Raw genomic sequence first — 144,179 nt, 5'->3', positions numbered from 1 at the left:
GTTTCTAAGATTAAGAACTATCCACAGCAAACACTGATCATGGAAAAATCCACAATACACTAGTGACCTATTTTAGAAGAATGATTATAATAGAAAAACACTCTACCAAAAGAATTCTCCTCAGTGCCTCTTCTCAGAACATAGAGTCTCAAGGCCTGGATCTAGAGCAAGGTAAGGGCTTAAGAAACACCCATAGTGGGCATCGAGACAGGGGCAGCTGAAGGACTGACTCATCTGTCCCCTCCATGGCTTATAGACATGGTGGTGTCCTGGGTCAGAGATAGAGGTTCTGCTGATCTCAGGGCTTCCCTTGCATTCCTCTGCAGCGGTGATCACAGTTTGAACTGGAGCCAGGTTAGCTTTAGCTGAGTTACAGCGGGACTAAAGAAATGCATCGCTCCGGCAGTAAAGCCAGCTAGCTTTAACAGTCCTAAGTGGTCAAAGTGGAGGTCTGCGGAAGGAAAACTAACATGCAAACATGGGTTGTCATCATGAGGAAGGTGGCTGGCTTTTCTGGTAGCTGCCTCAGACTTTGAAATGCCTCAGGCTTACTCATTTAGTCTTCCCTACCTCTACAAGGTGGACTCTATTCTAATCCCCTCTGTAGAGATGCAAAGACTTAGGCTTAGACTGAGGTTTACCAGTCATATAGCTTATAGAGATTGGTGACAGAACTGACATAGTAACTTTCTCCAGAGGCAGAGACAGTGGCAAGCCATTCACAGCACTAACCACTGCTTTATCTCTAGAAAGCATGAATCACAAGCTGAGGGCTTAAAGGCCAAGATTTGTTTAAATACAGTTTATAGCTAATATGCTTGACAGACACTTCAGGGTAAGATAAGACTTCTGAAAGAGAAAAGCTTAACTGAGGCCCAGATATTGAGTTATCACACTGAGAGCCCACAGCAGGAGAGTCTGGGAAAGAAAAGTACTCCAAAGGAGAATTAACCAGGGCAGACTTCTCCTGGGACAGAAAAGGCTTGAGTTTGAGGAAAGTCAGCATAGCAAACATTGGCAGCTTTGGGGGTTAGCCTAAGACAGGGAGAGAACTGTGGAGGTTGGTTAGATCTTGGCCATTGTCAAGATATCTAGTATTTATGGGAAGGGCTCTAGAGAAGGCCTCAGCATCTTAGGGGCTTCAACACGAGTGTGCTGTCAGCATTGGCATGATGCTTGTCCGTGGACAAGGACATGTTCATTCTGTCCCTCTGGTACTGCTCCCTTCTGTTGTGTCTCCAATTCTGCGACAATGCCCCGTTTGTACAAAGATCTAAGATATTGGCCCTTGAGAAGGAGCCTTTGCTCCCGACTTTCTCCACCTCTCCTCTGGAATGACTCACCATAGAACCAGACAACTGAAGTAAATTTGGCTGAAGCCAAAAGCACATTTTGTTGCAGGGCTTGTTGGCTTTCCATACCCAAGGCTTTCAAAAGCAGTACAAATAAGAGATGGACCAGATGCCAGGGCCCATTGATCTGTGTCTGTCAGAACTGAGGTGGGTGGCAGCTGTGTCCCTATTTGGCACTGCCCTTCTGTACCATGCCAGAAAGGCACCGGAGAGAATGCCTACAGCACGGGGGATGGAAAGCCGGCGATGGCTTGCTCTCACTCTCTTTATCTGGGTCTATGGACTGTGGCAAGGTCTCAGTCTACCACAGAATTACCAAGTTATACTTGCTGAACTTTGGCATTTCAGCTAGTTTTTCATTTCTGTAAGATTGTCCACTAAATAATCAGAGGGCAATGGGTTATTCAAGAATGTACTGAACCCTGGGTATGTTGGAGCATGCCTTTAGTTCCGGAACTCATTCCAATGGGACGTGGAAGCAGGCAGATCCCTGTGAGATTGAGGCTAGTCCAGTCCACATAGCGAGTTCTAGGCCAGCCAGGAAAATATGGCAAGCTATTATCTCAGAGAGAGAGGGAGAGGGACAGAGAGAGAGGGAAGGAGGAAGGGAGAGAGAGAGAGAGAGAGAGAGAGAGAGAGAGAGAGAGAGAGAGAGAGAGAGATTGAGAACTGCAGGCATTACAGGGATTCAACCGTGACCTTCAGAATGAAAGACAACAGATACACTCAGAATACTAAATGGAGCCAATGTAGGAACTGTTACACAAGGGGGATGTTAGCCTCATTTGATGAAGAGTCTCCTCGACCTCCTTCCTAACAGCACTGGACAGAGCTTCTGACTCTACTGACACTGAGTAAAAAAACTAGTCACCATAAATACTTATCTTTGACATGGCTCAGCCATGCTTTATCTCCCAGGACCCAGAAGAAAGGAATCCATGGAGTGGGAGTATCAGCCATTCGTGCCTCAAGGCTGCCTCCATAGTCACTGACAGGTGACACAAAGCATGATGGGAACAAAGTGAAAGCCCATCACATTTGGGAAAGTCAGAGAAAGTCTCAAAAGACCATCTTGTCTTTACATACGTCTTCAGAAGGACCCTCTTCGGCCCTCCCTCTTGGAAAAGAGTTTGTTTGCAACACATTATACAGTTTAAGGGCCCAGTCTCGCCTTCTGTAGCTGTCGTCCTCCTGTGTGTCTTTGCTGGTGTCTTCTTATTGACCTCCTGGCTGAACAACAATAGTCAACATTTACTCAATTCTTACTAAGAGTCAGCCACCATCCAAAGGAAGTCCCGTCCCATCCAATCTCAGAATCCCACAACACAATTACATTAGAGATGACCTAAGACCTGGAGGGATTCATGGATTGTCCCAAGTCTCACGGAGACAGAACTCAGAGCTAAACCAGCCTGGTAGTGGAAATGTTCTGATCCAAGAAAGAGTAAACTACAGCAGACGTGAAATTTGGGCCATTGTAGGTTTCTGTTATTTTGTTTTTTGGCTTTGTTTTGCTTTTGTCTTTGAGATCTGTGTAGTCCTGGCTGTCCTAGAACTCGCTCTGTAGACCAGGATGGCCTCAAACTCAGAGATCCACTTGCCTGTGCCTCCCAAGTGGTGGGATTAAAGGAGTGAGCTACCACTGCCCACCTCTGTTTGTTTTTATAAAATAATTGTACTAACTCTTAGCTATTTTCTGTGGCTGCTCTCATGCTGCAAAGATATTTACGTAGTTGTGACAAGGATTGTGTGCCCCTGCAAAGTCTAAAATATTTACTAGCTGACTCTTCAGAGAAGGTGTGCCTGCCCTGTTCTTGACACAATACTTATTAAACAACCTCCTTTCCAATTAAGTCTGTTTCCCAGAAAGCACAGTTTGCCATCATCATCGCTGCCTTCCCATTAACCTCAAGCCCGGGAATGCTATTACTTATAGTTATACTCCAGTAGACCTTGTCATGCTTACTCAATTGAACAGATTTAGTCTGTTTAAATAATCTTCAGTTTCCTTCTGAATATGCAAAGACCCAGGCAAATTTGATATTTGCTGCAACCTTCCCTGGGCTAGACAAATCCCTGAGGTCAGACTGATGGCTTTAGCAGTATAAGAAGGATAACTCTGGATTAAAGTTAATGCTACCTCTGTAGCAATCTCTTGTTAAATATGATATTCCGGCGAGTTAGATCTGCAACGAACTGCCTGCAGGAGAAGAAAGAAAAAACAGTATATCTCTTACCACTTTGGAAACTGGAAAGTACACATAAACAAAACCTTGAGGAGACAAGAATAAATAAGGGAAGGTTACAGTAAGTCCCTGGCATCTTGCAGGCAGGCAGTGCTGGTTGGAGAAGCAGGAATGAGGGATAGAGCCGATGGCTTTCAGCAGCAGCAGCAGCAGCAGCAGGTAGGGGATGCTACTGGGAGTTTTCAGACTAGGAAAAGGTACCCCAGAACTGAGTGAGAGCATTCCCTGCAACCCTACTCAAGCTTTTCCAAAGTTTGTCTAGTTTGTGGTCACAAGAGTTGTTATAGTCTGGAAGAAAGAATGCTGACCTGGTTGGGGAACACCTGGGTCTATTCTCTGGTAACTTCCAGACTGTGTTACCTGACCCAGAACCTATCCAGCAAGCGAGGGCTGTATGCGTGTGTGAGTGCCTATTGGCATTCTGGGATACCAGTGCTGGCACTAATCCCAACCATGCCTTTGCCAGCTCTAGCACCTTATACATTCATTTGTAAATTAGGTTAAAAACTCTTTGAAAGCAGGGCTGTGTCTATTCCCAGAACCTAGGAGCCGGTAGACATTCAGTGCTGAGCAGAGAACTGGTTAGTGTGAACATGAAATGAGAGTGTGAACAGCAAGACCCGACTGCTGTTAGCGTGGATGAGGAGGACACTGGGAATCATGTCAACAGAGCAAAAATCAGTTTTTGCCTCTCAGTTTCCTTGACAACAAAATAGATTCATAATGCCTGACAGGACCACATCTGTTAGAAATTAAGGGTAGAATGAATACAAAGCAGCCTTTCCTCATGTCACAGAAATGTGTGCCTGTCTCCATGATAGCACGTTACCCTTCAAGGCTAGTACTGGATCCTAGTGCTCTGTGAAGCTGGAAAATGGGTGTTCAGCAAACACATGCCAAGGCTAACAGCCACTGAAAGGCACAGAACCATGGAGAGTGACTCTATAGAACCGACCTTTCAATTCTGAATGCAGTGGACATTTTAGCTATGCTGTAAAGAATCTTTACATGGGGCAAGAGAGGTAGTTCATCAATGAAGATCAAGTACTTCTCTAACAGAGGACCCAAGTTCAGTTCCCAGAACCCATGGCCGGTGGCTCAAAACATGAGTACTTGCACATACGCACCCCCACACGCATAAGTACATAATTAAAAATAAAATAATGTTTCTATTTAAAAAGGGAATATAAGCAGAAAGCAAGTGACTGACAAATTATGGGTCATGTGCCATTGTTGATTGTCTCTTGCTTAGCCAACTTGTAGGGTTTCCCACTTACAGAGTCAGCATTTCGGATCCATGTGCCTTTCAAACTTTGGTTCATATCTTTCATGAACTGGAGAAAAAAAGATGTCTGTTCCTTGTCCATATTTCTGACATCTTTGGTATTAGCTGAGTCATTTCAAGGAAAGCATTTCCAAATTCGCTGGTCAGTTGCATCAACTCACTGATTTTTCCAGGTCACAAATAAAATGTACTTCTCACAGAAGTCTCCAAAGTGCCCTCGGGCAGGTGCGATGTCCAGTCATTTCCACCAGCTTCTCACCAGATTCAATGACTTATTTTTCGGTGCATTGGTTTTCTGGACAAGCATCTGCAGAGATTTGCTAGAACTCCAGACGCAGTTAACTTACACATCTGTAAGATCTGTTTGGCTGGAGCTGGAGCTGGAGCTCACAGGTTGAGGACTTGCCTAGCATGTGTGAGGCCCTGGGTTCACCCTCCAACAAGACAAAATCCGAGCAACCAATCCTACAGCAACAAAGCACACCTGCCTATTACATCCCGCAGCGCCCGCATTCTCTCCAGCTCCTGAACCCATCCCAGTGCACAGGAGGGGCACCAGGTATTCTGCTGAGAAAACCTGGAAGACACTTAAGTTTGTCATTGGTAAAAAATATTGCCTAGTACTAACTAGTTGAAAGAAACTCATTGCTTAGAGCCTGTGGTGCTTTGAATGAGAATTAGCCGTACAGGCTCATATAGTTGAATTCTCAGTCTCCAGTTAGTAGAACTGTTTTGGAAGGACAAAGAGGTGTGGCCTTGTTGGAAGACTGTGTCACTAGAGGCAGGCTTTAAGGTTTCAAAGGCCATTCCCAATTCATTCTCTCTCTCTCTCTCTCTCTCTCTCTCTCTCTCTCCCTCTCTCTCTCTCTCTCTCTCTCTCTCTCTCTCTCTCTCTCTCTCTCAGATGTAAGCTCTTAGCTACTTCTCCAGCACCATACCTACCTGGCTGCTGCCATATGCCACACCATGACATTCACAGACTCTAACTTCCTAAACTGTAAGCAAGCCCAACTAAAGCTTTTTTTTTTCTTTTTTTAATAAGTACTGTAGTCATGGTGGGATTTCACCCACAACAACAGAAAAGTGTCTAAGACATAGCCATCTTGTATCTGCTTATAACACATTTATATGTACAGACCTATCAGAATCGTCAAGAAAATTTGAAATATATGTAATTTTGCTGAGAAATAAAACCAATCAATTACAGTAAAATCTAAGGAATAAGACTCATGGCCAGCCAGGTAGATTTGAGAAACACACAAGTACTTATTGACAGGGAAGTACTTTCAGGAGCTGCAGAGAATGCAATAGTGCCTGCTTGCTGCTGCAAAGGAAATACATGATTCATGTCACACAGAAAAGGAAGATTAAGAGCTTTAGAATGTTTATTGCTCATCGAGTGGTAGTCCTGGGCTGTCCTGATGAGCGCTCCATGCGCTAAGATAATATCCCTCTCCAATCTTGGGATCTCAGCTAGCAGAGGATTGCCGGGGGCGGGGCGAGGGGGGATGGGGGGGGATGGGAGGAGACAGCTGAAGTCCAGGAGGATCAGCAAGGCTGAATTCATGGATTTGTTTTGCAGGGCTGGGGATTAACTCCAGGGCCTTGCACGTGGTAGGCAGGCACTCTACTACTGTGATGCATCCTCTGTCCTTGTCCTTGGGCATTCATTATTTAAGAGCAGTAAAACTGGATTTTGATTAGTAAAGCACTGGTGGGGGGTGCGGGGGGGGGGGAGGAGGAATGAGCAGAACTCCAGTTCCAGTGGCAGAGGAGGACTGGCGAGATTTAAAGTGACCCATGAAGCCGAGAGCAGCAAAAGCCAGAAAAGTGAAAATTTACATAAAGCGTGACTGAGGCGGATCAGTGCCATCCCAGCTAAGGGCGGAGTGGGGAGAGGGCTTTCAGATTCATAACTCAGACCCTGGGAAGCAGGACCGCTGCCCCTCCAGCAATCACGTGGCCTTGCGTGTGTCGGAATACATCTCAAAGCTTTAAATGGGTTAGGTTGTTTTGGGTTTCTTTGGCTGCTGTTCTAAGCAGGCAAGGACAGGAAGAAGGGAGGAGCCTTTCTTCAGAAGTGATAGGAACACCTGCAAACTATTGGGCAACCTTGAGTTTGTCCAGACCAAAACTCAAGGGTGGTGGGAGGAGCAGCTGTGTGGGAGTCAGCTCAAGTCTTTCAGTGTGGAGCCTGCCAAGGAAGCAGGTGTTGTAGACTGAGCTTTGACCTTCTCAAGCCGGTCTACGCGTGAGCTTGCACACACAGTGTCTTGATACACATGGAAAGGCATAAGGCCCCCTTCTGGGAATGTCCATGGGAAAGAGCCAAATCCCTGCCTCCTCCCTCCTTGTTTACTCTCATCTCATTGGTCAAAGAAGGTCAGACGGTCACCCCCTTCTTCGAAGTAGGAGAGAAACAGTCCGTGTGTGTGTGTGTGTGTGTGTGTGTGTGTGTGTGTGTGTGTGTGTGTGTGAGTGATGGGAGGAGCCTGTGCTAGAGTGGGGCCCACACTGAAGTTCTTGTACCAAAAGGTTTGCAGAGGGTGAGAGGAACCGCAGGCGTCCTTCTCCGAAGCCTTTTATCTCCGAGGGGTTGGGGGAGTGATCATATGACAAGCCCTAGTGCCTCTGGTCACCTACAGAGTTCACTCAGGTACAAAGTGTCTTTCTGGAATAAGTATGTGCTTGTGTAGCCTTTGTTCTTCCTAACTTATCACTAAGACTGAATCTAAGAATAGGGATGTAGGAGTGAACAGCCTGGGCCAGGCACTGTGCATGGCTGACCATTTGCAACTTGAACTTGCCATAAGGTAGCTGAAGTGAGGCCTTGGACCTTGAGTGTACAGCCTTGACCAGCTTTATTATTGTAAGGGTCCAAAAATCACTAAAGGAAGACCCCAGACTCAGATAGTATGCAAAGACAAAGAGTGTTTATTCTGCAGAAACAACCAGCATGCGGGGGTCAATGATTCCAAATTGGCAATCCCAGACAAAGGCTCACGGGCCTTCTTATAGGGAACTCTCTAGAAGGACTAGGTAACCTATAAATTCATTAATGGGTACTAGGGGGTCACAGATGGTCAGTGGTCTGCATTCCTATGTCATGAACTTTTAACCATAGGGTGAAATAGAGCTGCCCAACACAGCTGGCCCATTCTGAGATAAGATATTTCCCCAGCTTTTGGTTATCCCCAGGCTTTTCTTTGGGAGGGGATTTTATGACCTTGTTTCTGGATGTTATGGTCTGATCCTGGAGCTGGTGCCTTATAGCCTTATTTTCTAAATCAAGCCTGGTCCTTAAATGGAGACAAATAGAGTTTATGTTGTCTTTTCAATACCTGAGTTATCTGGAGAGAAGGCTATCTTCCCACTAGTCAGTTCAGACAGGGCTATCTTTTTCCTTATTTTAATGTGCATTAAGACAATATGCTATCAGAGTGTCTGTCCCCTAGTGTCCTGGCCAGTGTCCCTTATGCACTAGTTATATCCATAGGTGAGTTATATCCAGAGCTTCTCTTAGTGTTCATTAACCTCCTGCAATTTGCCAGGATCAGGTGGTGCCTGTGCCTGTGCCTGTATCAGCCTCCATTGATTTTTTTCAGGTACAGGTGCCCCCTGGGCAGCCATCTGTGGTCCACAACTTGGGCCATCCTACAGGGTCTAATAAGAGCTGGTCTTTAAAGAAGTGCTTTCTTAACTCTGCTCTCATGGCCAATGCCTTACATTTTTATAAGATCCCATGTAAGCCCCCAGAACCACAAAGTGTCATGACATGCTTCCTAGTTGTTACTGCTACTCCTCAAACTGTTCCAGACAGATCCCCAAAGCTGGGTCTTCCTAGTATTCCATAAAAACAAGTACCTCTGCCTTTGCCATGTCTCTCAACCTATCCTGCATCCAGAGCCACAGCTCAAAGGTGAGAAGCAGGAGCCCATGGTCTTCCTCTCATACCTTCCTCCCACCACCTTTGAGACAGTTTCTCTGTATAACAGCTCTGGCTTTCCTGGAACTCACTATGTAGATCAGACTGGTCTCAGACTCATAGAGGTTTGCCTGCCCCTGCTTCCCATGTGCTGGGATTAAAGGCGTGAGCCACCACCGCCCACTTCTCTCAGATGTTGTTCCTGTATTCTCCAGGTCTAGAAATCAGTAAGGCATCCTTCCTCTCTACCCCATTCTCCTTGCTTGATTCCATCAGCCTCGGGTGCATGCAGCCCTTTGACATTTCAATAAAGATGTTGTCATTTAGAAAGTTAACACAAGAAAGAGTTGCCACCAGAGGAGGGTAGGGGGAGAGAACGAAGTCTTCTAATGTTTTAAGAAGGGTTACAATCTTGTGTCCTGCCAGAGTCAAAACTGTCCTAAGGCTCATGGGAGTCACAGGTTAGACCGTAGAAAAGGCAGCTCCTCTATCCTGCAGACAAGCTTGTGTGCTTCAAGTGTGAACTATCTTCTTTAGTTACAAAAAGGAGGGCTAGATTTCTAAATTTCTCAAGACAATAGACAACTTACTGACTTGTTACAGGATCGTACTCTGCTCTTTATGCAGTAACACTGCATATTTGCCTTAGTTTAGGACAAATGTTCATCTGTACCACTTCTTCTTTAGGTAGATGCAGGAAGGGAAGCACTACCCTGTGCTCCAGAGAGAGCAGCAACTCCCAAGAACTTGTTAGACATGGATAGTCCCAGGCCCTGCCCCAGACCTACAGAACCAGAAGGTTTTGTGGGGACGCAGGGATATGTGTTTTAGCAGTTCCTCCAGGAGGCTTTGAAGTTTGAGAAGCAGTAGGCTTGGATTATGGGGTGTGTTTGGAGGTTGAAAATCAACCTCCAAACAGTTAGGATTTCCATGGAAGATTCTGGATCAACTAAGTTGGCTTGGAGCGTGTACAGGAAGCCTTAACACCAAAGGAAAGCAGCTGACCAAGAATAGGGACCTCTGACTACCCCGCATTGTCAAAAAGAAGTCCAGCCCCCAGAAGGTCCTTCTAGCTTAAGATTCTGGAGTTCAGCTTTGGACGACTAAAGCGGGGCAGAGAGCAGACATTTAGGCAGATGACTGGGTGGGGGTGGAAAGGTAGACTTGCAACCTAGGGTGACAGGACATGACAAGAATCAGGTATGTCACAAATGCATGTATACACACTACCACCACCACCACCACAGCAACAACAACAACAATGGCTCCCACACAAGCCTGCCGTTCTAAGTTTAACCCCTAGAAGAAAGGAACTGACTCAGCAGAGTGGTCCTCTGCTTCCATGTGTGCACACATATGTGTCATCACATACATAATAATGAAACGAATTTGAGGAAAATATGAAATGTTTCAATCAGAGTGAAGAGCAAGTCAGAGATAGCAAGGCTTCCTGCGCCTGTGGACAGACACTAGTATCTCAGGGCAGGTCTCTGGGAGAGACATAGTTCTAAGAGCAGAGATCCTCACCTGGAATCACCGAGGGTTAACCGTGTCTTGTTTTCCCTCCAACGGCAGGCTCTGCTACTGACTCATCCATTTCACTAAAAGAAGCCCAGATATGAGTCTTTTGTTTTGTTTTTGTTTTTGTTTTGAAACAAGTCTCTTTGGCAACTGCTTTGTCCTGGCGTTAGGTGGAGAACCAAGTGCCAACACAGATCAAGATAGTCTTTCCTTTGGGGTCAAAAATAGGGAAAATTGTTCAGTCTTCCTCAGAAGTGTGCTTTGAGAGGGCCAGAGAGCTGACCCCCCCCCCCATGTACCTTAAATGATAAAAGAGAACTCACACAGTGCCTCATGTGTGGGGGGTAGGCTGTACTGTGTATAGGAGCCACATACTGTGGGAGGTTCATAGTGTATGTGGGGGGTTCCATTTTGTGGGGGTGTGGCCTGCACTGTGTGTGGGAGTCTGTACTCTGTGAGGGAGGTCCATATGGGGTTGGCTGCACTATGAGGGGGTCCTGTACTGTGTGGGGGTCACATTTGGGGGATAACGTACTGTGTATGTTTGGAGAGGTCTATTTTGTTTTGAGCTGGCCTGTGAGACAGGCTAGACTGACTCCATGATAACGTTCAAATTGGCAGTTCAGGAGACTAGGCCTAAATAACTGGGCAAGCCCAGGCAAGTAAAACAAAAACAAAAAACAAAACCCAGGCCTCAGAAGCTGTCCTGCCAGGTGGCCTGAGGCAAGGACAATGGGTCAGCAGCAGTTTCCAGACTTCCTCAGCAACAATTTCCAGCCCCTCACACTCCAGCAATGGTTCTGGAGTGTTCCTAGAGGTAGAGATAGAGGTCACCTACCCCTCCTCAGAATTCCCCCAATGTGCTTTAAGCCAGGCCTTCAAGCTCACTAATGCGCCTCCATCTCGGAAGATGGTAGACCTGAGCATGCTGGCCTTGTGCAGAATAAAATGCTCTTTGCTTCTGCAAACTATTTGAGTCTAGGGTGTCATTCTTCGGTGAATCATGGACCCTTACACCTGCACTGTGCATGTGGGGGTCCATTCTGTGGGGGGTGTCCACGATGTTGCTCACAGCATGTGACTTTGTGCAGCAAAGCTATTTGGAATCTTTCACTGCAAAAGAAGATACTGAAAATTGTAGAAAATGCATTCTGTTCTTCCCAGCCTCCCATCTTTCTCACAGGCCTCAGATTACATTGGAATATAGAAGAGGGGAAAGCAGGGCAGCTCACAGAAGTCTCACCGACGACAGGATGGTTTTGAAGGACCTACAACGTGAGGACTCCCCAACGTTCTGACTCAGGAGAGGCAACACCCCAAATCACTCACGAGAAATGGTCTTGCTGCAAACTGCAAGAGGACTTTTAAAATACCAAAAATACCAGTTAAGAGTCACAAGGAAGTGCAAAGTCACAAGAGTCACAAGGAATACCTGGTAACTATCACTGACAAATTCTGTCCTAACATCAGTCCAAGTCCACAGTCAGAGACAAGGGGTTGACACTGTCTGTCCTATAACAAAAATCAGAAAAAAAAAAAAAAAAACAGAAACAAAACAAAGACACAAGACACTAGTACATCTAAACACACGTGTCCGTGCCTGGACTTATACAGCCAGCCAAACGCAACTTCCTGATGGGGGTCAGATTCCACATCTACCTCCTTCCTGACGGGGTTCGGATCCCACACAGACCCCCTTCCACCCGTGGAACGTCTTCCAGGGTTGCAGCCTGCGGGCCTTAGGACGTCTCCCTCCGCAGCTACTGGGTCCTCACAGGCCACAGTGGTGGTTGCCAGATAACTGTTCTCAAACACTCTCAGTGGCGCCACACATAGACAACAGACAACATACACGACTCACACAACGTACCTAAAAGGGGTCTTCAAGGTTCCTGGGTGTCACGCAGATCTCGGTGGGACCTCCAAACGAAAGAACCTAGTTGGGAACCCCCCACTCGTATCCTGAGTCAGTGTGCACCCAAAGAATTACTAGAGACCGTCTTGATACAAACACACGAGGTGGTTTAATGACAGAGCTCCAGGCCGGCAGGAGACAGCAGTTGTTGGCCACGAGGCTTGAAAGCTAGGGGTTTTTATAGAAAAGGGTCTGGGGCTGGGGGAGGAATTGGTGCAGTTTCACACGATTGGTTCATTTAAACATCAGCAGACTGTACGTGCAGATCAAGGTAACAGCACAGCATCTGGTTAACATTTAACCCATGTCAGAAGGGCAGGAGATAGGGAGGCACCGGGCCAGTCCAGACATGTCTTTGCATTCTCTTTATCTTTATGGCCAAGCAGTCTCAGGAATGTCTTAACGACGGGACTGCCCGGGCATGTCCTGGCCTGTTCTACTATGTTCTCAACCCCAGGTTTCAAAGCTCACAAACAACTCTTTGGGCTACTTGACATAAATTACATGAATCACAGGTCTCAAGTTTTATTTTCTTTCAGTTTCACAATAGAACAGCCCATTGGCAGGCAACAGCCTGCACACAACAGTCTTGCATGTGTGCCCCCTGTGTAATGATGCCATGTGGCATGGCGGGTGGGTCAGCAAACAACTGAGAGCAAAGCATAAGGCCCTGGCTCTCTGTCTGCTGTTTCTCATATTCCCTTTAGCTATAGTCACAGAATTCCAGCAATGCCAACCAGTTAATATGCTAAGAAGGAAGCCATTGCCTTCTACAAGAAAAACAACCAAACCAGTTTCTTTCATACCTTAGAGAAACAGCCATATTAAAATCTAAAACCCAAATTCTTCCAATCATTTTTCAATGTCTACTTTATTGTGAAGTTTTCGGGAATATATGTCATAGTCAAAACCTTTTTACCTATGTGTCAAAAGAGCCGTGACCACATAGTGAGTAATGTTGTCACTTAGATAATACTGTGCTTACAGGCATGAGACAACCTCACTCAAATATTGTTAAATAAAAAGCAGGCCACAAAATAGTTGACACTGTATAAATCTTCTTGAGGTGGAGGGCATGCATATGAATTTGTGTTAATTTGGCAGGCAGGGTTGGAAGTTCTGGGATCACCACTGGCAGGAAAGAGAACTGAAAGGAGCCGAGAATGAAAACTCAGTACAGACAGACTTGGTCAGCCAGACTGGATCAAAATTCCGTGGTCTATTCTTCTTACATGTTTAAGCACAGGAAAGCGTTGGGAAAGGGTTTCCACGTGGCACTTACCACAACAAAGCTTTAGGCTACATAGAAACTCCCTAGCAAAGTAGCAAAGCACCTGTGACCTTGCAGTGAGAATGAGTCACAGTGGCTGGTTAGCCGAGCTCAGGGCCTAAGGAGGAAGGATTTGCAATAAGGATAGATTCTACTGATGGAGGACACAGAATGCATGGGTCCTCTTTCACAAGGATGGGTTCCATTCATGAGAGATGAAGCTGAAGATATTGGAGGATTCAAGAAGGCCGGCTCCATAGAATAGACCAAAGAGCACCAGGCTGTCAGACAACATTCCCTCTCTCTGAGTGACCAGTCACCATTCATTTCCTTCTGTTGAAATTAAAAAAAAAAAAGTAGGCCCCTTGTGATAGACAATCCTGTTTCTCTGATGTTTATCCTAAGTTGTGCTTCCTACAGGAAGCGTTTTCTCTTCATTCATTTTTAATTTTTGTGAAATAAATGTGGTTTTTTTTTTCAAAAACCCACCCTCTCCCCCCCCCCACCACCCAAAAAAGACAAAAAGAGGTAGTCAGAGACAGCGTCAGGGACTCTGTGGTAGAATTTTCCAGAATAATGACATAGTCTGAGATTGCGTCACAAATCAAGCATCAGCACCTAATGGGTGCTGACATGTGAAGATTGCTTCTGAACTAGAAGGGATCCTTTTTGTAACCAACCAAAGGCTTTGTCACCCCTGAGAAGCACTTGAGAAAGACAGTCTGTATTTTAGAGAACTGGGACAGGAAATGTTCACTGAGAAATGTCATCAGGATACATGGGCGAACTCTCGGCAGCCACCAGCCAGGCCACTCTCCTTGTCAGTCTGGAGCCAGCGATCACCGGCTTCTGAAACTTGACTGAAAACATGACTTTGACCTTTTGTCTTTTTCTGCTTCAGAGGCCCCCACTCTAGCTGTTTTTATGAGCTTTCTGCTGGACTCCAGCTTGCTGTAAGCTGAGCCCCTACATGCACCGAGTCAACCAGGGAGAGTCTTCTCCTTATGTGTGGCACTGGGCTCAACCTTCTGTTGTCCCATGGGGCACAGGGATAGCCTTTGCCTTCCAGTCTATACTCAAAAAAACACAGAAATGGACATTTAAATTTAAAAATTATTGCTGATAGGGTTTTCTCTGCCAATGAAATGAGCCAAATCAAGTCAAATTAGATTATATTAAAGGCGGGTTTATTGGGGAAACAGCTCTCAGTCAGGTGTGTTCACTGGCCCCAAGGAAGGAACAGGGATAGATAGAGAAAGGGCTCACACACAGAGAGAAGAGGAGAAGAGAGAGGGATATGGGGAGAAAGAACCCAAAATGTTTGGATTATATAGGGAAGATCCTCTGGGGGAAAGGCAGCCCAGCCCCTGGGCTGGAAAGTTCAGGGCTGTGGGTAGGGTATGCCAGGTAGGGACTGAAGGATGCTGGGAGAACTTGGAGGCCAGGTCTGCTTTGGTATGTAAAATGCATACCTCTGTCCATTGTCCCAGGGTCCAAAACCAAACAATTGTATCTATGCATGTATGTCTAAGTGTGGGGATGTGTGCCTTGCACTCCAGTCTGAAGCTTGCAGGAGTCAGTTCTCTCCTTCCTCCATAGAGGTCTTAGGGATTGAACTCGGGTCCCCAGCCTTGGCAGCAATGTCCTCACCTGCTGAGCATTCTCACTGGCCGGCATTTGAATATTTAAATGTAAACATGTGTAAGCTGCTGAGTGCAAAACTTAGAATTCTCTTGGATATGGTATGACTCTGCCTTATTTGAGTGTTAGGACCATTAAATATTTTGAATACAATATCTTGCATAGTGCCTGACATGTCATAAGTCTTGGCTGTTGATAATCTCTCACTCTCATTTTTAATAGAAAATAAACACATTAATTCTCCAAATCTGCTTATTTTGAATAGTTAAAACGTCAATTTAATTCTTGGCCTCTGGAGAGTAAAAATATCCTATCATCAAATAATGCTTTCTCTCACATGTCTAACATAGAGTCATTTTTTTTTCAGACCTATCAACTGCCTTTCCAGATTTCAATTAGGGTTTAGAAGTGTGGAAAAGCCTTTCAATGCTACCTTGCTTTGCCATTCTTGAAATAGGGTGTGCTCGCATGTATTGGGGAAGGGGTTGTCCGCCCATCTCACAAGAGTTGATCTTGATGTCCTCAAAAAGTTATTCCATGATGCTGTTTTTGATAACCCTGCCCTGCCCCGGAAAACATTAAGAGTGTGTTGCTTTAAGCATAAGCTTCCGAGACAGATGGCCTTGTGAAGGAGGGGAAAACAGTCTATTCTTTGGAATGTTCTAATGTGGAAACCAATATCCAAGAGTGAACTGTGAAAAACATCGTCTCTGCTATTTTTAGAGCACCCACCCTCTCCCTTTTGCTCCTCTTGAATAATGAGCCTGACCCTGACACCTAGACTTATGATTCAAGGACCAAAAGCCAATAAGAACTCTATCAGATTCTCTTTTGACAACATTATCCCTGTTGTACTCACAGTGATACTCAAAATAACTCTGTCAAAGGACAGCGTGGCCATAGCAGACAGTTTCACATACGCACAGAAAGGCAGGGAGGGTCTAGTGGGGGAAGAAGGTGGAGTGAGCAACTGCTAGCCAATCACCTGTGAGGACAGCTGCAGTCCTTCTCAAGACTAGGATCACAGAGTGGAAGCTTCCTGGCCCCTGGGAAGACCACTGTGATTAGCATTGGTTCAGAGAAAAGTTCTGGGTGGCTGTGACCTGAAGGTGCGCTTTTTTTAAAAAAATATTTTTATTAGGTATTTTCCTCATTTACATTTCCAATGCTACCCCAAAAGTCCCCCATACCCTCCCCCCCCCCACTCCCCTACCCAACCACTCCCACTTTTTGGCCCTGGCGTTCCCCTGTACTGGGACATATAAAGTTTGCACGACCAATGGGCCTCTCTTTCCAGTGATGGCCTACTAGGCCATCTTTTGATACATATGCAGCTAGAGACAAGAGCTCCGGGGTACTGATTAGTTCATATTGTTGTTCCACCTATAGGGTTGCAGATCCCTTTAGCTCTTTTGGGTACTTTCTCTAGCTCCTCCTTTGGGAGCCCTGTGAGCCATCCAATAGCTGACTGTGAGCATCCACTTCTGTGTTTGCTAGGCCCCGGCATAGTCTCACAAGAGACAGCTATATCTGGGTCCTTTCAGCAAAATCTTGCTAGTGTATGCAATGGTGTCAGTGTTTGGAAGCTGATTATGGGATGGATCCCCGGATATGGCAGTTTCTAGATGGTCCATCCTTTTGTCTCAGCTCCAAACTTTGTCTCTGTAACTCCTTCCATGGGTGTTTTGTTCCCAATTCTAAGAAGGGGCAAAGTGTCCACACTTTGGTCTTTGTTCTTCTTGAGTTTCATGTGTTTAGCAAATTGTATTTTATATCTTGGGTATTCTAAGTTTCTGGGCTAATATCCACTTATCAGTGAGTACATATCATTTGAGTTCTTTTGTGATTGGGTTACCTCACTCAGGATGATGCCCTCCAGGCCCAACCATTTGCCTAGGAATTTCATAAATTCATTCTTTTTAATAGCTGAGTAGTACTCTGTTGTGTAAATGTACCACATTTTTTGTATCCATTCCTCTGTTGAGGGGCATCTGGGTTCTTTCCAGCTTCTGGCTATTATAAATAAGCCTGCTATAAACATAGTAGAGCATGTGTCTTTCTTACCAGTTGGAACATCTTCTGGATATATGCCCAGGAGAGGTATTGTGGGATCCTCCGGTAGTGCTATGTCCAATTTTCTGAGGAACTGCTAGACTGATTTCTAGAGTGGTTGTACAAGCTTGCAATCCCACCAACAATGGAGGAGTGTTCCTCTTTCTTCACATCCTCACCAGCATCTGCTGCCACCTGAATTTTTTATCTTAGCCATTCTGACTGGTGTGAGGTGGAATCTCAGGGTTTTGATTTGCATTTCCCTGATGATTAAGGATGCTGAACATTTTTTCAGGTGCTTCTCAGCCATTCAGTATTCCTCAGGTGAGAATTCTTTGTTTAGCTCTGAGCCCCATTTTTTAATGGGGTTATTTGATTTTCTGGAGTCCACCTTCTTGAGTTCTTTATATATATTGGATATTAGTCCCCTATCTGATTTAGGATAGGTAAAGATCCTTTCCCAATCCTTTGGTGGCCTTTTTGTCTTATTGATGGTGTCTATTGCCTTACAGAAGCTTTGTAGTTTCATGAGGTCCCATTTGTCAATTCTCGATCTTACAGCACAAGCCATTGCTGTTCTATTCAGGAATTTTTCTCCTGTGCCCATATCTTCGAGGTTTTTCCCCACTTTCTCCTCTATAAGTTTCAGTGTCTCTGGTTTTATGTGGAGCTCCTTGATCCACTTAGATTTGACCTTAGTACAAGGAGATAGGAATGGATCAATTCACATTCTTCTACATGATAACCACCAGTTGTGCCAGCACCATTTGTTGAAAATGCTGTCTTTTTTCCACTGGATGGTTTTAGCTCCCTTGTCAAAGATCAAGTGACCATAGGTGTGTGGGTTCATTTCTGGGTCTTCAATTCTATTCCATTGGTCTACTTGTCTGTCGCTATACCAGTACCATGCAGTTTTAATCACAATCGCTCTGTAGTACAGCTTTAGGTCAGGCATGGTGATTCCACCAGAGGTTCTTTTATCCTTGAGAAGAGTTTTTGCTATCCTAGGTTTTTTGTTATTCCAGATGAATTTTCAGATTGCTCTTTCTAATTCGTTGAAAAATTGAGTTGGAATTTTGATGGGGATTGCATTGAATCTGTAGATTGCTTTTGGCAAGATAGCCATTTTTACAATGTTGATCCTGCCAATCCATGAGCATGGGGGATCTTTCCATCTTCTGAGATCTTTAATTTCTTTCTTCAGAGACTTGAAGTTCTTATCATACAGATCTTTCACTTCCTTAGTTAGAGTCACACCAAGGTATTTTATATTATTTGTGACTATTGAGAAGGGTTTTGTTTCCCTAATTTCTTTCTCAGCCTGTTTATTCTTTGTGTAGAGAAAGGCCATTGACTTCTTTGAGTTAATTTTATATCCAGCTACTTCACTGAAGCTGTTTTTCAAGTTTAGGAGTTCTCTGGTGGAATTTTTAGGGTCACTTATATATACTATCATATCATCTGCAGACTAGAGGGCACAGGGACACCATCCTAATTAACAAAATCAGAAAGGAAAAGGGAGACATAACAACAGATCCTGAAGAAATCCAAAACACCATCAGATCCTTCTACAAAAGGCTATACTCAACAAAACTAGAAAACCTGGACAATATGGACAAATTTCTAGACAGATACCAGGTACCAAAGTTAAATCAGGATCAAGTTAACAATCTAAACAGTCCCATATCCCCTAAAGAAATAGAAGCAGTCATTAATAGTCTCCCAGCCAAAGAAATCCCAGGACCAGATGGGTTTAGTGCAGAGTTCTATCAGACCTTCAAAGAAGATCTAATTCCAGTTCTGCACAAACTATTCCACAAAATAGAAGTAGAAGGTACTCTACCCAACTCATTCTATGAAGCCACAATTACTCTGATACCTAAACCACAGAAAGATCCAACAAAGATAGAGAACTTCAGACCAATTTCCTTTATGAATATCGATACAAAAATACTCAATAAAATTCTTGCTAACTGAATCCAAGAACACATTAAAACAATCATCCATTCTGACCAAGTAGGTTTTATCCCAGGGATGCAGGGATGGTTTAATATACAGAAATCCATCAACGTAATCCATTATATAAACAAACTCAAAGATAAAAACCACATGATCATCTCCTTAGACTCGGAGAAAGCATTTGACAAAATCCAACACCCATTCATGATAAAAGTCTTGGAAAGAAGGTGGGCTTTTTTTCCCCAATATTTTTTCCTCTAAAGTCCTGCTCCACAGTTCTTTTTTATTTTCTTTTTATCAGATATTTTCTTTAGTTACATTTCAAATGTTATCCCCTTTTCTGGTTTCCCCTCTGAAAATGCCCTATCCCCCCCCCTTCGCCCCCACCACCAACCCACCCACTCTCACTTCCCGGCATTGGCATTCCCCTACATTGGGGCATAGAGCCTTCACAGGACCAAGTTGCCCCACAGTTCTTGATACTGGAAACTGTTGCTCCTCAGAATAGATCCATGGTCACCTGCCCTGAGTCTTTAAGGAAACCGGAGCCAGGTTGGAGAGGAAAAGCTAAAAGAAAGGAAAGGAAACCAATCCTACAAATAAGTTCCATCTACAGAGTGGGTGCTCACTAACTCATTTCCTTTATGCCCTCTACTCTTGTCAGCCTGATGGAGTAGTCATAACCGAGCCTGGGAAACAGGGTACCATGCTAGGATGGGAGGTGGTTTCTTCAAGAGCCCTGGCACAGGAGGAAGTTTTCCTACTAGTTCTTATGACCAGGACTCACAGATAGCTAAATCAACATGTGTATACTCCCGGGCTTTTGTTCCATCTTTTCTGTAAATTGTTCCATCATTCTGGACAAGACAGAAAGAAGTAGAGAATTCCTCTCCCCCCAATTCTGATCCCAACATACACATTTTTGAGAAATTGGTGTTTTGTTCTCTCTCTCTCTCTCTCTCTCTCTCTCTCTCTCTCTCTCTGTGTGTGTGTGTGTGTGTGTGTGTACTCTTTTATCTTAACATGGTTGACTATTGAGACCCAAAGCCAACAGCTAAGCTTTATGAGTTCTGATAACATTGGCCCAAGGAATCCCAGATGCCCATCTAAAATCCATTTTGCCCATTCTACTGTGAAGGAAAAAACTTGAGGCAATTTCAGATGGTTTGTTTGAGCAAAGAATGCCTCAAAACAAAGGAGGCTCAGTGTTCTGCCCAGCATGGCGGCCAGAGGGCTTTTATAGGCTGGATACCAGCAAAGTTGCAGATTGATCTGATTGGCTGCAGCTAAGTGCTTCCTTATTTGGGAATGGACTCACCATCTGGCTATGTGTTACTAAATATGTTCTTAGATCAGATTTTGTTCATGTACGAAGTTAGATTGTGGTTTGTTTGGTTGGAACTCAGAGTATGGAGGCAGCCTCACTGAAACGGTCTCCTGCTTATACAATTTAACACTGTTAACCGAATCCCAGTTTTCTTCTTAATAGGGCTTTGTGCAAACTAAATGAGTCCCTGTTCAGGTGCTGGGCATGATTCATACAGGGTAAGCGTGCCTCCTTCCCAGTGGCTGGCTTGAACAGGCACATGTGCCCCTCATTTGGACAGTGAGATGAGAGAGGAGGTTGTCCCTGGAGTTGTCTCAGAAAGTTTCCTTTACCTGGAGGACCTTTGCCATAGAGCTGGATAGCTTAACAGAGCCCGGCTCAACCTGGCAGAGCCAGAAAGGAGGAATACATTCCTCAGCCACACAGGTGAGCCGCTAAGTCATCAACCTTGTGTTCTAGGTGTCTGTTGGCTAATGTCCTTCCTATTAAGTCAACTAGAGTTGAATTGTTCCACTGCTTGGAGGCAAAAGCCTTCCTGATGATACACTGCTATCATTTCTTCTTCACTTGGAAATCAAATCAGGCAGCTAAGTAACTTATCCAAGTCTCTCCAGTCAGTGAGAACTGAGTTCAAAGCCATGTCTCTCTACTGTAATGCCAGGTTCTGACCTGCCAACGCATCTGCAAATAACGTGCTTAGGAAGGCACACTATGGCAACACTGCTCGAGACACTCAAGGCACTGGAAAAGAAGGAAGAGTGATCTGATCTCATCAGATGGAAGGCCGGAGACAGATCCCCTATGTATTCAGGGCAATGCAACATCCTGACCTTTGGGTAGGACAGGAATGGAAAGGACTCCAACCTACCCCCCCCCCCCATAGGCCTTCTAAAGCAGAGGTTTTCAACCTACAGATCTGACCCCTTCAGGGGTTGAATGACCCTTTCACAGAGGTTTATACCAGATATCCTGCATATGAGGTACTTACATTACAATTCATAACAGTAACAAAATTACAATTATGAAGTAGTAACAAAAATAGTTTTGAGGTTGTGGTCAGCACAACATGAAGAACTGTATTAAAGGTCACAGCACTAGGAAGGTTGAGAGCCACTGCTCTAAAGAGACACTAACCATTCTCACACTATTAAACACACTTCTGCAGGGTCAAAGAAAATACAAAATGCAGAAAGCTCCTAACCCAAAACATCCAGGAAATCCAGGACACAATGAGAAGACCAAACCTAGGGATAATAGAAATAGAAGAGATTGAAGATTCCCAACTTAAAGGGCCAGTAAATTTCTTCAACAAAATTATAGATGAAAACTTCCCTAACCTAAAGAAAGAGATGCCCATGAACATACAAGAAGCCTGCAGAACCCCAAATGGATTGAAACAGAAAAGAAATTCCTCCCATCACATATAGTCAAAACACCAAATGCACAAAACAAAGAAAGAATATTAAAATATATAAGGGGAAAAGGTCAAATAACATATAAGGGCAGACCTATCAAAATTATTCCAGACTTCTCACAAAAGAATAGGAAAACCAGAAGATCCTGGGCAGATATAGATCCTAAGAGAACACAAATGCCAGCACAGGCTACTATACCCAGAAAAATTCTCAATGACCAAAGATGGGAAAACCAAGATATTCCATGACAAAAACAAATTTACACTATATCCTTCCACACATCCAGATCTACAAAGGATAATAGATAGAAAACATCAACAGAGGGAGGGAAACTACACCCTAGAAAAAGCAAGAAAGTAATCTTTCAACAAAGCCAAAAGAAGATAGCCACACAAACATAAAAATAACATAAAAAATAACAGGAAGCAACAATCACTATTACCTAATATCTTAATGTTCCTTAATATCTTAACATCAATGGACTCAATTCCCTCAATAAAAAGACATAGACTAACAAACTGGTTAAGTAAACAGGACCCAGCATTTTGCTGCATACAGGAAATGCACCTCAGTGACAAAGACAGACACTACCTCAGAGCAAGGGGCTGGAAAACAGTTTTCCAAGCAAATGGTCCCAAGAAACAAGCTGGAGTAGCCAATCTAATATCAAATAAAATCAACTTCAACCAAAAGTTATCAAAAAGGACACTTCATACTCATCAAAGGAAAAAAAAATCTACCAAGAAGTACTCTCAATTCTGAACATGTATGCTCCAAATATAAGGGCAACCACATTCATAAAATAAATTTTGCTAAAGCTCAAAGCACACATTGTACTTCACACAATAATAATGGGAGACTTAACACCCCACTCTCATCAATGGACAGATCATGGAAAAAGAAACTAAACAGAGACACAGTGAAACTAACAGAAGTTATGGACCAAATGGACTTAACAGATATCTATCGAACATTTCATCCTAAAACAAAAGAATATACCTTCTTAGTACCTCATGGTACCTTCTCCAAAATTGACCATATAATCTGTCACAAAACAAGCCTCAACAGATACAAGAAGACTGAAATAATCCTATCAGATCACCACGGGCTAAAGCTGGTTTTCAATAGCAACAAAAATAACAGAAAGCACATGTACACATGTAAAGTGAACAATGTCCTGCTCAATGATAACTTGGTCAAGGAAGAAATAAAGAATTACATTAAAGACTTTTAGAGTTTAATGAAAATGAAAGCACAACATACCCAGACTTATGGGACACAATGAAAGCAGTGCTAAAAGGAAAACTCCTAGCTCTGAGTGCCTCCACAAAGAAACTGGAGAGAACATATACTGGAAGCTTAACAGCCCACCTGAAAGCTCTAGAACAAAAAGAAGCAAATACTCCCAAGAGGAGCAGATGGCAGGAAATAATCAAACTCAGGGCTGAAATCAACCAAATAGAAACAAAAAGGACTATACAAAGAATCAACAAAACCAGGAGCCGGTTCTTTTAGAAAATCAACAAGATAGATAAACCCTTGGCCAGACTAACCAGAGGGCACACAGACAGTATCTAGATTAACAAAGTCAGAAATGAAAAGAGATATAACAACAGAAAATGAGGACATTCAAAAAATCATCAGATCCTACTACAAAAGCCTACATTCAAAAAAACTGGAAAATCTACATGAAACGGACGATTTTCTAGAAAGATACCAAATACCTAAAGTTAAATCAGTACCAGATAAACCATCTAAACAGTCCCATAACCCCTAAAGAAATTAGAAGCAGTCATTAAAATCTCCCAACCAAAAAAATTCCAGGACCAGATAGTTTTAGTGCAGAATTCTATCAGACCTTCAAAGAAGATCCAATACCAATACTCTTTGAACTATTCCACAAAATAGAAACAGAATGAACACTACCCAATTCATTTTATAAAGCCATAGTTACACTGTGTTTTCTCCCTTGGAGATGGAACAGTTTCTGTCTAATTAGGAACTTGTCACAATTTCCTTTCATAGAGGACTTCATAAGAGATTTTTTTTCTACTTCTATCATGTTTAATGTTCCAAATAGGTTTTAAAAACTGGTTGAGTGCATATTACTTTTAGCTTCAGAAGATACCATGTATATTTAAGAGGCATTTAACTATTATAAATTATTTTGGTGACTTAAAAATGTCAATACTGACCCGTATATTTTAAAATAAATTTTATTAATTTAATAAAAACAATAATAGGGCTGGAGAGATGGCTCAGCCGTTAAAGGCTCACAACCAAAAATAATAATAAAAAGCATGTGTCTCTCTTCCATCTCCTTGATCCCACCTGCACTTTGCCAGGCAGTGATTCCCTTCCTATTGCTTGGAATGCAGACAAGATGACACAAGTTGGAGACATCACCTAAAACCCTGGGATGGAAGTTGAACGTGATGCTAGCAATGCTACAGAGTAGAAGGAACCAGGGTTCTAATGGCTGTGGCCCTGCTATAGCAGCCTTGGACCATACCCTAGATCACCCAAGACAGAAGTAGACTTTTCACTTAAGTCACATCTATGCTGGTATCTTTGTTAAAGTGCTAAGAGCATGTGCTTACAAACAACATGCATTGCTGCTGAAGGTTAAGAACCGCCTCACCTTAATTTCTCTCACTGAATGCACTAAGCAAACATAATCTTACGCTTCTTGGGTCCTTTTAGTGAATACTGAGTTCAGGGGCTCTGAGGAGTATGTATTATATTAAGCCTGAGCATTTTGTGACTCATGAGATTCATTACAAACTAAGCTATCTCCAGGGGCACAAGAAGGAGACACACTTGCCAGATTTGAGCATCTTTTCCAAAGGCTCCATTGTGATAACGTTATACAGAATGAGGTCAACATACATACCTGCCCATCAGTACCCCATAGCCTTGTTAGTACCACCTACTGAAGGTGTTCCCTGCTCACTCCTGGGAGCTCCACAGTGCTTCACAAGTGCTGCCACCTGTTGCTGACACTCACACTTGTTCTACCTCCATTTTCTACACCCTGTCATCCTCACATCCTTCAGCATAGTATTTCCCCTGTCACAGTCTGCCATTCAGATCTTACCACTCAAACCAGAAAGTGCTGTCTCCGTCTATCCAAGCCTCCAAGTCTCAGGGGTAAGAGAGTTCACAAGTTCTTTGCAGGACTTGTTTTGTGCCTTTGGCCACTCTGTCTCTCCTGGACTGTCAGGTCAGTTCTGTCCAGACTCCTCAAGACGCTGCTATGAGCACTGGGCCTGCTCTCTTCACCAGGGATATTACTCATCCAGTGAGCCAGCCTTGATAACAGACATCAGCTAACCTCATCAGTAGTCTTTCTTCTTCTCCAAGACTCCATTTTTACCCTCCTCTGCCTTCCATCCCCAGGCTGGTATAAGAATAAAGGTAAGTACTTATAAAACACACTGAGGCTATGTATAGGGGCAATCTGGAAGAATGAAGACACATGGACAGCCAAAGATGACTAATACGTATGCAGACATGGTTGTGTAAGAGTGTTGGGTAATGGGGTTAGTACATGAGCACAACAGAATGCCAGGGGCATATAGAATGGAGATGTTTTTCAGGGTAAAGCATTCCCAGGTGGTTTCTTTTCCAGATGCAGGCTGGCTGCAGGGAGCTCAGACACAATGACCAGCTTTCTAAGCTACCCTGAGTCATCAAGGTGACCAGGTGGAAGCTGATGGCAATGCTAAGAGATGAACTCTTGGAAGCTCTTCCTGCCTTTGCTGAGTTGCTTTGGTAGGTTTATCCAGGACTACCAAACCTAACATGTCTGCTATGACCATGAAGGAGATGCCATCAAGTGGAGGGAAGACTGAAGTCACATGAGCAGGGCCCTGTTCCAGGTTATGAGTTTATCTGGGGGGGGGGGTCGGGAGAGAGATAAAAACAAAGCTGGTACTGTCTCAGACCTCTGCTGTGCTCTATAAGGTCAAGGATGATTCAGACACAAGCCATTGTGGGGCTTGTTGGAGACATCCAGGATAGCTTAAAGGAGTCACCTTGTCCAAGAGGAATAACATCAGAGAGAAAGAGGAGATTCCACAGCACCAGATGCTGCTTGGATGATAGAAGCAAAACCAGGGTTACTGACCAATAAATGTGTCCCCAGAGAGGGGATTCCAGAGGTTAATGGGACCAAGGCAGAGATGGAGCTGAAACTACAAATAGTAACAATTGAGAGGACGGACCACTGCAGGAGGAGACATGGGATGAAGGATGTGGAATCAGTAGCATGAGAAGGGATGGAGCTGTGGCATTATGGGAAGAAGAGATGCAGAAGCCAGTGAAGTGGATGATACAGGAAGAACAGAATACAGGGAGGAGGAGAGGACCCACAGACAGCCAACCTGCTTTGGAGAAGGGACCTCTAGGAAAGCATTCATGTCTTTGAAGACACTGCAAATCACAAAATCATCCCTGGTATCCATTTTTAATAGCAGCAATACAAAAATCTGTGTCAGATAGCTGTCAAGAAGAAAAGAAAAATCTTTTAGAATGATTTCTGTAGAAATTCATCTAGAGAATATATCTTTTTGATAGCAGGAAACATCTTTGAAGAAATAAGAACGTGGTGGAAATCTTCAGACAGGGTTGGAGGCAATGCAAGTACAGATGCATAAAATTCAGCCTGGCAAAAGAGGAAATCAGGGTGAGATTAGTATTAAGTACATCTAGGGTAATGAACAAAATGTCCTGAGAGAGCATATTAATAGAGTGGGGTTATCTGCAGTGGAGGAAGATAGCTAATGTCTCTTTGATTGTGAAATAAAAACAATAGGCTTAGAGCACCATGTATCGTTTTAGGAAGGACTGGAAAGTTCTGTCACAGAGGACATTCTTCATAGTGCGTCACAACAACTCCCCTCACCAGCTGGAGAGCTAAGCTTTTGTTCCCTCCCCAGCTCAACTTAGCTCTTCCCAGTAGATCCCTCTGTCTAGCTTGTGTGGACTGCTTTGTCTTCCTACCCTCTCTTCAGCTTCATTACTTAACATTGAACGGTGATGGTGATGATAATGAAGGACTCTATGCCATAGAGCTGTGAAAGTTGAATGAGCTTAACGCACTGAACGTACTTAAACCAGTATTCTGTATTCACTAAGCTCTCCATAAATGCTGGCTAGTTCATCATTATCGGCAAAGGACCATTATGTTTATTTTACACATTAGGAACTTGTGTGTTTAAATTCTGTCACTAGTATTATCTAGTCCAGCTAGAAAATGCTAGGGCTGGGTGATACCAGGGACTGTCTTTTTTATTTAAGGAACTAATTGGAATGATGAGCTAGCTGCTCCAGGAATGAAGAAAGAAAAGTGAGACACCAGGATGTATGTGTACCAGGCTCTCACCCACCGTTCCCTACTGCAGGCAGTGGGTGACTCACGTCTTGCTCCTTGAGCCTGTCACCCTCTGGGTGGCCATAGTTTCTCCTGGTGGTAGCTGTCCTGTGGAATTTTGTAAGCATTTGTTTCTTTGTAAACGAGTAGAGCAGAAGCCATTTATGGGCAAGATCTCTAAACCTTGACCACAAATATCTGCTAACTGGGGAATTTTGCACAGTGTTTGGGTGGTTTACCATGTGAAAAGCAGCATGGGTCATGGGCCTTGCGAATGAGTCACAGACTAAGATTCCTTTCATTAAAACATCAACATGGGTGCCAGTGAGGAAAACATTGTGCTGATCCACTGTAACGTTCTAATGGTCTCTGTTTCATTTCTTTCACTCTGAACCTTTATCATCTATTTCTTTCTAATGGCTTTGTGTTTGGTGTGTTCCTATTCTTCTAAAACCTTGAGATTAGACTAAATAAAATCTCTGATCTTTTTAAGGTAGACACTCAGAGCAAAACCTCTTAGAACTGCGTTCCCTGTGTCCTACAGATTCTTCCATGTCGTCTGCATTTTCCTTTCATTCTGGGATTTTAAGCCCCACCACACCCATGTCACAAGCCACTGATTGTTAGAAACACCTTGATCAAGCTCCATACTTCCTTTGAAGCCGATTTCTTATTTTATTAAGATCTACTAAGAAAATTATTTAAGGCTTTTATGATATTTCTTTTGACTTGCAATTTATGGCCTAAAATATGATCTTTTCTGGAGAATGTTTCTTAGACTGATGAGGCTAATGTGTGTTTTATAGATATTTCCTTGTTGGTTATTTTTTTGTCTGAATGACTGTGGAGCCACCTACTAATATTGTATTGTGGCCTCTCTGTCACTTAAAGTCCACCAATGTTTGTTTGATGAAATTGGATACATTGACACTTAGTTCACACATATTTGCAATGATTAGAATGTCTTGAGGTACTATTCTGTTTAGCAAAATGCAGAGGCCTTCTTTTTGGCAATATTTTTCTAAACTGTACTTCTTAGAGTATTTTTTTTTTTCTAACCATGAGTGTAGTTGAATTTTAAGCTACCACTTGACAATATGTCTTCTATTTTCTCCATTTCTACTTGGCCTTTCTCCATCTTCTTTTTTTTAAAGCTACTTCATGTGGGCTCTTTACACATTGAAGAAATACAGTAAACATAAGATGCACACGTGTGGTGCTGACCTAACACAACATTCCGTCTCACAGCAAATGTTTTTATGAGTAATGAGTATTATGCTCACATCTTAATGAGCATAGTACACACCTAATCAGGAACATAGGTACCTGTATCAGTGCTGAGTGATATATATAACTACTGTCATGCTCTTATAAAACTAGCAGTGCAGAGGGTTCATATACACCAGTATCCCCACAGACATGAGTAATGCATTGCCTTATAACAGAGCAGGGACCCCCACATCATGAGGTTAGAATATGCACAGCCAACACAGAACATTCTTCACATAATATTGTACCATTTTATGTACAAGATCCCTGACCAATATACCTCATAACCTGGTATACTCTTTTATTACTTTCTCATACATTTTATTGTTACTCATCATGAATCAAAAATATATCATTTTGTTCCAAATGGCCAATTACGTTTCAAAGAAAAAATTAGAAATCTCTGACTGATGTTTATGCACATATTTGTTATAACAACATATTTCATCCTGTTGAAATACTCGTGGTTCTTCAGTGAATCAGCACCACTAGGACATATGTAATCTATAGGAAGACATTTATTATGAGAATTGGCTCTCCTGGTTATGGAGGCTGGCAAGGTCTGTGACTTACCGTATGCAATCTGCTTCTCCTAGAAGGCTGGTGTGCCATACTATCCTAAATCAGAAGTCTGGAAACCCAGGGGAGATGCTGGCATAAATCCTAGTTGAAGTCAATTGCCCATGAAACATTGTCTGAGGGCAAGAGAAGATGGACTGCCCGCTCAGGCAGAGGGAGCAAGTGTGCCCTCTCTCTGCCTTTCTGTCTCATTCATGCTCTAGTTAAATGTTGCCAAGCCACATTGGTAAGGGCACTAGTTTAAGTCAAAAGATTGAAATGGTAATCTTTTCCATAAACATTCCCAAAGACACACCCAGAAATATGACTTGACCAGTGATCTGGGAATTGCTAACCTAGTCAAAGTAACACATGAAATTAACCATCACATTTGCGTAGATCTAAACTCCACCAGGTATTATTTTTCCCCTTTGCCTCTCAAATATTATTTCACCTATTTTTAATATTTCTAGTAGAAACAGTATTGGTAAAAAATTCCTTATCTTCTGTTTGTCTGAAACAGTTTTATCTTATCCTTATTTTTGAAAGTTGGTTGGTGAGTTTGTTTGTTTGTTTTTACTTGTGATGGTTTGAATATCCTTGGACCAGGGAGTGGCACCATCTGGAGGTGTGGCCTTGTTGGAATAGGTGTGACCTGGTTGGAATGGGTGTGTCACTGTGTGCGTGGGCATAAGATCTTCACCCTATTTGCCTGGAAGTCAGTCTTCCACTAGCAGCCTTTGGATGAAGACATAGTACTCCCAGCTCCTCCTGCGCCATGCCTGCCTGGGTACTGCCATGCTCCCACCTTGATGATAATGGACTGAACCTCTGAACCTGTAAGCCAGCCCCAATTAAATGTTGTTTTTTATAAGACTTGCCTTGGTCATGGTGTCTGTTCACAGCAGTAAAACCCTAACTAATACATTACTGAACATGAAATTCTAAATTATAGGTTTTATCTCAACATTAAACAAATTCCCATTGTCTTCTGGTCAGTATGGTTTCCAATGCCAAGGCTATATCTTTGTTCCTCTGTACTTTTCCCCCAACCCCCATCCACTCTTTGTCTGCCTTTAAATTTCAGTCTTATCATTAATCTTTCTAGAACTTCGTTAGAGTGTTCTACAGTGTCCTTTGGGCTTGGGTGAGTTTATATTAGTTTTGGAAAACTGGGCTGGGGTTGTGGCTCATGGTAGGTTACTCTCCTGGTGTATATAACACTCTTAGCCCCACCCTCACTGTCATAACAGGAAGCCTCAAAATGCAGGTATCAAAAGAATTTTGGCAAGACATTTTTTTTAGTCAAAATAACTACACTGATATGGCTGCTAAGCCAGGTTCTACATGTTTTGACGGTGTCTTTTTAAAAGAGGAAGCGAACTTAAAGGAAATACCACTTAAAAAACAAAACAAAACAAATAAACAACTCCTCCCCCCTTCCCCCCCCTCACAAGATGAATGGGAGGAGCGGCTCATAAAGCCACACCCCGATGGAAAAGTTACTGGGAAGTGGCAACGCTGGGGCTTTCTGGGGGGTGGGAACAATTTTTCTTCAGGGATGTGGTCCCTGAGTGAAATTTTCAATTTATAAAAAAAAAAAAAAAAAAAAAAAAAGAGGTAGGTAAAGGAAAATAAGACAAAAGAGACAGACTAAGGGAAATCACAGTTCGGAAACTATTTGGGTATTAACCCGTTACTTTATTTTGTCTCTCTAATCAAACTGCATTGGACTTTATTAGGATTTCCTTTATTTTTGCTTTTTGTTTCTGAGAATGGGTTACAAGTAGTCCAGACCAGCCTCGAATTAGCTATGCAGTTGGCCTTCAGCTCCTGATCTTGTGGAGTGCCTCTGCAGGAATTGCTCTAGATTGGAACTTTTCTACCAAAATTTAAAGTTGTGAGGTAAGAGAGCAAAGTACACATTAACTCTGCAGAGACCTCTATCTCACCAGGTGTTTAGGCAGTGTTGCCTTTGGGCTCCTCCCTTAAGTCTCTTGTTGTTGCAGATGATGGGAGAGCAAGTGTGCTCCTCTGTATTGGTGTCGACAGTGTGTGCTCATGCTACAGGGAGGAGCCAGTATCTACTGACGCTGCTCCTAACACTGTTGGTGACCATGATGACAGTGCTACTGTCTGTGGCCTTCTGTTACGCTCTCAGTAAGTTTCTAGTCACATGCAAAGAGTTGCTTTACTAGAACAAATTTCCAGAGTTTTTGAAGTATATCCTTCCTTTATCCTCTTCACGGGAAACTGTATTTCATGTATTCACTTTTCAATCAAATGAACATTTACTGATCATATAACACGTATTAGAGACCCTGAAATCAATTACTTTAGATGGCACAGCCATTGTATGGATTAGATTCCTTTAAGTCAATGGTCTGAGGTTGTGTATATTCAGGCTGTAGTCCCCAAGGGAAGACATGCCAAAGATGTCTGCTCCCCATCCTGTTGCTACCCAGTCTGACAACACCTTCAAAAGCAGGTGGGGAAGGATGAATTATTCATCTTTTTGTTTTCCATTTTGCTCTTGGAACATATGATTCCATTTAAAAGTTGGTCATGTTTGTCCTGAATTTGTTCATCTGAAAGTGATTTAAGGCAACTAATTTAATGATTGGAACATTTGGGAGCTTTTCCCAGGGCACCAAAACTCCTAACATGGTTTATGAATTTTGTTGCACTCGACTGACTGTTCCCAGCTGTTGTGAAGCCGTTACCAGCTCCCTCTGCAATCCCCCCACCGGACCTCACAGAGATGATCTTGGTGCTTGGTCTTAGGATGAAGCTCTCTCTGACTGTGATAAAAAAGCAGAAATAAGATTGGCCTAAGATGGGCAAACATTACAGTAAATATGGACTAATCATTTTGAGATTACCCTTGGAGAAAGCAATAAATAATTCCAAATAAATTCTTAGAGGAGTCCTTGAACCTAGAATCTGGGTACATCCAGAATTACACATAAAGACCAGATAGAAAAGACAAAGTAAATGGAATGGGAACTGTAACAGCAAAAGTTGTTGCGATTGCTTCTATGGATAAGAAAGTAATAATGGTCATTCATGGGTTAAGCTGTGGAAATCTAAAGAGGTTCCTTCGCTGGGCACACACCCTGCTCTGAGAGAGCTTTGTAGGGCCAGCAGGCATCACTCCCACTACAGAGAGGAACACTTCATTAATTTCTTTTCTCTCTCTCTTTTTTTGACCTTGAGAATTTTGCCATACTTCCTTTGTATTCTAAATATTATTAATATGGGAAACCCTAGAAATATTATTAAAATTAAGCTGTTTTAAGAAGCTGAACATATGTCAAAAAGAAAACCATTCATGGCAGAGTTCCAGAAAGCACTAACCTGAATGATTCACCCCTAGCCTGTCAGATGACCTTGTCTTTGCCAAAATGTAGCAATTAATATTCCCTTTAAACTCTGGAACAGCTAGAAGCTTCCAAAGAGTGTTGCTATTTCCTTAGGAGCTTTGAATTGTTCTAGTGCTGGTGAAAGTTATTTTGGGCTCATTCTGCTCTTGTCCAATCTGGTCTAATTCCTGATAAGGAAAAGATGCTGAAGTCAAAACACAAATTGGTTAAGATGTCTTTTTTTTATATGGTTTATATGGTGTTTTAACCAGTTTTTCATCGCTGTGACAAAATAACTGAGGAAATCAACTTAAAAAGGAAGAGCTGTATTTTGACTTGTCTGTGGTTTTAATCTGTTGTCCGTTGTCTTTGATGCTTGGGGTCAATGGGGTCAAGTGTGATGGAACAAAGAACAAAGTTACCTTATAATGACCAGTTATTGTTGAAATGGGAGGAGGAAGCAATGCCTCAATATCTCCTTAGGACATACATTTAATAATAAGAAATTATTCTTTCTATCAGACCCTACTTCCTAAATGTTGGTTCTGCCATCTCCCGATAGCACCACAGGTTGTAGACAGAGACACTTCCAGTTCACACTATGTGTTGCAAAGGGTTAACAGATGACAACTTTGAACTCAAGGGAACAGAAACAATCTCCACCACCCAAAAAAGCAAACAGAAAATGCAGCTTCTCCAAGACCTGGGAGTCCTCCAGCTTCATTCAATGTTTCTTAGGCATCTGTCATAGTAAAGATCATTCCAGGAGTCCATGGAAAACTCACAAAGACAATGAAACATGACCTCTGACTCCAAGATCTCAGCATGTGGGATTGATGTGGTAAGGCAGGAGAGGCAAGCACATGAACACATGGTGACAGAACGGCCTGATGGGCTATAAAGAGGCATCTCTCCAGATAATTAAGGGGAAGGACTGCTGACTACCAACCAGGACATGCAAAGGTGACAAATTTTCACTTTTTCTTACTCTCAATATCTATAATATGGAAATTCAAAATAGCAGAAACACATTTCAGTGTTAAAATGGAATTCTAAAATAAGGACTAATAGAATAGACTATAATTGTTGAGGTCTGCCGATATTTCTAAAAAACTTGAATGAATTCTAAAATATAGCCACATGAGAGTCTTTCTGGACAAGGGATTTTCTGTCATATGACTCAAGAGTGAGGAAAATATCTATAGCCATGTTTCTAGTACATTCTTCTTCCTGTGCCAAGGACTTTACTCAAGGTCAATTCCACAATCCCTCAAGGGAGTCCCTCAAACTAAACTAGAAGGAGCCAAATAAAATTTTATGGTCTTAGCCTTGTATTCCAATAAGAGGAAGGAGGGACCAGGTGATCATGGAAGCCAGAATGGATCCAAATAATGAAGGAGCCTCAAACCCACAGAGAATAGAAGACTACCCTTTATTCTCTCTGGCTACCCATAGTTCTGGAATCTGCCCACTGTGTTCACATCTTACAGGTGTAGAGCATCCTGACAGTAAAGCACACCTGAGTTCTTTCCATTGTTCACTAAATTGTTTCCTGTGTCATATATACATCTTGATTTTATAATTAGATTCTTTGTGTTTGTACTAACATGTGTGCAGAGGCATAGTGGGCCACATGTCATATGTGCACATGTATGTGGAAGTCAGAGGACAACTTCAGATGTTATTTCCCAAGTACCATACACCTTGTTTTGATGAGACAGTGTCTATCAATATCCTAGAGTTTACCAGTTAGGGTAAACCATATGTTTAGCTGTCTTCACCTCTACAATGGTGGGATTATAAGCACAAAACAATGCACAGTTTTTAAAATGAGTTCTGTGCACCAAAACCCCCAGGTCCTCACGCTAGCATGACAAATGCATTACAGACTAAGCCATCTTTCCAGCTCTGTTGTCAAATAAACTAACCCAGTTGCTAATTCACAATAGAATTCCTTGTGTGTATGGCAGGCACCAAACCCCCTGCTGGGAGATGGCAGTCAATAAGGCCCCTGACCCAAAGATGCAAACTAATATAAGATGTAATTACATGTTGTGAAATGTCATAGGAAAGAAATTCACAAAGTGCTATGCTGGAAAGTGGCAGGAAGAACGTCTCTGAGGAGACAACCTTTAAACTGAGCTCTAAAACAGAAAAACAACCGCACGAGGGGCTGGGAGTAGAATACTGCACACAGAGATACACTGATGGAACAGGAATAGAGTGAGGCTTCAAGGAAGCAGCAGATAGGCAGAGGGACCAAAGATTGGTGAGCAACAATAAGAAGGAAGGAGATGAAAGAGAGGGTCAGAGCAAGCAGGACAGCAAAAGGACCCAGTTATATACTTCATTCGATTCTTGGGGTTCTGCCAAGATTTGTGCTGCCCTCCTGGCACCAGGCCAGAGCTTTGCCTGAGTGGACTGAGCAATGGGAATGACTCACAGGTCACAGTCATGTGCTCATTCTTCCAGAAACTTTCTGCCCATCATTCACCCCAGCATGACTTCAGATGAGCTATGAGACTCTCTAGGGTCTCCTTCAACTTTGTGTTGGCTGCATCCAGCCCTCACTCTGGCTTCCCCAAGGAAATGGAGAGTTCAGTGGGCAAGAATGGTTTGGGTGAGTGGACTTATCACTACCTCCCTTCCCAAAGGTGGGTCAACATCATGGAGCACATCTGAAAACAGAGCCACAAGGGTCAAACATGGCCAACAGCATCTGAAAAGAGAGCCACACTGTCTCTTTATTCTGGCTTCAAGCTTACGCACTTTGGGGAAATCACTTAACCCTTGAGCCATGAATTTCCTACCTATAACATAGTTCTAATAGGGTACTTTCTTGGGGTTTCTGTGATCATTGGTACTCAATCCATGAACTTCAAGTTCAATGAGAGACCTTTTATCAAAAAAAGTGAATAATTGAGAACATGTAATGTTGGCCTCTGACTCTACATGTGCACATATTCGCACATGCACCAGGTAACAAATACACACACACACACACACACACACACACACACACACACAGAGAGAGAGAGAGAGAGAGAGAGAGAGAGAGAGAGAGAGAGAGAGACAGACAGACAGACAGAGACAGAGACAGAGACAGAGACAGAGAGACCAACAAAACAGCAACAAAGGGGGTAGACACATAGACAGACTTTGCTGGGGAAGCTGGCAGATTTGTAGTCTCCTGCTGCTATAATTTTGGGACCATGTCTTCATACTCTCAGCAAAACATGGTTATCCTGGAGCTGAGTGATTTCTTGCCAGCAGTGGTCCCACAATAGACACTGTTACAGTGGGATTCCACATCAGTATAGTACAGTCTTAGGACTATGATGGCCTGGAGCTCCTGAGGACCGTTCTCCCCCATCAGTTATCACACTTCCATCTTTGACTCTTTCCACCTGCTTGTAAAGACCTATGTGTCTTCACCGGTCTTTCCTCTGAAGGGTCTTGTAAAGACACACCAAAGGGGAGGAGGGATTTGCTTTTGGAAAGTCCAGACATTAAGGTTCTAGAGAACCTCCTAGAGCATACTGGTGCCCTTTAGAGCCCACATAACACTTTCTCAGTTTCTTGCCTGAGTGTGGTCCTGCCAAAGGAGCTGGCCTGAGAAGAGAGATAGACAGCCACAAAGAATGTAAACATTGTGGAAATTTTGGGGGTCAATGTTCAAGACAAACTATGTTAAGACCCTGTCAGGGACTGACTAGTCATGTTTGTTTACACACAAATCCCACCGCCCTTTCTGTATGTTCCACAAAGCCATCAGAGATTGCCTTGTAGAAGGGAGAACCTTAGCCACAATCTTCCCATTCTGATCCATGACTGACCTAGCCACTCCAATACCCTTTCTCTGATTCCCAATGTGGCCCATGTACCAAGACCATGACCACCTCTGTTTGTGCCTAAACAGAGGCCTCAGGAAATTCCACAGTTGGGATCTACTCTTGGCCAAGTGCCAAAGAGGCAGTACTGGTTTATGCTACCAAAAATACTGCTGTTTCCTCTCAGTCTTGTGCTTAATTTAAAAGTAACTACAAACACAGGGTAAGCACATATGCTATTTTTGTTTCCACCTCCCCTATACACATCCCCTTCTCTTCTAAATGGAGCACTGGATTCCAGCCATCAACATCAGCCCAGCTGTTGCAATGACAAACATGAAAATGTTCTCCTGTGTCCGGTGTGCCCTGGCTTCAGGAACCGGTCTTCCTGTGACTTTCCTACCCCACTATTCTCTCAGCTGGTTCTCCTAGGGTGAGAAAAGGGGGCTTTAGTTTCTCTCCAAAGGAAGCAGTGACTTTTCAGGACAGACATCATGTGGAACCTGAACTACAATTTGCATTTCAGCCATCATCACCATTAAGTTCCTAGGCCTAGAAATCACCTGAGAAAGCTATCCTCCTGACCTTAAGAGCCCAGATAGTGTACAAATGACTAGCACATAGCACTTCCTCAGCAAGTCATTTAGAAATGCTAATTAGCTACACCATGCTAGGTAAGAAAATCAAAACATGGATGAATCAATACAATAGAAAGTAATTGTATTATAAAACTATCCTTTTAAAACGTTGTCAAGGATATTAAATAGCCATTTCTCCAAGTACATGCACAGAGGGTCATGTTTGAGAGTCTCTTCTAAAGGAGGTGGAGATGACCATTGAGTTGCTTGGCTCTGACCTACAAGGAAATAGACGGAGTGGGAGATAACCAGAACCTCTTCAGCTTTTTCATGGGGTTCACCAGTTTGGAGGTGGCAGCATGACCCAGGCCACTATTGACTGAAGGATCTTTTAAGTGGAGGGACAGCTTTCCTAGCTACAGTGCCTCTGCCTTCCCTGTGCCCCAGGGACATCTGTGGGAAGTCTGGACAGGACCTGTCAGGGTTCCCTGTGTCTAGAAGCCCAGTTGAGCAATGATTTAAAAAATTGTTGATCCCCCTCCTTCATCTTGCACTAACTCCATATGTCAGACAGTTTTGAAAAACAACAAATAACCATTACTTTGTGGACATACCTGGCTCTCTCTCTCTCTCTCTCTCTCTCTCTCTTTCTCTCTCTCTCCACACACACACACACACACACACACACACACACACACACACACACACACACACATGCAATAAAAGAGATCAGAGAAATAAGAACAATTGAAACCAACATTTTTTTTCCGATTTCTTTACCACTTTATACTTTCTTGTTTCCTCCACATGATAAATATATAACAAAACTTCAATATACAAATAAAACGTGTACAGCAGGTATGAAAGCATGTGGTAGTGAGTAAACCAGACAGCTCACCAGTTCCTGTGCCGTAGGAAGTAGATCTTTCTTGAAATAGAGCAGTTGAATTTGATAACCTCATCAGCGTCTGTGCCATAGCCAAGTTGGAGGACCGCCATTAACAACATTAACAGCACAGAGAAGCTGTTGCCCATGTTAAAGAACAAGGCTCCCACTTACCCCCCAACCCCCAACCAGGACTTCACTTTGTTCTTCTGTTTGACACATTTTAAATTCAGTGTAATGCTAAGAGATGAAGGAGCACAGGCTGAAACAGAAAGGATAAGTGGAACCTAGGAAATTTGGTGATAGATAACAGCTACGTCCTCTGAAGCAACAACACAGGGTGTGTACTCAGCTCCTCTTCCTGCCCAGAGGGGAAGGTTCAAGTTATGAAGCTAAGGCTTTTGTAAAGGAGGAAAATGTTATGGGGAAATGGAGAATAACTCTAATGTCTGCAGAACATAAAATATCTAAGTAGCATAAAATGTTGCAGGACAAGAAGGGCATGCCATCAAAGAAATTACAGTTCACATTTTGGATGAAATTATGAGATTAAACAGCTGGGGACCAGATATAGCCCATGATGCATAAACTCTACCAATTATAGTTCACATTTTGGATGAAATTAAACAGCTGAGGCATTGATATAGTGCTTGGTGCACAGACTTGACCATTTCTTTTCAAATTCAGCTTCTCAGAGGCTTATTCTCAGGGGACTGCGGATTTTCAACTTTATCTTTCCTCATGCGGATGAAGACAACTGCTAAAATTATACCTGAAAAGAGAAAACTCAGGGTCAAACAAGCACAGTCTTCAGATGTCCTAACACAGTCACTTATAGGGTAGGAGTGGGGATGACTTGTGAGCCACCATTTGTGTGATTAAACTGTGCTTCGTTGTTCTAGTGAGTATAGAGCTCTGGGCATTGGCTCTCTTGGATAAGTAAAGAGGTCATTTGTTATGAGTATATAGGAAGCCCGAAGTTATAACTAACCTGGAGGCTGGCAATAGGGAATAGAGGAGCCAGTGCTATAATTCCTCGGAGGGAAAAGAATGTGGAAATAAGTCTGTCTGAACCACGTATATACCCAAACATTGATGCTAGTTTTTCTTCCCTAGAGAAAAAAGTCTAATCATAACTAGGGAGTTATCTAGACCTGCCCACCTGCCTAGAGTCTACTTTCATTGTATCTACCAAATATGAATTGTTTATGATTTAAAATTGATTTTGAAACAATTTTAACTTCACAGTAAGGGCTCAGCATGCAGCTTACTAGTAGAGCAGTTGTCAGATGCGCAGCTTGGGGACCTTCCCCGCAGTACCAGCCTCTCCTGAGGGACCTTCAGTGGCCTGCCTACTCATTCTGGTTTCTCTTACTTCTCTGAACTCTAACAGGACTACGCTGTGCTTTGTAGCACTAATCTCAACTGTCAGAGCCCACTAGGAAAAGTGTAGAGTTACTATAAGGAAATTGCTCATCAATAAGCTTACAGAAGGCACCATAGCCAAGAAGACTAGACATTCAGACACTTGCTGACAATCTTGTGATTATTCACATGCCCCCATTCGAAAAGAATAAGGGTACAAAACAAAAATAGCCCTGTCAATTCTATTTCTATATATCCTCAAAACTGCCCATTCTTTACTTAGAGTAGGATCATGGGAATGAGGCTGTGTGAAAAAATTTCAGTGTGGCGCATGAACTCAATCTTCTCAAGGTGGGTAGGAAAAACAATAAAAGGCATAAAGGCCAAAGGATTTAGTAAACAGTATCTCAAAATCTAGCTCTGAGGCTGGGAGCTTGCCTGAGTTCAAGGCCAGTCTGGACTACAAAGCAAGTCCCTCTCAAAAGAAGGGCCGCTCACATGCAGCAGACAGCGTTCTCAAGGAGGCCAGCTGCTCTCCGTGCATGAGAGAGGACAGCTCTCCAGCTAGGGGAAGAGTCAAAGCCATGATGCTGTGAAATTACTCCAGGTTGTAAAGACGCAGAGGCCAGAGTTATGAAAATAACGCAAAGGGAAACTCGGCAGCATCTCAGGTGTCACAGAATCTTCATTTCACAGCCTACCCCTCCCTATTCCAACACGGGTAGAGGGTCAATGCAGGCCTTGCCCATCATGATATCAGTTCTAATAAACTCAGTGCCCGACACAGCAGGTCACAGAGACTAATTTCTTTCTCCTTCATAAGAGCTTGGTAACTCGGCCCAAAATGCAGCAATTTGTGTGTAAAGTTTGATATGGTTACAATCTTAAATGGCCTTCAAATGTTCCCAATTCAGCATTATCAACAGACGACCTCCCCTAGACAGTTTGAAGACTGTACCCTGCAAGGGAACAGTAGGACCTGAGCCCCTTCCCGCTTCCTCTCTCATTTGTTCCCAAAGGGAGGTGAGCAGCTTTCCTCAATAAAGTACTATCTTCCTGTGGACCCCCAAGCAACAGGCCAGTCAATCGTGGACCTCTGAAACTACTGAAGCCATGAGCCAAATAGAAACTTTTTTAAAATGTTGATTGTCTTAGATATTTGCTACAATAAAGAATGGCTGGTTAATAAAGAGCCTTCTGGTATAAATGTCAGCATGAAAATCCAAGCAAGGAAATGACAGGAAGATGGGAGCTTTGACACAGTATTTCTCAACCAGGATACTTTGATGTGATTGACTGGGGACTTGTATTCTTGGTTGATACCCAAGGCAAGAAACCCCCAGAGCACCCCTATAGATGGCATGATGAGCTCACATCTGAGGCTGGGGGCAGGAAACCTTGGCTCTGAAAAGTCATACTTACCAATGACCAGAAATGTGGTCAGAAGTATACCAACTGCCATGCCCACAGTGGGTATCCCATCCTGTCTGCCTGCTGGCCGGAAACAGCTTCCTTCCACACACTGGCAGAAAGTAACTAAAAAGCAGAACAGGGCTCCATAGATTACGTTTTTAAGTGAATAGTTGCAAAATCCCAACTTAAAGAAGCATTTCTTAAAGTGCACATGGTACCCTATATCCTACATCACCTTTACACGGTACCTACCTGGTAAGAAGACAGTCCCTTCCATGGGTGGCTGCCCCCCATCATTGATGCGGATTGGAATGTTATAAACTTGTTCCTCAAAGCGTGTGTGCCTGGTGGAGAGTCTAGCATGTGTACCTGTCAGAACAGGGAGAAAATGAATCACGTGATAATACAACTCTAGAACCTTCACTCAGCAGAAATAAAGCTCATTTTTGCATTGTATATAATTAAGTAAATTGAAAAATAGTCTGATATAGGTGATAGTTTGAATAATTTAACATATTTAACATATTTTTCCATGTCTCTTACCAAAAAAAATGGGCTAACACATCCTTTTAACTTCTTCCTTGTCTATTTGCTATCTCCTGTATCTCCTTGTTTTGTTTTTGTTTATTTAGTTTTTCCCTTAAATATTTATTATTTAAATGCATTTTATACATCAAACATATTAATAATATTGAGTATTTTGAGAATCAAATAATACATAAAAAATTGTACAACTTTTATATTCATATCCTTTCATACCCTAAAAATATTGTTAATGAATATTTGATTCTATCCATAATTGAGGATCCTATATCTAATGTGGAATACTAAATTGTTTCAAAACATACAAAATATTGGAATTAAGCACAATAAAAGAACACAAAATATTAAAAATGACTCAAGAAATACATTCAAAAGCCCTTATATGATACCACCTGACATAGTGAGAGAGTATTTAAAATGCTTTATATATCTGTGTACATTGTCTAACTATAAGTTTACTTAGAAAAGACCAGTGTCTCTAGGAGAGAAATTATTTTATCAGTAAGTATATTTTAAAAATTTCAAAATAGCAAAAACCCTTTGAAGTTACACATTAAGAAAATGCTAATTCAAGCTCAGTGCGAAAAATTGTCAATAATACTTCCATGATGTGTGTAGAACATGATTTTAATGTTTTCAAATGTTAATATTCAACAAACAGAATAATTAAAGATATGTTTAGTTGTTATGTCTCCTTTCTTATTTCTGATTTTGTTAATTTGGATACTATCTCTGTGCCCTCTGGTTAGTTTGGCTAAGGGTTTATCTATCTTGTTGAGTTTCTTTTCTTTTTTTTTTTTCTTTTTGTTTTTTGAGACAGGTTTCTCTGTGTAGCCCTGACTGTCCTGGAACTCACTCTGTAGACCAGGCTGGCCTCGAACTCAGAAATCTGCCTGCCTCTGCCTCCCAAGTGCTGGGAATAAAGGCATGGGCCACCACGAACCCACTCCTGCTTTTGTTGATTATTTATATAGTTCTTTTTGTTGCTACTTGGTTAATTTCAGCCCTGAGTTTGATTATTTTCTGCCTTCCACTGCTCCTGGGTATATTTGCTTCTTTTTGTTCTGGAGTTTTCAGGTGTGCTGTCAAGCTACTGGGGTAAGCTCTCTCCAGTTTTTCTTTGGAGGCACTCAGAGCTATGAGTTTTCCTGTTACCACTGCTTTCATTGTGTCCCCTAAGTTTTGGTGTGATGTGTCTTCATTTTCATTAAGTTCTAAAAAGCCTTTAATTTCTTCCTTTATTTCTTCCTTGACCAAGTTTTCATTGAGTAGAGCATTGTTCAGCTTGTATGTGTATGTGTGCTTTCCATCGTTTTTGTTGGTATTCTAGACCAGACTTAGTCTATGGTAATCTAATAGGGTGCATGGGATTATTTCAATCTTCTTGTATGTCTTGTATGTCATGTTTTAGGATCAAGTATATGGTCAGTTTTGGAGAAGTTACTGAGAGGTGCTGAGAAGAAGGTATATTCTTTTGGTTTAGGATGAATATTCTATAAATATCTGTTAGATCCTTTTGGCTCATAACTTTTGTTTAGTTTCACTGTGTCTCTGGTTAGATTCTGTTTCCATGATCTGTCCATTGATGAGAGTGTTGAAGTCTTTCACTATTATATTGTTGGGTGAGATGTGTGGTTTAAGCTGTAGTAAAGTTTCTTTTATGAATGTGGGTGCCCTTGCATTTGGAGCATACATGTTCACAATTGAGAGTTCATTTTGGTAGACTTTTCCTTTGACCAGTATGAAGTGTCCTTCCTCATCTTTTTTGATGACTTTTGGTTGAAAGTTGATTTTATTCAGTATTAGAATGGCTACTCCAGCTTGTTTCTTGGGACCATTTGCTTAGAAAATTGTTTTCCAACCTTTTACTCTGAGGTAGTGTCTGTCTTTGTTCCTGAGGTGGGTTTCCTGTATGCAGCAAAATGGGTCCTGTTTATGTAGCCAGTCTGTTGGTCTATGTCTTTTTATTGGGGAATTGAGCCCATTGATGTTAAGAGATATTAAGGAAAAGTGATTGTTACTTTCTGTTATTTTTGTTGTTAGAGGTAGAATTATGTTTGTGTGGCTATCTTCTTTCAGGTTTTTTGAAAGTTGAGTACTTTTTTGCTTTTTCTAGGGTGTAGTTTCCCTGCTTGTGTTGATGTTTTCCATCTATTATCCTTTGTAGAGCTGGATTTATGGGAAGATATTGTGTAAATTTGGTTTTGTATTAGAATATCTTGGTTCTTCATCTATGGTAATGTGAGTTTTGCTGGGTATAGTAGCCTGGGCTGGCATTTGTGTTCTCTTAGGGTCTGTATGACATCTGCCCAGGGTCTTCTGGATTTTATAGTCTCTGGTGAGAAATCTGGTGTAATTCTAATAGGTCTGCCTTTATATGTTACTTGACCCTTTTCCTTTACTGTTTTAATATTCTTTCTTTGTTTAGTGAATTTGGTATTTTGATTATTATGTGATGAGAGGAATTTTTTTTCTGGCCCAGTCTATTTGTAGTCCTGTAGATTTCTTGTATGTTCATGGGCATCTCTTTCTTTAGGTTAGGGAAGTTTTCATCTATAATTTTGTTGAAGATATTTACTGGCCCTTTAAGTTGGAAACCTTCTTCTATACCTATTATCCCTAGGTTTCATCTTCTCATAGTGTCCTGGATTCCCTGGATGTTTTGGGTTAGGAGCTTTTTGCTTTTTGTATTTTCTTTGACTGTTGTGTTAATGTTTTCTATGGTGTCTTCTGCACCTGAGATTCTCTTTTCTAGCTCTTGTATTCTGTTGGTGATGCTTGCATCTATGGTTCCTGATCTCTTTCCTAGGTTTTCTAACTCCAGAGTTGTCTCTCTTTGTGATGTCTTTATTGTTTTCTATTTCCATTTTTAGATCTTCAATGGTTTTGTTCATTTCCTTTGCTGTTTGATTGTGTTTTCCTAGAATTCAAGAGATTTTTTTTTTTTTTTGGTTTCCTCTTTAAGGGCTTCTAGTTGTTTACCTATGTTCTTCTGGATGTCTTTAAGGGAGTTATTTATGCCCTTCTATCACCAACATGAGAAGTGATTTTAGATCTGAATCTTGCTTTTCTGGTGTGATGGTGTAGACTTGCTATGGTGGGAGAATTAGGTTCTGATAATGCCAAGTAACCTTTGTTTCTGTTGCTTATTGTCTTATGCTTACCTCCTGCCATCTGATTATCTCTAGTGCTATCTGCTCTCATATATCTGACTGGATCCTGTCCTTCTTGTGATCCTTGTTGTGTCAGAACTCCTCAGAGTTCAGCTGTCTCTGTGATTCTGAGATCCTGTTATCCTGAGATCCTAGGTTCGTCAGAGCTCCAGGGAGTCAAGCTGCCTCTGGGACCCTAAGATCCTAGTGTGATCAAGCTCCTAGGATCCTGGGATCCTGGGATCTTGTGGTCCTGGGGGTGTTACAGTGCCTGGGAGTCAAACTTCTGGGTGTTGTAGTACTGGCTCCGGAGTTCACACCCAAGGTCTGCTCAGGGCACCTCTGATCCTATGATCCTGGGAGAGCCAGAGCCCTTGGGAGTGGAGCTTCCTCTGGGTGTTGTGAAACTGGCTGGGGAGTTTGAACCAAAATTCTGCTCAGGACACCAGCCCAGGGAGGAAGTAACCTGTGTCACATGTGGGCAGAGCTCCTGGATGCCTGTGTCCGGCTGGTCCCAGTTACCTCCAATGTTGGGGTAGATGTTGTGTCCTCTTCACCTCTGGTCCTATGATCCTGGGATTGTTAGAGTGCCTGTGAGTGGAGCTTCCTCTGGGTGCTGTGGGACTGGCTGCAGAGTTATTTTTTATCTAATGTTACAAGTTATTATACTGAACAGGTGTCAGGGAGGGTGGGGCACTCCTGGTTTATTCCTGATTTTAGTGAAAATGCTTCAAGTTTTTAGCACATACACACACAAAGTAATTCCTTCATCCACCATTGATTTTTCTCATTGTACATTTGATAACTCACCATTGATTTTTGAAACTTCCCAGTCACTTTGTAAGCCTTCTCTGCCAAGGGCGAATGTAAACTTGGGCCTCCGAAGTGACTGCTGGTCATCGTCAGTGACCTCAAAGATGAGGCTCCCAGGGGCACTGAGGGGATGGCAGAAGAACAAGCCTGTGTAGTCCTTAGCTAGGCGAGGGGGGTTGTCATTCACATCTGTGAGGACCAGGTGGAAATCTGCCGTAGAACTCAGAGAGGACCCACCTAAGAAATTGAAGGGTGAGAATTATATTCTAAGTATTATGATCATCCTTCACGTGGAATCATGTTTCTCTTTCCTCAAAAATATCAATATTTAAGTAGTTGGGTCTATTAAAGTGATAGAAGGAAGTTTTTAGAATTAGACTTAATTTCAGTACTGCTTAAAATGTTTAAATGGAACCAACAAGATGACTCTGTGAGTAAAGACACTTGCTACCAAACTTGGCAACATGGCTTCGATCCCTGGAAGCCACATGGAGGAAGGAGAACTGACTCCCATACATTATTCTTTGATGCACTTATGTATACACACACACACACATACACACACACTCATGCATGCACACACGCACACTCACATGGGCACACACACACAAATAAACACAAAAAAATGTTTTAATTGTTTAAATGATAATACTAACCAGGTGAGTGTGTGTGTATGTGTATATCTTCAAAAGAACTTTGAACTTTACACAGGAGAAGAATGACACTCAAAAGCTGTGTGACCTAGCCAAGTTCACAGAGCTAGTGCACAGTGGAGAGGTCCCTATGAGCCACACCCTTGATCACTTTCCACTACCTTCTACATCCTAACTCAGTCTTCTAAGCTTCATTTCCTCAGCTGAGAAGCACATGGCTATGTGAAGATCATTGTGGATATCTCACATACAAAGAGAAAACAGCAAATGGTTGCACAAATGTCCTGTCATGCTATAGTGATGAAGACCATGTCCTCTTCATTATGACCCATGGTAACTGTGCACTCTTGGGCAAATCAATTTCTCAATGCCTTGGTTTCTTTGTGCACAAAGCATGGTCAATAACAGAAGTGCACAGGAGGCGTCCAGTGTGGTACAATCGACCCTGACTGTCCCTGCTTGACCTCACGCAGACACTGCTTTGATGGTTGGTCACTACTTGTGTTCCTGTAAACTGTTATGGCTCCTGCTTTGATTCCAGGAAGCTTTGTTTTCTTCATTTTCTTTACAGCAACTTTTATGTCTCTGATTTTTCTTAAATCAAAGATGAGTCCACTGATGTCCTTGAAATTGTTTTGTCTATTAACATTATTATTATTTTGGTGCCAACAACTGAAAATGGAACAGGTTTTTGGCTCCCAGTCATAATCCATGTGACTTCTAAAACATGAAAACCACTTAGAAACTTGTGCAAAGTGAAATGCTGATTGTCATGGGATCAAGGAGAAGACACAGCATCCATCCCTTGGACTTGCTGGGAGCTTTTAAATCACCAGTTAAAATATATACATCCTGATAGCAGAATGGGAAGCAGGCGGCAGAGACTGAGCTGTCCGTGTCTCAGCAAAGCTTCATCTATTTGTACATCCCTTCCAATAATAAACAACTTTGCTAAAGTTGAACTCAACTATGGTCATTTTGGTTTTCTCCATTTTTTTCCCATACATTTTTATGATTCCTTTCTCTGTTCCCTGTGTCTGCCTCTAATTTGGGGCTTTGTATTTTAAAAGTTTACTATTTTTTAGTCTAAAACTGTATTTGTTTGATAGTAATTAGTTCTGCTCTCATCTTTTTTTTTATAAGTCAAGCAGATATATTACTAGCTAATGAGAGTCCTTGATCAGCACAAGATCCACAGAATTTCTACTGCAAGATGGAAAATTCCATTTAAAGACACTCAGTGTTTTAATTACCAGCCTTATCCCTGGATACCATATCATTCCTGTGAGTTTATCTTTATTTTAATCTGATAATTTTCCTGGAACTCTGTGTTCAGAGCCAGTAGACAACTTGTATCACAAGTGAATTAAATAGAATGCAAGGCCTTTGCAAAGCTGGTCCAAACATTCTGGCATATCTGTGCAATTGTCTTCCCTTTCAAAGTTTATCTTGCCTCATCGAAGTGGCAGATACTCGGGTTCAGATACCTGCTGAATCAGAACCCCCAAGGAAATGAAACTCCCAGTTTCATTAATGCACAAGTGTTTAAAAAGGCATGAGCACCAAGGGTCTCTGAGGACCATTGGTGTCTGGTTTAGGAGAAGCCCCCAATCCCCTTTGAGGAAGTAGAGAGGGAGGTTAGCTAGGGACTCCAGAACATTCCAAGAAGAGGCTCTAGTTTCTCCAGAAAACCAGAGCAGATAACAACCTTGATAACCCTCCAGCCTTGGGGAAACTCTGCCTAGTTGAAGCACAGATTGGCTCAAAGTGTTCTCTAACACAACCACGAGGGATGGAAAACACAAACTCACCCTCCCTCTCTCTCTTTCTCTCTCTTTCTCTCTCTCTCTCTCTCTCTCTCATATATATACTCACACACATAGACACACACACTCATACATACTCTCATACACACTTGCACACTCACACACACTCACACACATATTCACATACACATTCACACTTATACACATACACACAAACACAAGCACACACTCACACACATGTACACTCATACACACACATTCACACTCAGATACATACACACTCATACACATACACACTCACACAAGCGCATACACTCACACTCACTCACATATTCACACTCCCTCCCTCCCCTCCCTTTTGTGCCTGCTTCCCATGGCTTTATGGTCATACTCAGCAACGATTTTTAACCTTCTCATGCCCTCCCACTCATTTTTATTGAAGTCCCCCCACCCCTGATAATCTGTGATCTGGTTGTGCTTTGTTTTGCTCACCTACTTCAGTGGCCACCACTTGTACTCGATACACACTTTCTGTTTCCCTATCCAGCGGAGCAGCACTAAATATCTCACCAGTGACAGAGTCGATTTTAAGCCAGCCTCTCATATTGCCTTTCAGTGAATAACTTCATGAGGGGAGAGCAGAAAAAAAAACCTGTGTTACTTGACATGAAAACATTTTGTGCTTCTATACACCGACATAGAATCATCATTTGGGTGTCCTATGGAGCAGAATCGCAGAATCACAGAATCAACATCTCATTTACACATCTCTCTTTGGAAAAAGAGCTGTCTTTACAACAGTGGTTCTCAAGTTATGGGTTGTGACCCCTTTGGGGATCAAAGAATTCTTTCACAGGGTTACCTAAGACCATCTGAAAACACAGATATTTATGTTATGATTCATATCAGTAGCAAAATTACAGTTATGAAGTAGCAATGAAAATAATTGTATGGTTGAGGGTCATACATCGCGTGGAACTAAATTAAAGAGTGGCAGCATTAGGAAGGCTGAGAACCACTGCCTTAGAACATGGTCCTATGCTTGTTTTATTATGTATGGCGAAGTGACCAGCTCTGGGAGAAAAGTTATGCTTTCCTGGCAATCAAGATTTCATATTGAAGTATATGTCTTCTGAAAGCTGTCAGTATGCCACCCTGCTAAGGAAACCTGAGCAAGTAATGTTGGAGACATAGGCTGCTGGTGGCCTGGCAAAACTTCACTAAAGAAGCATCAACTCCAGCAGACAGGGGTGAGACAAGAATTGAAGAATGAAGCCTTTAGATACACAGATAATCCAGTACTTAGACTTAGAAAAGCCTTTCTGAAGATGTTGACACAGACAAGAAGGGTGCCACAAAGATACACAAACCAGCAGAGAGGCCAGGAGCATCCTGGTGTGTGCACAGTACATGGATATGTCTGGGCAGCAGTAAGTGGAAAAGATGTGGCCACAGAGACTGGGAGAGCCAGATCATACAAGCCAGAGGTAGCCATCGAGCTATGCTGAGTGGAAAGGTGACCTGGCTGAAATGGTGTCCTCAACAGAATTCATTGGTGGGTGTAGGAAAGATAAATTTGAGAGAAACAAGTCTGACAAAAGCCAGTAAATTTAGCCTTTTTGTAAAGCCTCACATATGTCTGTAAAGATGTCTATAGTTGCAAGCCACTTATTTCCAGTCCTGGAAATGTCACCTCAATAAATATTTAATAGGAGTCAAGGAATTGTGTGTGTGTGTGTGTGTGTGTGTGTGACTTCAAAAGACTGCCTACAATTTTCTAAAATTCTGTTAGTTTGTATGTCCAGGAATATGAATGATTAAAATTATATTTAGTCAAATTAATTTTCCCATGTATATTTTGAGCATGTTGCATATGTCAAGCACTGTATTGATGATTTTGTGTGAATGATAAATTGAGCTCCTAAGTACTTGGGATCCAACCCTGACAGAAGCAAGAATCCCAGGGCAAGCTCAGAAGAGGAGCTGGACAGTCAGCTTACTTCATCTTAAAGGCTCTCATTGCCTGCAGTGCACAGTTGACTCAAATGAGATATGGAGTGGTGGGGAAGGATGGGTCCACAACAGAGATGGCAGTGCTGTGGACCACAGGGGAAGTAGTCAGAAAAGTGTGGCTTCTAGATCTGTGGCCTGCAATGAGCTCTATAATATGTGAAGGTGGGTTGGATTTGAATCTGCTGATCGACTCTCTAGGTTTACCCAGCTGGAGAGTTAAATTTCCCAGTCCACAATGTCAGAGTCCATAAAGTTAGCTCTTACTCTGTCATGTGCCCCTGGCTGCCTTGATTACTCCTCATTCACGTGCTTCCAGAAACAGACATTATAGAATGCCTCTTCTCAGAATGCCCTTTCTCAGTCTCCCTTGCCCGTCTCATCTGATGGTAACTCTGGTTTTATGCTCTATACCAGTTTTTGAGACAACAGAGGAATTTCCTTAAATGCTTCTGTTTCTCTATACTAACGTGCACATACCTCTGGCCAGTAATTTTACTGATTTATTTTATCTTTTCATTACAATCAGCAAATTTTTATAGCATTCGCCCAGAGAATACAGAGGCATTGGTTAGATAGTAATGGGCTCTGAATTCCATCATGACTTGTGACCTGGATGTATAGCATTGTTTCTACACTGAATAATTCAATATAATCCTCACTACTGGGAACATTACTCCTCAGTATGATATGGACATGATTTGAGTGTTCCCCCTCCCCCACAAAAACTGTTCTCGTGTTAGAAGCCTCCTTCTCAGATGGTAAATTTGCTGAATACAGGACCGTTGAAGGTAGGGTCTAGTGGGATGTCTTGCATCACTTAGGGACACTCCCTTGCAGGGGTTGTGAGAATGCAGTGGCTACAGCTTCCTGCCTACAATGTGATCTTTTCCCTTTGCTTGTGTTGCTGTTGTGTTAATAATCACACTGACCTTCAACAGACCCAGCCTGTACTGGTGCTATGCCCATAAATGTCCAGAGCTATGAACTGAATAAACTGGTTTTCTTTATAAAGTTTCTCTGCTTCACACTCTTTTTATAGTAAGCAAACTAATAATATATTTCATGCAAGAAAATCAGTAAAGCCCATATAATTGAACCCAACTGTCTATAGGACAGCTCGATAGGAGATACAACTTCACTCAAGTATACAGAGAAACTTAAAGACTTGGAAATACTTGTACCAGCTAAGTCATGTGGAATTATTTGTTTATATTCTGGAGAATATTGTATAAGACAAACAAAAGGTCTGAGTTCAAGTCCTATCTATGTTTACTAACTATGTGATCTTTAAAATCATTTAGGTATTATACAAATGTGTATATGTGTATATAGTAAATGAATTAATCATTGTACATTTTTGAGGCAAATATGTGTGGGGACAGTAGCATCGAAAAAGAAGGAATGAGAATGGCTAAAACAGAAATGCTGTCTTAGCATCTCACCTTGAGCACTAACCCTCTGGGAATGAGGGGGAAGACTAGCCCCAGACTAGCTCTCCAGAGAGAGGAGAAGCCCAGAATCCCTACTTCTGAAACATTCCCTTTGGCCTCTAGGGTGGCTTTCTCTACTTCTGGGTGTTTCTCTCTCTACAACTCCAGTCTTTTTTCCCCAGGAAGCTTCTCTAGAACCCCAATAGTTCAAACCTAGGGCCTAGCCATGGCTCACCCAATCTCAGGGAGTGGGGTTCCCACCTACTACCTTCACCAGATCTCAAATGAAGCTTGCAGCAAGGAGACAGAATTGGCACCTGAAGCCATGTGTCTGACACACTGAACCAAGGCCAGAGACCCTGCTTCTGCTGTCTGCTTCATTGCCCCAGTCCTGAAGTCAGGGCACGCTGCTTCTCTGCCTTGCCAGCCCTCCTTCTGGTTATGGTTGCAGCATGCAAGTAGGCCTGTCCAGCCCTGCTGCCCTGTACCTCACAGTCAGGCCTTCAGGATCCCTGGCAGTCACGTTGCCCACTCTACTGCCCACAGCAGCATCCTCGCTGACGTTTGCTTGGAATATTCGCTGGGGGAACACAGGCACTTCATTCACATCCGTCACAATCAGCTCGAAGGAGGCAAAAGAACTAGCATTGTACTCTATGCCTTTCACCAGTGGCTCAGGATTTTCCGCTTGGAACACAATGCTGCTAACTGGTTGAGTTTCAAAATCAAGAGGCTGTGGAGGGAGAGAAAACAAGGGGAAATTAATCTTGGGGTGAATAGCCCCCTTAAAGGATTTATTTTTTAAAAAATTCATAAATCTTAGTTGAAACCTTCATATCAAGAAATCCATAACACAACTTTATTTCAGGTGCCATCAGGGCATTAAGTGGTTTCACGTACATGGGCTGTCTAGGAAGAGAGACTCTAACACAGCCCTCCTCAGATTCATTTAACCCTGGTACACCCTACATGTCTTCTCAGAAAAATCTCGATTCTCCTCAGACAATGGCATCTAGGAAAATATTTGTACTACAGAGATGTTCACATGGTATGGAGGATCACTTTCCAGTGATTTCAGAACCCAAGACCCCAAACATGAGACTCTGGGAGAGGTGAGCAGAGGCCATGCCGGCAGGAGGATGTGTTTTTGGTCCACTTGGATAGACAGGACCAGTAATAAGAACAAGGCATTGTTTCTGGCTCTGTATGAGGGAGAATTTAACAACCAGGCTACCTAAGGAAGGTAAGAGTTGGTTCAGAAAACAATTCATTCCAAATTCTGTAACTTTTCAAGGATATGCTTAACTATATGCAACAGAACAGAAAGATGTATCTATCCTATGAGCAACTGGCCCTATGAGACCTCATATCCCCCTCTAAGCAGGAATTTATTGTTCTATAGGAGACGAGAGACCAAGAAATGATAGCTCCTGCAGTGTAGGCTGCCATCTCAAGACTCAAGAATCCCATAGGACTCTGAACCCCTGTGAACTAAAATCTAAACATTCCGTGTGTGTGTGTGTGCATGTGTGTGTGTGTATTATTGTTATTTTAAGATGGAGGCACGTAGACTTTTAAAATTCCATTATTTATTTGTATGTGTATGTATATGTATGTTGGTACATGTATCCCATAGTACATGTACGAAGATGAAAGGCTACGTTGTGGGGGTTAGCTCTCTCCTTTTACCATGTGGATAAAACTCAGGTGGTCAGGCTTATGGAGTAAGTTCCTTCATCCACTGAGCCATCTTGCCAGTCCCAGTCAAATAGTCAGGTAGTGTGTTGTTGTTGTTGTTGTTGTTGTTGTTGTTGTTGTTGTTGTTGTTGTTGTCAGATTCTTAAAAGGACCTAAAACATCAAAAACTAAACAGAACCAATGCAAAGCCCAAAAGAATATTGTGGTGGTTTGAATAGGAATGGCCCCCACAGACTCATGTATTTGAATGCTTGACCTTGTTGAAGTAGGTATTGCCTTGTTGAAGGAAATGTGTCACTGTAGGGGTGGGTTTTGAGGTCTTATATATGCTCAAGCTATGTCTAGTATAACCCTCAGACTCCTGTTGAAAGGAAGGACTGGGGCATAGTCACCTCACTTTTTATCTCCTTCCTGACAAACAGTACCCAGAGTACATCAGTTAGAGGGTACATAGGCTTCATCCTGGAGAGTTTCGATGGAAAGAAAATTGTAATACAAGAGAATATACAGCATCCTTCCATGGCCTCCTGAATTCACCCACACATGTATAAACCATACACTGATGCCAAGTCCACACTCAAATACTATATAAATAATATATAAATATTATATATATATTTGTGATATATATATATATCTGTGATATATATATTTGTGATGTATGTGTATATGTGTATGTGTATGTGTATGTGTATGTATGTATATGTATATGATGACATCTTTTTCTGCATCCAGTGAGCTAAAAGTCATCCCTGAGGGTTGGTTGTTGCACTTCAAAAAGCCTAATCTGAGGTCCACACTCCAGAAGGAGCCACTGAAATCTCCAGCTACTCTGCCCATCAGCACAGTGTATGTCCGTTACCAAAATGCTCTTGCAGAGATATGCTTGGTGTTATGGGAGGACAGACTGTTAAGTACTTAGTGTGGCTAAAAACACAGTGTCATTGTCAATAGTAGTGTAAGCCTCTGGTACAGCTTGTGACCTTCAGAATTCCAGGACTCCAGCTGTGTTCTGAGATTACCTTCCAATGATCAGCCTGCCAAATTTTGACACTCAAGTTCTGTAGTCACAGTGCCTGGGGAACGGAGAGCTGAGACTTCAGGTTCCTAATACAGAGGTTATACTATTGCTATGTGATTATTAGAAATTAGACATGAAACAAATTTCAATTATTCATTCAGTCAAGCAATACTCAATATCTTCATCTGCCATGTGTCAAGCAATATTTTAGACACTGTAAATACAGCAATACATGAAACAAGGATGGCAAGTGTTCAGTGAGTGGCCTGGCACCACTATAATGGTACCTTATATATGACTTATGTGGAAGTACAGCTATAGTTCTCCACTACCATCATCTCCCTAAAGGATCCAATCACCACACATGGTCAGGTAAGCTGAGGATGCTACATGATAAGCTACCACAAAGAAAAAAATGACATGCAGCAGTTGTTTACTGGGACAGACATCTTCCTATCTTCTCTGAGTCCCTAGAGTGATGGGAGGAGAGAGATGTCCCGGCCCTGAAGCAAAGACTCATGCTTTGCAGACTACCCACTCCCAATTATGAAAAGCACCCCTTCCTCCATCCTTCCCATGTTCTTTCTTCATGTAAATAGCCAAGTATAGAAGAAGAAGAAGCTGTGATCATATGTTCTCCAAATATCAGGCTTCCACAGAAGGTTATGGGTGTAATACACTGAACTCTGCTGAACCCATTAAGCACCCTTGTCAGATGTGGTACAGGGGACAGTACATACTCTTTTCTTGTTGTCACTAAATACCTGACAAGAGGCAGCTTAAGGGAGGAAGAGTTTACTCTGGCTCACAGCTTATGAAGAGACACAGCCCATCTCAGCAAGAAAGGGATAGCTGATCACACTGTGTCTGCTATCAGAAAGCAAATGAATGGATAGGAAGCAAGGCTGGTCCATTAAACTTCTTAGCTCTGGCCATAGTTTCTCAGGCAAAGCTTCACCTCCTGGAGGATCTATAGCCTTACAAAACAGCACCACCAGCTTGAGACCAAGTGTCCAAACACATGAGACTATGGGCAACAGTTCGCATCCAAATAGCTGATGCAATTCAATGGCTGGTTCCAGGCTGGCGTTATTTTTTTCCTTGGCTCTTTTTTGTTTTCTGTGCAACCACTCTACTTGGCCTCCACTTTTATTCTTTATTTTCAACTTTCCATTGCTCTAGTTAAAAACATTTCCTGGGCCTTTTTTTTTTTCAGCCCCAACCAACAAGCAGCATTCCAACCAATTCTCTGTTGAACCTCTCCTTGTTCACCTGGAAGGCTTTGCACTCTCCCCATGGGAAGTGCTTTAACTCAACACCCATTGGGTGGTGTTGGTTCCAAATGAGTTATCTGGTAATCCCATGGTGAGCTCTAACACAAATTATGCAGTTACAGAAGAGAAAACTTGAGACTCAGGTACCTAGTGAGGGATGAGAAAAGGCTGGGGGAAAGTTGCAGAGACCCTGGAGGAAGACGAGACTATGAGTTAATACTGTATCTCCAAACTCTCTAGTCTATAGAAAGGAGAAAAGAGCCAACTGGGCTTAGAAACATGGTAAAGGAAGGAGTTGCAGTTCTTCATAATTCCTTGTGGTGAAAAGCACTGGCCCCTCACTCAGACTCATAAGCTAACTAAAATCAGGATAAAAGTCTGTCACCTTCCTTCATTTCACATCTGTCTCCTCTGTCTTAAAACTTGGGCTCACCTTCCTGATTAATTCTATGCATGGCCATTTTACTCACATAAGGAATATCTGTCTGTAGTCTCATCTTGGGAGCTAGAGAGGTGGCTTAGCAGTTGAACATTTGCAGAGATCATAGTTTGGTTCCCAGTATCCACATCAGATAACTTCTGTGTACATGTGCACATGTTACCTCTGCCTATTGGTCCTGACATAATTGTGAGTAGAATAATCTATTTTATTTATTTTGTTAACAATTATTATGTGGGATAGCTGTTTGTTTGTTTGTTTGTTTGTTTGTTTGTTTTTTGAGACAGGGTTTCTCTGTGTAGCCCTGGCTGTCCTAGAACTCACTCTGTAGACCAGGCTGGCCTTGAACTCAGAGATCCACCTGCCTCTGCCTCCAAAGCACTGGGCTTAAAAGTGTGTGCCACCACTGCCCGGCTGATATCTACCTTTTTGATCTTGACATATCCTGCATTGGTCGTGGGATCTGTGACAACTTCTAGTCTTCCCTCCGTGTCTCCCTGTACAATCTTGTACAGGATTTTAGAGCTCCCTGTAAAGGGCTCATCAGCATCTGTAGCTTGGATGATTAGGATGGTGGATCCGATGGCGGTGTCTTCAGACAGAGTCTTGCTTCCATACTGAGGAAGAAACAAGAAAGGAACCAGAAGGTCCATGGCATTGAGTTTACTGGACAAAAGGCAAACGTCTCTGGGTTCAGGACAGAGGTCACAGCTGGCTTTAATACCCAGGATGGTTTTCCTCTTGATGAACATGTGACAGTCGGGTTTGACATCATTTGTACTCATGAACCGAAATTTATACCAACTAAACTAAGTTTATAGAACTTAGACATTCTACAAGGATTCTAAAATAGAGTTCCCCTCCAATATCCACATGTTTAGTAACTATAATTATTTGAAAAATAATGATATAGGTAGTCATAACATGAGAAGTCCTTATGATGTGACAGATACTTCTAATTCTTGAGTCAACCAAGTGATGGACATTAGGAACCCAAAACATTGAAGTCAGAGTTGGCTACTAACCCTAAACTTGCTGTTTGTTAGTTGAATGATACAGTTATCTCATTTCTTTAAACATGGGCTCTGTCACTTGTCAACTAAGAGAATGCAACCTGTGGTCATTAGGGGATAATGCATGCAGAGCCTCTGAATGGCTGGTATACAGCCCTTATGAAAGATGAGCAGCAAAGTACACTAGAGGGCTACAAACATGTCAGTGACATTTGACAGAGGAGCCAAGAACTAGCATAGTCAACCCCACACACACACCAGGCTAACAGCTTGTATGATTGAACCCAAACCACCAAAGCCTGTGTTCCTCACACCCCACAAAGCATTCTAACTCCCCTGAAGCCCCATGACCCACTCTTCCCCCACATCATGACCTCAAAAATGGTACCAGCCAGCATCCAAGAGAAGACGCTGGCAATGGACTAAGCAAGCCCACTTTCTCTCCAGCCAGGTTTGCATCTCCAAGCTTTTGAACTCCCCACTGCAGAATTCTTCTACTCAATCTACTTGACCACTGTCTGCTGAAATGCAGGGGACACACAATACTAGGAAGTGAAAAATGCCTCAGAGGATAGAGGCTGAGAAAAAAATGAATACTTTATTTCATGCTTACTTAAGCTCAGTGGCTGTTAGACAAGATACGTTCCATCACACTTCTTACGGTTCTGAGCTCTACTGTAAATTAATTCCCTTCTTTGTTACAGCCTTGCCTCTGTTTTGATTTATGGACATCATCAGGAGGCTCTGGGCTGCCTCAAAACTGACTTCTAACATAACAATCTAGTCAAGTGGGCTTCTCTTTCCCTGGAGCTAAATAAACCAAGACATTCCTTTTAAGGGTACAATGATAACACCACACTGTGACCACAGCCATTTTCCCTGACGTCCTTTCTGCCCTGACACTTACTCTACGTCCAACGCTAATTCTTGCAAATATAGGGAGCACATTTCTCTTAGGCTTAAGCCAGAAATATTTTTCCCCTTTCCTTTCCTCTTACTTGGTTAAATACTAAATGAGTTAAAGTCACCAGTATTTCTGATGCTAATTTTTTAAATCCCAAATGCTTGGCATAGATCTTGTAGCTCTAGCTACTGTCCATTGTATGCAAAATCTATAACAAGCCACCAGCAGCCATTTAATTTTCAATCTGAAAAGGATTGTGGTTGTAGCCTTTAAGCCTCATTTAGAATAAATGAGCTGTTGGCAAGAGTTTATAAATAGACATCCCTCCTTACTCTCAGTACACCTTAGGGCCCCTGAGGACTCACGTGAAGATGGTGCCTGATTTTTATTGATGCATTGAGCAGGCTACCTGGCACATTGTCTGTGTTTTTATTTAAATAAGGGTTCAATTATATGATCCAAATAAAACAAATAGTGATATCTACTCACATTTGATGTTTCAAAGATGGGAATCTGATCATTGATATCAATAACGTTGACTTGAATATAACAGAGAGTCTTGAAATCTGAAAACCAAAGTCACACCACAGAATTCTCACTGGAAATCATGCATTGGCATCAGGATTTGGTAAGGAAACATTGACAAGTGACACAGTAGCTGCTGCTATAACTTTACAGTTCCTGTGAATGGAGGCTGCTCTGCCCCCCACCCCAACCACCACCACCTCATCCACAAGCAGGTCAACAAGAGGAAGTGGAAGCCAGACTGGGCCCTGAGAGTCTCTCCTGAGCATCCCTCTGCCCTATCCTTGGGAAGGCTTTTCAACAACCAGGATGGCTGCTTTTCTCTGAAGCAGCTCCCTTACCTGACAGGTGAATGTTATATAACCTCTGATGCCCAAAGCAAAACTGTCCCTTTGCACAATTCTGCTGAACACCCCACAGGCTGCCTTTCCCTCTCTGCATGTGTCTACCCAGCATGGTAGAGAGGTTCAAGGTCACTTGCTTCCTCTTCTCCAAGTAAGGAATAAAGTGGCATAATTCACCTCCAAGGGAGGCTAAGGTAGCTCACAGAAATGGTCCAGGCTTAGAGGGTGGTTTGACAATTCTAGGACTAATTGGAACCAGCAAGTGGATCCTAGATTCGAGATGAGTGTGGCCTGCAGGTGAGTTGTGGGACAGTGTTTACGAAGAGCACCACAATGACAGTAGATAGTATGTCCCTACAAGTTGTTAACATGTGTGTCCATCTTTCTTGACAAAAGGGGTACTCCCTAGGGACAAACACTGGGTCCAGTTCATCTGTGCATGCCTAATACTTTGATACCTTAGCAAGGCAAATGATTAAATACTGAATGTGTGGGTGGCCAATGTGAGGGAGAGTCTGCCCCTTTGCCATGGATAGCATGATTGACATTTATCTCACTGGATCTTTTAACATAGTGCTAAACAGCATCAGACCTTCATCGTGTGTCAGTTCACTAGCTACCTGAGAACCTGACAGGCAGTTTGCACTGGAACCTGTTTAACTCAAGTTCTCAAGTTCTCCCAGGGTCCATGGGAAAGGGGAAAAAAAATAAGAAATACATGTGAACCACTGGTCCTTTCTTTTCCACACCTATGTAAACTGTGTTCCTCAGAAAACAATTACAGAATCATTTCATGAGCCAGTTACCTCCTAGGACTCTGAGTACCCTAGAGATAGCAGCGAATTTGTCTGTGGATGTATAGATGTGTTTAAGAATGGGAAGTTGCCATAAGATTCTAAGGATTCCTCTGCCCTAAGGAGAGGAGAGGTTAAGCAGAACCCACTTAGATAGTATACAAGGATTAAGGGGAAAGGTTTCCTATTGTTGTCTAGTGGGCAATACGAAGGTGGCAAGAAAGGGCAGAACTCTCTCTGCCTTCAAGAACAGCAAAGACTAATTTCTCTACTGCTTTCATACACAGATACTTTTAGTCTGGAAGCAAGGATGAGGAAAGAATTTTTCCTGAATTTTAATTATAGTAGCTGTGAGACTGCGCCTGGTGACTTTAACAGCTGGACTGATAACCTGGTAGCTGCAGTGTTATGCTGTGACCAACAGTACACTTGTACCTCATCTTCTATTTGCTGCCCCCAGATGGTTACTGAGCAAGTAGTGATGCAAAGACAGGCCTATCCACAGAGACAATGCCCTGCATCAGACCTTCCCGATAACCATTTGGAATTCTTCTTAGACTGCTCAGTGGTCTAGAACATTGTTATCAAAACTCCTTCCATCTTGATCAAGCCAGAACTGCTGTCTGGGGATCCCCTAGACTTCGAAGCTTCCTTTCCATTTTTTCTTAAGGGCATTCTCTTTAAGATGGTCACTGAATTCCTCTTGACACCTAGTTCTCAGAGGACCAAAGACAATGCGATGTCTCCGAATCTGCACCTCTAGCTCTTGAGAAAACATCTGGCTTCCTCACAGTCACAAAGATAGCAGAGAAAGCTACTGGCATGGGAAGGGCCTCACAAATCCTTAGTAAAAGGAAAACAGACATGTAAACTCACCACATCGGGTACAGTGCTTACCTACGTCAGACACCTCGATACTTAAGTTGTACTGAGGACTGTCTTGCTTCTTCAAGGACTGTTTACTTAACTGAACCTTTCCCTCATATTCACCAATGAGAAAAAGTCCATCTGAGGGAACTTTGGGTGTTTGGTCTACAAGCTTGTATTTCAAAATACTGTTGATGTTGTTAGCTTCGTCCATATCATGGGCCTCAAAGATCCCGATGCTGTTACCTTTGGAGAAGAAAGAACAACAACCACATCAGTTCATCAAGTGGCTTCTTAGGAAACACGGGAACTGTCTGGGGTGGTGAGCAAAGACATTTAGATTTACTTTGGCTCCTTGCATTTTTTCATGGTATGCTTGATTGAACATAGTGGCAGCCAAGACTGCCTGCCACACAGTATTGTTAATTGAGAGACTTAAACAAAAATCAGCCTTCTGGGAGACCTAGACCCTGGACACATGAAATCAAGGTGTTGACAAAACGGCTTTCCTCTAAGCGTCTCTCCCTGGCTATTTCTTCCTCCTCACTATGTAACCTCCTCTTTATACCTTAGCACCCAAATTTATCCTAGGAACTCTGGTCAGATTAGATTAAGGCCCACCAGCTGGGTGTTTGTGGGTATACACATACATACATGTGAATGTGGGAGTCAGAGGGCAACCTCAGCGGCATTCCGTAGAAGCTACCCACCTTTTTGTTGTTGTTCTTGTTGTTTTTCCTTTTGTTTGGTTTTGTTGTTCTTGTTGTTGTTGTTTGGTTTTTGTTTTGTTTTATTTAGTTTTTTTTTTTAAACAGGGTCTCTAGCACTCTCTCTCTACAAAATCTTGCTAAGTATATTTAAGTTGTCTGGCCAGTGAACCCTAGTAATCTACCTGTCTCTGCCTCCCCAGCACTGGGATTACAAATGTACTGCCATGCCTGGCTTTGTGTGTATGCATCAGGGGATCTAACCCAGGTCCTTATAGAGGCAAGGTAAAAAATGTACTGACTGAGCTATCTTCCTAATCCTTCATCGTACCCAGTTCCACATCCTATCCAGTCCCACATCCTACCCCGTTCCACATCTTACCTAGTCCTACATCCTACCCAGACCTACATCCTGCCCAGCCCTACATTCTACCCAGCCCTACATCCTACCCAGTTCCACATCCTACCCAGTCCCACATCCTACCCAACCCACATCCTACCCAGCCCACATCCTACCCAGCCCACATCCTACCCAGCCCTACATCCTACCCAGTCCCACATCCTACCCAGCACTCATCCTACCCAGTCCCACATCCTACCCAGCACTCATCCTACCCAATTTCCTCTTTAAAACATCTACATCTGTATAGCCATATTCTGAAGTACCAAGACTTAGAACTTTATCCTATGAGCTGGGGAGGAAGAACAATTTACCCCACACAAGGAGCAGGACATCAACTTACAGATTTGGTGGGGAGTGACAGTTCAGCATGGTGTACCTCCTGCTCCTCACCCACCCAAAGGAATCTACTTCCACCTCTAATCTTGGTGGGGGGCCCTATTTGAAAATAGGGTCATCAGAGATATAAGCAACTACATTACTGGGGTGAGATCATCCACACACAGAGGGAGGTAAAGAAGAAGAGGAGGAAAGAGATCTGCAGAGTGTTGTCAGCAGCTAGCTTAAGTCAGAGTCAGAAGAGGCAACAGGCTTTCCCACAAGATCCTGTCACCATAATTTCAGATTCCCCATCAGCAGAACTGAGAAGTTCACATTTCTGGTGCTTTATTACTATAGCCCCAAGACACTAACACACTGGACAAATGTCACAGCTAAACTAGAAGAAGCCAATCTTGGGCTACTTCTGAGAGCTTTGTGAACAACTGTAGAGACTGACTCCACTCAAAGATAACACATAAAGAATAGTCACACACGCACACATACACACACACACACACACACACACACATACCACATGCCATGGCCATATGTATACTGTGCCTGTGTGTATTTTGGCCCAGGAGCTCCTGAGGTCAGTGGATGTGATTCTGTGTCCTACCAACTTTGAGCAAGTTCTGATAGAATCTGTGGTCATCCAGATCTATAAAATGGGAAGTGTGAGTTTCCTTTCATGCGGTCAGAATCCCACCTGAGATTTATTCAGATGCCACTATTTGAATTGAATTACACTCTTCATTTATATCAGTTTGCAGCCAAGGCCTTATACAGACACTTACAGGAGTTGGGTTTTAAAGGATGGAAAAGGGAAGAAATATCTCTATCTCTATCACTATGTCTGTCTCTCCTGTCTCTCTCTCTCTGTCTCTCTGCCTCTCTCTGTCTCTCTCTATATCTATAGATCTATAGATCTATAGATCTATAGATAGATAGATAGATAGATAGATAGATAGATAGATAGACATAGATCCACCCATGAGGCATGTGGCTCAGAGCCATTTGGAATTTGTACTCATGTAACAGCGGCTGCTTCTTTCTAAATGTATCATAATTGAGGAAACTTTTCTTTTCCTCTTTTTCCTAAAGAGGACAGTATAAACTTAAGAGGAACGAACCAGTACTTCATGTGTTAACATTTCTACTTGTGTATGTTTTTATAGCTAGCTAAGCAGCAAGCCCTCAAGAAGGAGATGCATTGTCTGTACCTCCCACAGCTGCATATGGAACAAGTTGAATAGAATTTTTCTTCCTTTAAAGAATTCATGAAGTGCCCCACCAGCACTGGGGTAGCTTGGGCGCGGAGTCTGTGGACACCCGCAGGCTACCCACAAGACCCTCCACAGGATCTTAAGACCTCTGGTGAGTGGAACACAGCTGCTACTCCAATCCAATCGTGCTGGACCTGAGACTGCATTAATTGGGGAAGCAAAAAACCCGGCCTGACCAGGGGCACAAATCCCTTCTGGTCCACGCCAGCACCGAGGTACCTTGGGCACGTAGTCTGCAGACACCTGCATGGTACACATAGGACCCTCCACGGGATCGTAAGACCTCTGTGAGTAGATCACAACTTCTGCCAGGAAGCAGGTTTGAACACCAGATATCTGGGCACCTTCCCTGCAAGAGGAGAGCTTGCCTGCAGAGAGTACTCTGAACAATGAAACTCAGGAGAGAGCTAGTCTTCCAGGTTTGCAGATAGAGGCTAACATAAATACCCGAGGAACAAGATCTAACCAGAGACAACTACAACAACTAACTCCAGAGATTACCAGATGGCGAAAGGCAAGCATAAGAATCTTACTAACAGAAACCAAGACCACTCCCCATCATCAGAACACAGCACTCCCAACCCACCCAATCCTGGGCACCTCAACACACCTGAAAAGATAGTCCCCTATTTAAAAGCATATCTCATGATGATGGTAGAGGACATCAAGAAGGACTTTAATAACTCACTTAAAGAAATACAGGAGAACACTGCTAAACAGGTAGAAGACCTTAAAGAGGAAACACAAAAATCCCTTAAAGAATTGCAGGAAAACACAACCAAACAGGTGATGGAATCGAATAAAACCATCTAAGACCTAAAAAGGGAAGTAGACACAATAAAGAAAACCAAAAGTGAGGCAACGCTGGAGATAGAAAACCTAGGAAAGAAATCTGGAACCATAGATGCAAGCATCAGCAACAGAATACAGAGATGGAAGAGAGAATCTCAGGTGCAGAAGATTCCATAGAGAACATGGGCACAACAATCAAAGAAAATACAAAATGCAAAAAGATCCTAACTCAAAACATCCAGGAAATCCAGGATACAATAAGAAGACCAAACCTACAGATAATAGGAGTAGATGAGAATGAAGATTTTCAACTTAAAGGCCCAACAAATATCTTCAACAAAATTATAGAAGAAAACTTCCCAAATCTAAAGAAAGAGATGCCCATGAACATACAAAAAGCCTACAGAACTCCAAATAGACTGGACCAGAAAAAAATTCCTCCCGACACATAATAATCTGAACAACAAATACACTAAATAAAGATAGAATATTAAAAGCAGTAAGGGAAAAAGGTCAAGTAACATATAAAGGCAGGCCTATCAGATTTACACCAGACTTTTCACCAGAGACTATGAAAGCCAGAAGATCCTGGACAGATGTTATACAGACACTAAGAGAACACAAATGCCAGCCCAGGCTACTATACCCGGCTAAACTCTTAATTACCATAGATGGAGAAACCAAAGTATTCCACGACAGAACCAAATTCACACATTATCTTTCCAGGAATCCAGCCCTTCAAAGGATAATAACAGAAAAAAACCAATACAAGGACAGAAATCACGCCCTAGAAAAAGCAAGAAAGTAATCCCTCAACAAACCTAAAAGAAGACAGCCACAAGAACAGAATGCCAACTCTAAAAACAAAAATAATAGGAAGCAACAATTACTTTTCCTTAATATCTCTTAATATCAATGGACTCAATTCCCCAATAAAAAGACATAGACTAACAGACTGGCTACACAAACAGGACCCAACATTCTGCTGCTTACAGGAAACCCATCTCAGGGAAAAAAACAGACACTACCTCAGAGTGAAAGGCTGGAAAAAAATTTTCCAAACAAATGGTCTGAAGAAACAAACTTGAGTATCCATTCTAATATCGAATAAAATTGACTTCCAACCCAAAGTTATCAAAAAAGACAAGGAGGGAAACTTCATACTCATCAAAGGTAAAATCCTCCAAGAGGAACTCTCAATTCTGAATATCTATGCTCCAAATGCAAGGGTAGCCACATTCATTAAAGACACTTTAGTAAAGCTCAAAGCACATATTGCACCTCACACAATAATAGTGGGAGACTTCAACACACCACTTTCATCAATGGACAGATTATGGAAACAGAAACTAAACAGGGACACAGTGAAACTAACAGAAGTGATGAAACAAATGGACTTAATAGATATCTACAGAACATTTTATCCTAAAACAAAAGGATATACCTTCTTCTCAGCACCTCATGGTACCTTCTTCAAAACTGACCATATAATTGGTCACAAAACAGGCCTCAACAGATACAAAAATATTGAAATCATCCCATGCATCCTATCAGACCACCAAGAACTAAGGCTGATCTTCAATAAAAACATAAATAATGGAAAGCCAACATTCACGTGGAAAATGAACAACACTCTTCTCAATGATACCTTGGTCAAGGAAGGAATACAGAAAGAAATTAAAGACTTTTCAGAGTTTAATGAAAATGAAGCCACAACATACCCAAACTTATGGGACACTATAAAAGCATTTCTAAGAGGGAAACTCATTGCTCTGAGTGCCTCCAAAAAGAAACTAGAGAGAGCACACACTAGTAGCTTGACAACACACCTAAAAGCTCTAGAACAAAAGGAAGCAAATTCACCCAAGAGAAGTAGACGCCAGGAAATAATGAAACTCAGGGGTGAAATCAACCAAGTGGAAACAAGAAGTATTCAAAGAATCAACCAAACGAGGAGCTGGTTCTTTGAGAAAATCAACAAGATAGATTAAACCATTAGCCAGACTCACTAGAGGGCACAGGGACAGCATCCTAATTAACAAAATCAGAAATGAAAAGGGAGACATAACAACAGATCCTGAAGAAATCCAAAACACCATCAGATCCTTCTACAAAAGGCTATACTGAACAAAACTGGAAAACTTGGACAATATGGACAATTTTCTAGACAGATACCAGGTACCAAAGTTAAACCAGGATCAAGTTAACAATCTAAACAGTCCCATATTCCCTAAAGAAATAGAAGCAGTCATTAATAGTCTCCCAACCAAAAAAAGCCCAGGACCAGACGGGTTTAGTGCAGAGTTCTAATTCCAGTTCTGCACAAACTATTCCACAAAATAGAAGTAGAAGGTACTCTACCCAACTCATTCTATGAAGCCACAATTACTCTGATACCTAAACCACAGAAAGATCCTACAAAGATAGAGAACTTCAGACCAATTTCCCTTATGAAAATCGATGCAAAAATACTCAATAAAATTCTCACTAACTGAATCCAAGAACACATTAAAACAATCATCCATCCTGACCAAGTAGGTCTTATCCCAGGGATGCAGGGATGGTTTAATATACGGAAATCCATCAACGTAATCCAGTATATAAACAAACTCAAAGACAAAAACCACATGATCATCTCTTTAGATGGGGAGAAAGCATTTGACAAAATCCAACACCCATTCATGATAAAAGTCTTGGAAAGATCAGGAATTCAAGGCCCATACCTAAACATAATAAAAGCAATATACAGCAAAACAGTAGCCAACATCAAAGTAAATGGTGAGAAGTTGGAAGCAATCCTGCTAAAATCAGAGACTAGACAAGGCTGCCCACTTTCTCCCTACCTATTCAACATTGTACTTGAAGTCCTAGCCAGAGCAATTCGACAACAAAAGGAGATCAAGGGGATACAAATTGGAAAAGAAGAAGTCAAAATATATCTTTTTGCAGATGATATGATAGTATATATGTGACCCTAAAAATTCCACCAGAGAACTCCTAAACCTGATAAACAGCTTCGGTGAAGTAGCAGGATATAAAATTAACTCAAACAAGTCAATGGCCTTTCTCTACACAAAGAATAAACAGGCTGAGAAAGAAACTAGGGAAACAACACCCTTCTCAATAGTCACAAATAATATAAAATATCTTGGCATGACTCTAACTAAGGAAGTGAAAGATCTGTATGATAAGAACTTCAAGTCTCTGAAGAAATTAAAGAAGTTCTCAGAAGAAGGAAAGATCTCCCATGCTCATGGATTGGCAGGATCAACATTATAAAAATGGCTATCTTGCCAAAAGCAATCTACAGATTCAATGCAATCCCCATCAAAATTCCAACTCAATTCTTCAACGAATTAGAAAGAGCAATCTGAAAATTCATCTGGAATAACAAAAAACCTAGGATAGCAAAAACTCTTCTCAAGGATAAAAGAACCTCTGGTGGAATCACCATGCCTGACCTAAAGCTTTACTACAGAGCAATTGTGATTAAAACTGCATGGTACTGGTATAGCGACCAACAAGTAGACCAATGGAATAGAATTGAAGACCCAGAAATGAACCCTCACACCTATGGTCACTTGATGTTTGACAAGGGAGCTAAAATCATCCAGTAGAAAAAAAAACAGCATTTTCAACAAATGGTGCTGGCACAACTGGTGGTTATCATGTAGAAGAATGCAAATCTATCCATTCCTATCTCCTTGTACTAAGATCAAATCTAAGTGGATCAAGGAGCTCCACGTAAAACCAGAGACACTGAAACTTATAGAGGAGAAAGTGGGGAAAAGCCTCGAAGATATTGGCACAGGGGAAAAATTCCTGAATGGAACAGCAATGGCTTGTGCTATAAGATGGAGAATTGACAAATGGGACCTCATGAAACTGCAAAACTTCTGTAAGGCAAAAGACACTGTCAATAAGACAAAAAGGCCACCAACAGGTTGGGAAAGGATTTTTACCTATCCTAAATCAGAGAGAGGACTAATATCCAATATATATAAAGAAGGTAGACTCCAGAAAATCAAATAACCCCATTAAAAAATGGGGCTCAGAGCTAAACAAAGAATTCTCACCTGAGGAATACTGAATGGCTGAGAAACACCTGAGAAATGTTCAGCATCCTTAATCATCAGGGAAATGCAAATCAAAACAACCCTGAGATTCCATCTCACACCAGTCAGAATGTCTAAGATCAAAAATTCAGGTGACAGCAGATGCTGGTGAGGATGTGGAGAAAGAGGAACACTCATCCATTGTTGGTGGGATTGCAAGCTCGTACAACCACTCTGGAAATCAGTCTGGCGGTTCCTCAGAAAATTGGACATGGTACTACTGGAGGATCCTGCAATACCTCTCCTGGGCATATATCCAGAAGATGTTCCAACTGGTTAGAAGGACACATGCTCCACTATGTTCAAGCAGCCTTATTTATAATAGCCAGAAGCTGGAAAGAAACCAGATGCCCCTCAACAGAGAAATGGATACAAAAAAATGTGGTACATTTACACAATGGAGTACTACTCAGCTATTAAAAAGAATGAATTTATGAAATTCCTAGGCAAATGGTTGGACCTGGAGGGCATTATCCTGAGTGAGGTAACCCAATCATAAAAGAACTCAAATGATATGTACTCACTGGTAAGTGGATATTAGCCTAGAAACTTAGAATACTCAAGATATAAGTTACAATTTCCAAAACACATGAAACTCAAGAAGAACGAAGATCAAAGTGTGGACACTTTGCCCCTTCTTAGAATTGGAAAAAAACACCCATGGAAGGAGTTACAGAGACAAAGTTTGGAGCTGAGACAAAAGGATGGGCCATCTAGAGACTGCCATACCCGGGGATCCATCCCATAATCAGCCTCCAAACGCTGACACCATTGCATACACTAGCAAGATTTTGCTGAAATGACCCAGATATAGCTGTCTCTTGTGAGACTATGCAGGGGCCTAGCAAACACAGAAGTGGATGCTCACAGTCAGCTATTGGATGGAACACAGGGCCCCCAATGGAGGAGCTAGAGAAAGTACCCAAGGAGCTAAAGGGATCTGCAACCCTATAGGTGGAACAACAATATGAACTAACCAGTACCCCGGAGCTCTTTTCTCTAGCTGCATATGTATCAAAAGATGGCCTAGTCGGCCATCACTGGAAAGAGAGGCCCATTGGACTTGCAAACTTTATATGCCCCAGTACAAGGGAACTCCAGGGCCAAAAAGTGGGAGTGGGTGGGTAGGGGAGTGGGGGGGAGGGCATCGGGGACTTTTGGGATAGCATTGGAAATATAAATGAGGAAAATACCTAATTAAAAAAAATCATGAAGTACATTTCCAACGTGAATTCTCGGATCTGGAAAGACAGGGAGCATATTGAGACCCTGAGCATTTTACTCTACTAACAGTGACTTCACCAGGCTAAGAAAACTTAACTATCCTCTTCCTAAATGAAGTAGGCAGCCTCCAAAGGGCACTCCCCATCTTCTGGTACCCATGCTCCGTGACATCTGACTTTCAATTGTGAGTGGAGCCTAGTGACTCCACCTTGATGAGATGAATGTGGCACAAGTGTCACTTCCAAAAACAGATTGCAGAAACTCTGGGGCCACCATGTTGCTTCTCTCTTCCTCTCCCTCCTTCTCCCCATCCCTCTGAATCAGAGTCCTGATTCACAGAAACTGGTGTGATGAGAATTTGCCATTTTAAACTGCTAAATTTGAGGTCAATTTGTTATGTAGCAAAAATAACAAATATAGCATATGGACAGCCCAATATGAAGAGGCTTGCAGTATCATCTAGAAAGGTCCTGAAAGATTTCTCCACCTTCATTCAGCACCACAGGCCAGCCCAATTTCAGTGAAACATAATGTCACAAATGTTAATGTCTGTTACATAATTACTCTATTATACAACTGTCCCTGTGACTTCATTCCTTATATCTACTGAAATCTTTCAAGCTATGATTTAACCCTTCCTTGATGAAGCAGGAATTTAGATAAATAAAATGAAGAACACCAGTGCAGGACACACAGAGAATATTCAACCTCTGTGTGACTGACACCTAACACCAGGAGGCAAAGAATGATTACATGGGAGGAAAACCCACCAAGCCACCAGGAAAGCAGTTGCTGTGTCAAAGCTGAGTTGCAGCCAGAGCAGAAGGATCAAAGAAAATGTCCATCCCTAGATGGGTAGGCCATACCCATGGGGACCACAAAGATGCTGATCTCACAAGCTTAAAAAGTACATAACCCAAACACAAAAGACACATCAGCCTACTCAATGGGCTCACCTCCAAGATGGAAATAGACAAAAGCTTCAAATCCAGGAGAGAGACAACACCCCCCCCCCCAAGTCATTAACATTCTTACAGTGTCGTCCCTATACAAATGTAAAGCTATCAGGAGATACATTCTTCTCAAACATAGAAAGATCAAAAGGACAAGCATGCTTGAGGCTTAACTTCACTTGCCAGGTTTTTCTGTTATCTTTGGCTTCCGCAAATGGGAACCACAGGGTTACATTGAACTTGGTATTGTCTACTTATTGTGGGATATCTGGCTGTGGATGTAAAGGATCAAGTTCTTTAGCATGCTGGATGAGGTTTTATCTCTTGAAAGTATTTTGTTTAGAAGCATGATAAGATATCTGAAGGGAAAATCTTGCAACAAGGACCCTTCTGGACTTGTACACAAGATGCTGCTCTGCAGTGACTGTCATTGAAACAGTGGTGGTGGTGGCAGTTATAAAAGCATCAAACTTAAGAGGACCAGAGACAGTGTTCATTTCAAAGTGTTGTACCTATATGACTTTCATGATACCTTCAAGCTCTGTGACAAGGACAATGGACTGCAGAATAGGTCTACCTGACCCCCCAGAGGCTAGAAAGGGATAACAGGAGCAGCTGAGGAAGGCAGGTTCATGACATCAAACAGCTCTCATTTCTTACCCAATGGTTCATTCTCCTGGACTTCAAATACAGTCACTGGAGACAGACATGTCGGTGGGTTGTCATTAATGTCAATAACTTTCACATAAATTTCCAGTGGATATGCAAGTGGTTTTCCATTCTCATCCTTGGCAGTTGCAAAGAAAACATGCTGCAATGTGAAGGTCAAAGGTAAGAAGATGCCTTCACTTTAACAGGTGGAGGAAAATAACTGTTTTGCTAACCATCTCTCACCTTAGTGTCAACATGTTTAGAATTGAGAAATGAAGGGGGGGGAGTGAATTTCATCATCCCACAGACATACTTACTCCCCCCTCAATTCTCCATTCTAAGTATGTTGGCTACACTTGTGGGGAAATTATCGAATCACTGTGTCTTTGAGAATGCACAAACATCCAGGATCTAGAACACAGTTTTGTTCCATTTTTTTTTAATAATTTACAATTAATTTGTCCTCAATTGTAAGTAGACATAGGATTTGTCTTGTGGCCCACGGAACATCCCGTCTCACTCACTGAGTTCTTTTCCTCCCGGTCCAAGGCCTGAGTCACATAAATATTTCCTTCTTGGTCGATCGAGAATGGGAACGGCGACAGCTTCTCCTTGTTGACTAAGGAATACTGGGCCCCTGGGTCATTCCACTGCACCTGCACGGCCAAAGCGAGTGGTGGGAAAAAACACAAGAATTAACAGACTGAAAAGGTGATCAACAGCTTCTATATTCTCACTTTGGAATTTCTCACAACTCTGTCTGCACATGAGCAGTTTCTTAAGGCAACTGAGTAACATATTTAAAATTCTCAACCTAAACTAACCTTAAAAGCAGACAAGGGAATTCTTTCTTCCTTAAAGCAATCTTTATAAACTCACAAAGAGCCCACAGGTTGTTTTCTTCTAGAACTCTGACTGGGTATAACATCAATTTATCAAGAAAAAAGGCACTTCATATGATGTATGATGAGCTTCTAGAATCCAAAATTAAGATGAATCCAGAGCAATAAAGGATTCCTTAAAGAGGTAGTTCTAAACCTTCCTAATGCTGAGACCCTTTAATACAATTCCTCATGTTTTGGTAACCCCAACCATAAAATTATTCTTATTGCTACTTAAATAGCTGTAATTTTGTTACTGCTATGGATCGCAATGTAAATATCTGATAAGCAGGATATCCAATGTGACCCCTATGAAAGGGTCATTCAACCCCCAAAGGTTGAGAACAACTGACTTAGACTCATTCATTCATTCATTTAGTTGAGACACATGATGAGGGGTACTCCCTCAAATATTAAAGGCTGAAAGATCTCAGAAATAAAAATAACTACTGACCCCTAGTTATCCTCCAAACAACAACAAAAAATATTCAAAAGTAAGGCCTGATACATAGACAAGGCCTGGTTTCTCTGATATTATTACTAACAACATATATTTATGGTATACCACATGCCATTCAACCTACTATAAAGCAGCTATATTTCACACTGCTGAATGAAAACAATAAAACACCACAATAAAGTGTGTGTGTGTGTGTGTGTGTGTGTGTGTGTGTGTGTGCGCGCGTTTGTGCACATGGGCCAAGTTTTCTGCTTGTGATGATAATCTTTGGAGATTACTTAGTTTGCTTTGTAATTATATGATGCAAAACTCTATCTAGTAAAACAATTAGTGAAGACCACAAAATATGTCTCTACATATCAAGGTATGGATCCGAACTAGCAATAAATGTCACTTGGACACTACCTGAGTGATTTTGATGGGGTGAGGATCAGTCGAGTTTTCTCTAATCTCCACGGGTTCTGGTGCTTTCCAGATATTCTCTCTAATAGAAATATCTACATATGTAGTATCACTGAAGGAATTCTCACTCTGGCCCCCCATGTCCTTCACCGAGACCACCAGGTTGTAGGAAGGATTCTTCACTGGATCCAATTCCTGGGATCCTGTAGAAGTTGGGGAGGAGAAGGAGAAAAGACATGTGCCCACAGGTGACAGACCTTCCTCTGGCTGAGGTTTGTGAGGGCTTGCCTTGACTTACCTTCTGGGGTAAGCGATATTGCCCCTGTTTTGCTGTCGATTTGAAAGTACATAACATCGTTGATTTGGGGAAGTTGGATGACAATTTGATAAAAAAGCTGGCCATTGGGAGTAGCCGGATCATCCAGATCTGTAGCATTGACATACATGAAAGGCTTTCCTGGTGACAAAGCATACGCAGAAGAGAGTTGAAACTTAAAGCAACTGTATCCATGTCTGCCTCAGGAGATGCAAAGAGAGTGGAGGAAATTGCCTCAGTTCCTAACTGGAAAAATTAATCTTTATTTTGTATCCTATAGGAGTCCTCAGGAATATTTCAAAAAGTTATGGTGTTTGAAATCACATCTAGAAAAGGTCCATTTAAGAACAAGATAATTTAGTGGATTTTAAAGTAAAATAGTACAAAATATACCATTATTATATTGCTACCATCTGCAAGAAAAATGCATTTTTCAAGCTTTGGTTGTATATGAAAGAATGTCCATAATATCTGAAGATGCTGTTAAAATATTCCTCATTTCCTAAGCTACAGATCTGTGTGAGACTAATTTTCGTCACATACTACTTCAACAAAAACAGCATGTGGGAACATCATGGATCCAGACACAGACCTTTATCCCAATTGTTTTTATTCATCCAGACATTTAAGAAACTTGCAAAGATTCAAATGATGTCATTTTTCTCATTAAACTATTTTTGTCTTGAAAAATATACTTTTCACTAAACACTCTGTGCTCTTTTAAATTATTCACTAAGTCAGTGTTTTACTTTCTACGATGTTAGCCAGTGCTACACTGGACTCACCTTGGGAGAGCACAATTTTGAATTTCCAGAAATTTTTCAGTCAGTTATTTTTCTAAAGTTTGTATAAATTTGATTACAAGAAAAGCATACAAATAAAAACACCATATGCTAAAACCAACCAGACCCAAAGTCTATAAAGTCATGTATTAATATCACTAGTAATTTGAAATAGGCCATGGTAAATAGTTATACCATGAAAGCTTGCAGAGGGAACAAACCACACTTCTTCCCACTCACCCAGGAGAAGCAGATACTAAACACTGACAAGGATGCCACTAGGGACAAGGGACAGGGACAGTGCAGCCATCCCTGAATGGTTACTTGCCTACTGGAGACTGAGAAAAGAAAGGGGTTGAATAACACAAATGATTCCTTGTTATAAGTTGATGAAAAGATCAAGGATCTAGAAATAGAGAGTAGGTCAACATAGAGAAGGCACAGGCCACAGCTGGGGAACAGCAATAAGGAAAGGAGCCAACAGTAACTCTAAGTATCCCACAAGGATATTGGAGAGCAAGCTCATTTTTCCAGACAGTCCTTCGATGTCCTCAAGCTGTGTGGTATTTAGTGAAAGTTCACTAGAGAACCATAGTTTTGACTTACACTGTACATTTCTCAAGATCTAGAGACTCTTTCAATGATTTACTCCATTTTTAATTGAGGGGAGGAGTATGGGCACACAAATGTGGGTGTCCACAGAGGCAAAACAACAACAACAAAAAAAAAAAAAAAACAAAAACAAAACCAATGAATTCCTTAAAGCCAAAGTCAAAGGCAATTTATGAGATACTCAGCAAGAGTGCTCAGAACTGAACTCAGATCCTCTGAAGAGCAGAAAGGCTCTTGCTAGGCCTTCTCTCTAGATCTCCTAGAGACATTTTTTATTGTCACAGTTTAGAGACAGGAGTGTCCCTGGCATCTCATAGATAGAGGTCTGAGATATTTCCAAACATCCTACATTACCCAAGACTAAACAGGGCCAAGGATGAGAGACTTTGGTCCAAAACAATTGGCACAATAAAACAGCATTCAGATCGCTATGAAATTTACATTAGATAGTCAGTCTTGTGGAGCTATAGTGACAACTGTCAGCCACACAATTCCACTCTTTCATCACCCCACAGACATACTCAGACTGACTGTTCTACCTGGGCGAGAGTTCTGCCTCACTGAGCCTTCATATTTTGACTGGAGAAACGTGGGTCGGTTGTCATTGATGTCCTTGACTTCTATGGTGATGGGGACTGGACCGTCCACTATAGCTCCATGAGAATCCAAGGCTGCAAGCTGTTGTTGAAGAAAAGAAAGCTACCTTGTGACTCTGGACTTAAGATACATGCCCCAAAGTCACTTATAGGAACTTAAAATTCAAAAGACCAATGACCTGATGACTGCAGGAGATGAAGAACCCACAAAAGCCCAAATTATATACTGCTAAAATAAGGGTCCAATCAGTTAAGCTACCCTGATGATGGCAGTAGCTTTCTAGATGTTCAGGGTACTGGATGCAGAACATTACTCAGGTGATGGTGTACTATGACTCCTCAGAGCTGGCACAGTGGTCAGTCTACAGAGCCCATGGCAGAAAGTGAAGATGGTTTCAGCTTGCTCTTTTTCAGTTAGCGCTCTGCCTTTCTAGCTATTCAGAAACCTACTAGGAAGCTATGGGGAAACGGAAAGGAAGAGCATTTCCAGTAGGACCATGAGTTCCTTCTGCATTCTGGGGCCGCAGTGGCTCTGCGCAGCACTGATGCTGCCTTCATAGTGGGTGTGAGGCACACATACCAAGCACCAGGGCACACCAGGAGCACAGTGCTGGGCTTCAGCCCCAGTACCCAAATGAGTATGGCCATCTGAGGACTTTGATCATGTAAATTGGATTACTATGGTCAAAAATCACTCTGTAGTCGGTTTCAAAGAGGCGAGGAGAATGAGGGGAAAAGGAAAGGGGGAAAGAGGAGGAGGGAGGGAGGGAGGGAGGGAGGGAGGGAGGGAGGGAGGAAGGGAGGGAGGGAGGGAGGTCATATGAGGACTGCAGTTTTGTACTAATGCCAGGAGAACTGAACAAGAAGCAAGGGATAATGGTCCCAGGGGATTCGGGAACTGAGCGTGCTACAGAAGCCTGTGTGTCATCCCACTGTGTGTTGTCCCACTGCATGTCATCCCACTGAGTGTCATCCCACTGTGTGTCATCCCACTGTCTCAGCTCACCTGCAGATGATGAACCGCTCTTGTTTCTCTGTCCAGGGCTCTTGTGTGATACAGAAGTCCATCCTTTTCTATCTTAAATATACCATCTGTCTCTCCCGTTAGCTCGAAAGTCACAGCTGGAGGGTTGGTCTTAAACTGAGAAAAAGAAAAAAGAATTACCATCACATCAGGTTCTGAGGAAAGCACAATGCTGTAGATCTGTAGAAAGATGCCTATTTCCATTTTTTTATTTGTACATCGCAGAATAAGAAACCTTGAGCCCTTTATGGTGGCAATGCTAAAATCTTGTCTGTGCATCCTTTATGTAGCATTCAGAACACATTTCTCTCAATAAACAAAGCATCATACAATCCAATATGCCGAGAAAAGGCTGTGGTGCTTTAAACTGTAGCTAATGCTAAAAGATAGTTTTTGGAAGGAGTTATAGAGACAAAGTTTGGAGCTGAGATGAAAGGATGGACCATCTAGAGACTGCCACACCCGGGGATCCATCCCATAATCAGCCTTTAAACACAGACACCATTGCATACGCCAGCAAGATTTTGCTGAAAGGACCCTGATATAGCTGTCTCTTTTGAGGCTATGCCGGTGCCTGGCAAACACAGAAGTGGATGCTCACAGTCATCTATTGGATAGATCACAGGGCCTCCAATGGAGGAGCTAGAGAAAGTACCCAAGGAGCTAAAGGGATCTGCAACCCTATAGGTAGAACAACATTATGAACTAACCAGTACCCCCCCCCCCCCCAGAGCTCGTGTCTCTAGCTGCATATGTATCAGAAGATGGCCTAGTCAGCCATCCAATGAAGAGAGGCCCCTTGGTCTTGCAAACTTTATATGCCTCAGTTCAGGGGAACACCAGGGCCAAAAAGTGGGATGGGTGGGTAGGGGAATGGGGGGTATGGGGGACTTTGGGGATAGCATTTGAAATGTAAAATAAGAAAATACCTAAGAAAAAATTATATTAAAAAAGATAGTTTTCAGTGAATATGTGAGAGCCATGATGTTACCAGCATCTAAGAAACATTAAGATTTCTAGCTTTATTGCCAAAACCAAAAGATGTCACTCAGTACTTTAATACTTGTGACAAAGATGAAGACACAAGTTAATGTTAAAGAAAATAGTCTACAAGTGCCTTCAACATCACATATTCCTGAATGATAATCTTCATGGTGACTTTCTACAACATAGAAAAACTAATCAACAACTCTTCACGAGGTAGATGCAGCTCCTTATAAGACAACAGTGAAAAATTAGGAATTCTGCATGAAACTAAGAATATATAAAAGGTGTTAAACTTCACTAATAATTTTAAGTACATTTCATTGATATTAGGCTGCAAAGAAATAGATATTTTGTTGATAGGATATAATTTATATGACCCATCTGGAAATGGCTTGAGGTATAAAGTACCATCTTTAATAGTAAACAATAATATAAAAATTTGGAATTTTTAAGCATGAATTACATTCTTAGAGTGCAAGAGGAAATGTTTGTTATGTTAGCAAAGTTAAAAACTCAGATATCTATGAATTCATGAATTCTTAAAGCAGAGAACATGATCAATATTGATCCTTTAAGCTTCATTATAAAGGGCAAAAGACACAATACAATAAAGTAACAAAAGTACACACAAGTAAAGCCAGGCCATGGTTGCCTCTGAAGCAGAAGTGCGCATGTCAGCAGTGTGTACAAACAAGGTGAGAACAGCATGGCTAGACAGGGCTTTACAAATCCTCTTGTCGATATTACGGCTATTAATAAACAGTGCCACTGTTAGTGTTTTAAGACGAGTATGACGTCAATGGGAGAGATGGAGTGAGACCCTGCTATTCCTCCAGTAAAGCATGAAAATGTTGGTAGATAGTGGCAAACACCAATTTATCAACTTTGTCAGAGCATCAGAACTGACCAAAACCCTCCTGGATGTCAATAAGCACCAACCTGTGCTGTTTTAATTTGCCTTACCCCACTGACCTTCCAGCTCAGTGTGAAAGAGGATAGAAGGGACAGGACAGACTCACCAGCACAGTGTGGCAGTGGGCAGAGAAGACAGTAACTCCCAGAGCCATTGCCAGAGAACCGTCATTGTGTAACCTGCTGGTGTCTATTTAATCTGAGTCAGTTCTTATCACTATTAATGTCCACGGACTTCTACTGAAAAGACCCATGCAAAACTGGTGGGCATAGTACTTCACACATAGATCTCAGCACCTGGGAGTTTGAGGCAGGAGGATTGCTGTAAGTTTGAGGTCAGCTTAGGATATAGCACCGGGCCAACCCAAGTTCTATATAGCAAGTCCCTGTTGTGAATAAAATATCTCCCAAAGGCTTAGGGAACAGGGTACATCACTGAAGAAAGACTAAATGTGTGTGTGTGTGTGTGTGTGTGTGTGTGTGTGTGTGTGTGTGTGTGTGTGTGTGGTGTGTGTGTGTCTGTGTGTGTGTGTGTGTGCGCGCGCGCGCGCGCGTGCATGCTGTCTTTTGAACAAGACATGGATGTTGTACGCATGAACTAAGTTAAAATTCCACCATGGGTAGGGGCAGGGCTACGATGGCCCAGCCCTCACTTTGGAAGTATTGCAGTTGATGGTTGCTGCAGGGAGGGAGAGTCACTGTACTTAGGAGAGGTGTGGCCACTGGAACACCATGCCCAATGGATGACCTTATACTATGCACACATATATGCAGCTCTACTTGGAGTCAGGGGTTAAAAATAAACATTTAAAAAGAAGACATGAAATTGTTTGGGAGATGCATTGGGAAGGGTCTGGGATGGGGAAACTGGAATGGGGAGTGGGAGCTGGATATGATTAAGATACATTGCATACATGATACATGTAACATTTTCCAAGAATAAATAAAAATGTTTTTAAAATAAGTAATCTTCAGACCTGTCAGCAATGGATACTGATGAGCTTAAGGCAGGAATGATAGCTGAAGCAAATGAGAAACTGGTCACACATTTAAAGGAAAGGCTGGGGGAATAAGCTGCCCACAGGGGACTCGGCAAACCTCGTGTGTTAGTCCTTGGAGCATCATCCATTTAACCGAGCTGCCAGCATGTGCAGGAAGGGTCAGAGAAGGCTCTAACCCCTCACCCCAGCTGATGTTGAGGCTCAACACACGTATGAAATGAAGGGAAAGCCAAATCTGTAAACTCTCCACCACACTGCTAGTGGCATGCTCCAATGTGCTCCAACATGCTCCAATGTTGGTGAAGGCTGAGACTTTCTGATCCAATGCACCTAACATAATCTCTGTCCCATCATTAACTGAGCACCAAGGTGATCAGGCACTTCAGTGGCTGAACATAACAATGAATACTGACTTTTCAGACTTAGTCCATAAAAGCCACTAGGCAAGAAGTAGAAGCAATATGCTCTAAGGAAGGAAGCAACAGGATGCCTAGATTACCATATCACATCATTTAAAATGTCCACTCTTCAATAAATGTCTGTGTGACATACAGCTAAATAAGTAACTAACGTACATTGTAGATACAAAAACTGTTCCTAAGAAAGCCCTGATGTTGAACTTGCTAAAGATCCTAAATGATCTATTTTAAATAGATCCAGGATTAAAGGAAGCCTTCTCTAGAAGACTAGGGAAAGCATAAAAATAAGTCATGCCAAATAGAGAATACAGACATAAAAATTTTGTTGTTTTTTTTTTTTTAAGTAGGATTTCTGGAGTTGAAAGAATATTAGTTAAAATAAACATTTGAGAGAACTTGAAAAAATATTTGAGCTGGTGGAAAACCAGAGAACTTGAAAAATGAACTACCGGGCTCCCAATGGAGGAGCTAGAGAAAGTACCCAAGGAGCTGAAGGGATCTGCAACCCTATAGGTGGAACAACATTATGAACTAACCAGTACCCCGGAGCTCTTGACTCTAGCTGCATATGTATCAAAAGATGGCCTAGTCGGCCATCACTGGAAAGAGAGGCCCATTGGACTTGCAAACTTTATATGCCCCAGTACAGGGGAACGCCAGGGCCAAAAAGGGGAAGTGGGTGGGTAGGGGAGTGGGGGTGGGTGGGTATGGGGGACTTTTGGCATAGCATTGGAAATGTAAAAGAGCTAAATACCTAATAAAATGGAAAAAAAAAGAAAAATGAACTACCGACAACAAAAATGAAGGCCTGAAAAGGCACCATCAAGCAAATGCATACCTGTACTGTAAAATTCCCATAGGGGAGGAAGAATGAAGAGAAAAGATGATTTGAAGACAGAATGCCTAAAACTCCCCAAATGTGAAGAAGACACTCGCAGACCCATCCATGAAGCTCAGTGAACTGCAGAAGGCACAGACACATGATCCCAAATGCAGCACAATCAAACATCTGAAAGACGGAGCTTCCTGAAAAATAGCAGGAAGGACTCTAGTGAATCAGGACACACAGAGCTTTTCAATAAAATGAAGAGGTTTCTCAGTAAGGCCAAGGGCTACGAAATAACACATCCCAAGTGCTACAGTTGGTGAGATGAGGAAGACTTCTAATCCAATAAAACAGTTGCCCAAAGTGAGGGTGAAGTTAAACTAGAACCAGACAAAACAGAGCTTCAGGCAAACTTGTTATAGATAAAAAGTAAGAGTTAGGCCGGTGGCTCCTCCCTGTAATCTCTGCTCTTGGGAAACTAAGGGGAAAAATTCTTGCTAGCCTGGGCTGTAGAATGAGTTAATAGCTTGAGCTACAGAATGAGATCCCATTCAAAAGGAAAGACAAGATATAGCAGGGTTAGCATGCCAGGAAACTATAGCTACTGCAAACATCTGCACACCTAAATGTTAGAGACAGCCTCTAAAGTGCATCAAAGACTGGGAGAGTGGACAGAAATATGATCATGAAACTGTCATTACTGACAATTTCAAGACATCACTTCCAATAATTATAGAGCAAATCAAGAACCAATAAGGAAAGAAAGCTTGGAATAACACCACAGACAAACTTGAAGCTATACCAACAGAATACTCCCTTAGCCAGACTCACTAGAGGGCACAGGGACAGCATCCTAATTAACAAAATCAGAAATGAAAAGGGAGACATAACAACAGATCCTGAAGAAATCCAAAACACCATCAGATCCTTCTACAAAAGGCTATACTCAACAAAACTGGAGAACCTGGATGAAATGGACAAGTTTCTAGACAGGTACCAGGTACCAAAGTTAAATCAAGATCAGGTTAATGATCTAAACAGTCCTATATCCCCTAAAGAAATAGAAGCAGCCAATAATAGTCTCCCAAGCAAAAAAAGCCCAGGACCAGACGGGTTTACTGCAGAGTTCTATCAGACCTTCAAAGAAGATTTATTGTATTTTTTATAATTTTTCTTCTTTCTACCCCACAGATCCTTTGCACATATATGATGGCTTCCAGTTTTCCAGCCTAGTGTTCCCATGGGCTTCCTGAACGTGCCCATGAGTGGGTCTCTGTTTCTTATGTCTCTCTTGGGCTCTTTTCCTTGTGGTTATTTTGTCCAATTCTGGTGTGTTAGTTTTCGTTTTATCTTATTTTATTATTATTCCCTAGAAGCCTGTTTGTTTTCTAATGAGAGACAGAAATGGTATGGTGTGGAGGTGAGGGGAAGGGAGTCCATGTCTTACTGAAAGCCAGTGGAGCTACTGGGGAGCACAGAGTAAGCGGTGATCTGCTCTATTCTGAGCTGAGCAGCAGACAGACTTCTGATGGTCACCAGCTCCGTTACTGAAGGGATTAGAGGTTCTTGGGGTATCTGTGACCTGGTTGGAGGAGAGACCAGTGGAGAAGGAGGAAGAAAAGAGTAGAAGCACCCATGAGGGGAGATGAATGGAAAGCACATGGCCAGGAGAAACAGCAAGTATCTGGGGTACACGGCTGGGGAGGTAGCCAGGGCAGCAGTTAGAAGAGTCGATTAGGGGTGACCCCCCAGTAATTGTCAAAGCCAAATAAAATAACCATAATCTGAGTCTCATTTACTTGTAAGCCAGTCGTGGATAAGTTTAAATTGGTTGTACCTCACAGTAGGCATTCTGTTTATGCTAAATAAATAAATTAAATAAATAGATGTGATGCCTAGTGTGTGAACTTCATATCAGATTTTAAAGTATAATGTTCTAAGGAAATAGATTTTTAAAAAATATCAGGGAGACTCTTTGACATGAGCTCCCTGGCAGGGCAGAAAAGGAGAAAGACTTGTACTGCAGCCCCCTAGCCAGGACCCTGCAATCTCCCTAGCTGTCTGTCTTTCAGTCAAAGGACAGATCTTTCTGACCAGAAACTTAAGTCAAGCCCATTTGTACTGTACAATGGTGACTTGTCCTGTGATGTATAAGCTTGTCAAACATGGGCTCTGGGAGCAAGGAGGTCTCCTGTCCCAGGTTTCAGCTTGGATATTTCAAGTGTCCTCTAAGGCATGTTGTTGGAGCAAAACAGCACAGGAGAAAAAGCACTGTGTCCTTGAGAGCAGCTAAGAGACAAACTATTCCCACGCAAGGTCACTGCCGTTTGTCCCATGTTATAAAGATGCCTGCGGTGGGAAGAGAAGGCAGATGCACACATGTAGAGAGGATGCTCTGCCTGGACCCTCGGGTACATTTGTAGGGAATGTCATCTCCTTCTGATGCATGTCAGTGGCCCCCTGGGGGAGAGCCAAGGTTCTTCACTCCACCTTCAAAAGTATGGCATACACATATTTATGTGTTCTGTGTATGCGTGTGTACACGTTCTCAAGTGTGTGAGTGTGTATGTGGTAAGAGTTTAACATCAGAAGTCTGTATTAATCTCCACATTTATTTCATGTGATGCATGTTGTATGTGGTATGGGTACACGAGTGTGAGTACACAGCTTGAATTTCCCTGCACACACACGAGGAAGTCACAACAGAGCATTGGGTGTCTTTGCCCATTATTACTCTCTGCCTATTTGCCATGGGACAGAGACTCTCACTGATACAGAGCCTGCTATTTGGAGTAGGCTGGCCAATCAGTGCAATCTCAGGATCTGACTACCTCTTCCCTCAGTGATAAGGTTACAAGCACCAATACCCAACTTTTACGTGGGTGCTTAGGATTCTAATTCAGTCTTTGTTCTTGCAGAACAAGTTTCCTTACCCACTGAGCTACCCTCATAGGTCTTCCCCATTCTGTTTTACAAGGCAGAAATATAACACTGAATGTAGAATTCATTGACTGGGCAAGAAGAGCTGGGCCAGCAAGCCCTTGGGGTCCTCCTGCTTCAGTATCTCCAGTGATGGCATTATAGGTACAAGCCACTTTATCTAGTGTTTCATATATGTGGGCGCAGAGGATCCAAACTCACGTCCTCACGCTTGGTGTGGCAAGCACTTTATCAACTGAGCCATCTCCCCAGCCCCTATTGCTTTTCATGGGTACCTAACTACCTGCCAAGATTATGGCTGGGATATGAGTTGTCTGCCTCCAATAAGGTTCATGTATCGGAGGTCCTGTCCCCATCTGGTGATGCCGTTAAGGGAATTGGATTGTAAGAGTGTGAACATCATCAGGAGACAAATGCTTTAATGACTTCATTTGCTGAATGGGATCATAGGAAGTGGGGGCTACTTAGAGCAGTTGTTCCCAATCTTCTTAACGCTTCGACCCTTTAATATAGCTCCTCATATTGTGGTGACCTCCCAACCATAAAATATTTTTGTTTCTGTTTCATAAATGCAATTTCCTGCTGTTATGAATCATAATGTAAATATCTGTATTTGCCCATGGTCTTAGGTGAACCTTGTGAAAGGATCGTTGGACCCCCAAAGGGGACCCAACCCACAGATTGAGAACTGCTGTTAGAGGAATGGGTCACTCTAGAGGAGAGTACCTCTAGAATACATAGCTTATCTCTGGACCTTTCCTGCTCTCTCTGCTTCTTACTACCACAGGCCTTGGCTTTCCTCCACCGTGCCCTGCCTCAGCAAAGGTTCAGAAAATGGAGCCTAGTTACCATGGATGGAAGTCATGAGTCAAACTTTTTTCTCTCTGAGTCGTTCTCCTTCCACACCCAGTAGTCTGCAATTATTGTTGTTTGAAAGTGAAATGCCACCCACAGATTCCTGTATTTGAATGTTTGGGCCCCAGCTGGTGGCCCAGTTTTGGAATTTTTTCGGAGGTGGAGCTCACTGGAGGACGCACATCACAGGGTCACTAGAAAGAGGATTTGAGGTTTTAGAGCCTGACCCTTACTTCCTGTTTTCTCTCTGCTTACAGAGCATGTACGGAATTTGAGCAGTGTCTCACTCCTCCTGCCCTGCCTTCCATACCATGCCCGACTGTATCCTCCGGTACCGTGAGCCAGAGGAAACCCTTCCTCCCGTAAGTTGATTGTTGTCAGGGTATTTATCACAGCGACCGAAAATAAAACTAAAATCATCACAGTAATGGAAATGGTGATTAACATGTCCAACATGACTTGGGCAACCCATAGGCAAGAACATCGACAAGGATTCAGAGGAGGCAGGCAGGAAGTCAGGCTGTGGTCTCACAGAGAAGCTCCTCCACCCACTTCAAACACCTCACAGGCCAAGCGAGGTGAGGAGCGGATGCCCTAATGACCAGAAAGCCAGCACCTCCCGAAGAAATCAGCAGCTTTTGCACTCAGGACAGAGGTGGAGTCCATAATGCCGACCTCCTCTGAGAGGACTGAAGCACTGGCCACAATCGTGATTAAGGGAGCCTGTGTGAGAATGCTAGCTCCTCCTCCTATGCTACACCCACACTGCTCTGCAACTCAGCTTCATCAAAGTCACAGAGGATAAAAACTGCCCGCCTTCGTGTTACTCCCTGCTGCTCAGTAGAGATGAGAGCAAAGGTCCACTACGAACAGAAATCAAGATAACAAAGATCAGTCTTTACCTGGAATATGACTTGACTCGGTTCTTGGCCTTCAAAAATGGAGAATGTCATGGGCTTCAGGGGACCGCTGAACTTCCCTTCTTCGCCATATCCACAGGTCTGTTAATAAAGAGAGCGTGTGTGAATGGATGGGTGTCACTTGCAGAAACAATGTACGGAGTGGAGGGTTCCATGATGGCCAAAAATAGTGTGGACCTGGTCAGAAAGCAAACTGGCCTAGTGTTTATTGAGAGACTCTCCTACTTTGCCAAAGTAGTCTGCCATGAGTTTCAAATTGCTTTTTCTCATTTAGCCATGAGTGCTACCATCCCATAGGAAGAATCTTAACTCCCATGTTACAAAGGAGACTTCTGAGGGTGAAACCCGGAGTAAACCATGGGTGTGACAAGCAGGGACAGCACATGCTCTGTCTTAACTAAACAAAATCCTGCAGCCTCTCAGAGCCGTTCTGCCTTATAAATTATACATGGTTATACCAGCTTTTTTGAAATACCCCCACCACTTAAAATGTTCTGTGACATTTGTGACACGTCCCCAGCATCCTGGAGTCTATAGTCACCTCAAAGGCGGTTGAATTTATCAGAGGGAGAAAGAATATGTAGATAGTTTAGCACAATGCTTACTTGGCACACAATCACGTGGTAAATTCCGGTCAAACTAGAAGTTCAGCATATATACCTCACAACTGACCAACACTTTATAAATTAAAATCATAAAGTGTTTACTTCAAGCAGTGGTCTCACGTGGTTCTAAAGCCTAAAGACCTTAGAAATCTAAGCATCTCAGCAGTTACTCGAATCCAGACCAGGGTGGTAAGGAAAGTTTATAATTGCTAAGCTGGTATTCATGGGAATCTTTCCTAAGCATACTGAATCCTAGCAATAACTCTGCGACATACTATGGAAAGTATAGTACAGCTAGCCCCATTGAGACTAAGGCATAGCAAAGTTATTTCCCCCTCAGAGTAACTAGAAGCGGGATTTGAACCTGCATCTCTGGAACCAACCTCCTCAACCCCAGGCGTTATTGTCCACCAGGGGATGCAAAAGTGATGAAGGAAAGTTGGCTGTAATAGGGAGGTGCCGGAAGGTGTGGCTCCCACCATTCCAACCCCTGGGGAATACTCCATAGCCAATGGCTGCCATCTCTACTGACTCTTACTACCACTCCCAAAGGGAGTAGAACAGGTGAATAGGCGTCTAAACCCAGAACCAGAAGTCAATGTCATAATCTGAATGCTGGCCTTTCCTTCCTAAAGGGAAAGAGCAGCTATGGCTGGCATTTCTACCCCTCCCTGTTGTTCTTAGAAAGGCCACGGGCTTTGTATGTGCAGCTGGAGCAGTCACCCAGAGCAGTGAGGAGTCCAAAGACAAAAGCATCCCCCCTCAGATATATCACAGAATGGTTAGCCCTGCCCTAAGTTTATCATTCGGGCTTCCTGTTATCGCTGAGAAATAACCCTTCATTTATTTAAGTTGCTCCAAATCCCGATTTCCTGTTATTTGCAGCTAAAAGCATTTTTAACTTCCACAATAATTTTCCAGACTTCTAGCCACCGTCTCTCTGAGTTTGCCTTCCTTCAAGAGCCTTTCCTTCCTTCTTCTCAGGTCTACTCCAGCTCCATTACTTCTAGAAGGTGAGGCAGGAGAGCTGAGCACAGGCCTCCAGTGTAGCTGGATCTAAGACAAGGACAGTGTTTTCTGCAGTGCTACCAGAGAGCTGAGCTCCAAGGCTCGGCTCTGAGACCACCCAGTGAGCAATCAGCCTCGCAATTATCCACACCAATGGAAACTTCCTTAGCCCACAGACCTCACAGACAAGGCTACATTTTATGCATACAGACAAGCTGTCGAGATGCAGGGAGGGAGAGTCAGTTCCAGGGTTCAAAGTTACATCCTCCTCCTCCTGGTATCGAGCAACAAATCTTTCTTCCCTCCCATTAACATGACTATTGGGGCTATAAAGATTTCAAATTGAATGTGAACAATATGAGTCACCAAACCACCACGGCCAGAGCTGAGAAGGGTGTTGGTGGCAGAAAGACAGCTTCCATCTACAGAAAGGAAGGCAAGTCACCTCAGACAAGAAGAAAATGAGCCCACCACCAGCGAAGTACCACAGCTAAATGTTCATTCTCTCTGATCTCAACGCTGCTTCCTAATTGAGATCATGTGATCACCTCCTATCTCTATGCTAGGTGCTGAGAAAAGCCTGTTAAGGTGACCTCATTCATTATCGAGGGCAGGTCTATATGGATATAGGGGCTGGACATTTGAAATATAGACTACTAATGGCTTTTATGTATTCAGAGCTTAGGCTGTGCTACTCCTTGATGCAAACGTTCCTCTATGTCAAATGCTAGGATGAGACCCAGCCCAAAGGACAGAAAACTGAGATTTAAAGCTTAAAGCTACTCAGTCCATTTCCTATCATGAGCAAGTTGTAGCCACAAACTAGAACCTGGCACTGACGTTACTGTCCTCCTATGATAACGTAGGCAGGAAAGACAGGGAGAGCACTGTCCTCATTCAGACCCAGGCTGTGAGAATTCTCCTACGATCTGAACAGCAGTCTCCTCCTTAGCCTTGATGGAAGCTCCAGAGATCTTGGTTCAGTTCTATGATACAGAGGGTAGGGTGATAAAAGTACGTTTTGTAATGTGTTAAGGTGTACATATGCATTACATATAAAATGTATTTTAATAAAAAACATTAAACCTTTTTAAACTATAAGGCCCTTGGAGGACTTTGAGGACTTAAAATTTGGTGTGTAGTTTTAGGGTACAAGAAAAAAGGAAGCAAGATTTTAGGTACAGCCATCTAAAACTTCCTTTTATGGAAACAAGCAGAAGCACACCTGAGATCTTGGTCCATAAGACATTGAAACTTTGGACATCCTTCTGTACCACAGGAGCCTTGTGAGTAAAGTAGAGATGGTACCCCACTGTCTACCCAATAGCTGGGGCCCAGTTTCCATTCTGTTCCGTGCTGAAAGCCTGTCAGACAATAGCAACAATAGAAGATGTGGCTAATGACAAATTTAACTAGGAACCTCCAAGCCATTTATGAAAATAAAAATACAGAGCATAGAAAGGTGAAAACAGGGAAAAAATAGTTTCTTGGTGCTTTTGTGGGTTTAAAGCTGGGTTATAGAGGCTTACAGATAAATCATTGTAATTCTTTTCTATGGCCAGAAGCTACAGGTGAAAGGTGGGTTTGTTCAGTACTGGCTGTAACTCTGTGGCAGAGTGATTGTCTATGTACAAGGTCTGGGGTGTAGGTAACAGCGGTAGAGACAGAAACAAGTAAAGCTATAACCATAGAGCTCAGTTTGCCATTCCACGGCGTATTAGCTTCTAAGGGCTGAGGATAAAGTGCACCCTTCAGCCGATGGCAACCGTGGGGCTTGTGGTCGCTTCACTGGATACATCATACGAGAACACGTCACATCTTTTTGTACAATTCTGATAAACCACCTTTTAAAAAAGTGGTAATAAATGTTCTTTTCATGGTATGGAGTGGAAGGCTGTCAGGAAATATCCTGCAGAGACCCTCTGTGCTTACCAAATAAAGTGTGAGAAGACACAGGAAGTGAAGCTGGGCAGACACCATCTTGCTCTCTTCACTTGGACTCCTGTGAGTGAACCAGAGATAAAGCGTGTTAGTTACCAGCCTGCTAAGTCACATCTTCCCAACAGTCAGAATCTTTGGAAGACCTCTAGTCACAAACCTAATGTAATAGAGTCCTTAGAGGCCAACTCTCCCCTGTCTATTGGCCCCAGCTATTGGGTAGACAGTGTGGAATGCCTGAGCTTCCAGAAGCTTCTCGCTCCCCATCTATAGCAACGCACCAGTCAGCATCTCCAAACGAGCTCTGCAGTATCTGTGATCAACTCACTTCAGAGCCTTGGAACAAAGGCAGAGCAGATCTCTTTGGGTCATCTTTGCTCTGCGTTTTGCTTTATGATTTTTAGTTGTTCCCATAGGTTGTGGTAGATGCCAGCAAAGCTAGGTCAGATCATTTTCAAGGTTCTGACTCAAATTCATGGTTCTGACTCAAAGCCGAAAATACGTGAGATTCCACAAGTGCAGAAAAGCCAAGAACTTCTACAGCCTTTGAGACCTCGCCAGCTGCCCCTTGGTCTTCTGAGTATTATTACAGCCTGTGCTTTTGAATGCCCCAGAACTCACACTATTCCCTAGCTCCCCGCCCCTTTAAGGCTTTACATTTCACAGAGATTTTAACTTTCATCCTGGCATGTGTCATGACTGATTCCAGTATGTAAATAAAATTCACACTTGGCCTGTAAGGCGATGCAGCTGCCAAAGTCAAAATAAATAAAATTTAAAAAGAACAAACAGGGAACCAAAGCATGTATTCATTTCACTAAAATTCCAAGCCAGTTTATTATTATCCTTAGGGATTATGGAGGGCCCCGCCTTAGTTCATTCTTTCATTTGTTTAAAGTTCTCTACATTGAATATGTATCACTAATGTCAATAGCATAGAAAAATAATTAAAACTTTAATACTTTTAAATGCCCTTAATAAGAAGTACGTGATATTCACTTTAGCCTCACAAAAACCCTGGGAGACAAAACCAGCATGTGTCACCTTCAGACCCCCTGGTTGAAAAGCCCTTAAAGTGCCACCACAGAGCAGAGCAGACAGTGCCACAGAGCCAGGAAGCCCAGCCGGCCCTGTTTCAACCATAAGTGAAGAATTTCGTTGCTCCACACCCCAGTGTCCTTATTTGAAAAAATGCCTAGTGATTACTAAATAATAAACATGTAATAAGGAGTCATAGGGAATTGTCACTGCGGTGTCACAGATAAGGAAGTTAGATTCAAAGTTGAGCAAATTGCCTAAAGGCCCTTGGCTAAGAGGTGGCATGGTCAGACATCTCACAAGGCAGATGGACTCAAAACTTCAAAGCTTCTTTCAGCTTTTATGTCTATGTGATGTGACGGTAGCAAGGATACAGTCATAGCCACATAGGTAGGAACAATGGACAGTTCTCACACATATGACATCTAAATTGAACAGCTCACTCCAATCATCCATGGCTGGTTTAAGGAAATGCTAGAATTAAAGCCCTAGATTCATTAATTCCTTGGCTGCTTAAAATTCAGTTTTTATAATAACAGAATAAATTTGGCAGACCTGTAAAATATAATTTTAGATTAAACTAATTATAATTAAATACAAATGAGACATGTGTTCTACTATTGAGCACCGCTCATTTGCTCTGGGAAAACACTGAAACAAGTTACAAGCCATCGAATATTCTAGAATATTGTGAGAGGAAATACGAGCAGCCCCATGTAGCCACAAAATCTAATCTGTAGCTACATCAAGCCACTGAATATATATATATATATATATATATACACACACACACACTGTGTGTGTGTGTGTGTGTGTGTGTGTGTGTGTGTGTGTGTGTATGAGGGATAAGGACAGGAGGCATATGTCAGCACTAAACACATGGGGCATTTATTTCTTATCATTCCCCAAACAAGAAAAGATGATATTGATTCCTGTGGCATTTACAATGAACTAGGTATTTAAGCTGGTGAGACAGCTCAGGAGGATGGTGTGGTACTGAACGATAGGTAAGATTACCATGAAAGGATGCCCAGAGATCACTATGCAAAACCAAGTACAGAGGGCTTAGAAGACAAATGCTGCATGTTTGCTTTTCTATGCTGAACATAGCCTCAAAATTCAATATATACGTACGTGTTTCTGTATCTGTGTTCACAAGTCAGGAAATTGAAAAGACAATTATGAGGGGAAGAAAGATATCCTGAGGGATGTGGGCGATAGAGCAAAGTCATACACAGAATGGGAAAGCGGGGGAGGAAACGCACAGGGAGAAGGAGGAAACCGGCCGGAGCTAACCTTACATCTTAATTACTTTGAAATTAAAACCAATCATGCAGCTATGTAATCTATAGCTGGTTCAGAGCATGCATGAGGAGATGAGTGGGTGCATGCGGTTCATACCCTTTTACCTAAGGGCCTTGAGCAGCACAGAGCCGGTATCAGTAGATGTCCTGGACACTGCAGGATCCTCAAGTGCACAGAGGAATGTCTATGCTTAGGCTTAACTACCTTTCTAACGAGCGAAATCCACATGATCAGTTATCAGCCTATAGTTTCTTATTCCAAATAAAAGAGCAGCACGGAGCCGTTGGTGGTCCCACTCCCCAAATTCCTCAGCATCCAGGATCTTCACAAGCTCTGCCAACTCTCTTAGGTTTGCTTATCTGCCACTCCCTCCCCACACCCGGCCACTGTGCCCTTTGCCCAGATCACTGGATCTGTGTCTTGTACTAGTGGCTCTCCCCCAGCTGCCACAGGCCTGGGGCACAGCAGCAGGTATTTGTTTAACAAAGCCTTGCTGGGAGCTCTTCTCTCACAACTGCTTCTGCTTTCCACCCATCAGCTCACCCAGTTACTTAGAAACTTCTTACATTAAACAGACAGGAACTCAGCTCCCAAACAGAAGCACAGGTCTGCCACTGCAGAGCTAGACCCTGTCCCAGCCTCCTGCAGGAAGTCATCCTTGATCTCCAAACAGAGCCTCTTCCTTTTGAACTTCCTATTTTTATTATTTATCTTTTATTTTTTATCCTTTACTTACTTATTTACTTATCTTTATCAGAGTTACTGTCTCTACTAAAAACTAAAACCCTGTGGAATAGAGGCCTCGTTACTTTCTAACCTCCCAGAATGCGCCATACCATAGCTCACGTGTATTAAGATCTCAACAGATGCTTGTTAGCTCTACATCCACCATCATCTAATATGGATGGAAAGCCGAGTAATTGGTTCGCATCTATAAGCTTTCAGAATAGATATTACTCTCATAAAATGACTATTCACTAATTTGAGATTTAAAGCCTAATCTTGAAAGTTTGATTCTTTCTTTTAATTGATGGAAGGGATTATTTCACTGTTAAATGCAGTAAGAGTCCTGCTCCAATAAATGATTGAGAAACAGTTGGAATATGTCAGGGCCAGGAAGCAGGAGTGGGTAGGTTGGAGAGCAGGGGGAGGGGATAGGGGATTTTTGGAGGAGAAACTAGGAAAGGGATAACATTTGAAATGCAAATAAAGAAAATATCTAATTAAAAAAGAATTAAAAGTTAAAATGACAGAGAAATCAACATTAACAAAATGAAGGTCTATGTCAGGGGTTCAAACACAGAGTAATCAAAACTTGCTTTCACTTCCTCTTCATGGAAACATGACTTACTAGGTGAGTATCTGGGTCAGGAGGTCTCTGACCAGAAACCACTGTTTAAAACTTAAGCTGACTAAAGCCACCGGACACCTGTGTCACAGGACAACTTGGAGATACTACCTGGACAGGTCTCAGTTGACCATTTCAGAGAACTCCATGGTCTCACCAATTCTTTGTCATGTGCCTATGGTCTTTTCACTCATAGGCTGGCTTCCTGTGGGAAATAACAATAACCACTTGACACATCTTCTGAAAGGGTACCATGACTTGTTTGAGGGCAATCTTCCACACTATGAAGTTGTAAGAAGCATGGACCCTGAAGATTGATGGTTTGGGGCCAGGCTTCTGTGTTGACTTAGGGGCCTGGTCACTCTCCTTAAAGCAAAAGGCAGCGAAGAGTATCCATCTTTGAGAGTGACGTTAATATCAGACAGCATGTACTAGCCACAATTTGCACTTTCTCAGTCAGAACTTAAAGTATTGTTCTGGATGTCTCCTTTCAGCCCACTTTCTGACAGCACCCCACCCCCCCCCCACCCCCCACTCACACACACAACTGTAACAGCAAGGCAAAGCCTTGATTCAGAGCAAACTTCACCAATGCTAGGTACAGTTATGCCCCTCTCAGACAGGTCTTGCTTTCACTTCCTCTTCATGGAAACATGACTCACTAGGTAAGTATCTGGCCACGGGTCATGAGGACTCTGACTGGAAACCACTGTTTAAAACTTAAGCTGACTAAAGCCACCGGACACCTGCGTCACAGGACAACTTGGAGACACTACCTGGACAGGTCTCAGTTGACCATTTCAGAGAACTCCATACTCTCTCCTCTGAGATTCCTGGAAGGGTTGACCCAACCATCTGCTTAGAAATTTTGCTTTTTGTCAGCATCTCCCTCAGGTACAAAGACCAATTCTGGCTGTTCCTATAGTGACTATCTGAAAGGCCAAGCTACCTGTAGTGACAAAGATCAAAGGCTCTGAGCTCTTAATGAGTTTTGAAGAGAAGACCTCAGTCACCTTACCCAGCAGGTGGCTTATCAGGACCTTAACCTCAAATGTGGAACTCTCTTGGGAAGGTGCCCTCACTCAGTCCACCATAGCCTGAAAGTCACAGATGTCCCAGCAGACTGTACAGGATCACAGCACAAAGGCAGTCAAGCGGCACTTACTGGAAACAAGCCACACAGTGCTGAGCCTTTCATTGAATTATCTTATGATTTCCCCCCCCCCCCAGAGGAGCTCTGTGAAGCAAACAGCACATGCATTTGAGATGGAAATATCAAAAAGCGAAAGTCAGAGAAGTTAAGAGACGAGGCCAATCAAGGTCTCATAGCCATGTTCCTTCCCAGGCCTGTGCTCTCACTACATACACACACACACATATATATATATATATGGAAATAAGAGGGACACCAATGGGCTTTGAAATAACTCATTCAACACCAAGGAATGAGCCATGCACAAAGCACGAGAGGTGGAGAAGAAGGACACAAAATTAGTTTATTACAGGGTAGTGTGGGCAAGAAAGGATGTGACTGGACTCACAATGTCACCAGGACTAAGCAGTGCCTCATAGTCTGTGTGTCATTCATTTTACAGCGGCATTGTATATTGCTAAGAGCAGCATAAATTCTAAGGCAAGGCCAGATATGAATAAAGATCAGATTAAAAATTGGCTCACACCATTATTCACCAAGCCATGCCGAGGTCACCCAAGCCCATCCTTCTGCTCTGGCTCACAAATCACTGGCACCAATTACATTGCTTAAGTAGGAGCTGACCAATTTGTACTCCTGACAAATTAGGGACCCAATTAAAGCAGCTCTTAATAAGCTAGAAACAAGCACCCAGGCAGAAAATGAGGTCTGCTTCCTCACACTGCAGACTGATGTCTCCCCCTGAGGTGAGAAGCAGTCTGGTGTTCTTAAAGCTAAGGAAAAGAAAAGAAGAGGAAGGAAAGGGAACCGACAGCCACACATCTACCCCAGGCCCCCCACCAAAAATATAAGCTTCTTGGTGCAGAGGAAAAGCATACGAGCATCTGGATTTATGCATCCAAAATTGAAGGGTTTTATTTTATCAGTACGTTCATGATGGGATACATGAATTCACAAGAGGATACATAGTTCCCCTGGATAACTTAAAGTTATTTAGCTTTGTATAATTAATTGCAATAGCAATTATCAACATAATTATCTTTTTTAAAGAAAAAGAAGGAGCTCTTGGGAATCTTTTAAGAACCACTGTCATGTTCTTTCCTGGTTGGCTTTCATTCTACCTAGCACTCCCACACACTGGACAAGGATTGGGCAGACTGGGAAGGAATGCCCTCCACTCAGAGGCTCACAGGATGGCTAGCTGTAGTGATTTGAAGGAGAAACCCAGAGCTCTGGGTATCCAAACATTTGATCCCCAGTTGGTGTATAATTTGGGAAGGTGATACAACCTTGATGGAGGAAGCACACCAGAGTGGGATTTACGGGTTCACAGCCTTGCCCTACTTCCGGTTTACTCTCTGGCTCATGGTTGCATTTGAAGATGTGCCCCCCCCAACACACACTATGGACCCTCCCTCTGAAACCATAAACCCAAATAAACCCTGCCTTCTGAGCTGTCTTGGCCATGATATATTATCACAGAAAAGTAACTGATGTATAAAGTATCTAATATTCTAGCCCCAAAAGGACAAATGCCCCAAGTCCTCAGAGGGCTGGGGGCTTTGATATGGGCATAGCAGCAGCTTCTCACCTTTCTTACCCCAGGAGACAGGATTTAGGTCTGCATTCCCTGATGTGAGCAGACTCACAGCCCAGGTGCCCTGGGAGAGATGCAGGAGGACTCCAAATATAGCACACCACTACCATGAGGGTCCTCTCTGACCTAAAGAGCAGGATAAGGATTGCTGTTTTTCATAAAAGGTGGATTAAAAATTTTGTGACAGTCTCTTTGGGAATGGAGTAGTATTTCTTCATGTACATGAAGATGTAAAGTTAAACATACCATGGAGATAATATGATCACACTTGCTAACCCCAGAAATTCAATAGGAGATCAATCTAAATTCCATTCTATACCACAGGACTGAGACATTGAAGGATGTAAAAAAAAAAAAAAAAAAAAAAAAGTCACCATTTGCTATGACACTGGTCATTTTGAAGCAGTATTGTAATCACAATCTTGCTGAAGAACAAGAAGTTAACGTTCTCCTTCCTGTAATTAAACCTTGATGATGACTATGCATCAGAGGACAGGACGCAAAAATGAACTTACCTTAATTCTACCAAATAAAGGGCACCTTATCCCTTAAAGGTGTATAATGAACCGAATGTCTTTCCAAGCTTGCATTTACTAAACATTTGCTAGAGCTAAGCACCTTAGAAAATCTATTCATTTACACTCAACAATCCTGTGGTGTGGATCCCCTTATCATACAAGGCAGGAAACTAAGCCCAGGAAAAAGCTTTACTGACTGAATTCTATCAGAGATCAAAGACGGAAGCACAGTGTAGCCAGCATGCATGTGAGGAACATGTTCATCTTTAAACATCTTCCAAAACACAGACCTAGAGTTCTGATTCTCTTCACTCCAGAGCTGCATGTAGCACTTGCCTACCATGATTGTGGCCCTGGGTTTAATCATACCAACAAGTGATAACCTTTTAAATATGGTAAGAAAGTATCGAATCTAGATATCTTAGATAAATTCATATTGTCATTATTAGAGAATTTTTTTTAAAAGTTAAGGTTTTCTTTACCACCTATGCAACTAGGAAATATAGCTTAATCTGTTAAGTGTTATGTACATGAAAATATATATTTTAATACAATTAATAATTGAGTCACTGGGTGACTGTCTTATTGTAGTAAGTTAATATGCCTCAAATTGAAGTAAATATTCATGTTCATTATCACAACTTACAAATGACAGATGGGTCAGACACGTAAGAAAATTCATCATATCTTCCATTGTTTAAGAATCAATGAGTTGGCCACAGAAAGGCTAGACCCATTCTAAGTTAAACACCAGAAGTTTCTGAATGAACACAATTTTATGACAACAAATGACTAAGTGTTTCCACACCCATATGTGCATTTATTCGTGGACCTTCTGAGACAGGAACAAAAGGATGCACAGGGTTGCTTCCCAGAGTCCTCTCCCAACACAAAAGTGTAGCAGGTTCTCTTTCTGGATCCTGCCTTTGACAGTAGGACACAGGACAAACTTTGGCCTTGGTAAGAAGAAAATACTGCAAATGCAGTATTTATGTTCAACAGCAATGACTTCCCTCAGAGCTCAGATCTTCCCTCAGATCTTCAAACCTGAAGACTTATATGGAAACTGTCTGGGGGACTTTTGACTTTTGAATATTATTCATCAGAACCCAATCATCTTATCATTCTTATTATCATGTCCAATCCCATGTTCTTAACATAGCTTGGGGGGATGTGTGTGTGGTGTGTGTGTGTGTGTGCGCGCACACACACGCACACAATAGAGAATGATCTTTCTAGAAGGCTGTGGTGGTACACACATATAATCCTAACATGCAGGAGAATCATAAGCACAAGGCGGGTGTTTTTGTTTTTGTTTTTGTTTTCTTACAGAGCAAACAGTAACACCTCAGCTTGACCTGACTCAGTATCTGGACTTTCTCCTGAAAAAGAAAGCCAACCTTCACTGAGGGGCTACCATTACAGCAAGCACTTTACCTATGCATTTGTTCCTCATGGTCACCCACTTGGGCAGATTATCTGTTATCTAAATGAAAAAGATTAAGGTTCAGAGAACATAAGTGCACAGCCTCATGTGCTCTAGCCAATCAATGATGAAATGGGCCCAACCCAACTGACCAACCCCAAAGACTCATAAAATGCATGTCCCCCAGTTAACTGTAGACTCTCCAGAAAAGGAGTCCTTTTATTTCTTTAGAACACCTCAATGTTGACTGTTTTTCTTGTTATCCCAGTGTGCACTTTCTTCTTTTAAACAATGCCTTACTTGCTACTTACATTTTTATAGAAAAGTATGAAAGAAAGTATTGCCCAAACAGTTTGCTTGGTACACCCTACTACAGGGAGCATCTGTGTCATTTCTATAAAGTCACCTGTAATCAAAACACACTGGCAATGGCCAAAACTATGAAGATTCCCAGTGCGCATATGATATCTTGAGAATCCCTCATTAGCAGACAGTTCATCTGCTATGAAGGGAACCAGAAGCACCCCACCCCACCCCCACAGCAACTTCCCTTTCCCACCTGCAAGGTGGGACTGGTCTCCCTTTCGCTCTTCTTCTAGTGCTTTCTTTAAAAGTCTCCTTTCTCCTCTGTGCCAACCCTTCCACGTTCCAGACAGTGTTAAGAATCCAACACTGGATTTGTCTCCTCCAAAAAGTAGACTGAATGATCTCTAAAGACATGTGAGAGACACCACAACTTATGAGACTAGGATTCTAACTCCAATTCCTACAACATAGTTCTGGAAATGTTCTCAGACCAGTTTTAGATGCTGATCCCTAATGACAGGTGCTCACACTCATTTACACCTCAGAGAACCCAATGTTCCCTTAGTTCCACTCCAAGTTCAGTTCGACCAAAAGCCACTTTCATCCAGTGAGTGTCTGAAATACAGACTCATGAGAAATAACTATTAGAGAAAGGAACTGTGTCCTCCCCAAAAGCTAAGGACACCAGGGACAAGCACCTTTTGTAGCTGTACACACTTGGCCTCAAGGGATACATTTATCAGCCCTTCTTAAGCCATCCACCCATCATCTAAGTTATCATTCTTACAAACTTCTGGAAGAATACTGAGGACAATTCACCCTTACCTTTCAGTAAGTAAGAAATGCTGCTTAGAAGTTTTTGTCGTCCATTCAGCCGTGGAGACACTTGCTGTGGCTGAAGAACCCTAAGAGACACTTCCTCAACCTGTTCTGCTCCTCTAGCCTCTCCCTTCACCCACCCCCCCAGTCAAACATTAACCACAACATTTTTATTGATATCTGAGAGTCACTGGGTATCATAAAAGGTATCATTACATTCAGTCCAGGAAAGAAGTTACTTTATACCCATTCATACCAAACATGCTTTCAAACTGGTTGCTGAGTTGTTGGTGGTGGTGGTGTTGTTTTAAATATATGAATAAGTTAGGAGTTAAGAAGTTTAAATGAGGAAGTTGAGTGTGTATCCAACTATCTCTGGAGTGTGAGCTCTGTGGCATCAAAGAGGGTTGCTAACATTTTACACAATCACTTATTGTAGTGTCTGCAAAGGAGACTGTCAACAAGTATGCGTATAGGTTCTGTACAAGTCCAAACTACAAGGCACCAAGTTTGCTGACAGTGTCACCCACTGACAGACACTGACAAGTGATTTTGTAGATGGCCCAGATGCCATGCTGAAAGACACAGTGGCTGTTCCAACTTCTGAAAGACACGGTAACCCAACAAACACAGTTCTGTTCTGTTTTGTTTTGTTTTGTTTTGTTTTGTTTTGTTTTGTTTTGTTTTGAAGCTACTGCCACAGACATCTTAAGCCAAGGCGTCTTTCTGACTGATGGCTAAGTCCCACTCTTCAGTGCCTCCAGGAAACCATCTTGAAAATGTGAAGTGATACCAGGCAGAGGTCACATAGGTCAAAGTTTACCCTGTTTCTGGGGACCTTCTGAAGTGTGTCTGGATGTCTCCTGAACTGCTGTTTCCCTTCCCTTCCATTGCTGGCTTCAGAGCACTCTTAATGGGAGCTCCCTCCCTCTAAGATCTCCTGAACAGCTTTCCTGGGTGCTCTAACAGTGGAACTGCCCTCCCTCCTCAGTCTCACGGCTAAGCTCACTGTGTTTAGAGAAGTAAGATTAACTCGGCCAAGAACTTCTCAAATTTTGACCATCTCTGCTTTCCCATCTGCTAGACAAAATGACCTTGGGACACAAAATCAAATAGCTTCATCCTGCCTGATGATTCACTTCCTGGAATCAATCAATTGCATCTCTCCTCACAGAACTTCTCTGGAAGGAGTTGGCTTCTTGCCTAGTAGTCTTTTAATAATGTGTGTAAAATATAATTTTTAAGTCTACAAAGTTTTTGTGTGTGTTGGGGGGTGTTTTTGCTTTTGTTTTGCTTTAGGAAAAGCAGATTCATAGACGGGTAAATTTATAGATTGCTGTTGTTTTCAGTAATAATACCATGCCACCAGGGCCATGGCACATGGGCATATAAGTTAAAGGTATCTCTTCAGCTAGTCTTCTCAAGTCTATGAATAGATTCCAGCTTAGACACAGGAAACAGAGTAAGGAGAGATTTTCTATCTGGTGGAGTCACTCAGCCTGTGACAATACAGTCTATCCTACCAGGCCTATCTGATTTACAACAAAGACAGCATTCAGACCTGGATTATGTTCTTCCTGTTCCTGTGACTAATAAGAGTAAAAATCCCCCCATGGGTCCATTCTTATCAGGAGATGACCACGATCCTGCTTGTGTCCCTAGTTCTGCTACTTTTGTTCTTGACTTCGAACTCATAATTGGTTAAACCCTGAGAAGTCCCAAGCCAGCCAACCATGTTGCATGCGATTGAGTTTCTGAATTGTTGTTTCCTGTCTTCTCTGGAGTAAGAGGGTCACATGGTTCTGAGAGAAGCATTACTAGCATCAAACCAGTATCCTCCCAGACTCACTCCAAAGACAGACGATTCCTGTTAACATGGGTCAGGGTAGATACCGCTGAGTTTTAGAAATTAATTTGCATGCAGTGACAACAGGAGTTTAACACCTTCTTGGTAATAACAGGATAATAACAGGAATAAGGATAATATAGGTAATAAAACTAGTGATTTCCCCTTTGAAAGCAGAGGACATAGGATTTTTATGACAAGAACAATTGAATAAGGGGCAGTCAGTGCTGAGCTGTACCTGTAAGCTGTACCTGTTAGCATGAGAATGAGAGGTTTGGTCTCTGGTGCCCACGTAAAAAAAAACAGCACGGACTCATAACCCCAGAACTGAGAAAGTAGAGACAGAAACATCTCTAGAGTTTGCTGGACAACCAGTCTTGCCTAACTAGTTAGTTCCTTAGTCCCAGTTGGGAGACCCTATGTCAAACAGACAAGCTCCTGGGGTATGCACATGCATGCATATCCGCACAAACCTAAGCATGCACACACATATGAAACATTAGTATTCATATAAAAGAGTTTAATTGTAGTTACCCTATAAAGGGGATACGTTCCTCCCATATGCCACAGGTTGACAAAACAAAAAGCCCACTGTCACGTGTAGGATAAATTGTTGGTTAGGGGTGTTCTAGAGACTCCCCAAATAATATAGCCTATGTCTATTACTCTTAGTTGCCCACCAGAACTTTAGGCTAAGACCCTCTTAACTGAAGACTCCACTACATGGAGGAAATCAAGTTGTTACTGACCAGGAAGCTTTCTGTCTGTTAATTAGCTTTCATGGTACCCAAAGATGCTATGCAGGCTTCTGGGGTAGAAAAATCACCAAGGGTCTCACCAGATGTGAACCCTGAGAGCTACAATAACAAATATCATGTCAAGATGTGCTCATGGGTACAATAGTGGCACAAATGTCATGCAAGTAACCAACTGTGATCCAATTATATTTAAATTCTGTTCCACAGAAGGAAACACATAACTGATACTGTGAATCAGACCAAGAGCCCAAGGTTGGGAAACTCATAGAGTCAGAGGCAAATCTACTACTACTATTTTTATCTCATCTCTTTACCCATAAACTTTTATCTCTTTACCCATAGATCAGTGCAGCTCTTAGGCCTCATCAGGGTTTATTATAGTAGACAGAGGCTAACACGGAAATTAACAACTGGTCAAAGCACAAAGACTAAATGTAGAATTCTCAGCCACAATAGGTAATCTGTATCACTACCCCATCCTATGACCCCATTCCTAAGGCTCAGGGACCGTAGTGGGAAGGAGGTGGAAAGACTATAAGAGCCAGAGATATGAAGCGAACACTGCTGCACTCACAAAATCACAGCCCCAGTGGTCGTCTACACAGGATCAAGCCAGGCAACATACCAGCTCAGAGGGGGAGTGGCCTAAGGGCCCCAACTCTAATCTAGAACTTGTGGACAGTTATGGTTTCTAGAGAAGGAAGAGTCTCTTTCAGAGTGTGGTCCTTGGTAGGTTGCCAACACTCCAGTGGATGACCCTACATCCATGAATATTTGAGCAACACAAACAGGACTCAGCAGATTATAAAAAAGAAAGGGGGGATAGAAAGTTGGAGAATGCCAGCTAGATCCGAAAGGAGTTAATGGGGGAGCGGGATGGGTATCATCTTTATATTCATGTGTGAAGTCCCAAAAAGTGATTAAAATATTTTAGTTTTAACAAGTAAGCAAGAGGGTTTGAAAGATGCTTTTAATTGTAGATAGTTCATGAAGGTAAAACATTTTAGCACTTTTGTCTGTAATGATATTTTAGACAATCTAACGTTGGCTATAGGAATGGATAAGGTTAGTTAGAAAGAAAAAGTATAGGTAGACTTTCAGAAACAATATGACAACTTAGAATTACTCTTAAGATTTAAAGTGTGGCCAATCTAATCGTGCCGGGCCTGTGCCAGCAGCAGAGACACAGAAAACCCGCCTGACCAGGGGCTCAAGTCCCTTCCGGTCGGCAACAGCTCCGGGTCACCTTGGGCGCGAACTCAGTGGATGGTCCCATGATGCCCAGAGAACTCTCCACCCAATCTTAGGATCACTGGTGAGTGGAACACAACATCTGTTTCAAACCAATTGTGATGGGCTTGTAACAGCAGGAGCAAGGACACGAGAGCCCTACCTGACCAGGGGCTCCTGTTCCTTCTAATCGGTGCTGGTATACCTTGGTTTCAGACACACCAGACAGCCCCCACAGTCCCCAGAGGAGACAACACTTCCAGGAACTGTAACATGCCCAGGATCTTAGGATTCCAAGATCTCAGGATACAGGAGCTTGGTCACACAAGGATCTCAGGGTCTCAGAGGAAGCTTGACTGCCAAGGACTCTGGCACACCCAGAATCTCAAGTTCACAGGAGCCCGGAATCACAGGATCACAGAGAAAGCTGGACTCTGAGTAGTCTTGAATCAACAGGGATTATAGGAAGGACAGGCTCCAATCAGATACATTGAAGGCAATAAGCACTTGGGATAATCAGATGGCAGGAGGCAAGTGTAAGAACAAAAGCAACAGAAACCAAGGTTACCCAATATCATCAGAACCAAACTTGCCCTAGATACACATCACACCAGAAAAGCAAGATATGGATCTAAAGTCACTTCTCATGATGATGATGGAGGACTTTAAGATGGAAATGAATAACTCCCTTAAAGAAATACAGGAAAACACAGGTAAACAGCTAGAAGCCCTTTAAAGAAGAAACACAAAAATCCCTTAAAGAGTTCCAAACAGGTGAAAGATTTTAACAAAACCATCCAGGATCTAAAAATGGAAGTAGAAACAATAAAGAAATCACAAAGAGAGACAACTCTGGAGATAGAAATCCTAGGAAAGAAATCTGGAACCATAGATGCAAGCATAAGCAACAGAATACAAGAGATGGAAGAAAGAATCTCAGGTGCAGAAGATTCCATAGAAAACATGGACAGAACAATCAAAGAAAATGCAAAATGAAAAAAGATCCTAACTCAAAACATCCAGGAAATCCAGGACACAATGAGAAGACCAAATCTAAGGATAATTGGTAAGAAGAAAGTGAAGGTTCCCAACTTAAAGGGTCAGTAAATATCTTCAACAAAATTATAGAAGAAAACTTCCCAAACCTAAAGAAAGAGATGCCCATGAACATACAAAAAGCCTACAGAACTCTAAATAGACTGGACCAGAAAAGAAATTCCTACTGACACATTATAATCAGAACAACAAATGCACTAAATAAGGATAGAATATTAAAAGGGGTAAGAGAAAAAGGTCAAGTAACATATAAAGGCAGGCCTATCAGAATTACACCAGACTTTTCACCAGAGACTATGAAAGCCAGAAGAGCCTGGACAGATGTTATACAGACCCTAAGAGAACACAAATGCCCAATTACCATAGATGGAGAAACCAAAGTATTACATGACAAAACCAAATTCACACAATATCTTTCCATGAATCCAGCCCTTCAAAGGATAATAAAGGGAAAACTCTAACACAAGGAGGGAAATTATGCCCTAGAAAAAGCAAGAAAGTAATCCTTCAACAAACCTAAAAGAAGATAGCCTCAAGAACAGAATCCCAACTCTAACAACAAAAATAACAGGAAGTAACAATAACTTTTCCTTAATATCTCTTAATATCAATGGACTCAATTCCCCACTAAAAAGACATAAACTAACAGGCTGGCTACATAAACAGGACCCAACATTTTTCTGCATACAGGAAACCCACCTCAGGGACAAAGACAGATACTACCTCAGAGTACAAGGTTAGAAAACAATTTTCCAAGCAAACGGTTCCAAGAAACAAGCTGGAGTAGCCATTCTAATATCAAATAAAATCGACTTCCAACCCAAAGTTATCAAAAAAGACAAAGAGGGTCACTTCATACTCATCAAAGGTAAAATCTTCTAAGATGAACTCTCAATTCTGAATATCTATGCTCCAAATGCAAGGGCATCCTCATTCATTAAGGAAACTTTAGTAAAGCTCAAAGCCACATTGCATCACACACAATAATAGTGGGAGACTTTCACACCCCACTCTAATAAATGGACAGGTCCTGGAAGCAAAAACTAAACAAAAATACAGTAAAACTAACAGAAATTATGAAATGAATGGATTTAACAGATATCTGAAGACCATTTTACCCTAAAACAAAAGGATATACCTTCTTCTCAGCACCTCATGGTACCTTCTCCAAAATTGACCATATAATTGGTCACAAAACAGTCCTTAACAGATACAAAAATATTGCAATTATCCCATGCACCCTATCAGATCACCACATACTAAGGCTGATCTTCAATAACAACATAAATAATAGAAAGCCAACATTCATATGGAAGCTGAACAACACTCTATTCAATGATAACTTGGTCAAGGAAGAAATAAAGAAAGAAATTAAAGACTTTTTAGAGCTTAATGAAAATGAAGCCACAACATACCCAAACTTATGGGACAAAATGAAAGCAGTCCTAAGAGGAAAACTCATAGCCCTGAGTGCTGCCAAAAAGTAATTAGAGAGAGCACACTCTAGCAGCTTGACAGTACACCTAAAAGCTCTAGAACAAAAGGAAGCAAATTCACCCAAGAGGAGTAGACAGCAGGAAATAATCAAAGTCAGGGCTGAAATCAACCAGGTGGAAACAAAAAGGACTATACAAAGAATCAACCAAACCAGGAGCTGGTTTTTTTGAGAAAATCAACAAGATGGGTAAACCCTTAGCCAGACTCACTAGAGGGCACAGGGACAGTATCCTAGTTAACAAATCAGAAAAGAAAAGTGAGACATAACAACAGAACCTGAGGAAGTCCAAAGAATCATCAGATCCTACTACAAAAGGCTATACTCAACAAAACTGGAAAACCTGGACAATATGGACAATTTTCTAGACAGATACCAGGTACCAAAGCTAAATCAGGATGAGATTAACTATCTAAACAGCCCCATATCCCCTTAAGAAATAGAAGCAGTCATTAATAGTCTCCCAACCAAAAAAAAGCCCAGGACCAGATGGGTTTAGTGCAGAATTCTATCAGACCTTCAAAGAAGACCTATTTTTAATTCTCCTCACACTATTTCACAAAATAGAAACAGAAGGTACTCTACCCAATTCATTCTATGAAGCCACAATTACTTTGATACCTAAACCACACAAAGATCCAACAAAGAAAGAGAACTTCAGACCAATTTCCCTTATGAATATTGATACAAAAATACTCAATAAAATCCTTGCAAACCAAATCCAAGAACACATCAAAATGACCATCCATCATAACCAAGTAGGCTTCCAGGGATGCAGGGATGGTTTAATATACAGAAATCCATCAATGTATTCCACTATATAAACAAACTCAAAGGCAAAACCCACATGATCATCTCATTAGATGCTGAGAAAGCGTTTGACAAAATCCAACACCCATTCATGATAAAAGTCTTGGAAAGATCATGAAATCAAGGCCCATACCTAAGCATAATAAAAGCAATATACAGCAAACCAGTAGCCAACATCAAACTAAATGGAGAGAAACTTGAAGCAATCCCACTAAAATCAGGGACTAGACAAGGCTGCCCACTTTCTCCCTACCTATTCAATGTAGTACTTGAAGTCCTAGCCAGAGCAATTAGGCAACAAAAGGAGATGAAGGGGATACAAATTGGTAAGGAAGAAGTCAAAATATCACTTTTTGCAGATGATATGATAGTATATATATAAGTGACCCTCAAAATTCCACCAGAGAACTCCTAAGCCTGATAAACAGCTTCAATGAAGTAGCTGGATATAAAATTAACTCAAACAAATCAGTGGCCTTTCTCTACACAAAGGATAAACAAGCTGAGAAAAAATTAGGGAAACAACACCTTTCACAATTGTCAGAAATAATATAAAATACCTGGGTGTGACTCTAACTAAGGAAGTGAAAGATATGAATGATAAGAAATTCAAGTCTCTGAAGAAAGAAATTGAAGAAGATCTCAGAAGATGGAAAGATCTCCCATGCTCATGGATTGGCAGGATTAATATAGTTAAAATGGCTATCTTGCCGAAAGCAATCTACAGATTCAATGCAATCCCCATCAAAAGTCCAACTCAATTCTTCACTGAAGAATTAGAAAGGACAATTTGCAAATTCATTTGGAATAACAAAAAACCTAGAATAGCCAAAACTATTCTCAACAATAAAAGAACCTCTGGTGGAATCACTATGCCTGACCTCAAGCTATACTACCAAGCAATTGTGATTTAAAAAAAAAAACAAACAAACAAACAAACAAAAAAAAACCCTGCATGGTACTGGTACAATGACAAACAGGTAGATCAATGGAATAGAATTGAAGACCCAGAAATGAACCCACACACCTATGTTTACTTGATCTTTGACAAGGGAGCTAAAACCATCCAGTGGGAAAAAAGACAGCATTTTCAACAAATGGTGGAGGTACAACTGGCGATTATCATGTAGAAGAATGGGAATTGATCCATTCCTATCTCCTTGTACAAAGCTCAAGTCTAATGGATCAAGGAATTCCACACAAAACCAGAGACTCTGAAACTTATAGAGGAGAAAGTGAGGGAAAGCCTTGAAGATATGGACACAGGGGAAAATTCCTGAACAGAACAGCAATGGCTTGTGCTTTAAGATTGAGAATCGACAAATGGAACCTCATAAAATTGCAAAGCTTCTGTAAGGCAAAAGACACTGTCAATAAGACAAAAAGGCCACCAACAGATTGGGAAAGAATCTTTACCAATCCTAAATCTAATAGGGGACTAATATCCAATATATATAAAGAACTAAAGAAGGTGGACTCCAGAAAATCAAATAACCCTATTTAAAAATGGGGCTCAGAGCTAAACAATGAATTCTCACCTGAGGAATACCGAATGGCTGAGAAGCACCTGAAAAAATGTTCAACATCCTTAATCATCAGGGAAATGTAAATCAAAACAACCTTGAGATTCCACCTCACACCAGACAGAATGGCTAAGATCAAAAACTCAGATGACAGCAGATGCTGGCGAGGATGTGGAGAAAGAGGAACACTCCTCCATTGCTGGTGGAATTGCAAGCTGGTACAACCACTCTGGAAATCAGTTTGGCGGTTCCTCAGAAAATTGGGCACAGTACTACCAGAAGATCCAGCAATACCTCTCCTGGGCATGTACCCAGAAGATGCCCCAACTGGTAATAAGGACACATGCTCCACTATGTTCATAGCATCCTTATTTATAATAGCCAGAAGCTGGAAAGAACCCAGATGTCCCTCACAGAGGAATGGATACAGAAAATGTGGTACATTTATGCAATGGAGTACTCCTCAGCTACTAAAAACAATGAATTTATGAAATTCTTAGGCAAATGGATGGATCTGGAGGATATCATCCTGAGTGCGGTAACCCAATCACAAAAGAACACACATGATATGCACTCACTGATAAGTGAATATTAGCCCAGAAACTTAGAATACCCAAGATACAATTTGCAAAACACATGAAACTAAAGAAGAAGGAAGACCAAAGTGTGGATACTTCATTCCTCCTTAGAATGGGGAACAAAATACCCATGGAAGGAGTTACAGAGACAAAGTTCAGAGCAGATCCTGAAGGAAGGACCATCCAGAGACTGCCCCACTTGGGGATCCATCCCATAAACAACCCCTAAACCCAGACACTAGGCAGATGCCAACAAGAGCATTAATATCAGGAGACTGATATAGCTGTCTCCTGAGAGGCTCTGCCAGTGCCTGGCAAATACAGAAGTGGAAGCTCACAGTCAACCATTGGATGGAGCACAAGTTTCCCAATGAAGGAGCCAGAGAAATACCCAGGGAGCTGAAGGGGATGAAACCCCATAGCAGGAACATCAATATGAACTAAGCAGTACTCCCAGAGCTCCTGGGATCTATACCACCAATCAAAGAAAACACATGGTTGAACTTATCACTCTAGCTATATATGTAGCAGAGGATGTCCTAGTCAGTCATCAATGGGAGGAGAGGCCCTCAGTCCTGTGAAGGTTCTATGCCCCAGTATACCAGACTGCCAGGACCAGGGATGGGAGTGGGTGTGTTGGGGAGCAGGGGGAGGGGGGAGGGGATAGGGAATTTTCGGAGGGGAAAGTGGGAAAGGGGATAACATTTGAAATGTAAATAAAGAAAATATCTAATTAAAAAAAAGGATTTAAAGTGTGGAACATTTCTGTTATATTTAGCCTTTCTGGAATCAGTGGGAACTGACATTTTCTATTTTGAAACACTTGAAATATTTCTCTAAATTATGTGTTACACACTGTGCTTTAGCCCGTCAACACTCGCCTTTCCTGACAGGAGTATATGGACGTATTTTAGTTACTTAGTATGTGTCCTGCATCTGTTAACTTAAAATACCAAAAGCCTTTGCCTTCCATCCAGTGTTTCTTAGGAATCACTTCTTAGACCTGAACACTCTTTGGTTATGTAATCTAACAGTTCTGATCGGTCAAGCTTACAAACCAGCTGACAGGAATCCAGACAACCCAGTGACTCTGCACACCTTCCAAGTAAGAGTTTACATTTTTTGTTCCACATGTTTTTTGTTGGATAAGGCAAAACTAATTTCCTGCTGGTCAGGACTTTAAGCTGAAAGCAAATCTTCGGTAATTCCTTTCACTCGCCCAGACAGGAACTATTTTGTGACTAATTCAAACAGAACAGTTTCCCCTTTCTCAGAGTTCTTATATGGTTCTGAATTTATTTCAAGTCTCCTTTTGGTTGTGGTTTTGTTAGAGATTTTCTAAGCTTGATTAACAATAGGGTATCATTAACGAATTAGATAATAAAATGAATGATGAGCTAGTAGCATTGAACCACACATGCTGCTTGTCTACGTCACTGTTCTATTACAGTGAAGAGACTCCATGATCACGGCAACTCTTATTTTTTTTAAGTGTTTAATTAGACACTTGCTTATAGTTCAAAGGTTTAATCTAGTACCATCATGGCAGGGAGCATTATAGTAGGACATGGTGCTGAAGAAGTAGTTGAGAACTATATCATGATCTACAGGCAGAGAGAGAGAGAGAGAGAGAGAGAGAGAGAGAGAGAGAGGGAGAGAGAGAGAGAGATTGGCTTTTAAACCTCAAAGCCTATCCCCTATGACTCACTTCCTCCAACAAGGCCATACTTCCTATTTCTTTTAATCCTTTCAAATAGTTCCAATCTCTGGTGACTAAGCATTCAAATCTATGCGCCTATGAGGGCCATTCTCATTCTAAGCACCGCACCACTGTTGCAAACACCTTACACTGGCCCTAAAAATAGTCAATTAAAAACTCTGGGGACTGGAGAGATGGCTCTGTAATTGAGCATCCTTTCCGGAAGTCTGCAGATCAATTCCCAGAAGCCACATCAGGCAACTCACAACCACCGAAACTTCAGCTCCACAAGACCTAGCAATCTCTTCTGACCTCCTCATGTAAAGGCACTCATATGCACAAACCCACACACAGACACAAAAATAAAAATAAAAACACAGATAGCATGAGCCCTCCTTTGAGCAGCGGAGCTTCATGCTCTGACCATCAGTAAACACTCCTCAGCAAGGCCTATGCTTGTTGAGATTATGTTTTCCCACATGGAAGACCCATTTCTGCAGAGATACCTCGAACAATAACATAACCAGGTCTGGAAGACACAACAGGCCCACCCATCTTGCCACTAACATTTTTTTTTCTCAGCTAAACTCTTTTTTTTTTTTTTGGTTGGTTTTTCGAGACGGGGTTTCTCTGTATAGTCCTGGGACTCACTCTGTAGACCAGGCTGGCCTTGAACTCAGAAATCGACCTGCCTCTGCCTCCCAAGTGCTGGAATTAAAGGCGAGTGCCACCACGCCCGGCTCTTTTTTTTTTTGTCAGCTAAACTCTTGATTTGACCTTGCATGCTCTTTAAATCCAAGGGCTGATAGTCATCTCATTGGTTTTCTGAGATCGCCATCAGATTTCACCAAACAAGCTTTTGCTTACATCTAGCTAAGGGCTCTTGTATCTGCATCTGGCATCCTCTTCCATCACACATAAAAACAGCACTTGCCAAGGTGACCGACCATTGTCTTGTGAAAAATCAGAGTGGCACCCTCCTGTCTGTGCCTTTGTGACCTCCCACAACATTCAACACCATCCCTTTTACCCAGAGTGTCCTCACTAGAACTGTCTTGGGTTTTCATTTTCCTTTGGAGGCAATGTCTTACAACTGTATATGAGGGACTTCTTGGGTCCAAGCCCAGGTTACCTTGCCTTGTACCTCACTCTGAAGATTGGATGATTCAAAGATTTCTCCAACCTAGGACTCTCCTCTGGGCAGAAGTATGACCATCCTTTTACCCATTGTTGTACCCACACACTATAATCACAACAAACTTCACAATCCGTAGTTACCATAGCTTTTATTTTTAAGATTCATTTTTATTCAGTGTTTGTGTATGGGTGCCTACAGAGACTAGAAAAGGACCAGATCCCCTAGACCTGGAGTCATTGGTAATTGTGGACTCTCTCATGTATGTGCTGGGAACCAAACCCCAGTCCTCTGCAGGAACAGCAAGTGCTCTTAACAACTGAGTCATCTCTCCAGCAACAACCTTAGTGCTCCCTCTTGCTGCTACCCTTTCATGATAATTCTGGCAGCCTTTATGCTTAGGCTTAGCCAGACCATGGGCTGTAACTGTTCATGATTCTTGCCCCTAAAGAGCAACGTCACTAAACCTTAAGTCAGAAGACCAAGAAAACAAACTGTCTTCCCTTTTGCTTTCTAGTTTAGGACAATGTTAAGTCCAGTCCCAGCGTCAACCAAGAAAAACTTCTAAGGAGTTCACTCTATCTTAGAACTAGAATTCTCCAGGTGCTAGAACATGATAGAACACAGGAAGTAAAACAGAGAAGACACCTCCCTGAGCCCACTGTCTTAGTCAAACATCATGACCAAGAAGCAAATGGGAAAGGGTTTATTCGGCTTACACTTCCACATTGCTGTTAATCACCAAAGGATGTCAGGACTGGAACTCAAGCAGGTCAGGAAGCAGGAGCCGATGCAGAGGCCATGAAGGGATGTTCCTTACTGGCTTGCTTCCCCTGGCTTGCTCAGCCTGCTCTCTTATATAACCAAGACTACCAGCTCAGAGATGGCACCACCCACAAGGGGACCTCCCTGCTTGATCACTAATTGAGGAAATGCCTTACAGCTGGATCTCATGGAGGCATTTCCTCAACTGAAGCTCCTTTCTCTGTGATAACTCCAGCCTGTATCAAGTTGGCACAAAACTAGCCAGTACACCCACTAAAAGACTGAGAACCCAGATTCAATTCCCAGCACCCACATGGCACCCCACAACCATCTGTAAGTCTACTTCCAGGGGATCCAATGCCTGGCCTCTGTGGGCACCAGGAACTCATTCAGTGCACAATCATACACATAGGCAAAGCACCTAAACACAAAAATAATAAACAATAATGATAAAGAATACCAACATGGCACAGGTGAGGAGAATGCACACAGAGACCCACTCACTACATGGCCCTGGGGCATGAAAGCAGGAAAACTGGCCCCACCCCTCAAACCTCCACAGCTGCAGCATTGGGTAAGCTAACCAAAGGCAGTGCTGGAGAGCTCACCCTGGCGGTGTGGGTGCTGCAGGAGAGCTGGCAGATTGACCAACTCGACTACCACTCAGGGCCAGATCCAGGGCTTTGAGTCTGCCCACTCCAATATCTGCCCCATCTATGATCTGCTGGAGTGTGTGAAGATGCTGGTCCTGAAGATCCAAAGCTGCAGGTTTTCCATGATACAAGGCAACAATAGGATGTGCAAGAGGGGTCCTGGATATGTGAGGATCCAGAACTGATAGTGTAGCAGCAGCCAGAGGCCTCAAACCAGACCAATGAGTAACTGCAATGAAAATTTGCAAGCAAAGGTGTATGGACAACAGGGTATACTGTGGGACACACTGTGACACCCTACAGCCTCTACAAGATGTTTGTGGGTTTGTTTGTTCTTTTTTATTTTCTTTTGTGGGGGCTATTGCAAGGGTAGAGGGTAGATACAAAGAGAAAGGGAAGAATCAATAAAAAGTTAATGTGTGTGTGTGTGTGTGTGTGTGTGTGTGTCTACCCCAGTGCCCCTACTTTGTTCTGTTCTAAGAGTTTCACAGTTGCATAGGTTTCACTCTCTCACTAAGAGGTGGCCCAGCTACTGCACCTGAGGAGTGAGGGGAGGGCTCTCCTTCATGTTCTTTGTAGACGGCCTCCTTTGTCTTTCCTCTAGACCTTCCTTGATATGGAGCAACAGCATCGTCTGAGCGACTGGTTAGTAGAAGCACTACCAGCTGGAAGGGAGGAAGGTCATATCCCACCATAAGGAAGGAGTGGCTGACTTCACTGCGGCTGAGTTATTCTACTCATGGGCAGGCAACATTATGAATACCTGTAGGAAATGTCAGAAGCACTTTGTCCCCAGGAGTAATTGAATTACAACTGGTTGTATGTGTTTCCTAATATGTACTCTCCTCCCGACATTGCAGAGCCCCTACAGGCCTGGAGCAGGGTCTGACTCCTAATGAAGCAATCTGGGAGCTCCGAATCTGGGGTACTTCAAACAGAAACAGAAAATGTCATGAGCCCTATGAACAATCGGCATGAGATAGGCTCAGCTTGCTCCCTGTTTTAGCCACATCCCTAAAGGATTCAAATTGGCTTCTTAGAAGAAAGTAAAGCAGAGTAGAACAGCCCTCTCTAGAAGTAGCTTCATGGGGTAAAGTAATCCAGAGCTGGTGAGAATGTGGAGAAAGGAAGCTCTGGTGGTAGGGCTAGGGTAGAGTTGGCATGATTCGAGAGCAGATCTACCACGTGTGACCCAACAATCCACTACTGAGCCTGGATCCAAAGAAATGGAATTTGGTATGCTAAAACCACGCCTATATCCCCACATTTATTACAACACTCCTCACAATAGCCAAGATATGCAACTAACCTAGTTGTCCATTCAGATGGAAAGAAAAAATATGGCCTATGTGTGAAGATGAATATCATTTGATTATTTAAAAGATTGAAACCCTGTCATTTATGGCAACTTAGATGGAACTCTGCTAAATGAAATAATGCAGGCACAGAAGGATTAATACAACATGTTCTCACTGATATGCAAAAGATGAACATACTAACCATAGATGTCATAGGTAAAAGAGTGGTCACCAGAAGCTGGGAAAGGTAGAGGACAGGAAATAAAGGGTATGGTTAGCAGGCAGGCACGGATGGATAGAAGGAATGAACTCTAGCATTCTACAGCATAGTGGAGTATGAGAGAAGAGAGTGCTCCAAATAACTACTAAAAGGGATTTTAAAACTCTCAAGACAAAGAAATGAGAATTTGAGGTAATGGCTGCTCCACTGTCCACTGTAAACATGGGCTGATGGTGGATATGGTCTATTACATGATCGCTATACAGTATATACATGGATTAAAATGCCACACTAAAGCCAAGCCAATAATTCCAATACAACAGAAGCTGAGGCAGGAGGACTGCCATGTGTGTGAGGCCAAGCTGAGTGACATAGTGAAGATGATTTCTATCTACAATTACAGACCAACTTCTAGGATATACTCAAGTATGAAACACAGCAGAAAAATTATGTAACCTAGTATAAGCCTGTGCTTAGCAACTTTGATTCCAATGCCCCCTAAAATGTAAAAATAATATTTTGTCATCCACAAACAGTAATAAACAAAGTATAAGCAGTACACATATGCATGCATACAGTCATAGGTATCTATACATTTACTTCTACCTTAAGAAACAGAAAGATGGGCTAGGGCAATGGTGACGCACACCTTTAATCCCAGCACTTGGGAGGCAGAGGCAAGTGGATTTCTGAGTTCGAGGTCATCCTGGTCTACAGAGTAAGTTAGTTCCAGGACAGCCAGGGCTACACAGAGAAACCCTGTCTCGGAAAAAAAAAAAAAAAAAAAAAAAAAAAAAAAAAAAAGAAAGAAAGAAAAGAAAAGAAACAGAAAGATAAGCTGCATTATTGGATTGCCACAACAAGAGAGGGACCAAGTAGAAAGAGCTAGAAGCTGAACTTTCTCTGAGTATAATAATGTAGACCTGTGCTAGTGGCTTATGTTATTATAAAATGTTAACTCAATGTGGACAGAAGAAGTTCTTAAAAATTGAAGTTAAGGCAAGACAAATGAGCCTCATCATGTGAGCTAGTAGTATAATTGCTCAAGAATTGATCCAAATGAAATGTGAAATGGTTATTGGCTGTATCCCCAGTGAGGCAGATCTTAAAGATGAACTATAATAACTTTAACAAACTCTTAAGAAGTTTCCAGAAGCGATATTGTCACCTGTGGAACTGATACTACCATTCAGGGAAAAAACTAATAGTAACACAGATAAGTAACTGCTACTCTTGTTTAGAACCAAGATTTTAGGAGAGGGAGAGAGAGAGAGGGAGAGAGAGAGAGAGAGAGAGAGAGAGAGAGAGAGAGAGAGAGAGAGATTATAAAATCAAAGAGGAGAAATAAAAGGCCTGTAATACCAAATTCAAAACATTAGCATGAACTCATGATCCTTTTTCTTTTAAGTATTGCTATTAATTTTCCCCACTGAAAAATATTAGAAATTATCACCATGGCTGGGGAGATGACTCAGCAGGTAAAGTGTCCACCATGCTAGCATGATGTAAGAGTGGTTCCTGGAACTCGGGCACGGTTGTGAATGTCTACAGCCCTAGCCCTGGTTGGGTAGAGACAGGGAGCATTCCAGAGCCTAAAGGTAGACAATCTAACAACTTGTGAGCAAGGAGTTTATTGAGAGACCATGTCCCAAAAGAAAAAAAGGAAGACCTCCAACATTGACCTCTTGCCTCCACATACACACATGAGAACACACACACACACTTCACACACTTCACACACACAAAGAAAGAATGAGCAATTCTTCAACGATGAGCTGTCCTTCCACCAGCTGGTGATTTTTAAATCTCAATCTTAAGAGATTGGGGTTTTTGGTTTTTGGTTTTTCGAGACAGGGTTTCTCTGTATAGCCCTAGCTGTCCTGGAACTCACTTTGTAGACCAGGCTGGCCTCGAACTAAGAAATCCGCCTGACTCTGCTTCCCATGTGCTGGGATTAAAGGAGTGTGCCACCACGCCCGGCTAAGAGATTGTCTTTTTAAATCAATCTCCTTAAATAATCTTATGGCTAATGGCCTGATGTGGCAAACATGCAAGATGTGCAGTGGTGATTGTTAACACCACACCAAGAGAAAGCTTTAAACCTGAGAATATCAAGCCTCCAAAAGCCAAAAGAGGCACTCAATGGCAAAGCATACAGGGAAGTTAGAGAAGCAGGAAAAATAATGATGTCAAGCCAGGCATGATGCCCCACACATGTCCAGCACTCAGGCAACAAATCAGGAAAATCTAGGGTTCTAAGCCAGGCTGGGCTAATTAGAAAGGCCTTGCCTCCAGAAAACAGGGATAGGAGTAATGATTCAATGAATTTAATACATTGAATATGTTAAGCATTCATGAGATCACAACTGTATTCAATAATATATGTCCCTTAAACTCCACTAGAAAATGCCAGGCAACCCACTTACTCTAGAGTGTAAATACAGTGCAGAAATCAAAAATATAAGCACCCTGGCTAATAAAAGTGTCGCAGAGCAATCAGACAGTTTTAGCTTGTAACACATTTAGCTTGTGACATTAGATAGAATGGAGAGTCTTGCATGTGCTAAACCAGATCTTGACCACTGATACACTTACCCAGTCACCAATCAGTGTTCAATCAAAAGTTATTCATTATGGGACTCTTCTAACTAACAAATGAAGAAAGGATATTGTTTCGTAGGCATTACTGAAACAATGGATCATACTGGCCCATTTTGTGTTGTATAAATATCTTCCTCTAGTTGCTATATAAAGTAAGGAGATCTATTTGGTATGGAAGTCTGGTGACTAGAGGATGAACTCATACTGGCAAGAACCCCTGGATGTGTCACCTCATAGCAGAGGAAAAGAAAAGAAAACTGGAACCTTAGGAGGTAAGGGAGCTTGCTGCCAAAACCCATGGCTTGGGTCAATCCCCAGAAGCCACATAGTAGAGGGAGAGAACTGATTCTCATAGAGTGTGGCCTCCACACAAACACATGTGCAATGGCATGTGGAGAGGGGGGGGGAGAGAGAGAGAGAGAGAGAGAGAGAGAGAGAGAGAGAGAGAGAGAAGGAGAGGGAGGGGGAGGGGGAGGGAGAGGGAGAGGGAGAGGGAGAGGGAGAGGGAGAGGGAGAGGGAGAGGGAGAGGGAGAGGGAGAGGGAGAGGGAGAGGGAGAGGGAGAGGGAGAGGGAGAGGGAGAGGGAGAGGGAGAGGGAGAGAAGTGTAAAATAATGAAATAATGTTTAAGAACAAGTGGTGTACTGGCTGGTTTTGTGTGTCAACTTGACACAAGCTGGAGTTATCACAGAGAGAAGCCTCCCTTGAGGAAATGCCTCCATGAAATCCAGCTGTAAGGCATTTTCTCAATTAATGATCAATCGTGGAGGTCCCAGCCCATTGTGGGTGGTGCCATCCCCGGGCTGATAATCCTAGATTCTATTTTAAAAAAAAAAAAAAAAAAAAAAAAAAAAAAAAAGCATTCTGAGCACATCCCTTTAATCCCAGCACTTGGGAAGCAGAGGCAGGCAGATTTCTGAGTTCAAGGCCAGCCTGGTCTACAGAGTGAGTCCCAGGACAGCCAGGGCTATGCAGAGAAACCCTGTCTTGAAAAACAAAAACAAACAAACAAACAAAAGCATTCTGAGTGAGCTAGGGGAAGCAATCCTGTAAACAGCACCCTCCATCAGCTCCAGGTTCCTGCCATGTTTGAGTTCCAGTCCTGACTTCCTTGGTGATGAACAGCAGTAATGGAAGTGCAAGCTGAATAAACCCTTTCCTCCCCAACTTGCTTCTTGGTCATGATGTTTGTGCAGGAATAGAGACCCTGGCTAAGACAAGTGGCAACTTAAGAACAATCTCTTAGCCAGAACATCTTGCTGCTCTGAGGATTTACTCCCCAATTCAAAATCCATCCCTTGCAAAGGCAACCATGACACAACTATACGACCCCTTCCACTAGGCCCCACCTCTTAAGGCTTTGACCCCACAAGGCTGAGGCTCATATTCACCAAGCCTTGCAGAGCAACCATACCCAAGCAATGGCCGACCAGTTTTCTAAGTCTCAGAAAACTGTGGTGGTAGCTGGGTTATTTAAATACTTTGTTTTTCAAATATACATAGGGACAGTTAGGGATGAAATGGATTCTAGTCTTGGATTTGCCTCAAGAGGACCTGTTCTACTCAGGTGGGTACAAGGGTGGGGAGTTAGTGAGGTGAAAGGTCAGGCACAAATGAATGATACCCAAAGCCAGAGTGGATGAAGACAAAATAGAATATTCTACCGTGGATCTTAGATCATTTTAAAAATAAGAATATTGAGACATAAAAAAATTCAAGCCTGTCCTTTCACCTCCCTTTTCCCAGGGTTCACAGTGGACTAGGGTTGAATTTTTCTTTTTATAACACCACTAACTTCTTTAGAAAGTGATTATGGAATGATTCTTCAGCCATCTTGCCAATGACACGTACAACTTGGCATCCTGCAGAAAGCGTGAATACAGATTCCTGAACTAGAAAGGAAATCTGGAGTCAAGGGTACCACCCGAGGGAGCTGGAACACTGAAACATGGGACTGATTTTCCAAGCCATTCTGTAACTGTGTGGTTCCCTGAGCTGAGCAGCATCCTGCCCTGTCAATCAGTATGAAAGCAGGGACAGAGGAGGGGGCTGGGAGGTGGGGTGCTGAGCAAAGGAGAATGCAAGCTCAAGGTGACTGTCCTCTTCGGGCTAGGCATGGGAATTTGCCACAACTACAGGTATGTCTTAAGGCTATAGAAAGTTTTGTCTGAATATCTACATAAAGATATGACCCGAGCGCAGTTACAGGTCATCCCACTAACTATAGCCTGTGAGTTAGCACTGCAGACCATGTGTACCTCTCCTGCTCCATGGTAGACTAGAAGGCAGTTTTCTAATAAAATGGAGATTAATTCAAGAAGTTAAGGAAAGTTAGTAACTTGTTCAGGTTCATGCACCCCAGATCTGGCCTGGGAACCCCCATCTCTGCAGCCTGGATTTTGTGAGCCATGGGACAGTGCTTTGTGAACGCCATTAGTCAGTGTTCCTGCACTATGCCACACATGGAGGACTACTTCCTGGTAAACATTCTAATCCTTGAAAGCAAAGGCTATGTCACCATCCAGAAAGGCCAGTGAGTCAGAAGACAGCTCTCAGCCCAGAGTCGCCCATTTGCCAGAGTGCAAGAGCGATGAGAGGATTCAGGAGCTGGGCAGATGTAGACAAGGGAGGACAAGCGCTTCCCAGATCCCTTCCCTGGATCACTTTTAAACAGATTGTGAACAATATTCTAGACAAATGTAGCCTCCCTTCCCCCTGTGGCAAGTAATCCAATAACAGATAATGCACTTAGCACCCTATCAATGAGAAGATAGTGACAGAATACAATGGGAATTGATGACTACAGAAATGACCCAAAGGCAGCATGGTATCATAAGAGGCTTATGACTCGTCATCAAAATGCAATTATACACAAAGAGACAGAATGGTAAATATATCTCACTGAAATAATCCAACAAACGGTTTAGCAGCAGTGGTTATGTGACAGCCACAAAAACAGAATATCTGGCACCTTAAATGCCAAACTCCTGACCATGCTGACCTTTCTGACACCAGATCTGAGCAAGATCATAGCCATTTACCATCTCATAGATTGTGGAGAATCAGGCTTACAACCAGACTGGAAAGAATGTGCTATTAAATAAGTGGGAACCAGACTTTCCACATCACTGCATTGTTTCCAGGAGAAAGGGCAGCAGTACAAGTTGAAGCCACAGAGATGCTCACTGAGTTGGTGAGGACATAGCATCTAGTTTTTTCATGGTTATGATGTCATTCATGTGGGGCTAAGGGGGTAGCTTGCCCAGTAAAGGGTTTGCCTTGTAGGCATGAGGATCTGAGTTCAATCTCCAGGACACACATGACACATGTGAGAATTGGCATGTGCTGTCTTTTGTCTTCAAAAATAGAATGGGGGTGTGCTGTTCTGTAGATTCTCGGTTTCACCTCCGTTTGAGTACACTGTAAGGAAACATACTCAGTTGGATGTACAGCCAAGCCCGTGCAAGCCAGAGCACTGCCTTGTAGAGAGTCTTGAGGAAGCTTCTGGTAGGAAGGCATGCCCACACGTCCCAACCCCTACACTCTCTCGACAGTTGTTGTCTGTTGGGGTTTCTTACTGAAGCCCTGGAAAGGCTATCACACAGCCAGGTGCAAGCTCATTTCTGCCCATCTGAGCTTAGGTAATGGGTGCTGCCATCAACAGCAAAAAATGTTTTCAAAGAGCTACTACGATGCAGCCAGTTACGAGCCTGGCTACACAATGGCCTCCAACTGGTTTCAGTGCACCCCTTAGAAGCCTGTGTCCTGGGGTCTGGCTCACATGGGCTCCCATTCCTGGCTGGTTCTCAGAGGTGGAAACATAAGGGGCTGGTTGTCATGGAAGCACCCTTGCTGTCTGCCTTGAAGGTTCCTTCTGGCATCTGGGCTGGGAAGGCCATCTATCTCTCTACAGGTTATCAGCTGTTGCTAGCCTAGTATATCAAGCAGTGTAACATACCCTTGCCCTCCTCTATTCTGTGACTGTTCTTTAGTAAGCAGGGACTGACAGAATGCAGGAGAGGCTGAGTGCCTGGCAGAGTACCCAAGCACTATGATGGGCAACATCAGCCCAGGGAGTGGGACTCAACCAGGGTGGGTAAGGGATGGCTGATTCTGCACAGCATCCTCTAGGGAGAGCGGGATGGGAGAGGTGCCTGCCTTCCTTCCTCACAGTTGCCAACACGCCAAACACCCCAGCCAAGCTGAAACCAGTGTGGGAGCTAAGCCTCTGCCAGGTCAGTGTGCTGGTGCTACATCACAAGCGCAGAGAAGGACCCCAGGCTCTTAAAGGAATAGGAAGCAGGAAAGTGGCATTTTGAGTCTAAAAATCACATCAAACAATAAAGCAATAATCATGTGAAAAATCGTGGCAAGAGAATCTTGTACCAGGAAAAAAATAACAATGTGTTAACTCATCCAGATCTGAAAACTGAAGGCTCTACAGTACATGCTATCATTCTCACAGACTTCTAGATAAGGAGCCTCGGACACAGAGAGCTGGAATAAACTCACATCAAGTCACTCAGCCAGTGACGCGCTGTGGCCAGCAGGAAAGCTGACTCTCACGTCAACAATTTTAACCACTCTGCTGTAGCTCATTCTAATTTCCTAACTATTTTGAGACTAGGGGACATCATATAGGTCTGCTGAGAAACTGAACTGAGATATGGACAACTAGTTTTCATCTCAGCATCTTCCTTTAGGCTTTAGATTTTAGATTTTAACCACACCGTAGACAGCCTTGCTCGGCACTGTAGGCAGCAAGACATCTGCCCAGAGGTCAAATGATAGGTTAGTTTTTAAATGTATTGTCTGAGCTCCCCACCTCCACCCTCAGTGGGAGTGGTGCACACATGGCCCACTGTTAAGTAAGGGCTGTAGGCAATCTGAGCTAAACCCAGAGTCCCACTTAGCAGACTGCAAATGGCTAATGCCCAGAGCTTTGACCATGGTGTCTGGGTGATTTATGATGCAAACAGGCTGACACAGATGGCCAGGGGTAGTGGCTAATTCTGAGTTTTAGACTGTCATCTGGTCTTTGCTGGGAACTGTTTGAGCCATCCCCAAAAAGGCTCAACTCTTTAGTAAATACCTTGCTGTGGTGGCTTGAATACCTATGGCCCCTATAGACTCATGTGTTTGAATGCTCAGCCCATAAGGAGTGGCACTGTTAAGAGGTATGGCCTTGTTGGAGAAAATGTATCACTATGAAGGCTGGATTTGAGGTCTTGTAAGCTCAAGGTATGCCCAGTGTGGCATACCTGGTACATTCTGATCAAGATGTGGAACTCCTACTCCAGCACCATGTCAGCCTGCATGCCTCTCCATGCTTCCGTCATGAGAATGGACTAGACCTCTGGGACTGTAAACCAGACTCAATTACATGTTTTCTTTTAATTGAGAATTGCCACGGTCATGGCATCTCTTCGCAGCAACCCTAATCAAGACAATTGCTACTTCCCTTGCTGAAGAAAGGAAAAACAAGGGCGTGGGAAATGGGGCGGGGGAGAGCAGAGGGTCCAGAGAAGTCTGCAGAAACAACCAAGAAGAAGGGCCGCTCCCCATCAAGAGACTGAAAGGGTGGGATGGCCTGGAAGCGACCTTTGGGATAATAAAGGCAAGGGTGGTTCTGACAGGCTGGGAGGCTCCTACTGGAAATTCTCCCTCAAAACGTTTCTTGAGGTAGAAAAAAAGCCACTTGAGTTTTCTTTCATGTTCCAAGAAAGAGGCTTGGCTTGGGCTTGCTGCGTCTCCAGGGACAGGATGGTACTCACTGCTACTCACCTGCTTGGGCTCTGCCATTTATTTTATTTTACAAAATCCTCAAATCCGTTCTCCTGTAGCTTAGAGGCTTCAGGATGAAGCTGCAGTCCCTGAAGCCCTGGCGTTTAGCTCTCAGAGCAGGGCAGGGGCCTTGCCCTCCGCACAGCAGGCTAAGCAGGTAAAGATTAATTGAATGCGCTGCCACTGCTGTAGCTCCAGGCTGACAGAGATCCTGCTCTGCAGCCCTCCTCTGTGAGAATTAATCTTGCTTTTGTGGGAAGCTGGCTGTGGAGACAGCTTGGTTCCTGTCCCCAGGTTTCAGAGAGTGACTGAGTCCCTTCTCTGGTGACTCACAGATACAAGCCTCATACCCATCTCTGTGGTGGCTGGGACCTCTCTTGACATCTGTCATACTGGGACTGACTTCACACAGCCATCAAAGCTGCCTCCCCCAGGGCCGAGCAGATTCATCTCCAGGCAAGGCTGTTGACTCTGCTGTAGCTGCTCCCCAGCTGCTGGCTACCTTAAAAGGTTCCTCCTGAGGCTCCATGGATCCCACGCATTTCCTGTGCCTAATGATGCAAGTTCATCTCAGCTGCTTGGGAGCTGATGAGAACCCAGGTTCAACTTCCAGTAAAGTTAGGACCCATGTACCAGCCACCCTTCTAAGGCTGGACCCTCCCTCCAGAGGGGCTTCTTTTGCGTCCAGTGCATGATCAAGTTTGCAGCCTGACTCTGAGCCCTAAGAGTCTAGAAAGATTCAAAGTTGGGGAAGAGGGATGAGACAGCATAGCATCGTAGAAGGGTTTGGACTTGGGACGCAGAATCATCTAATGCTCCTACCTGTGCATCCGTGGCTAAGCCTGAGTGAGGTTCCCCATTTGTACAACAGACTCTTCTGCCTGCCTCACTGAGTGCCGCTGCTGAAATGGTGTCTGAAAGGTAGGTGTGAGGCACATGGGGTCGTGTAGACCACCTCTCTCTCAAGGATGAGGAACAGTACACAGGACATTGAGTTATTCCTCCCCTCTCAGACCTATGCTACTTTTTTTTTTTAAGTCGGGATGAACCCACTGTCTTTCAGCTGCTTGTGTATGACCGTGTGGAGGTGAGCAGAAGCCCCGCATTTGAGGGCGCTACTCGGGTGTTGGCTACATTCTCAGAGGTCTGAGAGGAGATAAAGCAAGAACTCCAAGCTTTGGGAGGAAGAGAGGCCTTTTAGGAGGTGCCCAGGCTGCAGTTCAGAGGCAAGGAAGCTATAACTTTTTCTCAGCTATTTCACCTTAACATTCTCAAAAGCAGGGGCATGCCTGCCTTCAGCTGGCTGGTATGAGCGATCTCTGGGCTTATGGATTGATTAGGAGTTTGGAATGATTTTTGAACCTTGAACACCCCTGATCCCGCCCACTAAAGCCCTACATTCTGGGGGTACGCTATGATCAAGCTTTCTTCACACCCAGAACCTTGATCTCCCCAGGACTGACCTCTTCCTCTTACAGACCAGGAAGGACCCCACAAAAGAGAACCTTCTATCTGTGTCAGAGCAAAGCCTGCCCGTATCCCTGTCCAGAGGCCAGTGTGACAATAGTCTCCTACAGATCTGAGATCAGTGCTGTGACTCCAGGCAAAGCGGTCAACCCCCTGAGCCTGTTTCTTTCCCCGTAAAGTACCAATTCTGTGGCACCAACTGGTGTTGCTGTTAGGCCTTGGGATAACACCTCGAATGGGATACAAGGTAGATAACAAATGATATCTATTATTTCATGGGTGTAAAAATCTAGGAGGACAGATAACACCCCTGGACTGAAAGCTACAAAAGAGTATGGGCAAGCCCAAGAATCAAGAGGCTGGGACCAGCCCAGTCCTACTATCTAATAGCTGTGTATCCTTGGACAAGTCCCTGGCCCTCCAGCCAGTGGGAAGGAGAACCTACCTCACCCTGTGGTCTGATAATGCATGGAACCATAGGATTCTGTAGGTTTGGCATTGTTTTCTAGATTTAGATAGAGAGACTCTAAAGGTTTGTCACCAAGGGCACATGGCAAGCCTTATTTAATGTCATGTTGCATTAATGCAGAACATTGCCCTGGGTCAAAGCTTAATAAATGTTTGGTTGTGAATAAATTCATTAAGCCTAACTCTCTTAACTTTATAGGGACAAGTGTCCTATAGCTCAGAGATGACTAGCCACATATGGAAGAGCTGGTGCTGACTCCTAGTTCACTTTCTGGAGAATACCACCATCATTCAGGATTTTGGTTCTCACTCGTTCTGGGTCCAGCTGCTTTCACTCAGTGTATAGAATACAACTTCCCAGACTGCATCTCTGAGCAGCAAAGTGAGTCTGGAGATCATAAAATCTGGAAGCTGTCAGGGATCCGAGGAGACTCCAGACAGCTTGCTTCACAGGGCATCGGAGCATACTGGTGGCTGAAATTAATGACATCCATTCCCTGCTTATCAGCTGCTCCTGATGGCTGACCACTCCCTGGGGTGCACAGCAGTGTGTACAAGGTGGCAGACATTCTGCTGTCTGCCTGAGAGAAGCAGGAAGAGTCGACGCTGCAACAGAAAATCTAAAGACACTGATTCTGAAAGCCACAAAGCTTTGCAGATAGGAAAGCACTCTCCTGGGAGTGCAGGCTCCTGACCAACTCTGCCCCTTCCAACTTTAATCCCATCTAGTAAGGGTACAACTCCAGACAACAGCAGGTGTCCAGCCAGTCAGACACCTGGCAGGCCACACCTTCTGGACTCTGTTCCCTGAACACAGATCTATGAGGCTGGATATAATGTTTCATTAAGTGGAAAAAAAAATGGACTGAATTGGTTGCATGCTGTTGGCATCTGTTGGAAGCTAGAGGATTGGCTGTTAACACATTGAAAGACAGTTTTCCCTATCTAACCCCCACCCCCACCCCCACCCCGGAGTCAAACCAGGTCTTTGTTGCAAAGTTTAGACCAATTCACCAAAGTAGGGTTAGGAGACAGGCTCTACCAGAATCTCTCTAAAGTAGAGCTTTAGGTTTGCCTTCTATTGGTGTGATAAACACTGTTACCAAAAGCAGCCTGGCGACTTGACATCTTGTAGGACAATGAATCTTGAAGAACAGTCAGAATCCAAGACCCGAACTGGTGCAGAGACTGTGGAGGAGTGAGGCTCACTGGCCTGCTCTCCTGTATGACCCAAGGCCACCTGGGTGTCTATGGGTCGCACAGTGGGCCGGGTCCTTCCACACCAGTCATTAATCAAGAAAATGCCCTCACAGACCTGCCATCAGGTCATGCCGACGAAGGCATTTAATCAATTGAGGTTCCCTCTCCCCAAATGACTCGAGCTGGTGCCAAGTTGGAAAAAAAAACAAAAAACAAAAAAACAACTGACTAGCATGAAACACTAGTGTGAACACAGTTTCTTTGTTAACATATGAGAGTTTTCTCCTATACAATTCCCCAAAGGGGGTTTTGGAAAAATAGTTCTGGGAAAATGCACATCCTTGATCAGCCACCCATGAATCATAGCAGCGTCCATCTCTGAAAAAGTTTTCAGAAAAGAGAAGCGGGAAGAGAAAAAGAGAAAAAAGAAAAGCATCCATCGTGGGCAAGCAGCGCCTGTTGTTCAGCCTGCCTTTGTGGCTTTGATTTTGGGTTCTCCCTTGGGAAGCCATGCCTGCTTTCCCTTTCCTACCCCTGCATTTCACATGGTTCTGTTTGCTGAGACCAGTCATGACAAAACTGGCTGAGCACTCACACACACACACACACACACACACACCACTTACGGGCAACTCGTCCATCTGGTGCAGGATCACACGTGGAAGCAGTGCAGTGCCCTGCATGGCTTTGGGACTGACCTGGCTGGGGAAACTGGGATAAACAAACCACAGATGCACATACAAAACTGCTGGAATCAGGTGGCTCATACACTATGACAGAAATGCACCAACAGCCTGGAAGCTTGGCCCTTTATTGCATACAACTGAGTGCAGAAGCAGGCTGTAAGGTGGCAATTTGCGGCTGCAGTCATCCATGGCTGTGGATGATATTTACTGACACTGTCTACATTCTTACCAGATCAGGGGAAGGCCTTTTCACTCCTCGGAGCCTGGTTTGGGGAAGGCATTGCCACTCCTGTGGGTCTGAGTCACAGGGGTCCTGGAAATAGCCTTGAATGGCAACGATACACATTCACCAACAACGTTATCTGCTCTCCAGCAGAGCCGACTTTCTCAGGATGCACTCCACAGAAGCCATCCGTGATTCCTAGTTTTAGTTTTCACAAGCCTTCCCTTCTCTACAGCAGAAGCTTAAGAATTCTTCATTACTTTAGCTCTTTGAACTACGTATGTTCCCCCCCCCCCATTTTCCCTTTTCCAGTAAGCTAACCTATATCAGTTTCTGTTGCTTGAGACCAAAAAAAATTCTAGTTAATACAAGAAACCTGTTTCTCATGTGCAAAAAGGGAAATTGGACTCATACCATACATAAAACAAATTCAAACTCTCAGCCTGTGACTAATGGTCTCTTCTCTCTTCTCAGGAGCATGATGGGTCTCGTACATAATGAAGTCTGTAAAGGGCAGCGTTAGCATACTACTGAATAATATGATGTCTATATATTCTGCTGCAACCATACAAGGTACTGAGTCCCATATTGGGCATTACGACCTACAAGGCAGACTGTGTGTGTGAATACGTGTGCTGTATTGAGTACAAGCACAGGAAGAGTTGTATTCAGGGCACTACAAATCCTACACAGAGCAATATGACCTCTATTCTGATGCATTACAATCTATGTACATAACACACATACGTGTGTGTGTGTGTGTGTGTGTGTGTGTGTGTGTGTGTGTGTGTGTGTGTGCACTCACATGCACTGTGAGTTTCATGATGTGCTCAATTTAGAGCATTACTGGCTCAGTCCTGCCATTGTGAGTTCTACTCAGAACCACCATGAGCAGTAAGGATGGACACTAGGTTTATAGAAAGTACCAGGAACTCTACACAGGCTCACTATGATGCAGACCAGGGCTCTGAGGTCTCTAAGCAGAGCACTATGAGCTGAGCATGGCATCACAAACTGTATCCGAGTGCATTATAAGTCCTGTGCAGGAATAATACTCAGCACAGAATATAATGAGCTCAAAGTGTGGTGTGAGCTCTATATAGGATACTATGAGCACTATACAGAAAACATGATCTCTATGTGCTATGTACATGACTAGGGACCACATGTATGCATAGAGTGAACTTGACACATGGCACTATGTCTCAGTGGAGCTGCATTATGGGTTATATATAAGGTACTGTGCACACATATATTGAAAGCACTGTGAACTGTGTAGCAGGAACTATAAGTTCTATATAGGTGTACTATGAGCATCATGTGGGTGTGTATGAGTTGAAAGGAGGCACTATAAAGTTGGCAGAGGTAGACTATGAACTCTGTGCACAGTACTATCAGCTCACTGCAGGCGTACTATAAGCATGAATGGGCATTTTGAGGTCTCTGAAGGGCATTGAGCTTTATGGGTCCTAATGAGGCTGTCCAGTGCACGATGTGCTCTATAAAGTTTGCTGTGATCTCAGCACATCTCACTATGAGCCCTGTACAGGGCACTCTGAGATATAGACCAGCACACTACTATCTGTATGCGGCTTCACTGTGAGCTCTGAACAGCTATGTTGTGACATGAGCAGAGGGCACTGGGAATACAGGCTAGAGGCTGTGAGCTCTGTGCCAATGTACTGTGACATAAGACATGGCCCTGTGCTTTCTAGATAGGGCACGGGGTACTGTGATGTACAGACAGGGTATGCTGTGCTCAACACAGGAGTACCATGACAGAACCACGGGACATTGTGATGTCTAGTGTAGACATCACACTCTACAGACACATGGTGACATGAATTTAACTCACAAGTGTGTAGGCGGGACACTGTGAACTCTATAGGAGGCTGTGATCTCTGTACAGGTGCACTGTGACATGAACACAGGTACAGTGGTGGTTACAACAAAGGTGCGATGTGCTCTGTACAGGTGCACTGTGACATGGATACAAGCCACTATGGTGCTCCATAAAGCTTTACTGTGACATGAACTTGAGGCACTATGTTCTCTAGATGGTACTGGGTGCTTCATCCAGGTGTCCTGTGACACAACTCATGAGCAACGTGATGTCAAAATGAGATGCTGTGAGTTTTGTGCAGGTACATTGTGATATGAAGGCGGGTCACTGTAATGTCAGGACAGACACTGTGACATAAGAACACTGATGTCCAGAGAGAGCACTGTAGCTCAGTGCAGGTACACTGTGACATAAACACAGGGCACTCTGATGTCTAGGTGTTGTATTGTGTGCTTTGTAAAGGTGCACTGTGCAATGCACACAGAAGTCTACATGGTCGCTCTGTCCTGTTCCCTGGCACATGACAATGAGATGGCACTGTGATGCCTCTATAGGACACTGTGAGATGTGTGCAAGGGCACCAAGACATACATGCCTGTGTGCTCTGCAGAGGTGCACTGACAAGGACACAGTGCACTACCATTGTTGGATGGATGGCTACTGTGAACTCTACATGCACTCCATGGTTTGTACACCCTACAGTATGATGGCCACACCTGCGCACTCAGCCTTCTTATGGGATACTCCTACATCTGCACAGTGCACGCTACACTCCAGCCTAGGAGCTTTGTGCTATATTCAGGAGCACTATGAGTTCATAACAAGGAGCTACAAGTTTTATACAGGCCTCTATGAGCTCTTTGCATCATATGTTGATTTGTGTCCCCGTGCACAGTGAACACTGTATGCATGAACTGTGAGCTCTGTATCTGTGTACTGTGAGGTCTGCTCCTGTGCACTATGATCTCTGTATCCATGCATTGTGAGTCCACCACGCTCTATGGACATCAGAGTGATGGTTCCTCAAAAAGCTGAAAGTCAATCTACTACAAGATCCAGCTATTCCTCTCTTGGGGATATACCCAAAGGATGACACATCTTATACAGAGATACTTACTCATTCACGTTCATTGCTGCTCTAGTCAAAACAGCCAGGAATTGGAAACCACACAGATGTCCGTCAGCTGATGAATGGATAATGGAAATGTCCTATATTTGTACAATAGAATTTTTTCAGCTGTTATGAAATATGAAATTCTAAGCTGCATGGTGACTCATGCATTTGGGAAGCAGAGGCAGGCAGATCTCTGTGAGTTGGAGGCCAGCCTAAGTCTACAGAGTGAGTTAGAGGGCAACCAGGGCTACACAGAAGAACTGTCTCAAAAAAATCTGAAATTGGCAGTAATGGCTGGAACTATCATCCTGAGTGAGGTAAGCCAGATTTAAAATATAAATATTATATTTTTATATGTGGATGTTAGCTTTTAAGCTTTAGATATGTGTGTTTCGGCACTAATAACCACAGAGGTTGGGTAGCTAGTAAGGGACCAGGGGGAGGAGGAGATCTTCCAAGGATGAGGAATGAGAATGGAATATATGGGACATGTTGTTATAAAGACATAAAGAGAGGACTAGAACAGGAGGCTTAAATGGGAAGGGGTTAAGAAGGCAAAGTAAACAAGGGCATATGGGAATGATGGGAATGGATAACACTAACTATAGATAGATAGATAGATAGATAGATAGATAGATAGATAGATATACGTGTGTGTGTGTGTGTGTGTGTGTGTGTGTGTGTGTGTGTGTGTGTGTTGTAGTAGTAGTAGTAGTCTATTAAAAATCTTGGCGCGGGGCTTCTTTCCTGCCTTAGACCATTTATGTTCCCAGGTGAAAGACACACATGGCCTTTATATTTTTAATAAGCCTTATGCAGTACAGTAGCTGGGCAACTGCCTACCCTCCATGCTATTAGAATCCACCTTCCTACCGATATCCCAAGTTATTACTTATTATGTTTGATCTGGGCTACTCCTAGCTCCAATTGGCCAGCCCATATGGCCACAGTTTTATGGCTCAGATAATCCACGGCAGCTCTCCTCTCCTGCAGATTCTTCTATTCCATGTTGATTTCTTCCTGCCTACTCCCTCCTCATGGTCCTCTCTCACCCAAGCCTGAGAAACCTCAACCCCACCTATGTCTCTTCAGCCAAGCTCTTGGATGCCAGCATCTTTACTCACCAATCAGAATTACTTTGGGGACAGGGTCCCAGGGGCTATGTACAGACTCCAGGTCTTAGGGGACTCCATTTAGCATTACAATAGACAATAAAAGACAAGACTTAGATAGATAGATAGATAGATAGATAGATAGATAGATAGATAGATAGATAGATAACCTAAATGGAGTCACCAAATAATAGGGATCATAGTGCCCCAACTAGACATTTTATGCCACCAAATAAAACATCCAGTGACAGGAATGGGCTCCATCTTTTCGAACTAAAGGCTGAAGGGATCCCAAAGATCCCTCAAATACCTAGGCTATGGTCAAGGCTATTCAGTACTCTCCATGACCTGATGGTAAGGCCCGACTGCTGAAGACACAACTAACTTACATCATTAACATGGAAAACTTGAGCTGGTAGCAAGCTAGAAGCTTCACCACTGTGAACTAGTGTTCATGGGGCTGGGAGGTACTTTATATGCAGCCAACGGAGAAGTTTTATCATCAGTATCACCCAGCTACAAACCCTGGGTCTTACAAGTGACCTGCCTCAAGACATACTGGTGCAGCTGTGGAATAGATATTTTGAGAGTAACCAACTACATTCTGATTGGTCATAAGGCCCATTCTATGCTATGGAATCCATACCTAACACTGCTAAGGTTAAGAACCTAAGATTAGATAAGCCATGACCCTAAGGGCAAACTTACTTTTATTTTTCTGCTAAAGAAACAGCAATAAAATGAATCCTAATAACATACTGCTATACCCATTGACAAGTGTCTTGCTCAACCCACATGAAAGAAGCTTATTCTTGTAGAAAATGGGAATTGACACGGAATGAACCTTACAACTCAACAATGTGCAAAAGGTAATTGATTTGGGTCAGTCAGCCATAAATGGGATGTCTCCATCAATCCCTTCCCCTCAAGGCTCAAGGATCCATGCATATGAGGAGGTAGAAAAATTCTAATAGCCAGAATGTCATATGACTTCAAAGAATAGCATCATCGAGACATAACAGGGCAGGTCCACATGTGATCACAGAGACTGTGACAACATGCACAAGACGGCCAAAGTTTCTAACCAAACACAATCCCAGCACTGAGAAGGGGAAGTGAACACAAAGTCCCAACTTTAACCAAGAAACTATTTGCAATTCATACCTGCTGGGAAAGAGAAAGTTTGCTTCCTTCAATGGGATATCACTGAGGGTATCAGCCACACTCCGGGACATGCCCAACAACCAGAATCCATGCTTTGGAGGATTTAGGGGGGTTATTTTGCTTTCTCTTTTAATGTGCTATTGTATTGTTTTGGTATCTCTTTGTCTTACTGGCTGTTTCTTTGTTTTGATTTTTTTTTCTTTTTGAGAAGGACAAGGAGCTAACATGAAATTGGATGAGAAGAGAGGTAAGGAGGACACAGGACAACTGGAGAAGGGGAAAGAATAAAATATAGTATACAAAACTTTTAATGAAAAAAAGAAAAACAACCAGAGTGAGATACCACTACACCGTCTGTAGAAATGGTTATTAAATATTTCAAGTAGAAACCAGGAAGTGTTGGTCAACAGATGAGAAGTTATATCCCTTCTACACGTGGTGGGAATGTGAATGGTGCAGCCACGGAGGAAAGCAGATGCTAGTTCCTCAAAAAAAATCAAAAAACACTTACCATTTTTTAGAATATGCTCAAAAGAGTTGAAGTTAGAGGCCTAGGATATTGCTCAGTGGTAGAGAACTTGTCTAGCATGCCTGAGACTCTGTGTTCAACCATGAATACCACGAAAATAAACAGAAATTGAAAGTGAGAGTACAAGCAGGTATTTTACACCCATGTCCTCAGCACACTATTCAAATAGTCCCAAACAGGAAGACGCCTGAGAATCCATTACCAGTGAAGAGAGACAAAGTGTACAAGTTTAGAGAGAAAGAGCACGCACAATCATCTGGACTGACAGTGATCCATCTAAGAGCCAAAGACCACCTATCAAAAAACCCCAGTGCCAGACATAAGAGGCTCTCTTTTGAGTTGTTGGCTAAAGCTGGTTAAGAAAGTCCCAAGACATACATCTTATTGCTATTGCCCTTGGTTACACTCCAGAGGTGGGAGGTAAGTCTCTATTGGTGAAGACACCATGCACTTGAGAAACAGAACCCAGGGGACCCTGAGCTGGAGCTGACCTCAATGCCCCCTCCCTGAGGACTAGTTTTCATAGTACTAGAAGGCACCACACAAGCTTCCAAAGGAGAGAGCCAACCAACCCATGAACACATCAACAACCAGCATGGCATGATAGCCCTAGGGGTTCGGCAGTGGCACACATACATTGATGACAACCAACATCTCTCTAACTGGACTCAAGACCAACCAACAAGAGAGATAGCAGGTAGGACAGTGGTGGCACACACCTTTAATCCCAGCACTTGGGAGTCAGAGGCAAGCAGATTTCTGAGTTCAAGATTGGCCTGATCTACAGAGTGAATTCCAGGACAGCCAGAACTACACAGAGAAACCCTGTCTTGGAGCAACAGAGAGAGAGAGAGAGAGAGAGAGAGAGAGAGAGAGAGAGAGAGAGAGAGAGAGAATACCTGGTACTTGAAACCTAGCTAACTAATTAGTGCTAGTGAAGTTATGGTTATTAGAGGAGAATTTACAACCACTAATTTACTAAACCAGCCTAATTCCTAACAATGATCAATAAGCCTTTGTCCTTATACTCACAGGCAAGTGTAGTCTTCACCCCTCATCAAGGACACTTCTTTTTGCAACAGGCAGAAATGTCAACCAATAAAAATGCATCATTGTGGAGCCCAGTCCCAATGTATACGTCTACAAAATACTTCCCCACTTAAGGCTCAGGGAACATTGCTGCAGAAGGGGAGGAAAGACTGTAAGAGCCTGTGAGATTGTGTCTTCTAGTAACATCAGAAGTTATAACCGTAAAATCTCACCAACATGACTGCCCAAATGTGAGCTGAACAAGGATCACACCAGTGAGCATGCCAAATCGATGGAGGAAAACCCCACAAGGCCTCAACCCTACACAAAGACCGACAGGAAACGGAGGAAAGCTGGGAACAAGAGAGGTGGTCCTCCCAGGGGAGAGCACACTGATAGCCACTCACTATTAAAAAAACAAAATCATCCCTGAAAGCACACATACAAGTAACACTATATGGACTCAACAGGTCATACTTAGGAGAATGTGTATATAATGCATACATGCATGCAATGGCAAGGAATGAAAAATTACCATAAATCTGAAGGAAAATGGGGAAGGGCATATGGGAGAGTTTGGAAGAAGGGACGGGAAGAAAGAAATGTGTAATTTATTTACAATAGCAAAAATAAACAAACAAAATAAAGGGATCAAGAGGAAGGAGCAGGAAGAGATCTGATGCATGTCCCAACCTGGATGAATCTTAAAGACATTATATGAAAGAAATTATGGACCAGCGGGATGTGGTGCTACACACATTATCCCAGGATTTGGAGGCTAAGGGAAGAGGGAAGGGGGTTAAGGAAAGACTGAACCCCATGGCTAGACTCTCTAAAAATTAAAAAAAGTCACAGGGCGAGGAGGCAGCTAGCTATCCACTCAGGTGAGCTGCCTGAAGCGCTAAAACTCATAGATGCCAGAAGTGGGATGGAGGTTTCCCAGGCTGCAAACGGCATTCTAACCCTGGTACAGGCTGGATGACAGAAACTGGATACGGATGGTGTAATGTCTGCAGGGCCCTGAACATACCTAAGGTGAAGAACTGTGCTCTTAGAGTGGTAACTGTCACTTCAGGCACATCTTGAATATATTTGCTACTGTTTGTTTGAGAGTGTTTGTTATACAAGCACACAGAGGATGTTGATCAAATCCATCCCCTGCTCTCTTTCCTCCCACTCCTTCTGCTCCCCTGCTACTATATTTCCATCCCAGCTATAAGCACTCACAAGTCAGTGGCAGAGTGGTTGCCAAGCATGCACGGGACCCTGGATTCAAACCCAGTACATAGTTGACCACAGACTCCTCTTTCGTTGAAATTGACATGAGCTGAGAGCAAATGGCCTGAGAACACACTCTTAGAAAATCTGACGTGTGACACCGCACCTGAACCTTCAGGGATCCTGAGCTCAGTAGAGTAAGGCTTGTGCTGGAGAGAAGACCGATGGGATAGTCACGACAGGAAGATGGCGGCCTCTGTGAAGTGTGTGTGTGTGGGGGGGGGGGAACTGGAGGAAAGCTCAAGAACCAGCCGTAGCGGGAAAGGTTTCTGTGTCCACCTCAGGCAACCAAGAGCAGAGCGGAAGTGCAGCTCAGGGGTGGAACCCGTCAGTATATGAGGCCTGGCACTCACTCTCCAACACCACGGGCACCTACGAGGTACTCCTGGGTGATGCAGGGATTAAGGCTATCCTTCTCTTGGAAGTTCAGAAGCATAGGCACAAGATTATAGACAAGAGGCCTTTGTCAATACTGCCCCTACTCATGCTCCCAGGAGGTGGAGGCTGCTAGCCTGCAGTATGGCTAGCCGCCATCTTGTTCCCGTGCAGTGCACAGACTACATCACCATCTCAGGACTTCCTAGAGGCTTCTTGAATTTTTCAACCTGTTCTCAGTTGCGGGGGTTGGGGGGAACATCTTTGGCCAAGGAGTGTGTTCTCTGGGAAATCCAGAGAACAGAAGTATAAAGAATAGAGAACTTATTCAATGTATGTAGTTAATTTCTTCATTAAGATGTAATAATCTGGTTGAAGGAGGCTAAAACAGGCTAGGCAGATGGTTCAGTCAGTGAAGTGCTTGCCAAAAAACCACGTAGGTCTGTGTTTGGATCTCTAGCACCCACCCTTTCCAAGAAAGCACATGTCTGCAACCTCAGCTTGTGGGGTAAGCAGAAAGAGGGACGTCCTAGGTGTCACTGGCTGGCTGCTCAGGTTCAAGTTCAGTGAGACACTGTCTCAAAAGAGGGTGGAGGATGATTAAGGAAGATACTTCATATCAAAGCACATGGGCACAAACACACACACACACACACACACACACACACACACACACACACAAGAAAACAAGAACGTGGAAGGTACTCCTTACAGCCAGGATGCAGCTGCATTTTAGCACCTTCCCCTTTCAGCTATCTTTCCTGACCATGTCAGTCAGCCTGCTTCCGCTTCTGTGGCAAACATCTTGCCTTACTCACAGTTTTGACCAGAAACACCTTCGAGGCCCCCGGGGCCCATTTGTGTATGGTGTGGAGAACTGTTCTTCTCACAAGCAGGGGAATGAACCAGTTCACCCTCAAACTGGGGTTTGTAATCAGTCAAAGATCTTTATCTGCATCACCAAAAATAGAGTGCTAATTGACAGTCTGTACAGAGGCTCTCAAAGGCATAACAAAGGAAATCAAATTAAGAGTTCCCTCCCTCAGCTGCCAGAAGAGATGGCACTGGCACTGTCCCAACAGCTAATGTTTCTAACTCACTTTAAATATTCTGAAGAACAGTGATCAAGGCCGGTGCAATGTAAGCAAAAAAAAAAAAAAAAAAAAAAAAACAGAAAAGTGTTGGTCTCTATGCTGAACGGTGCTAGGTAAGCTGAAGGTGGACATCAAGAGAACCACAAAACCCAAAGGTCTCCCCCCCCCCCCATGCAACTGGGGTGCCTGGAATCTCCCTTAAACATCATCAAAGTAACTGAAGTGCAGACAAGCTCAGGGCCAGCTCATGCGCACAGCACGTTAATGATCCTGTAGGGACCAAGATACCCACTCTTTATCCCTTATCCCAGTCTGTCATCTTAAAAACCCTCTGGAGTCTTAAACCCTTGTTCTTTTGTGTTGAGAGGGTTTAAGAGTCCATTCATAGCTAGCAAAACCAGGGCCAGGATCTAAGACTTCCTACTCTGAGCCCAGTGTTCTCTGGATATAAAACAAACCCCTTCTCAGATTCTCTAACATAATCCTTTCACCTGACAGAAGCCAGAAACCTGGGACAAGTGAGTTTTGTTAGACATGTGCTAGGAAGAGTGGTCTAGAGAATGTCATATATGTAAGAAGGTTACCAAAGAGCACACCTGCCTGCGGTGTGAATACCCAGGTGATATGGCGGTATACCCTTATCACCTCAGCGATTATCTGAGACCTATAGCTCAGGGTTTTACCTGTAGCAAGTACCACTCAGTGTCAAATTCAGGATAGTTTTCTGTATAAAAAGGAGCAGCGGACCCACAGCCAAGGTCCTCTCAATCTCTAAGTGCGAATCATCTTTGGAGTCAAGAGATCCACATGTGCTGCCATGTGACAGGGCCCAAAATAAACATTAGCCGCTCCCATCCTCATCAACAAAGTCTGTTGGCAATGACTCGGATAATTCACACATGACAGCTAGCATATGCCTCTCAGAGCACCCCTTGCAATGGCAGTGGGGCCCATGTCGGCCGCCTGCCTCCTTGTCTCTCTATTCTTGGATGTTTGCAGTCCTTGTCCAAAGACATCTGGAGGCCCTGGTTTCACTTATTCTTATTTTTCCAACCCAACTGAGGACTCCATTTTCCCAGTTGTTCCTCCTCAAATCCAAGATCCTCACAAGCTGTTTCCAAATATTGAAACACATTATGGCAGGCCACCCGCTCCATCTTATAATCAAGTAGATGAAACACAGAAGGCAGTTGCCTTTGGATTCTTTTAACTAGGATTTCCACTCCTACCTCATTGCTTTGACTGGTCTAGTGTTTACAGAGAAAGAAATAACTACTTTCAAATATGTCTGATTGTGGCTTTTTAGACAAATTAAAGCTGAAGGCTTAAGCTGACTGCCTCCTTACCCTGTTCCATTCCCATGTTCTAATAGTCACACATGTGTACTTCCCTGGTAAATTTGGATGCTCATGTCCCCAGTAGGATACCAGAGCATCATATGAAAGCTGCACATTTTCTTTACTCAGACACCCATGTGGGGCCTCTGGGTGATGCTCACAGGACCACGCCTCAGCATCTCTCACACGTCGTGATTTTTCTTACAGCCTAATGGTAAACTGGAGGTTAAACACATTATGGAGTAGGAGATGCAGGGACACCTTGGCATTCACTTACTTACTTATGTGACCACTGCCTCAGTAAACCTAATTGAAAGTGGCCTGGGTGAAGTTTCTGAATGGGGATGTTCCTCTTGGATGCTCAGTGTCCTTGGTGTGCTCTGAAATACTTTAAGCTACCGATAGCCTCTCCATTTGGAGAACACAAATATTGAAATGTGAAGTAAGATAAGAGTCTGGTTGTCTCATTGATACGTGAAGCTAGTCTGTATTCAGCTCTCCAACATGAGAATACACAGTACTTAAAACTTTGTCTTTGCTTTCAGTACATTGGTGCCCTGTATAGAGTTCTTCACTTCCTTGTGGATTCAGCCAGCCAATCACTGGAAGTGTAGGGGTACCTGTAACCCACATCCTTACTCCAGTGAAATCATGGAAGTTGGGCCTTGCCTGACATGCATCTGGCCTGCTCGTGCAGCTTCTGTGTCTCACCTAAGCCCTTCGGTTCTGATATCTGGCATTTGTGAGGACCAGGCCTTACTACTTTGCTAGTACGCCACATGTAAATAAATCTATGCCGCTATGCATATGAACTCTAAGTGTGCTCTCTAACATGCATACCACATGTAAATAAATCTATGCCGCTATGCATATGAACTCTAAGTGTGCTCTCTAACATGCATACACATGTAAATAAATCTATGCCGCTATGCATATGAACTCTAAGTGTGCTCTCTAACATGCATACACATGTAAATAAATCTATGCCGCTATGCATATGAACTCTAAGTGTGCTCTCTAACATGCATACACATGTAAATAAATCTATGCCGCTATGCATATGAACTCTAAGTGTGCTCTCTAACATGCATACCACATGTAAATAAATCTATGCCGCTATGCATATGAACTCTAAGTGTGCTCTCTAACATGCATACACATCCTAAGAGAACCTCATCAGCACTTGAAGGACTCTGCAGAAATCACCTCACTCAGCACTCAGTTCAAAGCTGTTGCTCACCTGAGGAGGATCTCTCCTTCTGGTTCCAGCCAGCTTCCTCAATCCCTGAGGTGCCCTGAAGTAGCAACAGGGGCACACCGTGTTTGGGAATATTAGTCATTTAAATTGCTTCCTGAACCAAGTCAACACTTCCCAGTTTGAAACTCAACATAACCTTGCAACTTCTCCCTAGCTTATCTGTTCACTTAAGTCCCTCCCACTGAATGAGGAAAGAAAGAAAGAAAGAAAGAAAGAAAGAAAGAAAGAAAGAAAGAAAGAAAGAGAGAGAGAGAGAGAGAGAGAGAGAGAGAGAGAGAGAGAGAGAGAGAGGAGGGAGGGGGAGGGAGGGAGGGAGAAAGGAAGGAAGGAAGGAAGGAAGGAAGGAAGGAAGGAAGGAAGGAAGGAAGGAAGGAAGGAAGGGGAAGGGAAGGGAAGGAAAGGAAGGGAGGGAGGGAGGGAGGGAGGAAGGAAGGAAGGAAAGGAAGGAAAGGAAGGAAAGGAAGGAAAGGAAGGAAAGGAAGGAAAGGAAGGAAAGGAAGAAAAGGAAGGAAAGGAAGGAAAGGAAGGAAAGGAAGGAAAGGAAGGAAAGGAAGGAAAGGAAGGAAAGGAAGGAAAGGAAGGAAAGGAAGGAAAGGAAGGAAAGGAAGGAAAGGAAGGAAAGGAAGGAAAGAAAGGAAAGGAAGGAAGGAAGGAAGGAAGGAAGGAAGGAAGGAAGGAAGGAAGGAAGGAAGGAAGGGGAAGGGAAGGAAAGGAAGGAAGGGGAAGGGAAGGAAAGGAAGGAAGGAAGGAAGGAAGGAAGGAAGGAAGGAAGGAAGGGAGGAGAAAGTAAAGGACATGACTGCTCCTAAGTATGGTGGAGGAGAAAGTTTATTGTAGATAAAAGGGAAAGCATAGCCAAAGGCAAAGACAGGGGTATCTGGGGAAGTCTAGAGTGGACATAACCAGACTGAGCTGGGCCATGTGGGGAGAGAAGGTGTGGGAAAGTAGAGAGGGAACCGGGTACAGCAACCAGGAGGCCAAAGGTACAACAGAGGCAGGTACCCAAGATGTCTGCATTACATACAGAAGAGCCTCTGGAGAATGAGCAGCACAGCCCCCGGGCTGGAGAGTTCAGAGTAAAGTGGTATGTCAGCCATACTCTGTAACAAGTAGGGACTGAGGGATGCTAGGAAAACCAGGAGGCCAGGTCTACTTAGATATGTTAAACTGGCACCTAGACCACTTGCCCTAGGTTTGAAACTTAGCATCCACCTCTTGAAAGACAAATTAATAAGTAAACAAGACATTCAGGTCGCATGACATTCTTGGGAGTTGAGAGGCATCTTCCAGATGAATGGAGTGGGGCTCAGTCAACTAAATGACCCATGGTGTTAGTTTTCTAGCACTGCTGAGATTAGCTTAGTGGCTAAGACAACAGGAATCAATGCTATTGAAGTTCTAGGTGCTAGAACTTGGATCACTGTCATTTGAGACACAGATCCTATGAAGTCTTTGGAGAAAACCCTTCCATAGCTCTTCCAGCTTTGGTGGCTCCAAGAAGTCTTCTAAATGTAACTTTATTGTCCCAACCTCTACACGGTAACCTTGTCTGTGAGTCTCCTTTGTACCAAGATCACTCTCATACACCATGTCTGTGTCTATCTCTCTCTGTGTATCTGTATGTCTTTGTCTCTGTATATCTGTATGTCTGTGTCTCTGTGTATCTGTATCTCTGTGTATCTGTATGTCTATGTCTCTGTCTCGGTGTATCTGTATGTCTGTGTCTCTCTGTATCTGTATGTCTATGTCTCTCTCTGTGTATCTGTATGTCTGTGTCTCTGTGTATCTGTATGTCTCTGTCTCTGTATGTCCGTGTCTCTGTCTCCCTCTCCTCTCCCTCCCTCACTTTTCACACAGCAGTTACTGTCTTTCACAGCACACTTCAGGTTCTTGTCTTCAGTCACCATCCTGCCTACTCCCCACCATTATGGACTATACCATAAGCTTCTTGAAGGCAAGCTGTTCTGACCCATCCTTTGTTCCTTAAATATGGCTAAATGAGGTTTTTTGTGGTTTTTTCCTCTTTCCAACGATGCTGTCTTTGTTCATTGGGGACAGTCAGATTTACTGCTCATGAGGTTTCCAAGGATAAGCACAATGTCTTAGTCATCACTGCGTTCCCAGCAGCAAGCAGTGCCTGGTGTGTGATAAGCTTGTGTGAGAGGAGGGGCCTGTACTGCAGCAGAGGGGAAGGGTCACAGTTCTCCCAGGTGGTTCCATGGGTCTCATCCAGTCCCACAGGCACTTAGTTCTTTTGACATTAGAGATGAGAAGATGAGGCTGGAAGAGAACAGTGTCACTCTCAGTGGTATCTACTGTGCCAAAATTCAGGTCTGTCTGACTCTAGAGCTATAACTCTTAAGCAAAAGCTCTCTGGATTGCAGTGTAGCCCCATGATCTACAACTTGGGCCAAGCTGTGAGCCCTGGCAACAACGCTGGCCAAATCTCTGCGCTAGGAAGTCTGTCTTCTGTTAGCCATTGAGGGGAGGAGGGACTTGTCTGAAAGAATTTAAAGGGAAGTTGAGTTTTAAAACAGGGAAAATTAATAGCAAAATGTATATGTGTCATCTGTGTGTGCTGTTTGTAATTTGTATAGTTTTATGTGTTCACAGTATGTATACCAGACAATGTGTGTTGTATGTGTGTGCGTGTGAAGTAAAGAATTCTGTCTCCCTCACTGAGTCACAAAAGGTCTGTGAAATTCACAAGGAAACACCATGAAAGTTCAAACCAGTATAAGGTGCTTCAGTGAAAAGTAGGGGTGTTGAGGGAAAAAGGCATAGTAGTCTCTGATTTGAAGGGGTTTCCATTTGAACTTAGAAAAACAGACTCATAAAGCCAGTTCTAAGCTTCCCAGAAGGAAGGATATACAGGACCAAGCAATGGAAGTTTACATTTCCCAAGCCCTCCCCACCCACCCCCCACAACCCCCATTGCACAACACAAACAGATGTCACTCTCACAACCACTTCAGAAGGATGGTGAGCAAGCCCATTTCACAGATGAGAAAGCTAGAAATGAATGTCAATCCAGAGATACACTCTGGCTTAAGAGAAGGCAGAGCCAAAGTCCATCCCAGGCCTGTGCAGCCTGACTCTTTCCTGTTAGCTCCGCTCCCTGTGCAATTCCCAGGAGCAATCCAAAGGCATAAAGCGCACAGAAGGGAACCTTTGCCCTCAACTTGGAAAAAAGGAGCCAAACAAAGCATGGTGGCTGCCTATGAAAACTACAGGAGCTTGAGACGGTTCGGAAGACTTCCCGAGTATCACCATCAGGGTATCTACAACCTCAGAAAGACAGTGGGTTGGAAGAGAAGAAGTGTGTAGGGGGAGCCAGAAGAGAGCAAAAGAAGACCACCAGAGCCTTCTGTTCCAACAAGGGTAACATACTGCCCTTGCAAAACTGCCCTGAGAGCCACGCCAAGCCATATTAGTGGCTGAGAGGGCAATTTGGTTTAAGCTTTGCTTGGCTAGATCTTAGGCTGAAAATCACTAATCACCACTGCGCAAGCACACACACACACACACACACACACACACACACACATTTTTAAATCCCCCCTAATGCTTTAGTGAAGCCTAAGACCATGAGCCTTCAAGGGACAAAACGAGGTCCATCTGTCCAGTCAGGAATTTGCCAGACCAAAGTAGAAGGACAATCGGCTTTGATTCTAGCTCAGCTTTATTTGACCCCAAATCCTTCCCAATTCAATCAGCCAGAAATAACTCTTCTTTTCTATGAACCATGATTCCAAAGGAGAGAACTTGGGGATTCTTAAAAAAAAAAAAAATAGCTAAGGACTTAGCTAATGGCAGGGGAAACTGTCTGTCCCTTGGAAACACAGCTTGTTCTAAACACCAGAGGAAAAGACTCATACTTGTCTTATGCATGGAGGATAGCAGAATGCTTTCCTTTTCAAAGATTTTATTTATTTTATTATAAGACATATAGGTAAAAACTTGAATACTTTGAAAAATATAAAAAGGTAATAAAACAGACATTTTCTCAGTAAGAAATATGCTCATAAATATGCTTTATCAAATATTAAAATGGTTATTTGCAAAATAATAAATATAATTCAGCTGTGGCATACAAGAAGCAACCCAAAGGATGGGGCATGTTTATGTTTTGGGGGAAAAACAGGACTATATTTAAAATTTTGCACTGCAGGTTATCAATATAGTTGAGATTTTTTTAAAAAATATTTTATGATAGCTTAATGATTTAAAAAACAGCAAGACATAGAAGATGATTTGACTAAGTAGAATTTGGCAAAAAAAAAAATAGTTTCCTCAAAATAAACACTTCTACGACACATAAGTAAACAATTTTTTGAACCTATAAGTAGTACACATATCAGCTCCTAAGTCTACAAATCTCTGTGGTCTTTAAACAAAAACTGTTAGTAAGCCTCAGTTTCCAGCAAATTCTAACAATTCTCTTCACTGGAGCAGAAATAGTCACAACTGTGATGAGGCCAGCTCTAAAGATGTCGTTTCAGGGATATAAGTATGCAGTGAGCCCTTCTCCTTCCAATAAACTACCACCATTTCCCTACATTTCTATATGACCCAAGGACCTCGAAATCACATGGAACAACACTGAGGAAAAAAATATTCTGCTGTCCAAAGGAGAGAGAAACTCATGTGAACCCGAAGCGTGTCTTAAATGAGTCTGAGACATCCACGTAGCAGGTCAAGCTTTTCCTATGAATAAATACTGACTCTTGACAGAGCTCATTCATTGCCCGTGCACTTGGTTGCCCACAAGGCTAACCTGTTGGTTTCCATCTGCCATAGGGGAAGTTGCGTCTAACAATGCTTATGTATCCAATCTAATATAGATCACTGGTCCCAATAGCCTTCAACGATGTCCACCAAGGGGACATCTGGGTGACACTGGGTGCCTAGAGCACAGACAGGTCATGGCAGGATTTTGACTTGAGCTTGAAAGCCATGTTCTTGTTGTTTTTGGCCACAATTTTGCCCCAGAAGCGCCTGGCTTTCCTGGGAATGCTCTCCCGCCTCTTCTGGTAGGCCAGCCTCCTCTCATTCTTCTCCTTGCTGTCCCTGCGCAGGCGCACCTGTCGCACAATGCCCTCAAACAGTTCCTTCACGTTGTGCTGCACAGCCGCAGAGGTCTCGATGAATTTGCAGTCGAACACCACAGCACAAGCTCTCCCTTCTAGAGAGGAAAGGGGAGAAGCAAGTCAGAGGGCTCATAGAGTATGATCCTGTACAATGTGGCCAAGCTGGAGAACACCTCTTTAAAACTGCCCTGGGGTAGCACAGGGCAGTAGGCTACGTTATAGGCAGAAGAACACACTACAGCATGCATCCTCCCAGGGTCAGAGTGGAAATAGCCCATAAGAGGATCCCAGGAAGCCAGCTAGATCTGGCTCACCACAAACTCACTATATGGAAGTCCAATTCCATTAGGTCTATGATATGAATTAGAACAGCAAAAGTCATAGCCTTCACTTACTACAGCTTTGCTACATTCAACAGCCAGGCTAATCTCTTTCCAAACACTTTTCACTGCTCAGAACAATCTTGAAAACATACCATTACTCTTATCAGATAGACAAAGAAACTGAATGTGGTTTTAAAAAAAAAAAAAAAAACATGAAAGAGCTTGTAACCAACAGGGACAGGAAACTCAGTCCATCAAACTAGCCAAGCTTTTCTAAAGCTCTCAGTTTTAAATACTCCACTGTGTTTAACGGCCACGCATCCACATTTCAGTTTGAGAAGATGTGAACACGGAATAGTGTTTGTGTCCTAGTAAAATGTTCCCACCAGTTGGGAGAATTGTCTTGACTGAGCAGGGACTGAAAATGCCATATTTTTTTTTTTTTTTTTTACGGTTGTACTAAATCTACATTGAGCCAATACGATCTTGAAGGCCCTAAAAAGAATATGGAGACCTACTCATCAAATAGGAATTAGGCTTGAACTAAGGACCAAGAAGCATGTGTGGTTCCATCAGTCTGATGTTCTCACAGAAGTTTACAAAGGAGGGGTGGGATTAGAGAGCAATAACCAGAACGTCAGTAGGCAGAGTATATAAGGCTGTCTCTTTTGAAACTCTCTCTTATGAGTGTCCTAACCCCAGGTTTCTCTCCTTGCATTCATGTGTGGCTTTTCCTCCCTTGAAGTTGGGCTCTGCTTGGAGAACAGAAGGGTGAGCAAGGGGTATAACTGTCAGGAAATTCCTAAGGCTGCTCTCCTTCTTAAAGTAACTCCTGGAGGACAGCCAAGGGGGAGAGGGTACACTGGACCTTCAGGTAGACCAGAGGATACAGAGAACAGCAAATGACTAATACAAACAATGGGAGTTGTGAGAGTCTTAGACAGTATTTATCAAGCTTCATGGAGCATCCACTGAGCCCCTGGATGCAACCTTGCAGGGGAAGGGGAAGAGAACCTGCTGGTGGACCAATGTGTTCCATGCAGGGGTAGAGCCCATGTCACACGCCCTCTCACCTGACACAGACACTTCTCGACACCGCACTAAGTCGCTTTTGTTGCCAACCAAAATTATAGGAATGTCTTCTGTCTGCCGGGCCCTGCGGAGCTGAATCCTCAGCTCAGATGCCTTCTCGAAGCTTGCACGGTCTGTGATAGAGTAGACGATCAGATAGGCATCCCCGACCTGCATGCAGTGGTCATGGAGCCATTCGTTCTCCCCCTGATGAAATAAAGAGACCTTCCATGAGCTCAGGCTAACCTAAAAATTAAGGTGTCAAACTGCATGTCTATCCCAAGTGAGAGAAAACAAGAAAACTGCTTCCAACACCCCAAAACACATTGGTCTTCCAGGATGTCTAGAGATGCAAAGAAAGCCAGTCTCTATTGTTTCTATAGCAAACAGCTTACTTTCCAGTTACTACTACAGCTTGTACTGTTATAACAATACATAAGTACTTTGACAAACAGTATTTGCAATCTCAATCTAACCTGCCAACAGTCAGCCTTTTCTAACTCCCTAAAAACCTTCTAATTAAGAATTAAGAATCTTTTTGTAAGAATAGGAAAGTTCTCAGTAAACAATGATCTTGCATATTTTCTGGGAGACCCCAAAGCTGTCAAAAGCCATGTTGGAATCCAGGATGGAGAAAGCCAACTTCACACAAGGTGGTTCTGTGTCATTGAAAATAAGTGGCCGTGCTTGTTTGAACTCTCCCTAAAACAAATATGCTTCTTGTGGTTTTTAATAGAACTCAGGGCAAACCACTGCAATTTGTTTGTTCTTCAGGGCTCATCTGTGAACGACCTGTTCTCCAGCACAGTCTCGTTCTTCAGAAGTAAATGCTT

General features: G+C 42.9%; 2 protein-coding genes across 4 annotated transcripts in view, besides 1 other annotated feature; both read right to left on the bottom strand.

The window, feature by feature from the left end:
- Positions 1–37,617: 37,617 nt before the first annotated feature.
- Positions 37,618–97,366, bottom strand: Cdh17 (cadherin 17). Of its 3 annotated transcripts, none has more exons than NM_019753.4 (18): positions 97,242–97,366; positions 87,720–87,789; positions 84,157–84,255; positions 75,297–75,431; positions 74,234–74,372; positions 72,283–72,441; positions 71,988–72,187; positions 70,766–70,897; positions 70,251–70,401; positions 59,823–60,038; positions 57,752–57,828; positions 55,771–55,962; positions 51,402–51,646; positions 47,963–48,093; positions 45,049–45,288; positions 40,796–40,912; positions 40,553–40,666; positions 37,618–38,537 (listed from the first exon to the last, which is right to left on the bottom strand). In NM_019753.4, the coding sequence occupies exons 2-18, from the start codon at positions 87,765–87,767 to the stop codon at positions 38,449–38,451; spliced, it is 2,484 nt and encodes an 827-aa protein (NP_062727.1). In that variant the 5' UTR covers positions 87,768–87,789; positions 97,242–97,366; the 3' UTR covers positions 37,618–38,448. The 3 variants fall into 3 exon arrangements, with proteins under 3 accessions (NP_062727.1, XP_006537646.1, XP_006537647.1); XM_006537583.3 differs by lacking the exon at positions 97,242–97,366 and adding an exon at positions 96,670–96,716 and having other exon boundaries at positions 37,852–38,537; XM_006537584.4 differs by lacking the exon at positions 97,242–97,366 and adding an exon at positions 91,528–91,587 and having other exon boundaries at positions 37,852–38,537.
- Positions 91,757–94,281: an enhancer, noted in NCBI's record as "VISTA enhancer mm1633". NCBI's record gives its function as "enhancer in: forebrain[4/5]" and the evidence as "EXISTENCE:transgenic organism evidence [ECO:0001131][PMID:17130149]".
- A 43,163-nt stretch (positions 97,367–140,529) lies between the features above and the next one.
- Positions 140,530–144,179, bottom strand: part of Gem (GTP binding protein (gene overexpressed in skeletal muscle)) — a 10,547-nt gene continuing 6,897 nt past the window's right edge. Inside the window, exons 4-5 of the mRNA NM_010276.4 lie at positions 143,349–143,553; positions 140,530–142,047 (exon numbers count right to left, since the gene is read on the bottom strand). Of these exons, the coding sequence (NP_034406.2) occupies positions 141,770–142,047; positions 143,349–143,553 (483 nt within the window). The 3' untranslated portion in view covers positions 140,530–141,769. The remainder of the gene's footprint in view (positions 142,048–143,348; positions 143,554–144,179) is intronic.

This window comes from Mus musculus, chromosome 4, assembly GCF_000001635.26.
Source record: "Mus musculus strain C57BL/6J chromosome 4, GRCm38.p6 C57BL/6J".
Lineage (NCBI taxonomy): Eukaryota > Metazoa > Chordata > Mammalia > Rodentia > Muridae > Mus > Mus musculus.
Note: the sequence above shows the minus strand (reverse complement) of the source record. Positions and strands in the feature narration are given on the sequence as shown.

Excerpts from the sequence above, each read along its gene's own strand:
- Cdh17 (NM_019753.4), bottom strand. The coding sequence starts at position 87,767 with ATGGTGTCTGCCCAGCTTCACTTCCTGTGTCTTCTCACACTTTATTTG. Across the intron at positions 51,647-55,770 it reads GATATGTCAAGATCAAAAAG|CCTCTTGATTTTGAAACTCA; the intron begins GTAGATATCAGC and ends CTCCCTCCACAG. Across the intron at positions 38,538-40,552 it reads GACCACATTTCTGGTCATTG|GTATAATTTTAGCAGTTGTC; the intron begins GTAAGTATGACT and ends TTCTCTTTTCAG.